Below are 130064 nucleotides of genomic sequence, written 5' to 3'. Positions count from 1 at the left end.
AATTCCTGAGAGTGAGTACCTTCTTAGCTGTGAGGACAGCCTCTGTTCTGTTGACTATGCCAATGGCTGCCAGTTCCTCCTTTTCTTGCCTGTTCAAAAAGTCTATCATTCTATTGGCCTGGTCAGGCCTGTTTCCCAGCGCTGTCTTGGCCCTTTGAATCTCTGTCTGTGCCTGGCCAATTAAATCCATCTGCTCATGTATGGTTTTAATTGACTTCCATTGCTTAGTGATGGATTGGTCAATTTTGGCCCATAGAATCCTTTTTATTTCAGCCATGGTGCTTTCCAGATTCAGCTCTTTCTCCAAGGCCTTTATTCTTTCCTTTAGGGCCTTTATTTCTCTGCCTTGTTCTGCCACAGTTATTTTTGATTTGTCATATTTGGCATCTAATTCTGCCAATTTTTCCTTGGCCTGTTTTATTTCATTTGCCTGGAGCTCCATTTCTTTAACGGCCTTAGTCAATTCTTCCACGCTTGTGCTGGAATCTGGAGCTGTTGTTGTTGCTGCTGCTTCTGTTGTGGGGGCCACTGCTGCCTCTGTAGTTGTTGCAGTGGTTGAAGTAGTTGGAGGAGCTTGGGATGTAGATTCTCCCTGTTTATCTTGTAATGCCCCTTCAAGCTCTTTCTCTAAATCGAGGACCTTCTGGTTTAGCTGCATTATGAGGTCCAGTTGCTCATCAACCTGCTTTTCCTTTTGTAGCTTTGCTGTTTGAGGGTGCTCTGTGGGCAACAGCTTTAACCTCTTCTTTAATGCATTGAGTTCATCCTCCTTTTTCTTCATAAGGGCCCTTACACCCTTAGGATCCTTAGGATCATGTCCTAGGTCGATAATAATGTCCTCAAGTGATTTTATTCTGTTGTCTTTGGCTAGGGAGGACATTCTTTCAAAATCCAACTGAGTCTTGGTATTTTTTAGTGACTCTTTTAGTTCATGGGCCATGGTTGCCCTGTCTACCAAGGTTGCATAGACCATTTCTCCAGTCTGTTTGTGGAGTTCAATTTGGTCCATGGGATGGATGTCTTTGGCTAGGACCTCCACCCTTGTATTCACATAATCTGCCGTTGATTTTGGATGGGGCACTGTAGGTTTGAAATAGCTGAGGATCATTTTCTCCTCTTGAATGTCATATACAGACATTAGCCTTTCTTTCTGGGCTGGTGTTGCATTTAGAAATTGTTTATAGACTTCCACCCTCAGCAAGTCATTCTGTGCCTTAATTTGCTTGAAAGAAGCCTTAGTGATTTTGGGCTTCTTGCTCTGCTGAGAGGAGGAGGACACCTCCAAACCGAGTTGTAATCCTTGCTCCTGCTGAAAGGAGCTTGTACCTGTATGTTGGCTGCCCTCCCTGTCTTTCCTTGAACTGTCAAGGACTTCTTCAGTGATGTCTTCTACCTCTGGGGAGTCAGCCCTTTGCCTTTTGGTCTGGGGTTGATGGGAGGATCCACTGGCAGGAGTGGACTCTTCTCTGTCTCTTTTTGTACCCCTCTCCTCCTGTGCCGGGGTCTGCAAAATTGGAGCTGTTGGTGGCTCAGTTTGTGGAGGGAGAGTCGGCTCTTGTTGCTGCTCTGGTTGCTGCCCTTGTTGCTGCTCTGGTTGCTGCTCACTTGAAGGGGCAGGCTTTTCTTTCACGGTTTCTTCTTCAACACCCATTATTCCTTTCCCTTTGTCTGTACCTGGTGCTGCTGTAGAAGGTGCTTGTGTGGCTGGTGCAGTTCTTGAGGCTGAGGTCCCTTCTCCTGCTGAGTGCGGTCGTTTGAAGGGTACCTGCTGCACAGAATCTAGGTCAAGAGTCTTTTCCAATTCCTTGACATTCTTTTGCATTATCTCTTCTTCAGTTAATTTTTCAATTAAAGTATCCTACTGCCATTCTTGCTGGTTGGCATATTTTTCAATGTGTGGATATTTGCAATGCTTATAAACTAGTAGCCTGTACTTGACTCTTCTAGCAGTAATGAAGCCTTCAGGGTCGTAAGGGACCCACCGGAAACTGTGTGATAGCTTGCATTTGTCTTTGAGGATTAGGTCTGCATCTTCCCATCCCTCTTTTTTATTCATGATGAAGGGGCCCACCTGGTGCTTGAACTTGAGATGGGCTTTCTTTTTGGAGCTGTGAAAGTGAGTGAGGTCGGAGTGAATTAACTGCCTATAATACTCCAAGGCAAATATCCTCATAGGCACATATTTTGGGAGCCTGTATGGACAGAGCTCACAACCATAGACTCTGATGACTGTATGATCTTCATATAGGTACCAATCACCTATTTTGTAATTCTTGGAGAGCTGCAGGACTTTCTGTATTTCAATTGATATTCTGGGAGGAGGGGACCTCATCAATAAGCAAGAGACAGGGTATACAAATTGGTCAATAAATTCACAATAGGAATAGGGTGAATTTTGGACTCCGTGATAGACAGATGTCCAGAAGATAACAGATCTTCTTTCCCCTTTATAATCCAGCTTTTTGATGTAGCATGGAAAAACCTCGGACTGATAGTACATGAAAAGGTGGTAGATATAGGATGAGTACTTGAAGACACCCTGTCTGTCTACTTTGCACAACTGATCATGAATCTTGTTAGCTATGAACTTGGCAAAGTTGTATTTGCGGGCAGGGGGTTGGCCTGGGCTGTAAGCAGCTAGCAATACCAGCATTGTTTCATCCACATGCTCGTTGGTTCTGTATCCCCATACATAAGCAATCATGTCCAGCAATAGTCTGCCTACCTCAGTAAAATAGACATCTAAGTAGGGAGGTGGCCCTGTGGGCTGGCATTCAGGTCTCATAAATGTCCTGGTGATCTTCTGAATATCCTCACTGGTCATCTTGGCACCAGTGTCCAGCAGATAATTCATGGAAAATGGGAACAGCAGCTCAGTTTGATCAAAGTGGAGCATCTTGTTGATGGATTCAGGATTAATGTGGAAGAGGATGCTCCCAAATGGAGACTTGATAGCTCTTTGCTGCACATCATAGTTTTCAGCACATAGGCGAATAATCTCAGGAAAAACATTCACAGAGGGGAGACAGTAGTATGGCAGATTTGACTCCCATATCCCATATGTATCCTGGCCATTCAGGTAGTCATCTCTTAATTTCCTGAAGGTCTGCAAGAAGTCCCTGTTACCCACAAAGTCTTCAATGAGGTAGTCCCTGTCAGCAAGAGGCAAGGACTCCAGGTCTTTATTTGGTGCATTTATAGGAGCAACACTGAGGGCTGAGGGTGCAGGAGCAGCCATTGTGTAGTCTGAATTTGAACCAGGTGAGTGCAATGGTTTGCAAGGTTCCCCAAAGCTTAAGTGACTGGCTGACTGTAAATAATGCTTGAAATTATCTTCAAAGTGGAATAAGCAGGCTTGGCAGACTTGTCTCTGCTGTTTTTTGGTAAATTCACAGGGATTGTGAATTGGTGAGGATGATTGCAGAGGGTGTGCGGGCTTCAATTTGGTGACATGCAGACTTGGGCCTCCACCCGGCAAAAGGGAACAATGCCGGGCAACTCGGGGCTAAATATGTAAATTTCAAGCCGTGAATTATGGTTTGAATGTCAAATTCTTGGAGCTGGGGCAATGCAGGTTGATTTAATTGCAAATTCAGTAGTAGACAGTGTGTAATTTAGGATTTGAGCGATGCTTAGTGGAGAATTCGTATAGAAACGGCATGCATAGGGCCGGAACAAGGAATTTGCGGTGAATACCTGGAAAAATAGCACTGAACGTCCTCGGGCCGTGCAGGGGGAGCTCACTGCAGCTGGATTGACAAGTGATGGCAGTTGCAACTTTGAATTTGATGGCTCGGAGGCAATTTCGCGGTGAACCGGTTAACAGTGGCTACGTCCTTTTCGCTTGAAAATGACAACAAACGGCTAGTTTGGCTGTTTTTAATGACAAATTTGGGCAAAAAGGGTCATTGGCGCTTTTTCCGCCAATGACGTCAGCATGACGTCATGGCGGGCCCGAGGTACGGAGGGTGACGTGGACGTTGAGCTGGAGGCCAGCGTGGACGGACATGGTGGCGGGCGGAGAACAGTGGCAGGGCGACGTGGAGGGCCACGGAGCGCCGGGCGGGCGGAGGAGACACAACGTCATGATGACGTGTGGGTGACGTGGTGTCGCAGGGGTGGTATTAGGGAGGTGGTAAGTGGTCTCCCCGCACCACCTTTGGTGATAGGCGGTATCGGGGAGGGGGGCTCCGAACAACCCCAGCGCATGCCACGCGTCCTGGGTACGGCCCCCATTACCGCCCACTCCCTGGATGTTAAAGGGAGGCAAGTCGGGATCTGATATCGACTGCCCACCGTCAGATCTGGGGCGGCGGAAGATCAACGGTTTGCGGGTATTCTTGATCAAAGGTGCAGTTTCGGGTTGGGTCCCGCCCAATTATTAAAATATTCGATTTAATTTTTGTGGCGCGGGACTATAGGTTTTGGGTTTTTCGTGGGTTTTTTCGGGGTATGGGTTTATATGTGGGGGGAAAAGGGTTATGATTAGGTTTGAGTGAAGGGAAAGGGGCTCTTTGATGGAATTCTTTAGGAAAAGAGGGGAGATGATGGATTAGGGGGAGGTTATTACTCTAACCAGAGGCTGGAGTAATCCCATGACAGGGTTGACCATAGTCCCTGGTGGACTAATGTCTCCCTTAAACAAATTTATTCAGCTATAGTGCTAACAAGGGGGGAATATTATACATGTTTAGGGGTTTATACACCATGGTGTTATAATAGTAGGGGGAAGGGAAACATAAGGGATTTAGTGTAGATAGAGTCAGTAGTTAGTACTGGGGGGAATGAGAATGGGAAATGGTGTTTACTAAGCTTTTTTGGGAATCAGACTTAGTCAGGGAGTAGATCAAAATGAAAAGAATTTTTACACAAGAAATGTGGCTTCTTTTCAAAGCAAAAAGTCATTTATGACATCAAATTTGTATAAATGAAGAGCACAAGGAGGAGTGGTCAGGCAGATCCTGCAGTCCTCATGGGAGGTTAGTAAGAAACTTTGAAGGGAAATGAGGGAAGTTAGTGATGACTTTAGCACTTTGCTACATAGGCCACTGCTCTTGCCCCTTCTGCTGATGGCCACTTTGATTTACTCCAAGTGATGCATTTGGATTTAGCTTTCTGCAACATTCCACTGCCTACCCTGCCTATTTCCTAGCATTTTTTGTTACTTCAAGGAGGGTGCACTTGGACTTGCAAACCCTTAGGTGCCTTTTCTTTTGCTTTGGCTTTTCTTTTGATTTTCTATCTAAGGCTATCCTTATTGCTTCCAAGGCCCCAGATTACACAGTTGGGAACCTTCTTTCTCTACCTAACTACTTTGTCTGCCAAGATTGAACTGTTTGGACAGACTTCTTTCTCTAATCTATAACAAAAAATTGAAACATGGCCTGACCCAGATTAGGCTGTTGGATCATCCATTGGGAGATAGGGCAGCATCAACCAAATGTAAATGTGTGTCTTCCATCAGAATATGAGATCTTTGCATGCCCAAAGTAGATCATATTGGCACTTCCCATGCCAATCATGAAAAATGAAACCTATTGGTATAGGTAGCTAACAGTGGCTCCACTTGGGGATGGTTTTTCTTCTTGAAAGACCAAGAACAGCAGGTCAGAATGCCTTGGCTCTTGATCTGTTCTTACCAAAATTTTGACAATTCTCTCTTTGTACCTCAAAACTGGAGGCTATTACCTCTGTGAATTTTCTGGCATATAAGGCCCCTTTCTGCTTATTTGTAGTAGCTTCTCAAACTGAACTATTTATGTGCTGAAAGAAAATATATACAGCTGATTATGTACAGAAGGGGAAACTCTGTTATTTACATGGAAAGTAGTCGAAATAGTGCTTCAGCATCCTGCCGTTTACAGGACCTTCACCTAAGTCAGTGCCATCCAAATTTTCCAAAAAATAAGTGTTATTTCCCTGTAGTGCTTGTATGACAAAAGGCCCTCTCCAAAGGGAGTCAAATTTGCCATGCTTACCCTTGTCTTCTCTTCTTGAATCCCACTTAAGCACTTTGTCCCCTATGAAGAAATCTTCAGCCTTAGTTCTTCTGTCAAAGGCTTTCTTCAGCTTTTCTTGTAGGATTTCAACTCTGCTATACACTTGATCTCTGGTTTGCTGCAGACATATTATCTGATTTATCCTTCTCTGCATGTCATTTGGCTCGGCTTGACTTTCTTGGAGTAACTTCATGACAGGTGCCCCTAGTGATGAAGGAAATTTGGCTTCTAATCCATAAACTAACTCATATGGGCTGACCCCAATGGACCTCTTGGTTGTTAGTCTATCTGCCCATAAGGCATTCACAAGTTTCTTATGCCAATTCTTCTTATTTTCTTCCAACACCTTCTTTATGATGTTCACAAGGCTTTTATTTGATGATTCAGCTAGGCCATTCCCTTGAGGGTAGTATGCAGTGGAATGGCCCAAGGTAATATGAAACTTGTGGCAGAAGTTTACCATCTTCTTGGATCTAAAAGCAGCAGCATTGTCTATTATTATCTTGTTGGGGCAGCCGAATCTAGACAATATGTTATTCTCTAAAAACTGAATGATTGTTGAATCATTTGCCTATCTACATGGGATGGCCTCAATCCATTTGGTGAAGTAGTCTGTGGCTGTGAGGATCCATCTATGTTGGCCTAAAGATGAGGGATGAATTTCCCCAATGAAATCCAAGCCCCATTGTTGAAAAGGTCTCTCTGTTGCAATAGGCCTTAAAGGAAGTGGTAGTAACTTTCTCTTTCCCTCAAACACTTGGCATTTATGACATGAGGTAGAAAACCTTTTAACATCAGAGAACAAGGTGGGCCAATAGTAACCAGCCCTCAGTATTTTATCCACAGTGGACTTCCAATACAAGTGTCCACCACAATCACCTGCATGAAACTCTTCCATGATTTTGTTAGTCTCACTCTCAATTAAGCAGTTTAACAATATACCCTCATGGTTTTTCCAAAGTAAATTGCCACTCATGACACAAAATTTTGAAGCTTTCATTTTTAGGAACCTACATTTAGTTCTGGACAATCCTGGGGGAGCACACAGGTTTTGTAACACATAACATATATCAGAATACCAAGGGGATTGTTCAAAGGCTACGTTGATCTTTGGAGTCGCCAGCTCCGGTTCACTGTCCAGTTGGTTAATGTCTAAGGCTTGAAAGTTTGCTTCTGTCATTAGTTTGGCCAAACCTTGCCCTTTTATCAGTTTTGTAGGTTTTATTTCAATATCAAATTCCAAGATGTTGGCAATCCATTTTCCTCTTCTGCCCTCTAAGTTCTCTTGAGTAAGTATGTCTTTCACAATGGGACTTGGTACATAAGCTATAACTTGGGAATATAGGATGTAAATCCTAAAGTCTTTGATGGCTTTGACCAAAGCATAAGCTTGTTTCTCCATGATTTGATATTTTAGAGGTGCATCTCTAAGAGCTCTACTAAAGAAAGCAATGGGTTTCTCATTTCCTTGGTCATCTTTCTGTAATAAGACAGCAGCAATGGTATGCTGGGAGGCAAAAGAGAAAATAATGAATTCTCTATCAATTTGAGGGTTTGTTAAAACTGGTGTTTGGGTAAGGGCCAACTTTATGCCTTCAAAAGCTTGATTGGCTTCTACCGTCCATTTCACTTTTGAATCCTTCTTTAGCATGCTATTCAGTAATCTGATCAATTATGCTAAGTTTGGGATAAACCTCCTTAAAAAGTTAATCTTTCCCAAGAAGGCTTGCAATTCTTTGATGTTTCTAGGGTGGGGCATTTGCAAGATAGCCTGTATCCTGTCTGGGTCAATTCTAATGCCATCCTTTGAAATGATGTGACCTAACAGCTTACCTTCTTCTAAACCAAACAGGGATTTCTTGGGATTTAAAGAAATTCCATACTTCCTACAGGTTACGAATATTTGCCTTAGATGTTTCAAATGTTCTTGGTCAGATTTTGAGAAAGGTGTGAGATCATCTAAATAAATGACAAGGAAGTCATGAATCTCTTTAGCAAAAGCAATATCCATTGCTCTTTGAAATGTAGCCCCTGCATTCTTCAATCCAAAAGGCATTTTTACATATTTGAAGGTTCCCCATGGGGTTGTAAATGTTGTTTTGTCCTGATCATCAGGGTGAACTAGGATCTGGTTGAAACCTGAGAATCCATCAAGTAAAGAAATTCTTGAGGCCCCCACTACTCTTTGCAAGATGTGATCCATCTTGGGTAAGGGGTAATTATCTTTCAAGGACACTTGATTCAAGTTCCTTAGATCAACACAAAGCCTTATTTCACCGGTTTTCTTTCTAGTAGGAACCAAGTTTGAAACCCAATCAGAAAATCTGATTGGTGCTATGATGCCAACCTTAAACATTTTCTGTACCTCTTGCTCCATTGCTGGGAGAAGCATAGGATTGATTCTCCTCAATTTTTGCTTAAAGGGTTTTTGATTTGGCTTGAGAGGGATAGTGTGTTGAATAACAGAGGTGTCATAGGATTTTAAATCCTCATAACTCCATGCAAAGACATCTTGGAATTCTTTAAAGAGGTCAATGTATTTAGGCTTCTGATCAGGTGGTAAAGATGCAGACAATTTAATTATCTTGGGTTGTTCTGCAGTTCCAATGTTACACTCTTCTATGGTAGTATTGAGGGGCTGCAATTTTGGCTTCCTGAGAATATCATTTGAGTCGAAAATGTCTTCCAAGGGAGTGAGGCCTGTTGGGAGGAAATTGTCCTTCAGTTGTATAATTTCTGCTTCATTATCAGCTATCTCCTCACAACTGATTTGTTTAAGTTCTTGTAAATTTTCTTTGTTGAAAATGGTTGGATGTAACATTTGGTTTGTTGTTTTGGGCGAAATACTTGTTTGGTGCTGTTCACCTAGTGTTTGTGAATCACTTGCAGCCTCCATATCAATGTTTAGCCCTGAAAATTCTTGCTGCAAAGTCAAAAATTGATTTATATGGGTATCATCCTCAAACACTTGCCAGTCTTTGACATTGTTTGGGACAGAAGGTCTATGTTTTACCTCGGCTATAAAGCAATGCTGGGGTTCAAAAGGAAGTTTACACGTGCTTGCAAATGTAGCCAAGCTATGAGCATGCAGGTTGTGGGTTCTAGGAATTTTGGCAATTTGAAATTCAGTGAAGGACTGTAGTAGTTCAGCAGCAGCAGATCTATAAGATCTTAGTCTTTTGTCATTGGTGACAAAATTACCCTTTACTTGTTGGATAACTAGGTCTGAGTCTCCTAGGATTGAAACTTTTATGGCTTGTAAGGATTTTACTAGCTTGAGGCCTAGCAAGAGAGCTTCATATTCTGCCATATTGTTGGTGCATCTGAAGTTTAACCTATAGGCTCGGCCTTCTACATGACTGTTTTGTTTATTATGTATCGAAACCCCTGCTCCTGCCCCTAATTTGTTGACTGACCCATCAAATTCAAGGAACCATAGGATATCTTGTTTTAGGGAAGAATTGTCAACTGTTATGGGAGTTAGCATCAACAATTTGAAATCTTGGCTTATATTTGGTTTTCCTTCTTGAACTGCTTTGTTAATTGATTTCTCAATCATTATGTCTTGAACAGCAGTTTCTTCATTTATATGCTGATCTTGTTTGAGTGTTTGGTTTTCTTCATCATTTGTGGGACCTGTATTATTATTGAAGAGAATATAGGAGTCTATGTCAGAATGGACAACATATACGGGAAAGTTTTGAGGTTTTTCTTCACTGCTGACCATGTATTTCATAAGTGACTCTCTATATAACCTCTTGGGTTGACCAAAGACTGAGATGGTGGCATATGACATGTCTAATTGTAGGGAACCTTGGAGTTTAGCCCCCCATGATCTTGATAAGAGCATCCCATATTTGGGTGGGATATCAGCAACTACAACATCCATTAGAATTGTTTTATTTGGGTACTGAACAAGGGACACACATAAGTCTTTTATCAAGTCTAAACACTTAACTTGGCTAGAGTCAAATGAGAATAGGTCCTTATATGGTCTTGTAATATCTAGATTCAATCTCTCCATGACTGATTTAGGCATCAGGTTGTGAGAGGCACCTGAGCCGAACATTGCATTGTGTAGTATCTTATCATGAACATGCAGGCTGACATAAAAAGGTAAAATCCCTGTGACTGCTGTCTTTCCATCAACCTCTGGACCGAAAAGCAATTCTGGGGTGTCATCCAACACATTGACATTATCTTTATTACGAGTAAGTTGTAGGGACTTCTTGATTTGTTGTTTGTAAATGTCATTTTTGGCTAATTCTGAGAGAGGAATAGCTACCTTCAATTTGCCAATTTCAGCTTCTAAGTCAAAGGGTCTTCTTGGATCTTGGTGTTGTGGGTGACAGCCTTTTCCTTGTTCACTAGGTTTTCTTCTTGATTCTTATCTTGATCTTGAGGCTTGTCCTTCTTACTCATCTCTTGAGAAGTGTTACTTGGATTGGGCTGCAAGGGTGACGTAGCCATAGGCTGTTGTTTTGAAGGCAATGATTCAGTGACTTCTTGAACGGTTATTTCTTTTGTAACTGAATCAGTTGTGTCATTTGGTTCTGTGACTACGGCTCTTTTGGGCTGCTGGCTATCCTTTGTTTTTTCAGGCTGTGTTATATTTATAGTTCTGCTTCTTAGCTTATATTGCTTATGAACTTCATAAACTGCTGTGTCATAGCCTTGTTTAAAGTCAAATGACTCACTTGACCTGGTTTGGAATTGCTGAATGTCATCATCCTTATGATCCTCTTGACTCAGAAAAACTTGCTGCTCATCATTCAGGCCCATCAGGTTAATGTGGGTGTCATCTGTTTGCTCATTCGAAGTGGATGCCTCAGTATAGTTTTCCTGAAAAGGAGGTCTTATGTCTGGATCAGAACCGGCCTTGCCAACGTTTGGGTTTTGATTTCTCCTAAAATTGGGATTCCTGATAGGGTTATTTTGTGGTGCTTCCCATGATGACTTTCTTTCAACTGATTCTACTCTATCAACCAATCTCTTCATACCAGTGAGTATTGCATCTAGTTTTTGATCAAAGGCTGAGGGTTCTTCTTTGAAAGTGGTTCTCTTTTCCAATCTTGCCCTATTTCTTTTGGCAATCAGGTTAGCCTCTACTGTGACAGCAACCTTTTGGTCATCTTCAAGGGTTTCAGGAGCTCTTTCCTTCAACTGATATGCCATATCAGGGTCAAAACCATCAGGAAATTTGTACAAGGCTAAATCAAGAGGAGGTCTTAAATTCTGTGGTATTGTGTTATATACATTGTTGAATCTTGCACAATACTCCAAAACGGTCTCTTGGGGACCTCGTTTGATTGTGTCATATTCACCAAGTATGTGCAGGGGATCTTTCTTTTTCTCCCACCTGTTAGTAAAGGCTTGATAAAGCTCATCAGGGGTTGTGATGGTATTTACAGTCAGTGATCTAAACCAAGTTCTTACATCCCCTGTGAGGCTCTGAACAAAGATTCTCATTCTCACACTGTCATCATCTATTTCATAGTTCTCAAAATGGTCTTGCATCCTTCTGGCGTGCTGAATTGTTGTGAAAGGGCCAGTGGAGTCAAAATATGAAATCTTGGATTGGTAGTCTTGAGGTAGAGCTGCAGCATTAGCAGGCAACTGCAGGGGTGCATATCTGTTAGCCATGTTTGCAGGATTATAGGATTGACAGGGATGACTGGGATAGCATGAACGACTGGTACAATAGGGGTAGTGGGAACGGTAGAAACTAGAGTGTTGGTCAAGGGAATATGTGCAGTGGATGGAGGTGTGAAAGGAGGGCTTTGAGATGTGGATGGTGAACTGGGGGAATCAAGGGTAGACCGAAATAGAACCTTGATTGGAGTTGGAACAGGGTTTGGATAAGCTGTCTCAGGACTTAAATCAGCAAGAGTTTCCTGTCCTTGCTGCTTCCTAATGATTTTAGGGATTGTATTAGGATTTTCAAAAACAGTTGGTGGATTGGGGTCAGGATTTGACCTTGTATATCGCGGATTCTTCTTGGGAGCCAGCTTCTGAACTTGTTTTTGAGTATGTTTTTTTTTTTTTTTGGAATATTTTTGTGTCTACAAGGGCCAGACAAGATTTTGGAGTGACTGTGTATATCTTAAAGCTAGCATGAAAATTGACTGAAGCAGTTTTAAGAAATATACAGAGATTAGAAAATCCTGAGGAACTCCCCAGCGGAGTCGCCAATTATGTTATCACTCAGGTTGTTCCCTTTGACTCCCAAGGGAATACGGCCGAGGTAACCACTAACCAATCTTTGGGTCACAGGTTCTAGCCTACCTATGACCAAAGAGGGCTCTCTCTTTATGCTTTAGCTTTGTTTGTGTAGAATTTTTAGGCTAGCTATGATGCTCAAGGTTCGTTTTTGGACTTGGTTGGATGATGATTTCAGTCAAGATATATATGTGCTCACTAGAATATTCTAGGCCATTGGGTATGGAGTAAGTGATCCTTTAGTAGTTTGGTGTGCTGTGTTGATACAGTAGTGATGCTGCAGAGCTGGATAAATGTCTGAGAAACAACGCTTTGAAATTGTGATTAAGTGTGATGTATATAGTTTATGAAAGGCAGTTAAGAATCTTCCAATAAACTGATGTGTAAAAGAAATGAGAATATTATTTAGAAGCAGTGAAGAATTTCTAGATAACATTCATATTTATAGAATTAATGAAAAACATGAGCATTTAAGAATTCATGTCCATAGTTAATTCTGAGGAAAACATTTACAGCAATAACAGATTGAGCACAGGGTGTAACCAAACATATCCTGCACTATCCCTTTTCTCTATTGCTAGATTAGTGAAACATGAGCATGATTTAATAACATAAGAAGACAAAACAGAGATTAAGAAAACTTATTATTCCATCAGACAGCACAAGAATTCTGCAACAGCACGCATGTCATCAGCAAGACATCAAATTTTCAGGAAATCACTGAGCTGGTCCAGCCCTTTGTATTAGATAATCTGAAAGTGTACAATACATTTGCCTCAGAGTGAAAATTCCCAACCCCTTATGCGTTGCTAAGGGGGGTATATATACAAAATTTACATAAGAAAAATATCAAAGAAATGAGTTAATGGCTCATTAATATTATGCCAACTCCTGAAGCCTTGTAGCTGAGAAAGTTAATGCTGTAATAACTCTTCAGTGCTTTAGCTGTCCAAAATAGTCAGAAACTGTTGACTTGGTGGCTGTTGGAGTCGGTTGAGGGTACGCTGTCCAAAATTTGCGTATCTTCTTATCCTTTGGGCTAGCTGTCGTTCTCCATGTGCTTAGTCACCTTTCAGCTGCCTTAAATGCTAACTTTATTCTGTTGTTTGTCTTCCAGTGAGTTCGAGCTGGCAAAGACCGAGCAACTGGAGCTATCGTGGAAGAATTTGAAGCATTGCCTGCCACCAATCCTCCTTGGGCAACTGATGTCTCCGAATTTTTACTAAAGTTTCATCGGCCTCTGTATATATGTAAAAATTTGGAGGAATTTCAAAAAGGTGCTTTACCTCATTTTCAATAAAAAACAGGCCTTCAAGTTTATTGTATAAGCTCTGTCCTGTTGGAGGCCCTGTTTCCACAGAAGTACTGCCAGATGCAGTGATTTGATTTTCAATGTAAGTTGCCATCCTGTTGGTGTACTACTCTCTGGAGATCAGTCTTCCTGCACCGCTTAGTAGGCTGGGCAGTCCTTTTGCTTGCAGTGCTGCCATTTTGAGTTGGTACTCATCCACCTCAGCCTGTATTTCATAGCACTTCCTCTCCACAGTTTGTACATAATTCCTGAGAGTGAGTACCTTCTTAGCTGTGAGGACAGCCTCTGTTCTGTTGACTATGCCAATGGCTGCCAGTTCCTCCTTTTCTTGCCTGTTCAAAAAGTCTATCATTCTATTGGCCTGGTCAGGTCTATTTCCCAGCGCTGTCTTGGCCCTTTGAATCTCTGTTTGTGCCTGGCCAATTAAATCCATCTGCTCATGTATGGTTTTAATTGACTTCCATTGCTTAGTGATGGATTGGTCAATTTTGGCCCATAGAATCCTTTTTATTTCAGCCATGGTGCTCTCCAGATTCAGCTCTTTCTCCAAGGCCTTTATTCTTTCCTTTAGGGCCTTTATTTCTTTGCCTTGTTCTGCCACAGTTATTTTTGATTTGTCATATTTGGCATCTAATTCTGCCAATTTTTCCTTGGCCTGTTTTATTTCATTTGCCTGGAGCTCCATTTCTTTAACGGCCTTAGTCAATTCTTCCACGCTTGTGCTGGAATCTGGAGCTGTTGTTGTTGCTGTTGCTTCTGTTGTGGGGGCCACTGCTGCCTCTGTAGTTGTTGCAGTGGTTGAAGTAGTTGGAGGAGCTTGGGATGTAGATTCTCCCTGTTTATCTTGTAATGCCCCTTCAAGCTCTTTCTCCAAATCGAGGACCTTCTGGTTTAGCTGCATTATGAGGTCCAGTTGCTCATCAACCTGCTTTTCCTTTTGTAGCTCTGCTGTTTGAGGGTGCTCTGTGGGCAGCAGCTTTAACCTCTTCTTTAATGCATTGAGGTCATCCTCCTTTTTCTTCATAAGGGCCCTTACACCCTTAGGATCCTTAGGATCATGTCCTAGGTCGATAATAATGTCCTCAAGTGATTTTATTCTGTTGTCTTTGGCTAGGGAGGACATTCTTTCAAAATCCAACTGAGTCTTGGTATTTTTTATTGACTCTTTTAGTTCATGGGCCATGGTTGCCCTGTCTACCAAGGTTGCATAGACCATTTCTCCAGTCTGTTTGTGGAGTTCAATTTGGTCCATGGGATGGATGTCTTTGGCTAGGACCTCCACCCTTGTCTTCACATAATCTGCCGCTGATTTTGGATGGGGCACTGTAGGTTTGAAATAACTGAGGATCATTTTCTCCTCCTGAATGTCATATACAGACATTAGCCTTTCTTTCTGGGCTGGTGTTGCATTTAGAAATTGTTTATAGACTTCCACCCTCAGCAAGTCATTCTGTGCCTTAATTTGCTTGAAAGAAGCCTTAGTGCTTTTGGGCTTCTTGCTCTGCTGAGAGGAGGAGGACACCTCCAAACCGAGTTGTAATCCTTGCTCCTGCTGAAAGGAGCTTGTACCTGTATGCTGGCTGCCCTCCCTGTCTTTCCTTGAACTTTCAAGGACTTCTTCAGTGATGTCTTCTACCTCTGGGGAGTCAGCCCTTTGCCTTTTGGTCTGGGGTTGATGGGAGGATCCACTGGCAGGAGTGGACTCTTCTCTGTCTCTTTTTGTACCCCTCTCCTCCTGTGCTGGGGTCTACAAAATTGGAGCTGTTGGTGGCTCAGTTTGTGGAGGGGGAGTTTGCTCTTGTTGCTGCCCTTGTTGCTGCTCTGGTTGCTGCTCACTTGAAGGGGCAGGTTTTTCTTTCACGGTTTCTTCTTCAGCACCCATTATTCCTTTCCCTTTGTTTGTACCTGGTGCTGCTGTAGAAGGTGCTTGTGTGGCTGGTGCAGTTCTTGAGGCTGAGGTCCCTTCTCCTGCTGAGTGCGGTCGTTTGAAGGGTACCTGCTGCATAGAATCTAGGTCAAGAGTCTTTTCCAATTCCTTGACATTCTTTTGCATTATCTCTTCTTCAGTTAATTTTTCAATTAAAGTATCATGCTGCCATTCTTGCTGGTTGGCATATTTTTCAATGTGTGGATATTTGCAATGCTTATAACCTAGTAGCCTGTACTTGACTCTTCTAGCAGTAATGAAGCCTTCAGGGTCGTAAGGGACCCACCGGAAACTGTGTGATAGCTTGTATTTTTCTTTGAGGATTAGGTCAGCATCTTCCCATCCCTCTTTTTTATTCATGATGAAGGGGCCCACCTGGTGCTTGAACTTGAGATGGGCTTTCTTTTTGGAGCTGTGAAAGTGAGTGAGGTCGGAGTGAATTAACTGCCTATAATACTCCAAGGCAAATATCCTCATAGGCACATATTTTGGGAGCCTGTATGGACAGAGCTCACAGCCATAGACTCTGATGACTGTATGATCTTCATATAGGTACCAATCACCTATTTTGTAATTCTTGGAGAGCTGCAGGACTTTCTGTATTTCAATTGATATTCTGGGAGGAGGGGACCTCATCAATAAGCAAGAGACAGGGTATACAAATTGGTCAATAAATTCACAATAGGAATAGGGTGAATTTTGGACTCCATGATAGACAGATGTCCAGAAGATAACAGATCTTCTTTCCCCTTTATAATCCAGCTTTTTGATGTAGCATGGAAAAACCTCGGACTGATAGTACATGAAAGGTGGTAGATATAGGATGAGTACTTGAAGACACCCTGTCTGGCTACTTTGCACAACTGATCATGAATCTTGTTAGCTATGAACTTGGCAAAGTTGTATTTGCGGGCAGGGGGTTGGCCTGAGCTGTAAGCAGCTAGCAATACCAGCATTGTTTCATCCACATGCTCGCTGGTTCTGTATCCCCATACATAAGCAATCATGTCCAGCAATAGTCTGCCTACCTCAGTAAAATAGACATCTAAGTAGGGAGGTGGCCCTGTGGGCTGGCATTCAGGTCTCATAAATGTCCTGGTGATCTTCTGAATATCCTCACTGGTCATCTTGGCACCAGTGTCCAGCAGATAATTCATGGAAAATGGGAACAACAGCTCAGTTTGATCAAAGTGGAGCATCTTGTTGATGGATTCAGGATTAATGTGAAAGAGGATGCTCCCAGATGGAGACTTGATAGCTCTCTGTTGCACATCATAGTTTTCAGCACATAGGCGAATAATCTCAGGAAAAACATTGACAGAGGGGAGACAGTAGTATAGCAGATTTGACTCCCATATCCCATATGTATCCTGGCCATTCAGGTAGTCATCTCTTAATTTCCTGAAGGTCTGCAAGAAGTCCCTGTTACCCACAAAGTCTTCAATGAGGTAGTCCCTGTCAGCAAGAGGCAAGGACTCCAGGTCTTTATTTGGTGCATTTATAGGAGCAACACTGAGGGCTGAGGGTGCAGGAGCAGCCATTGTGTAGTCTGAATTTGAACCAAGTGAGTGCAATGGTTTGCAAGGTTCCCCAAAGCTTAAGTGACTGGCTGACTGTAAATAATGCTTGAAATTATCTTCAAAGTGGAATAAGCAGGCTTGGCAGACTTGTCTCTGCTGTTTTTTGGTAAATTCACAGGGATTGTGAATTGGTGAGGATGATTGCAGAGGGTGTGCGGGCTTCAATTTGGTGACATGCAGACTTGGGCCTCCACCCGGCAAAAGGGAACAATGCCGGGAAACTCGGGGCTAAATATGTAAATTTCAAGCCGTGAATTATGGTTTGAATGTCAAATTCTTGGAGCTGGGGCAATGCAGGTTGATTTAATTGCAAATTCAGTAGTAGACAGTGTGTAATTTAGGATTTGAGCGATGCTTAGTGGAGAATTCGTATAGAAACGGCATGCATAGGGGCGGAACAAGGAATTTGCGGTGAATACCTGGAAAAATAGCACTGAACGTCCTCGGGCCGAGCAGGGGGAGCTCACTGCAGCTGGATTGACAAGTGATGGCAGCTGCAACTTTGAATTTGATGGCTCGGAGGCAATTTCGCGGTGAACCGGTTAACAGTGGTTGCGTCCTTTTCGCTTGAAAATGACAACAAACGGCTAGTTTGGCTGTTTTTAACGACAAATTTGGGCAAAAAGGGTCATTGGCGCTTTTTCCGCCAATGACGTCAGCATGACGTCATGGCGGGCCCGAGGTACGGAGGGTGACGTGGACGCTGAGCTGGAGGCCAGCGTGGACGGACATGGTGGCGGGCGGAGAACAGTGGCAGGGCGACGTGGAGGGCCACGGAGCGCCGGGCGGGCGGAGGAGACACGACGTCATGATGACGTGTGGGTGATGTGGTGCCGCAGGGGTGGTATTAGGGAGGTGGTAAGCGGTCTCCCCGCACCACCTTTGGTGATAGGCGGTATCGGGGAGGGGGGCTCCGAACAACCCCAGCGCATGCCACGCGTCCTGGGTACGGCCCCCATTACCGCCCACTCCCCGGACGTTAAAGGGAGGCAAGTCGGGATCTGATATCGACCGCCCACCGTCAGATCTGGGGCGGCGGAAGATCAACGGTTGGCGGGTATTCTTGATCAAAGGTGCATTTTCGGGTTGGGTCCCGCCCAATTATTAAAATATTCGATTTAATTTTTGTGGCGCGGGACTATAGGTTTTGGGTTTTTCGTGGGTTTTTTCGGGGTATGGGTTTATCTGTGGGGGGAAAAAGGGTTATGATTAGGTTTGAGTGAAGGGAAAGGGGCTCTTTGATGGAATTCTTTAGGAAAAGAGGGGAGATGATGGATTAGGGGGAGGTTATTACTCTAACCAGAGGCTGGAGTAATCCCATGACAGGGTTGACCATAGTCCCTGGTGGACTAATGTCTCCCTTAAACAAATTTATTCAGCTATAGTGCTAACAAGGGGGGAATATTATACATGTTTAGGGGTTTATACACCATGGTGTTATAATAGTAGGGGGAAGGGAAACATAAGGGATTTAGTGTAGGTAGAGTCTGTAGTTAGTACTGGGGGGAATGAGAATGGGAAATGGTGTTTACTAAGCTTTTTTTTGGGAATCAGACTTAGTCAGGGAGTAGATCAAAATGAAAAGAATTTTTACACAAGAAATGTGGCTTCTTTTCAAAGCAAAAAGTCATTTATGACATCAAATTTGTATAAATGAAGAGCACAAGGAGGAGTGGTCAGGCAGATCCTGCAGTCCTCATGGGAGGTTAGTAAGAAACTTTGAAGGGAAATGAGGGAAGTTAGTGATGACTTTAGCACTTTGCTACTTAGGCCACTGCTCTTGCCCCTTCTGCTGATGGCCACTTTGATTTACTCCAAGTGATGCATTTGGATTTAGCTTTCTGCAACATTCCACTGCCTACCCTGCCTATTTCCTAGCATTTTTTGTTACTTCAAGGAGGGTGCACTTGGACTTGCAAACCCTTAGGTGCCTTTTCTTTTGCTTTGGCTTTTCTTTTGATTTTCTATCTAAGGCTATCCTTATTGCTTCCAAGGCCCCAGATTAAACAGTTGGGAACCTTCTTTCTCTACCTAACTACTTTGTCTGCCAAGATTGAACTGTTTGGACAGACTTCTTTCTCTAATCTATAACAAAAAATTGAAACATGGCCTGACCCAGATTAGGCTGTTGGATCATCCATTGGGAGATAGGGCAGCATCAACCAAATGTAAATGTGTGTCTTCCATCAAAATATGAGATCTTTGCATGCCCAAAGTAGATCATATTGGCACTTCCCATGCCAATCATGAAAAATGAAACCTATTGGTATAGGTAGCTAACACTAACAATATGGCTAAGCTCATGGCGATGGAATCATGCATGGAAATACTGCTCAAGTACAACATTCAAAAGGTCATCATTGAGGCTGATTAAGAACTTGTCATTAACTCAGTAAAAAGGATAAATGTTGGAGCTGCTCCTGAGAAAATCTCAGAACATTGGAGGCTTCTGCAAGTCTACTAAAGAATCCAAGCGCATCTAAGACAGTTGAGAACCCTCAGATTGGTGCATGTTCGTAGGGAAGCCAACAAAGTGGCAGACTGGCTTGCCAATGAGGGGGTACGAAATAAGCATATTGATCTCTGCTGGTGGTGGGAGGAGATAACAGATGACAGGTTGAAGGAGGGATGTTCATCTAGAGCCCTTAGCGACCGACAACAGCATCAGGAAAATCAAGAGACCGTTTTTGCTGACACAGAGCCATAGTAACGGGGTACAGTTTTTCTGGTTTCATCATGAAGTATTTTGACATAAGTGTGATCCCTTTTAGGAGGCAGGTCTATGGCGGCCCCATTAACATGGATAAAGGAAATCCAAACGTCTCAGGGATCTTCATCTCCCTGTGGCCCATGAGCCGGAACCCGGATTTTCTCGGCAACCGCAAAACCCCAACTTTTATTTCGGTGAACAGCTTTATGACCATTGCAGTGGTTTCTGGTATTTCGCAAGCTCAACAAGCAGGAAGCGGTTTTTCTCATTTGGAAGCGATTCGGCTCACCATGCGACACGTGGCTAGGGGTGGGGTGGAATTACCGCCTTCATCGCGCACTAACTATCGGTACTCTTAGCCCATGTGATATGATCTGTAACCGTTGGATCAAGTGCGGATAATCCACAGCCAGGATTTTACGTGCAAGTTGGTGGGTCCACATCAGGGGTTATGTTTCGAGCAGTTCATAAGACCTCTCCGGGATCGCGTGCAGATGGTGGATTTCAGAGGGTTAAAGTGATCGAAGGTTAAGCCAAAAACAGACCCGACAAAATTATAGATTATGGTCTAATGGGTTTATCGGATCTGATTCTTTTGTTAAAAGGTGCACTTGTTGGCCACCCGATATCTTTCTTATCCGATGGATCGTCAGTTCATGATCCAATGGTCAATTTTGGACTGTAGGTTTGTTTTGGTGGGCCCGCATCCTTGATTATGCTTTGTAGTTTTGTGACCTTGTTCTGGGGTTGGCCGGTCGTATTGGCGGGACCCACAACCACGCTCGCCTTTGTACAATATTTCTCTTTTTTAATTGAATAGAAGGATCCACTCTTGCCTTAGCAAAAAATATATATATATTTAGGATATTATGAAAATGATTAGTTAACAATGTTCAAATGCAGATGATGAGTTGATTACCTCGTAGATTGTAGATTTTGCTTAGTTTTGACATTTTTCAGTGTCATGGTTTTAGGAATAATGTGTTCCAAATACGTGTAATGGATATCAAATTAGTTTTTTTCCCGTAGAAAAAGTCGTAATTTCTATTAATCAAAAGAAATTACATTCTGTAGATGCTGAGCATATGCATACTGAGGCTGTTTGCCTCTCAAAAAACTTCTAACAAAGACTGTTCATTGTTCCAGACAACTAAAAACCAGATAAACTAGACAGTAGTCACTCCTCTCACCAAACTGTTTGTCCACGCAGGGAGTTTGGAGAGGTATATATCCAAAAAATAAACCAGCAGAGAAGATTTACATAAGATTTCCATTGTTTCGGTCATCACTGTGCAGCTGTAGCTTGCTGCCCAAAATAAACAAAAAATAGCTGTGTTTTACCACCATAGTCCATACTAGTCTTATAAAACAGAATTATATATAAAAACATGTAAACAAAAAACCAGTAAATTGTGCATGTTGGGACCCCTTTCAGATGTGAGCATCCCTTTGAGCCTGATAGTCATCAAAGGGTCTGTGATAGTGCTGAAAGTAGGTGCCATCCAGATCTTCTTGTATTAACCAGTCCTCTTCTTGCCTCTGCGCTGCTTGCTTGGATAGGTAGTCCGCCCGAGTGTTGCGCTCCCTGTATATATGGCGACAGTCAAATTTTTCAAAAGCATCTGTTAGTCTGAGTGCCTCATCCAGGATGTGTCTCAAAGAGAAAGCAGTGCAAGATGATTTTCTGGTGAGCCAATTGCATACAATCATTGAATCTCCAAACAGTTGTAATTTTGTACAGCCCTTCTCAAGTGCAAAAGATATAAGGTGTTTTGCAGTGGTGAGCTCAGCAAAATTATTAGTGCCTCTTCCCAGGGGAATTTGGAGCGAGAAAGAGTGATTTTCTCGCAGATAAAGGAGGCCTCCCCCCCCACAGCCTTCCTCTTGGGCTGAGCCATCAAAATATGCCCAGGGGAAAGATTTGTCTATGAGTTCTGGGGTAATGGACCGAGGGGGAGCTGATGGAGGATCATCAGGAATGAGAGCAAGGTCTGCAATAATGTGGGCAATGGTGACAGGCCAGTGGGGAATCTTTTGGTCGAAAATTGCTCGGTTCCTTGCAATCCAGATAGACCAACACATGAGGAGAGGAATGTTCTTGTCTTTTCCAGAGTGTTGTTCCAGCCAGTTTTTCCATGCCTCAATGATAGTTTGGCCATGCCATTGGTGGAGGGAAGGGGAACGTGAAGAGAGAAGTGACCATAGGTCTTGTATTGCCGGACAGGTAAGAAAAAGGTGTTCCGTATCTTCCTCATTACTTCTGCAAAGATGGCACCAGAAGGGTCCATGGAAGGATCTTTTTTTCAAATTTGCCCCAGTGGGAATCTTGTTGGAGAGAATAGCCCACATGAGAAGCCGCGTTCTGGGGGCTGCTTTTAGATGCCAAATTGTTTTCCACCACTGCTGAGAGTTGTCTGGCTGGTGATTTTGCATAAGCTGCATGTAACCCTCCTTTGGGGAGTATGTACCAGTTTTAGCTAGGGCCCAGACTATCTCATCTTCTCCCTCCGATATTCTGATGTGAGCTTGTGAGAGAGCCTCAGTGAATGATTCCCATTCTTGTCTCCATTGTTCCGGAATGTGGAGATCTTGTGAAGTCCTCCAGGCCTGATGGAGGAAACTGGAATTTCCTTGGTCTGCAATGTGAGCAATAAGCGTGGCGCCTTGATCCCTTAGGTGTGTTAGGAGCTGCTCTGATAGTCTTTGCATGTTTCCACAACCAATCCAGGGGTCGACGCCGATGCGGACAGAGTTCCCCTGTTTTATTCTCCATGTCAGTCCCTCCCGAATTAGGGGAAGAGAATTTAGGACTGCTTTCCAAATGATGGAGTGACTACCACTTCCCCTATGTTCCCTCCGAATCCAGCTGAAGATGCTTTCCGGAGCAATATATTTTTCCATAACTACTTTCTGCCAGAGACTATTTGATGTGAGGAGTTGCCATCCCAATTTTGCAGCTAGAGCATTTGCAAATAAATCTAATCTCTTAATTCCCCATCCTCCCCATTTTTTTGGTCTAGCTATGGTGTCCCATTTAACCCAGGCAAAGAGATTCCCTTGTTTTGATCCCTTCCATAAGAATCTGCAGCAAATTTTTTGAAGCCTAGATAAGATCCCTCTTGGTATCCACGCCAGGGACATCCAGTACACCGGCGTTGCTTCCAGCACAGCTTTAATTAGAGTGAGTCTGCCTGCCCTTGTGAGGTATCTGTTATACCAGACATTGATCCTTTTCTCCACTTTAGAGATTAACCAAATCCAATCTGCAATTCTGTAACCTCCATGTTTTACCCTGAAACCCAGATACTTCAGCCCTTCCTCCATAGGGTGAATCTGAAAGGGAAAGCGATTTTTTGTGTAGATGACTTCTTGTGGGGAGCAACTAATCGCTGTAAGGGTAGATTTTTGTACATTTATTACCATTCCAGTTGCTTTCTGAAAGAGATCAAAAACCTGATGTAAGGCCGATGAATCAGCCATACTTCCATTTAAGAAGATCAGAACATCATCCACAAACAGTAGATGTGTAAGGAAGCAGTTGTCCGTGATTTTGATTCCTCTTATTCGTCCTCTTCTGTGTTCAGCTGCAATCAATCTACTTAGCCCTTCCATGATGAGTAAAAATAGGAGGGGTGATAGGGGGCAGCCTTGCCGGAGACCTCTTTCGGCAGTGAAGAAAGGGGTGGGGGATCCATTAAGGAGGACACTGAAAGGTACATCAGAGATGCAGCTCATGATTCTTTTGATGAAGAGGAAAGGGAAACCCAGGTGAGTGAGGAGCATTCTGATGTATAGCAGATTTACCCTATCAAATGCTTTTGAGAGGTCCACCTTGAGGATCATTCCTTTCAGATTTTTGCTTTTCATAGAGTGAAGAAGTTCTTGTGCAGTACCAATAGCTTCATGGATCTGGCGCTTATGGAGGAAAGCAAATTGTTCAGAGGATATGTTGGCCGATAGGATGGGCTTGATCCTGTTTGCTAGGATTTTGGCCAAAATCTTATAGAGACAGTTGCAGAGCGAGATGGGCCTGAAATCATTAAAAGATACTGGCTTATCAGATTTGGGGATGAGAGCAATGAAGGTGGCTTTGATGCTAGAGGGGATAGATCCATTTAGGCAGCAGTGGTTAATGGCTTTGAGAATGTCATTTCCTAATAGCTCAAAAAAAGCTGAAAAGAACTCAATGGTCCAGCCATCTGGACCCGGGCTCTTGTCCTTTTGGAAGCATTTGATAGTGGCTTCCAGTTCCTCCAAGGAGATATCTTTGGTTAGCTCCTCCGCCTCATCCTCATCCACAAATCTTGGGAAAAGTTCTGCAACCCTCATTATTTCTAAGAGATTTGCTTGACCTGGAGCTTTGTATATATTCTTGAAGTGCGAAGAGGCAAGATAAGCAAGTTCCCCTGGGCTGCTGACCTGATGTCCTTGTTCATCTTGCAGCTCCCAAATAGTGTTGATCGCCTTTCGCCCATTTGCAAAACGGTGGAAAAATTTAGAGTTCTCATCCCCCTCCTTGAGCCATATGGCTCTGCTTCTTAGTCTCCAGGAGTCCTCCCTGTCTCTGAGAATCTGGGTTCTCCTTTTGATTAGGTCTTCATACAAGGACTTCTGATCAGGGGATATATAAGTTCCATCTGAATTTGCTTCAAGAGCCTCAATTGCTTGTTCCGCCAGAGATATAGTCTGATCATCCTGTTTTCTCTTTGATTTCGCCCATTCTCTTGATTTTCCTTTGATTTCTGAGAGGTTTCTAACCAAACCTTTGGCTGGGTCCATATTCTCTGAGATCGGATGTGTTTTCCAGAAATCCGTTATCAATTTTATGTAAGAAGGATCCCGGAGCCAAGTTGCATTGAATTTGAAAGGGGCATTTTGGGCTCGTTGTCTTGCTTCTAATTCCAGGAAAATGGGCCTATGGTCCGAGATCCCTCCACTTCCCACCCATTGACGAGATCTAGGATATTGGGAACAGAGCCCTTCCTTCATGATGAATCGATCCAGCCTTCTCGCTAGGCTTTGGTCCCCAGTTCTATTGTTCTTCCAAGTGTATTGGAGTTTTGCAGAAGGGAGATCAATCCAATGACGATCTTCAAGCAGTTGCCCAAAGAAATCAGAGAGGGGGTCAATTTGAGCCAGATGTCCCCAAGATTCGGAGAAACCTATTGAGAAATTTAAATCTCCTCCCAAAATAATATTCTCAGCTTGGAGGAGTGGGGAACCTAGGAGCTTTTGCCAGAATAGCTCTCTGTTTAGACAGGGGCCATAAACATTTATAATTTTGAGATTTTCCTCCAAATCTCTCGAGTATATATCTGCCCCCAGAAAACCCCCTCCACCCCAGATGTTTTTTAGCAAAATAGAGTTGTTCTTGAATCCCATAGCAATGCCTCCTGAGCGGCCAGATACATCAATGGCTGTAAAGGTCCACCCAGGCAACCATAAGCCAAGAATGGAGGATGCTGTGTCCGCTTTGCATAAAGTTTCTTGTAAAAAGATAATGTCCACAGGGTTTGAGAGTAAGAGTCGCTTCAGGGCCGCTTTTTTATCCGGGCTGGCCAACCCTCTACAGTTGAAGGACAAAATTATCATGGAGGGGGGTGGGGGAGGGTATCTTGTGCTCTAAGGGCCCTGGGAAGAGTTTGCTGCTTGCCAAGGAGGATGTCTTCCTCCGTTTGTTTTTGAGCTATCGACTTTGAGGAGGGTCGACCACGCCCCTGCTTGGGCGAAAGGAGATGGGATTCCACCGGCATCCCAATGGAGTCCGTGACTTTTAGCTTTGTGGTCGAACGGGTAGGGTATCTCGGGGACGAGTTTACAGAGGGGGACGGCGAGGGAAAAGAGGGGTGGGGGAAAGAGGGGACAGTGGATAATGATGGTGGGCCTGTAGGTCTAGGGATGGGGCAAGATACATATAGCGAGCCGAGAAGGGGGAGGGATGAGCAGGCCACCTTTACCAGGTCCAGGGCAGACGGGGATGAGGGAGGGGGGAGCCTGATAGGGGGGGGGATGCCAGCGGAAGATAAACTCAATGATGCAAAATGTGAAATAGAGGCAGACGAAGAAGTGGACATACCCGAGGAGAAGACCGCTCCCTTTGCAGCTTTTGAGCGCGTCAGAGGAGGAGATGGAGGCCGGGGCGCGTTTGATGCTTGCTTCCTGCGGCGAGGTGCAGAGGGCGCTTCCACCGTGTCCGAGGTGATGATATGATCCGTTCTCGGTGCCATAGCAGCCGGAGGGTCTGGCATCCCCTCAGAGGAGGGTAAGTCCTGGCCTGTAGCTGTCTGCTGAGTCTTCTGGAGGAGGGGGCAGTCCTTATATAGATGTCCCACCTGGTGACATCTTCTGCATCTGTAGGGTATGCCCTCATAATCCAGCTTCTGCTTCCTAGAAGTGGCTTTCCATTGAATAGTGATATGTTCAGGCACTCCCCCTCTGGTATCCATATGTACTAGGATCCTTGCAAAAGCCATAGAGCCCGTCGAGATGTAGGATTTATCTGTTTCCATGAAAGTGCCGAGGGCATTCCCAATTCTTTTGAAAATATCTTCCGACCAGTACTGCAAGGGCAAGCCCGGAAGTCTAACCCAAACTGGTCCAATGCCCAAAAGCTCCGTCTCCGGGTCGAAGAGGGGCGTCCACCGTTTGAGGAGGACCGGGGCTTTCTCAAAATGCCAGAATGAGGAAAGAACCCAGCTCGTGTGGTCCGCCCTTGCAAATCTGAGCGCAAACCATCCTCGCACGAACGTCTGTACCGATGGGATCTCCACAAGGTATTGCCCCCAAATCTCGGTCGCCCATTGCTTGATTTTTGCAGCCGTTGCGTGTCTGCCTCTAATCCGTCCCACAAGGACACAGTCCGCCAGATCCATGGCGTCTCCCCACTGAATATCCTCTTCCAGCCGCAGGAAGACGTCCTCCGCAGTGGATTTGAAACAACGCTGCTTCTTGGCAGGGCGGGAGGACATGCGGCCCGGGTTAACAGTGGCCTGAGAGCCCACAGGGGGGGGAACAGGGGGAGGGGGAAGGGGGTTAGTCCCTAAAGAGGGGATGGCTTCAGGGAGGGGAGGGACCGCGTGGTAACTACCAGAGGGTGCGGAAGGGCCCGAGGGAGGGTTTGATATCGAGATGGGAGGGTTTGCTGCCGAGAGGGATGGGAGCTCCAAAGAGGTTACCGGGGGAAGGGGATGGGAGGGAATAACCGGCGCTTGGGGGGAAGCACCAACCGGGGAGGAGTGTAAACAGTCCGCCAGGAAACCCAGTGAAGCCGGCGAGGGGACCGCGAAGGAGTTCCAGGAGGAGGGCTCGCCAGGGTAAAGAGAGGTGGGGAGCGACGGGTCGATAGTGGGCGACAGATGCTCAAAACTAGCAGATAAATTCCCGCTGTGCAAACCCCCTGATGAAGTAAACGTGGAGCGCCAGATGGAGCTTTCCGCCAGCGGGGACTCCGAATAATCTACTTCCTCTGAGTCCATGTCGACAGCTGCAAGGTGCCCTCCTCGAAATACAGGTAATCGCCCGAGAGAGTATTCCTCGAAACCAGGTAACCGTATAGCGTCGGCACCGACAGCGGGGATAACCGTTTTGGGCTGAGCCTGTAGAAGATCTTGCTGCGGGTCACGTTCTCCTTTGGCAGTGAAAACGACGCCTTCGAGCTGTCGGCCGAGCTGTGGGGGGGCTCCGTTCCGATGCAGGGAGGGCAGTGAAAACTTAGGGGGAGAAAAAACCAAGGTGAAAGTGCGAAAACGCGGGAGGAGCCAGGGTAAAAAGGGGAGGGGGAGTCACGGGACGCGGGGGACCAGAGTACCGGCTCGTGGGCCAATAAAAAAACCGGGAGATGAGTACAGGTGTGGGGGTTTACAGGGCCGTGGGCCGGCCTGCAAACCCCGTCAGAAGGGTTTCATGGCTGTTCATGCAGAGCCACACCAGCCGAGCGCTTCCTCTCGGATATCAAATTAGTTGAAAGGATGTACAAATATTTTAATTTTTTTGAATTTAGACTTCTGTGATCCATAATAATTATAACATCATCTTTCGGTAAAAATCACATAAGATATAATCTCTCGATGCATTTTGAATCAGCCAGTGTGGTTCATTTTCAGGACAAGATGAGGAACTAGATGCAGGCCTTAAGTCAAACTAGTTGTTACTCTCAAACGGCTAGTTAACTGCTCTCTACATCTATTTATTGCATTGCCCGGATCTGGTTCCTCATCTTGTCATGAAGATGAACCACACTAGCTGGTTTGAAACGCGTTGACGAGATTATCTCTTATGTGATTTTTATTGAAAGCTATTGTTAAAAATAAAAAATAAAAAAATAAAAAAAATTTAGATATCATTACTAGATTTATTATTCAAATAGTTCACAATTGGTTGAAAGTGAACTTACAGGGATTAAAGTTATCTTGGTATAAATAAAGAGATCTTGGTGAGAATTCAGTAAATAAAATATGCAGTGAGTAAATAAAGATGTGTGCCCATCCGTAAATAAAATATTTGGTGAAAATAAGTTATAAAGAAATATTTAAACATGTAATTATATGTTTAATAAATTCATATGTAATAGATTATTGGATTTAAATAAATTATAAAAATGGATAGTAGTTAAATTCTTGATATTTAAAAAAAATAACTCTATCTCATCTACTAGTGGTTGAGGATCCTCATCATCTTAACTATATGACTTTCTTTAGTTTCTTTCACATGTCAAAATTTATGTACATAATCAAAACTATTAACTCCCAAAGGCTAAAAAGCTTTATAAAATCTTAAAAGTATGGTTGTATGCTACGGGGAAACACATATGCTAACTTAGGAAGAAACAAGGCACTCTAAGAGGGAGATTAAAGGAAGTGGAGACATGGCTAAATACATATGCTAACTTATGAAGAAACAAGACACTCTCAGAGAGAGATTAAAGGAAGTTGAGTAGTTGAAAGAGAGTTTTTAGATAAGGGGAAGTCAACACTCACAAATTTACTTAGAAGTAAAATGAAAAGCATGAAAAGTGCCAAAATGTCATCAAAATTTCATATGACGGGGAGAGGGAATTTGAAATTCCAGGCCTAACTGCAACTCATGGAAATGGAATCAAGATTTTCACATGTCCACTGTTAAAAGCACACGATTCTCGACAATTTCTCTATGTACACAATTTGGGAATTATTAATAGATTTTACATGTATAACCAACAAGCATTTCAGGTTTGAACAATGGAAGTTGCACCTCCACTTTCTCAGGTATTGGCTTTGATAGCAAAAGCGACATGTTATTGTATTCAATGTCCAATAGATCAACTTTTTCTCCCTGTCCGATAACATGTATATTGTTTTGTTTTGCAGGAGACGAATTGGAGTTTCTATTAATCTATGGATTGGGAAGAGATGACGATTTTTAATGTGCATTGCCTCTTATGCCGTCGATCTTTTATGAAATGCTAATTTGAATTACACTGTTGGAAATATACAAGTTTTATAATGTCACATACCCCGATAACCTCGCAGGCAAAAGTAGGGAGTTAGAATTTTTCGTACAAATTACCACAAGTAATTAACCAATTCACAACTCCTCAATTCATTATTAACCATTAAATATAATATTCATTGGTGCAAGTAAATTGCCATCAAAGACAGTAAGTTTCATAAGCATTGCATAATCTTTAATCATCACTGAAATAACATAAACTGTCTCATGAATCCATGCATCCATTTCTTGATAACCTTAACATATTAGATAATCATACAATCTAATAAAGAACCATCAACATCAAGGATTCAACATCATCCATCTGACACAAAAGGCAATCACATCAATCACACCATTGAACACGGAAATACCCTGGAAACCCCGTAGGGTGAAAACCAGCAAACGTTTAATCTTCTTATTAAACGCTCGTGAGGGTTTTCACCCCTCACTCAATGGCTTATAAGGGATTCCATCCCTTAACCATTGTTATAAAATCATTACAATAAGTTATCATTTGGTTGTCACATAACTAGCTACAAGCTAATACAATTTACATGTAATCTTTTATTTACATACCGCCACATGCAAAGTTCCTTGTGGCATAATTGTTCTAGCAATGGGCAATACTGCAGCTTGACTTCATCTGCATGAACGAATAATCTTTTTCCTGTCATAATGTTAAACATCACCTTCCTTGGCACCATCTGCCATCGTTTCCTGTCAATGCAGTCATCAACAATCTTGGCAACAAGATTAGTCACAATATTATTCAAACAATGATCAACCTCTAAGAGATTCTTTAATATCTTTCACACATGCATGAGCACGCATAATATACTAGTTAACTAGTACATATATTCCAGTAAACTCTTGTTCTACTTTTCACAATACTTATTCATACTAATGCATATTTTTCTCATAACCAAGTATTGTTTTTCAAGAGATATCACTACCCATGAGAATATATCACAAACTACCCTCTTTAATCTATATTCACTTCCAGGAAAGGAAAGAAAAGACTACGAAATACCTTCTTAAGAAAAGAGAATTCATCCTATCTTTTCTTACATAAACACATATGCATGTTATATAAAGACAATAAATGTTCCTTATCTTTTAATGTTGCAAATATATATAATAACCATCTTTTCCTATATATAGGAATAACAACCTTTAACTACATGTAGTAATATATTTTCTCTACCAAGAAAATATATATAAAATCAATATTTATCTACATGCGGTAATATATTTTCTTTACAAGAGGAATATATAACCTTAATCTACATGTAGTAATATATTAGATTATTCATACTAAGGTTATTTAGGTAAAAACCTTCTTTAGGTTATTCAAGTAAAAACCCTATTCTCTTTACCAAGAGGAATATATAATCTTTATTTACATGTCCTAATACATTTTCTTTGCCAAGAAAATATAAAACAACAATCTCCTCAAGAACTTTATATGTCCTATACATCTCTTCTCAAGAGGATATTTTGGGTTCTTAGTAAGAACCTTGTGTAATTTATCCCAAGAAATAATAAAGCTACTTAGCTTTTAACACTCTCAAGAAAATCACAAAACTACTTAGTTTTTACTGTGCATAAACTAAGCAACCAATACTTTCAAGAGGACTTATATCTCTGCAATATTTTAATGCCTAAGAACTTTAAAGTGAGATTCTAATATTATGCCTTCAGGATGCATAAACTTATATGTTCATAGACAACGCAGATTTTTCAAAAAGAAAGGCACCATAGACTTATCATTTGCATCGGCAAATTCTTTGCATAGCAATTTCCATTTCTTGCTCATATCACCGCCTCTTTAAAAAGAGTGTGCATAATTTTGGACTTACCTTGAGTGTGATTTCAAGCATGAAATCCGCAATACCTACCCCTCGTGACTGAAAGAAACAAATTTGTGTCTCTTGGTCTAGCTTCAAACTCTCATAACCGCAACTCTGTCCTCACCCTTGCAGCTTTCACAGTGAACAGATACATTAAATTACAATAGTTGCTTGGGTCGGAGAGCCGCTACCTGAACAAGATCTTCCTACAGCTTAACCTTTTGATGTATTTGAGTGTTTCGAGGTGAGGCCTCAGTTCTTCAATGGCTGCCTCCTCTTAGCATGAAGTTCTGTCCCAGCTCCCTCCAATCGCGCAGATAACACTCGGCTAATTGGATACGAATTTATGCAGCCTTTTTCCTCCGCGGTTCAGCGATGGACACTAATATATAACAGGCATATCACCCAAGGAACCGTTCCTCATCAAGAAAACAGTTCCGGAGTTTGCTCGGGGATTGGGTTTTTGTTCATAATCTCATTAAAGCCCCCTACATGAAGTGATGACTCGCTCGCAGTTAATCTGGCGGTTGTCTTTCTCGAAACCGTCTAGAAAAGCAGGTGGCTTCAGTTCCCATTTTTAAGCCGCCACACGCGCCCCCTGTCTGCCATTCTTAATTGACAGCGCTATGGATACAAGAATTAGTTGTTGAAACTAATTCGTAATTTCTTTAAAAAGAATTACTATTTCATTAATTAATATTTTACGCATAGGGATGTTACATATAACATGTTTATTGTTTTGTTTCACAGGAAACAAATTACAATTTAAATTTATTTAATATTAAAAATAATAATTTATTATTTAATTAAATTAATATATTAAAAATAGATAAAGATTAATATTTAAAAATATATAATATAATTATACATTCTAGAATTTCTCAAAATGAAAAATATAATATTACTGAAAATGTTATTGATTAAATTATAATTTTTAATGATCCAAAATTCCAAATACTAAATATCTAATCTAAAAGTCCAAATACCAATTTATGTCAAATCCAATTATCATTTAGTTTATAAATATTTTATAACCTTTATCCCAACTAATCCCCTAATTCACCTTATTTATGACATATCTAATTCAAGCCAAAAGGTGAAGACTTCAAACATATATACGTCTATATGGAAGGTCCTACTTTTTAAAGGTGAATACTTGGGCCTTGAAAGGAAGGTAGGTCGGTCTTATTTGAGGCCAAGTGGCGAGGGGGAGCACCCATCCTGAACTATTCTTCAATGAAATGTTCGTCACTCTTAACTACACTATACAAGTATTCTATTTTCTATTGAGCCTCAAAGCGTGACGGGTCACCGCTCCACCCGCTCAGGGCCTAGAAAGGGAGAGGAAAGATGTACCTCAAGCAGTCGTCCTCTCTAGCCCTGCAGTCGTCCTAAAAACATTACAACCCTTTCATTACAACTCTTCCTTAGAGCAGACCAAGACTAATGCTTAGGTGAGATAACCCTTCCCACAAGACCAAGACTCGGTACTTAAGTGAGATAACCTTTTCTTCTAAAAATAGTAACTTTAATGGTAGATAATCTTTTCTTCTAAAAATAGTAACTTTGATGGTGTTGGTTGGTAAAAGTTTGAATTCCCTTAAATGAGACTCTTTTTAAAAATAAATTTAATTAACATTAATTTTCATTATATATGTATATATAGATAATTATTTTAAAATTAAAAAAAAAAAAATTTAGAACTTTGTATTCATATATTTTTAAATTAAAATTTTCAAAATTCATGTTATGATAGGTCTAATAAACAATATAACATAATGTTACATGTATCAACACCATTATCAAAATTTTAGATAGATAGATAATTAATTAATTAATTTATTTATTTTAATAAAAATAATATATTATTAAATAAAAATAATAAATTAAAAATAAACATGTATCAACACCATTATAAGAATTATAAGAATTTTAGATAGATAATTTAAAATTTATTTATTTATAATATAATTATATATATATATATATATTATTTAATAAAAGGAATAATTAAAAATAAATAAAAATTATTATATTTATTATAGTAAAATGTTATATTCTAAATAATAAAAAAATCCAAATACTACGTTAATGTAAATGTAATTATTACTCTCATATGAACTGTAAATGTAAATATTATTTTAATGTTAATTTTATTTAGATTTTTGAATTTAAGTTTCTGTAAGTTTATAGTAATATTTTCGGAAAAAATTACATCATAAAATCTTTGTCGAGACACGTTTCGAACCAACTAGTGTGGTTCATCGTTAGGACAAGTTGAAAAATTCAGATCATGGCTTATGTTAAATAGAGACGGCAGATCTTCCAACGGTTAGGTTTGACTGGAAAAACAGCTATATAGGACTCAATTGGACCAAGGTCATAATTCATAAGGAACGGTTAGATTGGTCAAAATGATTAGTTATAATATTATTATCAAAAAACATTAATATTTTATAATGCCATTTAATAATATTTTTCAGTTTAAAAAACTTTTTTGAGTTAAAAGTTATAAATTAAAAGTGTGGATATAATACTATCATTACAATTAATAATACTAAATATTATTAAATTATTATCATTATATAATAGTGGTAATATTTTTATCATTATAAATTTAAATAATAATTTTATAATGGGTAATATTAACCCATTTAGTTAGTTATAACAAAGGCAATTTGAATTATAATAATATTATTACGGTATATCATTAATGTTTTATAGTATTCTTTAATACGAAATAATATTAATATTATAATAATCTTAAATATTATTAAAATATCATGATATTATGGTAGTAATAAACTTACTATTTAAAAAATAATCTTATAATATGTAATATTAATTCATTTTAGTTAGTTAAGCCAATGGTAATCTTAATAGTATTATCAATGTATAATACTAATATATTTATTAATCCAAGTCAATATTAATAGTATTACAATAATATTATTATTAAATCATATACTAAACATTGTTAAATTATTATTATAATATTATAATAGTAATATTTTATCAATAATGGTTTTAGGAAGCATTTTAATGTAACTTATTCAATAAGTTATCTAAAGAGAACCAAAACTTATTATTTAAAAGGGGTTGGGGGAGGGAAAATATTCATCGGTAGAGTTAGTTAAGACAAGGGTAATCTTAAAGAAAAGGAAAGGGGGAAAAAGATTTTAGTTCAAGTCATTAATAGAGGGGGGAGGCATTGAAGAGGGGAGGCGTTGAAGAGGGGAGGGAAGAAAGGGCAGGGATCTAGCAACTACTAATCTTCCACTTGTCATCCCTATTGAGATTACTAGGCCTTTTTTCAATCTCAATAGCTTCCCTAAATTTTCGATGATGAAATTGCGCAACCTTAGCAATCACTCGGGTTTCCTCAATGCAGACATGATGTTTAGTTTTCTCCGCATGTTTTGCCAGTGCAGAGGACTTGGTTCTCCCATGTTTTAGGTCAGTCGTCGTCCCTATTGAGATTACTAGGCCTTTTTTCAATCTCAATAGCTTCCCTAAATTTTCGATGATAAAATTGCTCAACCTTAGCAATCACTCGAGCTTCCTCAATGCAGACATGATGTTTAGTCTTCTTCGCATGTTCCGCCAGTGTAGAGGACTTGGTTCTCCCATGTTTTAGGTCAGCTGCGTGCTCATTAATCCTTTGATTAATAGAGCGTCCAGTCTCACCAATGTAGGGGGTTCCGTAGGAATAAGGAATCATATAGACACCCTTCATGTCCTTTAGATTATAAAGCCTTTATGACCTCTTTCCAATTTTTTTTTTTTTTTTTTTTTTTTTGAAATTGATTCTTATTTATATTTAATATTTTATTTTATTATACATGTAACAGGTATGATATAATACATTTAGTTTTGTTTTTGACAAAAAATTTACGACTAGTTTGTTACTACATTTATCCATAATTTAACATTAGGAATTCAATTTTTATTATTATTAAAATTTATTTATTTGTAAAGTGATTGGTTGAGGTCTTATTATGGGGAGTTTAGTAACTTCCATTTTTATTAGTTACTAATTTTTTGTTTTTATTTAACTTGTTGAGTGTTTTTTTTTTTTTTTTCACAATAATTTTAATTTAACATGACATATTATTATATTAAAAACATATTTTAATAGATTTAACTATAAACAACTATATATATTAATAAAAATAAAACATACACACATATATGTATGTTAATATAAACAATATTAGTTAATCATATTTCTTAATTTTTAGTGATGGCATTTAAGAATACAATATTTTATTAATTGTTTTATTTTTGGGATGAAATCTTTGTCTTTGTTATTTTTTATTTAATTAAGCTATAGTTAAACTAAGCCACATCTACAAGCTATACTATATAACCCTTATTTTAAATATACAATTTTTTCATAAAAAAAATATTCATATTCCTCGAGCTTTTTTTGACGAAGCTGCACAACATGGTTCATGCGCATGTGGAGTATACATCATTCCAGAAGATGGACAAGCCTTTGAAATTCATTGGAATGGCGGACTAGGGTCCAACAACAGAGCTGAGGTGATGACTTTAGCTGGTCTTCTTTCCCTTTGTATCTTTCTTGACTTACTGAATCTTCAAATATTTGGAGACTCGAAAGTCATCACTGATCATGTCTTGTCAAAACATATTATAAAAAACATACATCTCGTTGGATGGCTGAACAGGATAGAAGCTTTATGGAGTAGCAGGAGGGACTACACTATTTCACATATTGACAGGGATAAAAACAAAAAAGCAGATGCTTTATCCAAAATGGGCCTATCTTCTCCCCAAGGTGTTTGGAGGATGCAGATCATGATGGGCAACATCTCCTACCAGATCCAGGACTTTTGCCTTCTGGGTACATAATTTTCTTTCTAATGAAGAATATCTGGTATGTATCCATTTTTCCCCTTTTTGCCTGTTCATTGCGAAGGTTTGCTCACATATTTTTTTGCCATAGGAATCAATTTTCTTAATATCTGTTGCTCATATATATATCTTCCTCCATATGTTCTATATGTAGCTGAACTGGATATCTATCCTATGTTTTTTATCCACATTATGTGGCTTTGTACATCAGATTTGCCTTGCTACCGACTATATTCTCACATACATTCATGAATGTACAATCTTCTTTCATAAATATAATACAAATATATAGCTTTTTTCATGCTGAAATATATGTTAATTGTTACAATACATTATAATAATTTGTATACAAAATTAAAAAAAACAATAATGTAGTAATCTAAATGAAATGACAAGTTTCATGGGTTATCCCAAAATTCATGCCTAACCTCTCATCAACTTTATCACAATTTATACATATTAATACATAATTAAAAAAGCAAAAACCATACGAATGTTTAAAATAGAAAAACCATAAATTCATATTCTTCTAAAATGATGAGTTTCACTGGTTCTACCCTAAATTACATCTAATTAATTATATCACAATTTACAGAAAATACAGAAGAGAAAAACCATAAACCATACGAATGTCCATAATGAAAAAACCTTAGATTCATACTGGTCTGGAAAGAGCTTATGGAAAAGCTTTGGTGCCTTTCTCGAAAGAGCATTTGCTTTAGAGTTTAGTTGTTTGAGTATAGGTTGGAAATATAGCATTTGCTTTAGAGTTTAGCTGTTTGAGTATAGGTTGGAAATATAGCATTTAAAGTTAATTAACATTAACATATTTATTTCATCAAAAAATTTAAGGTAGAGTAAGGATTTTTTTTTTTCTTTCTAAATTTATAAATTAGTTACATTACATTATTTTTATACTTTATTTAATTTTATTAAATTAAATTTATAGTTTTAAAGTTTTAATGTAGTATAAACATTTAATTTTTTTCACTATCTTCAAATTAAAAAAAAAATTAACTAATAAAATATAATTTAAACATTAATATAATACAAATGTTAAATATTTGTATTAAATTAATTATACAAACCAAATATTAAATATCTGCATTAAATTAATTAAATAATTGCATCAAATTAATTTATACTAAAATCCGTTCATCAAATTAATTTAATTTATAAATTAAATTAATTAGTTCATCTCTTAACTTTAAGTGTATAAACTTTGAATCTTTAATGTTAAAAGAAAGATGTAAGTGTGTAAACTTTGAATCTTTAATGTTAAAAGAAAGATGTATTTGGTTATACTTTAAGAATGAATAATTAAATTTAAATATGATTAATCCATAATTTTTATGATATTATATTTTACATTTTAAATATATAAAAAGAGATTTAAATATTATTTTTATAATTTAATAATAATTGAAATATTTATATTATATAAAAATGGTAGTACATTTTATATTTAGACTTTTTTTTTAAATAATTTGTTAGGAATAAATTTATGTTATTTTAAAAATTTAGAATCTAAGTTATTTTATCATATAGATTATTTTATTAGAATTAGAATATTTTACCTAGTAGAAACAATATCATATTATTTTATAATATGTATTATTTTATATTAAGTTATTTTATAATATAGATTCTTTTATTAGAATCTAGAATATTTTATTTAGTAAAAATAATATTAATTAGTGAATTTATGTAATGCTTTCTTAGTTATGTAGAATATATAGTTGGATGGGTAATAATATTAATTAGTGAATTTATGTAATGTTTTTCTTAGTTATATAGAATACATAATTGGATGGATTCTACATGTTCATTTTTTTTTGTTTTGGAGTATCATCTAATTTTTCATGGATTCTCAAAAATTAGAATTAACAAAATGAAGTTTTTTGAATTTCTTTAGTGTTCACTTTTGGTCCAATTAATTATCATATAATAAAGTTTTGTTTTATGTACATTTATTGAGTTGAGTTGGTACTTTTGTTGCATTGATGTGTCCATTAGAATCCAATATTAGTAAATAAGTAATTATATTATTATTCTTATCAATAATATATGTCTATTTTAATTTATAATTTTTTTTTTTTATGAATACAAATATCTTTTTAGAATATTTAATTTTTAAATATTTATAATAAATATAAAATTAATATTTATTTTTAATATATACCTATTTTATATTTATTAATTTTATATAAAAAATTATAATTTTTTTAAAATATTATTATTATTATTTTTTAATTTCAAGTTCACACATAAACCTATATTATTCTCGCATAATAAACAAAATTATATAATATCAATGTGAAAAAAAAACAATAATATTATCACCACATAACTCTTATTTATAATATAAATTATAACCATATCAATATATTCTTAAAAAATAAAAAATAAAATCAATTAATTATTATATTAATAAAAAATATTATCTTCAACATAAAATTATAATAATAATATTAATAAAATTTGTAATAATGTTGACCGATAAATCATAATATGCTAAAACTTACCCTATAATTCCATGATTACAAACTACCAAACTTCATAACCACCTGAAAACGAGATTACAAAACAGCACATTTTACAATGTTTATTATTAAATTCCGTACAAGACTTTTTGCAAAAAGCAAAATACATATTCACTTTGCAAGAATCAAATATCGGATTAATAAAAACAAATTAAAGTAACCGATTGACTCGGCGTCTAATCATTTGGTTGGAAAGTTATTTTTCGCTTGAATTTGAAGTTTTTTTTATAAATCTAATTATTAGAGCGTTTGAAAAGTTTTTTTTGGGTGAAAATAGATTTAGTACAATTTTTTTAAGATTTATTTTATGTTTGAGCGTTTGAAAAGTTTTTTTGGGTGGAAATAGATTTAGTATTTTATGTTTGATTTTTTTGGTAAAATAGATTCATAAAATATTTGAATTGTTTTTAGTGAAATAGATTCATCACGATTTCAAGTGCACACAAAATCACAACAACATAAATTTTTGAAGTTCTTTTTCAGATACACATAAAATCCTGAAATTGAATAACTGTAACTCAAATTTGCTAAATTTTCTACAAAATTTAAGCAAAACTCATACTCAAATCTCCACTAATTTCTACAAAATTTAAGCAAAAAATCATACTCAAAATTTCACTGTTTTCTGGGCACGAATTTGTCGCCTCATTAGACTAGTCTATCTTAAAATGCCTTTTTAGGAAATTCTGTCCAGGAGTGTGAGACGGACGGGACCATGTGACTGACGTTAACCAGATATGGATTTTCCGCTACGCTCTACAATACCAGGGCTCAGCTATAGCTATTGCATTGTTGACATTGTGATCTGGCCGTGGTCATGGCTGCATCGACAACTTCTCTTCCCAATCAACATATTCAGCCACACAACAATGAAGATGAAAAATATCCTGATCATTACAAGGGAGTGAAAGCCCTGGTAGACATTGGCATTCATGCCATTCCTGACATTTACATAAGGCCCGTCGAGCAGCGCCCTGTGTTGTTCGATTCTCATCAACACGAGGACGATCAATTGCCTTTAGTCGATCTCGCTTACCTTCAGGGCGATGGCGAAGGGAGAGGCGCAGTGGTGGAGGCCATCGGGCAAGCATGCCGACAATGGGGATTTTTTCTGGTAATGCCTTTCCAGGTCCTCTACTTCTTTGTTTTTTAACTTGAAGATTGATGAATGTGGGGTTGCAGGTGAAGAATCATGGCGTTCCGGAGTCCGCCATGGCAGAAATGATGAGAGTGGGGCGAGAGTTTTTCCACCTGCCGACGGAGGAGAAGATGCGCTACTTCTCTACGGATCCCAAATGTCTGATGCGCTATGCTACTAGTTTCAATGTTAAAGAAGATAAAATCCTCAACTGGAGAGACTTCATCCGCTACTCCTGCAAACCTCGCGAAGAGATGATGCCGCTTTGGCCTGACAAGCCCACAGATTTCAGGTAACACTTCCTTACCTTCATGCAACCCATTTATTCTTAGTTTGCCTTACCTTCATGCAACCCATTTATTCTTAGTTTGCCAAGTGTACTCATGCAATTTCTTTTCACTAGGCAGGATGTGCTCTTGTATCATTCTACCCTCGATAAAATTGCCACTTCCTGCTCACTATGTAGAACTTCTAGTTGACTGTGCATCAATCACTGAAATCCCTTTATACTCTGCCTCTGAAACCTCTGAAACCCATGTTGCCTCCTCTCTCTTTCCATCTCACTAAATGCTGCTTGTAAGTTTGTCATCGACTACTGATATTCTTTTCATCCACGAGTTCATCATTTTCGTCACGCTCATTTTCGTGAATTTTGATCACTCAAATCAGCTGGGTTGTCCTCGTCTATTCCTGTTTGTTCACCTTCTTGATAGTATATATATCTGCTGCATTGCAGATTGGTGAAATATCCAACCCTTCAGGTAGCTCTACCCCATGTGTATCATCTGAAAACTTTCTTAAAATCACACAGGGACCTATCGTCTGATAATTTGTTTTTTTGTAATTACCGTTGGAAACCTTTCCTTTCTTAAATAAACCAACACCTGATTTCCAACTGTAAAAGACTTTACACCCCTAGACTGATCAGCCTCTTCTTTCTGTTTTTGATTCCTGGGCTGCAATTTTTCCCTTGGCCTATTCATGCATCCTTTGCCTTTTTTCTGTAAAAATTTCCGCATTTACACTTCTCTTTTCAGCCATTGCTTATTTCAACTAATTAGTCACTCCGTTAGGAGCCCTTCCGTAACCAATTTCAGTGGTGTCAACCTTGTAGCTCAGTTCAGTGAGTTATTGTGTGCAGACTTTGCTTGTGCCAATATTGCGTTCCATTGCCCAGGCTTGCTACCAACTAAGCTTCTTAGCAGATTTCCCAAGCTTTAGTTAACTATTTCCGTTTGTCCATCTGTTGAGGGGTGATAGGCAGAACTATATTGAAGCTTTGTCCCCAAATTCTTCCAAAGAACTCTCCAAAAATGACTCAAAAATTGAATGGCTCTATTTGAAGTAATGTTCTTGGGTTGGCCATGGAGCTCACAATTTCTCTGAAGAGTAAGTCTATTATCTTAGTATCATCACTTGTCTTCTTGCATGGGATGAAGTGTGCCATCTTATGTCCACAACCACAAATATAGAATCATTCCTTCACTGTATTTCTGGCAAACCTAGCACAAACTCCATGGATATTTCCTCCCGCAGTCTACTTGGCACAGTTAATGGACTATACAGTCAAGTATTTTGACTTCTCTGTTTTCCCAATTGGCAAACGTTGCATATTTACACATATCTTCTCACATCTCTCGTTATGCGTAGCCAAAAATACTTTTCTTTCAAAATGCATGGGTTTTGTCCCTTCTGAAATGATCATTCAATCCTCCACCATATGATTCCCAAATTCTAGATTAAATTGTCACTGATGGAACCTCTTGGCACACAAAATTGTTTTTTTTGAATAAAAATGCCTCTTGAAAAAATAATCCATGTAGGATGTTTGATCTCCCATCAATGATTCCTTACATGTTCTCTTTTCCTCTGAAAACCGTTATCATGCTCATACAAATTTTTAATAGCTTCAAACCTAACTACCTTTATTGATATAGTTGCCAACAAAGTAATTCGTTTACTCTTTGCATCAGCTATAATCTTTGAGTTGTTTTATTTGTCTTTTCCCCAGAAGAATAAATTTGCAGATATCCAACCCACCTCATATGCCTTTGATTCAATTTGGTTTCGTTCTTTATAAACTTTAGTGGTCAGCGAACAAGACAAATCTCTTTGGAAAATGATATCGCCTCCAATTTTTCAATATTTGCATTGTCCTCAATATTTTTTAATTTTTCAAACTTTTGATTATAGACTGAATATCTTCTCTTTGCCTTCTGAAGCTTCACACTGTTTGCATCACAATCCACCTGAATAATTTTATTAAACTCTAGCGAAGCTAGTATTGGGTTTTCTGTCACTTCTTCATAAGTTCAAAACTCTTTTGAGTTTTTGTTGTCCAGATAAATGTCTCTTTTTAGGGATTTAGTTAGTGGGCCTTTACCTTTTCCGGATTGATTTTTAGCTTATCCCAAATAAACCAGATCTTTTTTGCATAAATGAACAATTCAAATTTATTTGCGATTGTTCAATGCTTCAACTTTTCCATCATCTGTCTTAAATGTAGCATATGCTCCAGCTGTATGTTTCTGAAAATAATTATCTCATGAATGATGAAACTATATAAAAGTGCAGATTTTTCCAAGAATGATATGTGCAGTTGCACTTCATTCATCAGTCATATAAAGGTGCTTGGGGTTTTTGTCACTCCAAATGGCATAACTAGCCTTTCATATAGTCCTTTCTTAGTTTGAAGGATATGATCCATTCATCCCGTTCTTTTATTTGGATTTGATGGTAACCACTTAACAAATCAGTCTTTGAAAAATAACAAGATCCATTTAAACAGTCCATAAGGTCATCTCTGTACCTTTCCCATCTCTTATTTGAATTTGATGGAAATCACTTAGCAAAATAATCTTTGAAAAATAAAGAGCACCACCAACTATATGCATAATGTCATCCATTATAGGTAGCAGAAATTTATACCTGATTCTGATCTTATTGATGGTTATGGAATTGGTATGCATCCCTCCGTACCTTTGGAGTTATCACTGTTGGAACAACACATGAGCTGAAAGTTTCTTTAATCAATCGTCTTTTGGGCAAATCATATACTTTGCTCTTTCCCATGGGCTAACCTATATGAAGCCCGTTTTGGCAAACTTGCTCTTGGAATGAGATCCATGTGATGTGTATCCATTCACAATGGTGGCAACTAGCAGGTAATCCCTTAGAAATTATTTCATTGTATTCTTAAAGCGCTGCCTATATAACTTTCATGTAGGCCATCCAAATATGACTACTCTAGCATGTAACTCTTTCACTATATCCACAACAACTCATGAAATGATCTTGAAATTCATTATTTACTGCAATTCCATCATTTCAGTTGTTAAGATATTAATTTCAATGAAACATAATGCAAGCATGCATTCACATAATGCATTCAAATAAAGTAGTCAAGTCAACATAAAGGTGTGCATAACCACAATTTGCACGCTTTCATAACTTACTCATTGACATCTACTCAATGCATCATTGCATTGATTCAAGAATGCCATATTCTTATGTCAATGTATTTCACCATGATGAGTTGGAAAGTCTGTTGATTTTTGTAGCTCGGGTAGGTACTTTTAGCCTTTTGTCTTGACTAGAAGGACATTGTTTTGCCTCTTTAGGAGTTTGCATGCGACATGCAAGGCATCCATGTGAATTGCATGTGACATGTAGAGTTTGCATGTTGATTGCATGCAACATGCAAGGCATGCATGTGAGTTGCATGCGACATGCGGAGTGTGCAAGTGAGTTGCATGTGACATGCATCTAATGCAAACTAAATTTATTATTGGTACTTGAGTTAAAGAAAGCTAAAGATAAGAAAGTTGACTAATGTTAAGTAACTTATCTTCAGTTAACTTGACGAGCTAATTTTGGCCGTCGATATTAGCTTAGAAAAGTTATAAATTGAGCCTAAGGGTTGAGGCAAAGACACAACAATGACGCTAGCTTCAGGAGGAGGAGGAGTGTGATACTCTAGTGTGTCGGGTCCGAGGAAAGACATGTTACTGCAAAGGATATCTTGATCAACAATATTGAAGGACATATCTAGGGCTTGATCAACTGGATAACTCCAAGTTTTTTATTGTATATGTAATTCCTCAGTTGGGGGCCTGTTGACCAGACTTTGTCAACAATCCGATAAGGCAGTGTACAAGGAAGTGGAGAAATGTTTTCGAAGATAAAAGTCATCTCTCAGCATTGTAAACCCAAATTCTATAAAGTCTATTGTAAATGATGCTAGTACGACCCTTTAATTATGTAACAACACCTCAGTAAGCCTGTGATTTTGGCAAAGGATTTCATCCTAGGAATTTTTTTAACCTCCCCGAATTATGTGTGTTTGTAAACACACATAATCGACAAAGTTTTTCTTCCAGCTTAACCCCAAAGTTAGGGTGGAATTTGCTGACAAGGTCTTAGGTGAGTCCTAGTGTTTATCAAGGCTATTGTAAAAGTGTGTTTATGAATAATTTTAGTGCATGGTCCCTCGTAGACAGGACACAATGGCTAAATTATTTTATTATCGACACACTTGGCTTCATACCAGATTATATTGTGTTGCAAAATTGGGTAAATTATTGAGGGTCTATGTCTAAAGGTGTTTTCCCCTTCCAAGGGTTGATATTGTAATTATTTTGATGTAAAAAATATTTTAGTGCATGGTCCCTCGCAATCAGAAACCATGACTAAAATATTTGAAGGTGGAAAAATTATTAATCTCCTCTGTAGTGAATTAATTAATTTTTCTGACTAAATTAAATAAAAATCCTAATGGAGAGGAATCGGGTCTAAGAGAGGAGGGCCCGGTGTGCGAAACAGATAAACAGTTAGCAGAGGTGGGCTTAGAAAAAGGAGATGACAAAGGAGCTGGAAACAGGGGTATTGTGGAAATTACTGATTCAGAGACCCCCTCAGGAAATCAGCCAGTAGAAAAGAAGGATTTTTCGCAGCAAACAGAAGCGGTAAATGGTGTTGCTGTCGCTCAAGGTAGGGGAGAGATCTCTGGCGATAGGCAGATTGGGGAGAAAAGGAAGAAACAGAAGCTTATCAAGAAAAAGGAGACAGAACCAAATCTAGTGCTGGGGATGGACGTCCAAATAGAGGAAGCTATGGAGGTGGCCGAATGCACTTTGGTAGGACAAGTGAGAGGAAAAAAATATTCAGCCCAATTTATCCAAAATTGGGCAGATCAGCAATGGCAAGCGGCCCCAGATAAATCCTTCAAAGTATCAGTTTTGGCAAAAGGATGGTTCATGATGCAATTCGAAAAGAAGGAAATGGCGGACTGGGTTATGGAAAAAAATTGGGCTTTCGGAAACCATCCCGTTCTCTTCAGGCGATGGACTCCACTGTTTGATGCGCAGCGAGAAAAGGTCGAATCATTCCCGGTATGGGTTCGAGTTCCTGGTCTGCCTCCTTTTCTTTGGGTGGATTCAGTTTTCAGATCCATTGGAAATATGCTTGGCACATATTTGGAAACGGATATGTCCTTCATTGAAACAAGGAATAAAGCCATGGCTCGGATATTGGTCAACCTTAACCCCAGAGCAGGCTTAGCGGAAAATATAAAAATTCAATATAGAGATCTCATCTTCGATCAGCCATTGGATTACAAACACCTGCCATTCAGATGTCACAGATGCCATGTGTATGGACATCTAGCAAGGGACTGTCCGTTGGGTTTTCGTCGCAGAAGGAAACAAAAGAAGGCCGAAGCGGAGGTGGTAACATCAGAAAAGAATATAGACTTCAGGCATGAAGCAGGCCAAGAGGAGGACGCCATGGAGGTGGATAGGAGCGAGAAGGAGAAGTCTCCGATGCAGGCGCAAAAGATCCCGTGCTCGGAAATTGAAGAAGGAACTCCTATCGGATCCGGGAACGCTGCCCTGGAAGTCACAAAAGAAGCAAATGCAGGCCCCCTTGAAGAAACGATGGGTACGCGTCTGGACTCTTGTTTTCCCTCTATGCCTCCTCCTTATGAAGTAAAAGATGCATGCCTAAATTCAAATTCTCATAGTCATTCATCTGTTGAACACTCTCGTGTTGAAAGCATTACTTCATCCATCCCCAAGATTAACCTGAACTGTGAAGAGGCTCCAAATGAAATCTGTGAAGTAAAAATCTCTCCTTCCAAACCGGCATGTCATTATAACCTGCGTTCCCTTGACAAAAGACCGGCTTCTGGAGATCCAATCGGAGGTTTAGGCATGGATATACCCCTGACCTCTATGAAGAAATCTAGGGGCCGGAAGTCTTACCTGTCTAAGGCTCAGGTGAAAGCAAAATTTGACGTGGCGGATGGTAAACAACTGTCGATTCCTGGGGTGCTTAGAGTGGCGAAACCCTGTATGGATGTGTCAAAATGATTTTTCTTTCATGGAACTGCAGGGGTTTAGCCAGTAAACCCAAAAAACTGGCCCTGAAGGAGTTGGTACAACGTTGTAACCCAGACGTACTCATGTTGCAGGAGACTTTAGGCTTGAGTTCAGAAGTTCTGTCATCTCTTTGTTCTACTCTCCCGGGGTGGCAATTTCAAGCTTTGGATTCCATTGGCCACTCGGGAGGCCTGGCTATAGGCTTCAGGGAAGGAAGACTGAAACTATTAAATATGTGGGGGATGGATCATGTGTTGGGAATGGAAGCTATGTCCCCTGATTTTGACTTCCCTCTGATGATCTTAAATATCTACGGGCCATGTCAGGAGAGAGTCTCTTTTTGGAACAATCTCCTGTCTAAATCAGTGATGAGAAGTCAAAATCTGGTGATAGGAGGAGATCTAAATTTCTCTATTGGGAATGCCGAGACTTGGGGTCCTTCTGCCAGAGAAGACCCTCTATCAGATTTCTTCTTGAATGCCCTTGCTACGCATAATCTGATAGATGTAAACCTGCTAAAACTGAAACCTTCATGGAGGAATCGCAGAACAGGTGAAGCTAGAATTGCAAAAAGATTAGACCGTTTTCTTCTATGTGAAGATCTAGCTTCCAGAATTCCGGTTTTCAGACAGTGGGTAGGTGAGGGGGGAAATTCAGACCATTTTCCAGTCCTTCTCGAGTTATCCAAGCCTCCCCTTAAGCTGGCAACACCCTTCAAATTCAATGCATCCTGGATGCAGGAGGAATCATTCAAAAAGCTTTTTAATGAAACTTGGCAACACCCGTGTAGGAATGCCATGGAGGACAAGAGCTTTCTTCTCATGGAAAATTTGAAAAGACTGAAGAAGGCCACTATAGAGTGGGCAAAGAAGAGGAAGCAGAAACAAAATGAAGACTTAATCAATATTAACTTGGAGCTTGGGGAATTGGAAAATCCTGAATCGAATGGCTATGAATCTCAGGAGTCGAAGGATAGGATCTTGTTGTTAGAAAAGCAGAGAAGTCAAATTCTTCTCGACAGAGAAGAGGAATGGAGGTTGAAAAGCAGGGCAATCTGGCTGATGGCTGGAGATGAAAATACAATTTTTTTTCACAATTATGCAAAAGGTAGGAAGATAACGAATACCATCTGGAAGTTGAAGGACGAGGAAGGTAGAGAGGCCAATACCTTTGAATCTCTCTCGTTCATGGGGAGGAACCATTTCCAAAAATTATTCTCTGATCAAGGGGAGCCAACTTTAGCAGAGGTTATCAGAACAGCCCAATGTTTTCCCCGATATGTGGAGGAGGAAGAAGCCGAGGGTTTGCAGGGAGAAGTCACAACAGAAGAAGTGGAGAGTATTATAAAATCTATGGCCAAAGACAAAAGCCCTGGGCCGGATGGGTGGCCTATTGAACTCTTCCAGCATTTCTTTGATCAGATTGGCTCAGAATTAACAGAGGTGGTTGAGGAATCCAGAAGAAAAGGTATGGTCTATGCACCATTCAACTCAACCTTTATAGCCCTTATTCCTAAGAAAGAAGATCCAGTATCGTTTGAAGATTTCAGACCTATATCGCTGTGCAACAACATTTATAAAATTATAGCTAAGGTGATTGCTGTCCGTTTAAAGCCAATTCTGTCTAGATGCATTTCAAACGAACAGTTTGGTTTTCTGGATGGTCGCCAAATACATGAAGCCATTGGGGTGGCTCAAGAGACAATTCATAGTGTTAAACAGATGAAAAGGAAAGGAGCAGTGGTGAAAATTGATTTGTCAAAAGCTTACGACAGAATCAGCTGGACCTACCTCCGGATGCTGTTAACACATCTGGGATTTAAAGTTGACTTTATCAATTGGATTATGGGATGTATCACCAGTGTCAGTTATGCGGTCCTTATTAATGGAGCAGCCTCTCCCTTCTTCAAAGGACAAAGAGGGTTAAGACAAGGATGCCCTTTGTCCCCACTGCTCTTCCTTCTGGTAGCAGAAGGGTTGAGTCAACTAATTCTAAAATCCAAAAGGGAAGGAACTTTAAAAGGGTTGGAGGTTGTAGTCAACTTATTCATTTCGCACCTTCTCTTTGTCGATGATATTTTACTCTTCAGCAATGGGAACCTGTCTGAAATAAAGGAGATTAAGAAGATTCTTGAGCTTTTTATGAAAGCTATCGGGATGCAAGTGAATCATAGGAAATCTCAGCTCATTCTGGAAGGCTTTAACAGACAGGAGACAAGCCAAATTACCTCAGTTCTTCCTTTTGATGTTTATAAGCTCGAAGATCCTTTCAAATATCTGGGGTTTTGGCTGAAACCGGATAATTACAGGAAACAGGACTGGAATTGGTTGGTAGCGAAGATTGAAACCAGAATCTCTCATTGGAGCTTCAGGTGGCTTTCCAGAGCAGGAAGGCTAACTTTAATTAAATCAGTCCTTCTAGCAATTCCAGTTTACTGGGTTGCGCTGACCTGGGTTCCTAAAGGTATTTTGGAAAAGATAAGAAGAATCTGTAGTAGATTTCTATGGGCTGGATCAAAGGAGGATTCAGTGCTTCCTTGGGTTGCCTGGGAGAAAGTGGCAAGATCGAAAGAATGGGGAGGGTGGGGTATAAAAGACCTCACTGCTTTCGGAACCTCCCTGGCGGCAAAATCAGGGTGGAGAATCATCAATATGGAAAATCTTTGGACGAAAGTGGTAAAACGGAAATACATTGACCCCACCCCTCTTGAAGATTGGATAAGGAACCCAGAAAAGAAAGGAGGAAATGTGTCGGTAGTCTGGAGGGCGACTATAGATGCCTTCAAGATTATTGAACAAGGCTTGTCCTGGCAGATTGGAAATGGTGAAAATATTCGAATTGGTAGGGACCCCTGGGTGGGGTGTAACGAAAATTTTGCTCTGCCCCCAGGCCTGATTAGGCATCTAGAGTCAAAAGGATTTCTTTTCCTTAATCAGGTAGAGAAAATTGGTCATTCATCCATATGGGGACAAGCATGGAAATCAGGAGAGGAATTGGACCTTCATCCCCATTGGTGGAACGATTGGAAGGTCTACATTCAAGAACTTTCCAGATCTAATGTAAGGTTAAAAGACAAACCGGATCAGCTGGTGTGGGCTCACGCTGATTCTGGATCCTACTCCCCAAAATTTGGATACAAGTTCCTCATGACTAAGAAAGGTTGGGGAGATCCAGAATGGTGGGCAAAGTCATTATGGAAGCTAAAGTGCCCTGCTAAAGCCAAGCTTTTCTTCTGGTGTATTCTAAAAGGAAAAGTCCCTACATGGGACATTCTCCAATCCAGGTTTAAGTCAGGGCCGGGAAGATGCCCTATGTGCAAAAATGACTCTGAAACTATAGCACACCTTTTTATTGGTTGTCCTGTAGTTAAAAAAGTATGGGTGGAGGTTGAGAAGCTTATTCAATTACCGGCAGCCTGGGAAGGGGGAAATATCCCTGAAGCATGGCATAAATGGTGGCGCTTATATTCAAATGGGAAATTGCGGAATCTGCCTCCTATTATCTCTTGGGGTATCTGGATTGCAAGAAACAGAACCATCTTTCTAGACAAGGAAACCCCTGTTGAATCAATTGCCATTCAATGTACATCTATTTACTCAAACATACCTGATTCAGAGGAAGAAAGGATGCCCAGACAGGTTAGAGAAGAACAAATCAAGGAAGGAGTGCCATGGGCTTATTTTGATGGAGCATCTCAAAATAACAAAGCTGGAGCAGGATTAATCATCCATATAAACGAAAGACAGTCTCTAAAAGCTTCCGTGGGCTTAGGCAGTGGCTCAAATAATTTTGCAGAATTATCTGCTCTAAAGCTGCTCCTATGTTGGCTTATACACAGGAACATCTTCACAGTTCAGATTTTTGGGGATTCATTAAATGTTATCAAATGGGCAAATGATCAAAGCAGATGTCAAAATTATATCTTGTATCCTTTATTAGAAGAAATTCAACATTTAAAATTATCTTTTAATGTTTTCTCTATTCATCACATTAATAGGGAGCACAACGATTCAACAGACAGGCTTTCTAAAGAAGGTCTACAACAAGCTATGGGCAGTTGGAGAATAGTGGAGGAAAACAATGGAGAAATCCATCTCTCGGACCAGCCTCCTTATGTATAGATGCATGCTTCTGAAGACTTAGCAGACTGGTTTATATAGTTTCTTTTTGTATACAGCTGAGAGTTTCTTTTTTGAAAATCTAGACTTGGACATCCTTTCTCAACTTGGGTTGTTTTCCTCGATAGAGGAGACCCGGGGGAAAGATGCTTGCTGCTGTTTTTTATTACCATGGATGCTAAATATATGGAAAATTGTTGATACTTTTTGATGGTGCTGAGGAAGGGAGCTGTTTTCCTCTGTAGAGGAGGCTCTTGTTATGCTCAGTATGCTCCACCTCTCTTTTGCTGAAGGAAGGCAGAATAGTCTTCATACAGATCTTTATGATGATCCATCATACAGTCAAAGGAATGCTTCGGCATATGATATGTAACTTTTTATCATAATTATAAAAAGTTTGTTTTTTTCTTTGGAAAAAAAAATAAAAATCCTAAGCCAAAAAATTAATTAATTTTGAGTCAAAAAATAATTATAGAGAAATTAATTTCTCTCTAAGTGGAAAATAATAAAAAATTCGTGGGTCAAAAATAAGTTAATTTTTGGAGGTCCTCTACCAAGGAAAAAATTGACATTTTAAGAAAATCTGGGCCTTTGGATCTTGGTGGTTAAGTCAAAGTCAAAATTTTGAGGAAATTAATCCAATTTTTTATTTTTATTTCTGGATTAATAAAAAATGGGTTTTAAGAATTTTTCATCAAAAATAAAAATTCGACGGTGGAGATTAATCCAATTTTTTATTTTTATTTCTGGATTAATAAAAAATGGGTTTTAAGAATTTTTCATCAAAAATAAAAATTCGACGGTGGAGATTAAAAGGTGATCAAGTTATTTTCGACGATCGAGATTATTTTGACAAGAATCAAGCCAGCTAGCCGTTATTTCCACTTGGAAGGGTTTTCTCTATATAAGGAAGCCATTTAGCTTCTACTTCCCATCTTTGGATGAGGTGATTTTGTAACGCATGTATTGAGCTTCTACTCTGTTGGAAACATTTTTATCATAATAGAAAGACTTTGGGGTTCAGTTCATGGTGTCCTGCTATTTGCTGATCTATGTAATGTGCTAGTTACGTGTTTATCTTTTATATTGTGTTGCATATTTAACTGTTATTTCGTTTGTCAGTCATAAGAACATTATATTGGTACCAATTATCTTAGGTGATTAGATTCACTATATGATCTAACAGTTTATCTTAATATTTAATAAAAATTTATAGGGACACTAGCCCTTGGTCTCCAAGTTCACAGACTGTGGGGAAGAGTTTGTTGAAAAGTGTAACTAGGTTCGGTCTTCATAATGAGATGTGTAATTGTGATTTTATGTAATTGATGTAAAGAAGAAAATTAAAATTATTTTTGTTGGAATAAGGAATTACTGAGAGAGGGGGTGAATCAGAAATAGTGAGATTCTTAAGGACTTTTTGCTGAATATGATTTTAGTTTTCTTTTCCTATTGTCTGTTACTTATGAGAGCATTCATTCATAAAGAAAGTGAGCAACAAGTTTAAGCATTCATATGTTCATACAATCTATCACATGAGCAGCACACACATATTGACACCGGTGTTTTCACGTGGAAACCCAGAGGGAAAAAACCACCAATTTGTTGTTGTTTATGATGTAAATTAAGCACCTACTTAATTACATCAGTTTGTTTGTGAGCACCCACTCACAAGAGGCACCGACCCCCTTAGGTTAGCAAGCACCTACTTGCCAAGAGGCACCAACCTCTTCTGAATGCAGGCTACAATTATGGAAAAATACCAATCTGGTTGGTTGCAGAAACAACTTCTGCTTTCAGTTGTTCCACAAACTCCCTTGGTCTCATACAACAACACTCTATCCATTGCCATCCTCAGCGCTCTGCTTTCTCTCACACAGGCTCTCCGATACACACCCTTCAGCTCTGCTCTCGCTGTTCATTTCATAGCACACACACTGCTCTCTTTGCTCAACACTTCAACAATACACACTTCCCCACTTTGCTCGATGCCAATCGATGGTTTTGATCCTCTAATGCACATTGCACAATGTTTTCTCTGCTACCTGTTTCCATACTACCCAAGTGTACCTCAGTATGGCTCCTCCTGCTGCTGTTGCGTTTGATGGTTGAATTATATCATGGCATTAAACATAAGAATGGGCTGCCGAGTTCTTCACTGACTCCCTGTGTAATCCTCCATACTGAGAATTTAATCTCAGTCAGCTTGCACACTCTATCGTGACTTCCCATGCTTATTCATTGCTCCACAAAGCTTGAAAGTACTCAGGAATGGCCACTCTGTTCCTTATTTAAATCTACAAGACGTGCACGGGAAGTAGGAGATGGATTTCTTCATTTCATCAGTTCTTCTCTATGGATCGTTGTCCTTGTTTCCTTGTCTTAGCGCTTTCTGTAGATCCCACTGACTCCATAAACCAACTCCACTGATTTGCATTTAATCTCTAGCTGCTGACTCATTCAATCTTTTAATTCTTTGTACTCTTACATCGGAGCCACAACATATCGTAACTCATATAAAAAGAACGTTACGATATCACACAATTTCGATACCTTTAGCCCCTTGGCGCTTATCTCCCTGAGCGTTTTCTTTCTCATAAGACCAGGTCTGTGATTGTCGACTTAGCATACCACTGTAGCGTTATATCAGAGCCCTTGCATATCGTAACTTTTGCAAAGTCTTGCTGCCTCTGCTTTGACCTTAGTTCCTTTGGTCTCCACACGACCATGTGCTAGATAATATCAGAGCCCCTTTTATCGTAACCTTTTCAAATGCCATTTGCATAGGAGTTACAAGGTCCTCAACCTTCGATATGTTGACCTCTAAGATGACGTCATGCTTTCGTCATTTCTCCACATGGTGCCTCCTGAGTGGTGACATGTGTCACCCTGATTTGCCCCATTCGGCCACCGAAAATGCGAAAACAAGTTGCCACCTGTCCACCATACTGCTATGCCATGCTGTCGTCATTTGCCACTTCAACTCTTCAAGACCAATCACCTGTTGCCATGTGTCCTGTCTGAGGAGAGAGAAAGAACCTCCTCGGTCCCTGGTCCTGCAACAAATTCCTTTGCATTTCTTCTCCTTCGCAAACCACGACACTTTCAAAGAGGTGCAATTATAAGAACTTACGAGGTTCTAAGGTTCCGATGACCTCAACCTTTCGATATTCCGATATGCTCTGACCTCCGATGTTCTGATGGCCTCCAGCTTCCGTTATCCCGATATGCCCTGCTCCGATATTAGCCTTCCGATGTTCCTATGGTCCTATGCTCCAGGTTTCAGATATTTCGATCTCTGATATAGTCTGTTCCGAGGTTCTAATATTCTCTGACCTTTGATATAGCTTGCTCCACGGTTCTGATATTTTCCGACCTCCGATATAGCTTGCTCTGATGCCCCGATATTCTCCGACCTCCCATATTGATCCTTCCGCTTTGCTGACCTTCGATATTTCAGCCTGCTTAGGACTTCAAGACTCTGACTTCGGCAGACCATAACTTTTGATCCAGGAGGCCATTTTCAGAGTTCCACACATCGTCGGAAAGCTCTTTCAAAGCACTTTCCAATAGAGAGGGTTCGGTGTAGGCTTTGAGCGCATTTGCTACCTATAAAATGGTTGCAAACTCTCTGCCATTATTTGCTCCTTGACTCTTCTTCTTGTGCCTGGAATCCTAAAGTCCCAACCACCATAGTCATCATTTATGGCTTCTCTAGTAAGCCTGCTACTATGATGTTTCTCTATAGAGCAATGCAATAACCATGGGATTCCTCCTGGACTCCCAATCACCATAATCATCATTTTATGGCTTTTCCAATAAGCCTGCTACTGTGATGATTCTCTACCGGAAGCCTATAGCTACCATAGGATTCTCCTGAGCCTGGACTATCAATCTCTATGCTAATCCGGTTGACATCAATGCCAACACACTCATATCCACTAACCATCTAGACAATGCCAACTGTCCAACAATCTCCCCCTTTGGCATTGATGGCAACACCATAAGCTCTCCCTGAAGCTAGGCATGGTCTTCTCCGATGCCCTAGTAATCTTCTCCCCCTTTGGCATCAATGGCAAAGAATACTTCTTGAATACTCCCCCTAAACCACTGCAGCCTACTCTTCCATTGATCCCACATGCTGAGTAGCTGCCAACACCTACCAAAATGGAGTCATTTAGAAGGAGTCACCACTCCTATCTGCTGCCTGAGATATTCAAGGGGTTCTTTGGCCAATGGCTTAGTAAAGATATATGCAAGTTGGTCTTTAGTGGCCACGTATTCAAGTCTGACAACATTGGCTACAACTTGTTCCCTTAAGAAATGGAACTTGATAGGAATATGCTTAGTCTTTGAATGCATGAATGGATTTTTAGAGATGCTGATGGCACTTGTATTATCACACATAATTGGAATAGGATCAGTCAGCTCTACTTGAATATATTTTAAAGTCTGCTTCATCCATAGAATTTGCATGCAACAGGTAGCAACAACAATATACTTTGCTTCAACAGTCAATAAAGAAATGGAGGCTTGTTTCTTGCTGACCCACGACACTAAGCATTTTCCCAAGAAGAAAGCTGCACTAGAGGTGCTCTTCCTGTCATCAAGACTGCCAGCCCAATCAACATCAGTGTAGGCCTTCAACTTAAATTCTTTGCTCTTAGCATACCACAATCCATATTCTGTTGTTCCTTGAAGATATTTGAAAATCCTTTTGACAACAACAACATGACTTTCATGAGGGAAGGCCTGAAATCTGGCCACAAGACCCACAACTTGCATGATGTCTGGCCTCGAAGTTGTAAGATACAATAAGCTTCCTATCATGGATTTGTATTCAGTCTGATTTACCAGTGGTGTCTCATCTTCTTTGCACAATTTGCAACCTGTAATCATAGGTGTGCTCACTAGCTTGCAATCTTCCATCCCGAACTTCTTCAGAGTTTCTTTGAGATATTTGGATTGGGAGATAAACACTCCTTGTGGAGACTGAGAGATTTGCAATCCCAAGAATAAGGACAGCTCACTGATCATGGACATTTCGAACTATGACTGCATATATTTTGTGAATTGATGCCCCAATTGTTCCATGTCGCTGCCAAAGATTATGTCATCCACATATATTACTACAATTAGTATAAATTGCAGTCAACAACATTACCCACCACTTTGTGGGTGATATCCCCTAGAGAAATTTTTCTCCATGATGAGCCTCAGTCGACAGCCAACAACCCCTTGATGCCTCCTACTAGCTCGTTGTGCCATTTCTCTGCCACCTGAGCCAACCATGTGGTCCCTCACCCACCTGTATTGATCATATGTTTGAAGGTGGGCCTCCCAAATCTAAAGGTATGTCTTGTCATTTGGTAATTGAGTATTGGGTTTACTTATCATGGATACTTCTAGGTATGGATTGATGGGGGGATTTGGCGGAAAGAGTGGGCTTAGTTTGTGCTCCTATCCCCTTGATCTCTTTTGGTTGCTACCCTTGAATCTTAGTCCCGTGGGATCTCCTTTATTGATCATTTGTCCTAGGGTGGTACTATTTGGGAAACCTCGATTTTGGGTGCGTGGTCCTGCTCATTTATCCGCACATATCACTCCCTTTCCACTCACTATACCCCCATTCATCTTTTCTCCCACCTGGGTCCACATTCCCATTCTGGGTCCACATAGGGCTAGCCTCCCTATCCCCTTGCCCCCACCTTGGGTCAGGCCTAGAATGATGCCCCGAAGGTTGAAGCAATTAAAAGAAAAAGTGAAAAGCATAAATGGCCACATTTAACAGGAAATTGTACCACAAAATGCAAAAGATGGTCGGGACAAAAATAATTAGCACGTGGGCAAAAGCCATTACATGAGCTCTACCCCAATCATTGGCCATCACCCTGGTTCCATAGGCCCTAGATGAGCCTCCTCTATCATTCAGGAACCCATGATTGTCCCAACCCCTGGAGGGCAATAAACCGCCCTACCTAAAAGGGGGTAATCACTACTATATCTTGCACATCATGCTCTTGTCCTTTGAGCCCCGAGCAGTTAATTAAAGAAAATTCATAAAAGGCAAAAGGTATATGGAGAAGAGTGGAAAAATCAAGGTCGAGGCAACTCATGTAGGTGTGGCCTTCCCCTTATCTAGCTAACCCAATGCCCCACTATGTGGCCCAGGATTGCCCTTCTCATTCCATATTCCATTCCACTTATTTGTCACTTGCCACCCCCATTAGAGGGATGTACCTTGGACATACTATCCCCTTTGAGGGCTGAAAACACCTAATAAGGTACTTGGCTAACCCCCTTTGAAGCTTGGAGACACTAACACATGCCAAAGCCCACTACGGAAGGGCATGCCATTATGAAGTACCCACATTGTTATCCATGATTTGTAAGCTTTTTACCCGATTATTTTAATGACTGGTTGTACTGGAAGCCTAGGGGTCGCATTGGACCTTATACAGGATTGCAGGTGGTTTCCACTTGGGTTTGGTTTCCCTATATGGGATCTTAACCCCCAGAGGTCTACATTGGAATTGAGCATGTTTTAGCTAATTTAATGTATGGGCCATTGTTATATGAATGAAATGTCTTAGAGATTTATTTATCTTGAGAAGCTTGCATCATTTGCTTTGAAGGTTACTTTTCTTTTCTTTCTCTCAACATTGGACAAAGTTGACTTTCTGGGCCTCCCTGATCAAGAAACCAAGTTCTTACTCATCATTATCCTTGAATCCATATCCCCAATTGAACTAGGCACTGATCCCTCAAAAAGGGTGATCATTTCAACCCTCTTTTAACAATTTTCCCCTTTTTCCCCAAGTTTAGCCCCATTAGGTGACTTAGGGCATCAATTTCCCGGGAATTGACCCAAGGAAAAAATTCGATCTTGTATAGCCTACTGCGCTGGTGGGTCCCCTCCCTCTAATCCAAATTTGAGGCCATTCTAACGGTGGAATCTCCGGGAATCTCAAGCCCTTGCTATAAGATCGAATTGTGCCTAGGCATCCCCAAGGCTAGACCTCAATAGGATCAATTCAACCTTTTGAAGAAAGTATTCTTGTTTGGTCCTTTCCCCTCACCTTGTCCAGGATAGGAACATCATTGGTTGCTACATTCCATCCCCGAACTTGGGCTGGGTCCACTTGGCCCCGTGTGGTCCCACTTCTCAATAAAGACTATTTTTCAAGGACCATTTGGGAATCCAAGTTTCCCAAGGATTATAGGGATTGAGAAACTTGTTCATAAGCCTATCCTTTCTCCCTCAACCCTCCAATCCTCACCCCTTATCCCTGGTGGACCAAGTCCCTTGCTTAAAGAGTAAGGTCCATTCTTCACTCCATCCTTGGGAAAGGGTTTTTGGGGTCACTTCTCACCTATCCATTGACATATACTTTACAAGTGAATCCATACACTATCGGGACTCCTCCCATTGGTGAAAGTCTGTAAAGAGCAGAGAGACTTAGCTGTGGTGACAGTGGGCTAAGCCTTCACAATTGCCCTTAAACTAGAAGTTGCCCTCTTAGGAACCCCTTTAGGTCCCCTGCTGGTTTGAGTGGTAACAAACAATACCTTTTTTAAAGCCTTGTTGCTGAAGGTATCTATCTAGCCTTTCGTACCAAGCTTTGGGGGCCTGTTTGAGTCCATATAGGGCCTTTTTCAGTTTGCATACAAACCCTTCATCTGTGGTGAGCATAAATCCTTTTGGCTGCTCAATGTAAACTTCTTCTTCCAGATCTCCATTGAGAAATGCAAACTTCACATCCATCTGATATACCTTGATGTTTTTATGACTGGCAAGGGCAAGAAAATTTTTGATAGCTTCTAGTCTTGCTACTGGTGCAAAGGTTTCCTCGAAATCTACCCCTTCTATTTGGGCATACCCTTTGCAAACCAATTGAGCCTTGTTTCTAATTACTTGACCCTGCTCATTCAACTTGTTTTTGAAAACCCATTTGGTTCCAATGACATTTTTCTCTTTAGGTCTTGGAACCAGCTCCCAAGTGTCATTCTTTTCAATTTGGTCAAGTTCTTCATTCATAGCTTTCACCCAGAACTTGTCCTCACTTGCTTGGCTGAGATTCTTGGGTTCAATCTATGACAACAGAGCTAGATTTGCACAACTTGAACTGCCAACAAGTTTTCTCTTGGTCTAAACACCATGTCTTTGATCTCCAAGTATTTGACTCTTAGGATGTTCTTTCTGTACATACCTGGAAGGTGTTTTTGGCCTTGGAGTTGTGCTTGTTTCCTCGCCTTCACTATCTGAATTTATTTCTTCTTGATCTGAGGACCTAATATCTGGATTTATTTCACCATCTGAGTTCATGTTTCTTTTAGAGGACTCAGGTTGTGAAGCTATTTCATCTACTATCACATCAATCTTCTTTGTTCGCTTGTTGTAACACTTATATCCTTTACTTTGAGTATAGTACCCGAGTAATATTCCCTCATCAATGCGAGAGTCAAACTTTCTAGGATTCTTATCATTCCTTTTGATAAAGCACTTGCTCCCAAACACCTTGAGGTGTTTAACTGATGTAGGTCTTCCCTTCCACAACTCATAGGGAGTTTTATTACTATTAGGCATGAGTTGAGTGTTTGACAGATACACTGCTGCCTGTGCTGCTTCTCCCCAGAAGATGTGAGACACATCTGCTTCATCCAACATTGCTTTGGCCATTTCTTGGATTGTTCTGTTCTTTCTCTCCACTACTCCATTTTGTTGTGGAGTTCTAGCCATTGAATACTGCCTTCTAATGCCATGTTCTTCACAAAATTCTTCAAACTCTCTTGAAGTGTACTCTCCTCCTCTATCTGATCTTAAGCATTTTCTCCTTGAGTCTTTCTCATTTTCTACATAAGCTTTAAATTTTTTAAAATGCTTAAATGCTTCCGAATTTTCTTTTAAGAGCACAATCCGAGTGGCCCTGGTAAAATCATCAATGAGCAACATGAAATACCTTTTTCCTTCTGGGGTTTTTGCTTCAGTTGGGCCACAAATATCTGTGTTAATGATCTGTAGTGGTCTAGATGAGGAGAACTCTTTTGAGTTGAAATGAATCCTAGTCTGTTTGCCAAATTGGCATGACTTGTAGATTGAGTTATCAGGTCTTGACAGTCTTGGTAATCCTTTCACAGCTCCCAACTTGCTAACTTTTATCAAATTGTCAAAATTCATATGGCCAAGCCTCTTGTGCTATAACCGTGCTTCATTTGTAGCTAAGAACCCTTGACTTATGACCTTATTGAATAAGTAGTAGACAATCTTCTTGATCCATCTTCCTGTAGAAGTGAATCCCGTTCTTTTTTTAAGGGTGGTTCACGGACATTGAGTGACTGCTACATCCATGGGAAAATCCAGGTAGATCAACCCAAAGGGATCTACTCGCCGGCCAAACCAGCAAGGCCTAACCCCAAGGGCGTCGAGGAGATTTGACCCCGTGACCTCACAATAGGCGAGGTACTTAGCAATAGGAACTCGACCAACTTAGCTATCCCGTGGAGCTAAGTGAATCCCATTCTTATCATAGAGGGAGAATTTATTTCCTTTAAACCAACAAGGTGATGTTCAATCTCCTTCGACCTTAGCTTTGATACCATGTTTAGAAATCAATGCTAGTAGGATTAGGGTTAGATTTCTCTTTCTTGATAATTACTTGTGAATTATGTTGGCTTCTTTTAGTTATCTATTATGTTATCTTTCAACAAGCACTTACCAAATTATGTGTGCATGCAGATCATAAAAAACACAAGACACAAGATGTAGGCACTCTGCCAGGGAAAAACCCCTTATCTAGGGGAAAACCCAGTCAAAATCTCTTTCTTCAATAGTTTTCCTTGAGGCTCTTCTACCTAGACAAAGACCTCCTCCATGCCAAGCCAACCTCTCCTTCTTCGATCCAACCTTCAACCTAGCAGCAACAACACTTCGATCCTAGCAATTTCGACTTGGCAGCTTTTGGCATCAGCAACAACTTCGACCTAGATTAGGAGACTTCGATCTCCTAAACCAGCCCACACGAGAGAGAGAGAGAGGCACCAAAATTTTGATTCTCTTTTTCTCTTCACACTTCTTCCGAGCTTCTAGCTTCCAAAGATCAAACTATGCTTGAGAGAGTGAGATGCTCAAATGAAGTCGAATTGCCTTGTATATATATCCTTCCAATGAGCTTGAATTTCCTTCCTTGAGGCCGACTTGGTGTGGAGGTTACATAATTTATTTTTGACTCAAAAATAATTCTTTTTACATTGTTCGAAAGCCAAGAAGGGTCTCATAAGATATACAATGCCTCTATTGACTCTTTATTAATCCTATGAGTCCTCAGTGGGGGCTTTGGCTAATAAAATGATGACCCAAGCATGAAACCCATGCTTTAATATGTCATTGTAACAATAATAAAATTTCTTTTGACAAATGCATTTTATGAAGACTGAACCTAGTTACATTATTCAACACCATGTTCTGCAGCCCCTCAACAAACCCTTCCCCTCTAAAGGTGCTCTTAGTGTTGGAAAGAAGCTTACAATCTAGGACACCAATACAAGTAGGGAGACCATTTCATACTTTTGTAATGCTATATCCTTTCTGTATCCAATGACATTATGGCCTCACACATGGCTAGCTCTCCTAGAATTCACTTCTCTAATAGGATTATAACTCTTGACCTACCTTAGTTATAATTCATAACCAACACAACATGACATGTTGTTTCTTTCATATGAATGCATTCAAAGATTAAATAACCTTTTATATGTCTAAGGTCTCTTGCCCATACCACACCAAGTGAGATATCATTCACATAAATCCATTCAAACTACATATTCCTATCAAGCTAGATATAAAATCCTTTGAGGTAATTCTTACCTAAATTCCCTTGAACATCTTTACAACATTATCACACTAGATCCATACCCACATGGTTCACATGATTTATTTGATGCTACCCGATCAATTGGTGTATTGTTGAAGCTCACATTCTCTTTTCACCAACCTTTTAATCAACATTTTATTTTTTTCCCCTTTTTTTCATAAGGTTAACTATCATATTTAAGAACATCATCAACATCTTTAGCCATGTTATCACCTTTTTTTGGTTACGTAATCCATTAGCCACATTTAATCATCACAACATCTTTATTGCTTATATATATATATATATATATATATATATATATATAGTGTTCCAAGGGGATGTGTCCCCTCGGGTGGGGTGCATGCACCCCATGTTTCCCATACACTCAAGATGGGGGGGTTCCTAAGGAAACATTCCTACATCCCCCTTTTGGGGCAACTTGGGGAGACACAGGGGGAAATGTTGCCCCCAATGTGGGGACGCGTTTCCCCAAAACCCCAAAAAAAGGGTTGGGAAACCCCCTTGAATTTTGCTTGAAAACAATAATTTATAAGTGGGGAAGCCTAATATTCAACCCTAGGGTCCTACTAATACTATGTAATTAATGGTAAATGTAAATTCTTAAAGTCAAAGTGACATTCTCTTTTATCTTTCACTTTCATCCTTTTATTTAAATTTTTAACATTACCAATAATTGACTCATGATGTTTGAGAGTGGTTCTAACCTCATTGGACTTCATATGGAGAAAGTAGAATTTTAGATCCCACTCAAAATCCAACAAAGTTAACAATTTTCAGGATTTCAGGATTTGGGGGATTGCAACGTTTCAATTGGATTCTATCATGTATGAGGGTATGGAACTAGCATTTAATCAAGAGCACCAAGCCCTCTATGTACCTCGATGTTGGTGGCATTGATTATTGAACTCCTCTGTCATGACCCTAGTAAAATTGTACCTATCACTCAAACAAAATCTCAACTTGACATGTTAAGCTTTTTCTATCTTATTTTAATGCTTAGAAGATGATATTGATGATGAAGATCCCAATATATGCAATGATTTTGATGATATCTAAGTATTTGTTGTAGCATGAATTTTTTTGGACTATAGAGGCTATCTAGAACCTCTTTGTTGATGTATTTTTGGTTCAAATTTGGATTGCACTCTGTGCTATTTATGTTATATGCAATTTTGCTATATATATGAGAAGCTTTGCATATTTGTGTATAATAGTTTGAATTCATATGGATGCACATGAATATTTACGTTTTTTTTTTTGAAAATTTGAAAATTTATGTATTTTTCTGATAGTTTGTAGTTTTGGGGTCAACCAGTTCAATCACTAGTTCGGTTCTGATGACATTGGTTCACTGTCATTGTTCATTTTTAGTTTTAACTTTTGAGTCTTGACTCTAGACACTGATGACCTTAGATCAAGTCTTTGACTCTTGTCACTTTTTACTATTTTTGAGTTTGAGTAATTTCACTTTACTATTCCAATATTTAGAATTTAATACCTACTATTTTGCTTAGTACTATCACATTCTAGAATAATGAACGATGAATTTAAATCATTGTATTTCATTATTGAATTTGAATATCTCTCTCTCTCTCTCTCTCTCTCTCTATATATATATATATATATATATATAGACGCACCTCGACGTCCCTCTGCCCCCCTGAATTTTCGCAAAATTTGGGGGTGCTCCCACATGTTCCCCTCGTGTGTCTCCCCATTCCCACATCCTCCATCCCAGAAACTTGGTGAAACATTGTATATATATATCCAAGCATTTCCATATGCACTAAAAGCGTTTGTATATGTACCAAGTATTTATTCTTAGCATGCTTACTAGTGGAATTCTAGCTATCTAATCTGTCCCGTTTCCAACATGCATGTGCTTTAAAAGTATTAGCATATAACAACTCTCTCAACACGAAGAATATATTAATGTAGAAAGAGAAGCGTTAAAGAATTCACCCTCATTATCATGGTTGCCACACTGGTTGTGCTCATCAGTTGCTGGTACAACAATTTCATCAACATTCTGTAGCTTCATGTAGCATTTTTCAACTTCCTCTCCTATCTTTCGCTGTCCTAAAATCCCATTGGATTCTTGCAACATTTCTATGCTCTCATTCTGTTCATCTATACATTGCTGCTCCCTCTTTTGAGCTCCTTTTAGCCAAGTCAAATTTGACCATTCTACATTTCGAGCCCATATATCGTATTGGTATTGCATATTCATTTTGTGCTTCATTTTCTAGGTCAATCTTGCCCAACTTTACCTTGCTTGAACTTTCTAGCACTTGTGGTGTTGTAATTTATATTACTCTAGCTCAATATTGATATTATAGTCTTATTAACTATTCTCTGCTTCTTTGACCATTCTAGCCTCAGCCTTGACTTCATCGATCAACATTGCAGCACACTGTAATGTTGCATTTATGTCTCTTTAGTTTCATATAGACTCCTTTAGGGTCCACTTTGTGTTGTATCTACTATCAAGCTTCTATATACTTTCCTTTTCATATGCCTTCTTAACATTTTCATTTCAGAATTCACTACAATTCTCATGTTCTTCTGTGGTTTATTATCTATTTACGCACTTGGAATGCACTCAACATTCTCTACATGCATCAACAATCTCATTTGTTGTTGTGATCATTCCCTTAGTGAGCATTCATATTATGGTATCTTCTATCCATATCTCCAACGATCCATGGACTTATTCAATTTGGAATTATCTTCACTTCCTTGGATATTTGTTATGAAACCAGCTCAAGAAAAGATAGAAAAGATAGATCAACGTCTTAGAATTCAGCTTCTTCGAGGGGGCAACCTCCTTTACATTACATAAATGAACAATTCTTCGATGATTCAAATGACAAAACCTCCTTTCTATATATAGGAGTCTAAGGAGTCACAATATAATCCAGCCGACCTAACAATAATAATATAAAGCCACAAAAATAACAATAGAGGGATTCTATGGGGCACAGTTATAACAATATGGGGGCAATAGGGGCACAACAATATTAACAAGGGGTATAACTACAATAGTAATGGGGTAATCACTAGTATTATAGGGACCCAACATGTCCCTCGCCTTCAAAAAAGTGTTGTCTTCAACGCTTGAGTAGTTCTGGATACTTCTGCATAAAATTCTCATCCTCCCATGTGGAATCTTCAGCGGATAAGTTCTTCCACTTGATAAGATACTCTGAAATTGATCGATTTCGTAGCTGTCGAGTTCTTGTTTCTATGACTGCTTCCGGTTCCAATATAATTTTTCCTTCCTCGTCAAGTTCTGGCAATATTGTTTGAACTGGGAGCTTGTCGCCTATAACCTTCTTTAAACATGAAACATGGAAAACTGGGTGCAATTGATAAGCTGCAGGAAGCTCCAATTTGTATGCCATAGTACCAATCTTTTGCAACACCTTGTACGGACCATAATACTTTGGTGATAATTTATTATCCTTCTTAGCTTGCTTGAGGGACATTTGCTTATATGGTTGTAGCCGTAGGAATACCCAATCACCTACATCAAAACTTCTTTCATTGTGATGTTGATCTGCCTGTTGTTTCATTCTATTCTGTGCCAACACGAGGTTATCCTTTAAGAGTTGTAGGACTTGTCGTTGATGTTTGATGTGATGTTCCACTGCCTACACCGGTCTTCACAAAAACCTTTATTGTGGAATGTGATGCTTCAGGAAATGGAATTGGTGCTGTTCTAATGCAAGATGAAAGACCCATTGCTTTCGAAAGTCGTCCAATCAAGGGAAAGTTTTTAAGCAAAGCTATTTATGAGAAGGAAATGTTGGCAATACTCCATGCACTTAAGAAATGGCGACCCTACCTAATGGGAAGACACTTCAAGGTAAAAACGGATCATGATAGCCTTAAATATTTTTTAGAACAAAGATTATCCTCTGAAGAGCAACAAAAGTGGGTCACAAAGATGTTGGGTTATGACTTTGAAATCATCTACAAAAAAGGGAAGCAAAATGTGGTGGCATGAGGATGAGGATGTGGAAGCATTGTTGTGCGCCATTTCTATTATCCAACCAGATTGGATAAACGAAGCAAGGGAGGAATGGAAGAATGACGAAGAAGTGTGGGCACTTATTCGAAAGCTACAACAAGATTCCAGTACGTCTGATACATTTAGCTGGCAAAATGATTCGTTATGGTACAAAGATCGCTTATACCTCTGATACCAAATGTTATGAAACCAGCTCAAGAAAAGATAGAAAAGATAGATCAACGTCTTAGAATTCAGCCTCTTCGAGGGGGCAACCTCCTTTACATTACATAAATGAACAATTCTTCGATGATTCAAATGACAAAACCTCCTTTCTATATATAGGAGTCTAAGGAGTCACAATATAATCCAGCCAACCTAACAATAATAATATAAAGCCACAAAAATAACAATAGAGGGATTCTATGGGTCACAGTAATAACAATATGGGGGCAATAGGGGTACAACAATATTAATAAGGGGTATAACTACAATAGTAATGGGGTAATCACTAGTATTATAGGGACCCAACAATATTTCTCAATTAAGTCTGCTTTTATCCTCCAAGATAAATCTACACACGACGAAGTGCTTTATTCCTCCATTGGCACCTTTAAAGTGAATGGACCTGCAATTTATCTTTCACTGAATTCCTTACACATAAGTTGCTGGTTCATAGGTTGCAACTCTTTCAAGCATTCATACACTAGCCCACAGAGATGCTCACCCATTCCATGAGCCACTCATCATTTCATGAGGTCCCTGTTCTCTTTTTCCTTGGCAGATTTTTTCTACCATACCAACCTCCACTTTTTTCTTTGAAAACATGCATTGTAGCCATTATTGCTTAGTTTCCTTTCTCTATATTAAGGGGTTAAGAAACTTATCTTAGCTCCCTATGCATACTGATGTCATTCTCTATTTGTTGGCTTGTTCTATGCTTCTTATTCCTATCATTGTTACTTTGCTATACATAATAACCAAATGCAATGGTCATGACTCTCACAGCTCTTCTCTACATACTGGTATCATTCATACCCTTGCTCAATGGCATAGAATATTCAAATCCACTAACCAGGAGCTCATATGGTTTTTTATTCATGTCATCATTTCTTTACTTCATATAGTGTGCAGCTACAATGGTCAAGTCCTTCCCTAGCTCTTTTTTTGTAATGTTGATTGCACTTACCATTTAAAATAAATATTCTTTATGCATTCTTATTCAAGACACCCACTTCTTAGTTCTCTATTCTTCATGATTGAACTTGGGATCCAATCTACAATGGATCTTAACAATCTTCTTTCAGGGCGTTTGACCATCTTGGTAACACAGCTTACCATAACACTTCTGCCTCGACTATTCTTGCTGATCAATAGCAGTACCTTGTTGAACTCAACCCTTTTTTTCCACATTGCTGCACAAGCACCATCATGAACTGTTTGTAGCCTTTACTGCTAGTATCCATATCTGGTATGCACCTCTATCATCCTTAACTCTTTCTAAAAGTAAAACTGTTTTTGAAGTCTTCCACATTTGACAGTTGCATTGCTCCTTCAAGCTCATGGATCATGTTCCTGGGACTTTCAAAAACAACTAGAAGCTTCCCTTTAAGACTTAAACCTTCTACCATGTTTTCCTATGAATTGCCTTTCCAAGGGGTATAACCATGCTCAATTCTGAGCTCTGAGCTGAAAGTTATGACTCTCTGAATTTTCGATTTTTGCTCATTTTCTACACTTTTTTTATTGTTACAATCAAGGTTGGAGATCAACTGCTGCCATTTGTAGAAGAAAATATATTAAGAACCATGAAAACTTTTGTATTGGGCGTAAATAATAAATATTATTGTGAGTACACAACAACTTTCAGATTGGCAATCTGATGATCTAGTCATTTTGTGCATTAGTTTGGAATTGTCAACTTTGTTGTTTTTACTTATTTTCCAAACTTCGAATTTTTGTCCAAAATTGCTATTTTTATAACAAGAAAAAAAATGGAAAAACCTCGATAAGACAAAGTTGCTTGGATTGTTGAGGACATCAAATTTCGACTAGGGATTCTTTTTAGATTTGTGATCTTGGTTCCATTTTCCTCCCTTGAATATTTCAAAAATTACCAAAAATCTCCTGGAATTGTAGATTTTGGCCAAATTCTCCACTAGGTTTCTTCATGCCTTCTCCTATGTCTTATTATTCAAATTTCACCATCAATAGGACTGTTGGCATCGAGTAATATTACTGATTGGTTTGGTGGCCCCAACAAGGTCCTATGTGGTGCTAAGGTGGTATTGCACAAGACAAGTGTCCATTATCATCTCGGCACAACTCCCCACTCTTTAAGCTCAATTCCTATTAAAAGGTTATGGGAGACTTCCCTGATACACACAAGTGGCTTCATCCAAATTTTTATAGACCAATGCTTAACCTTAACTTTTAAAGTGAAGATATGAGTTAATTATTTAATTATTTGCTAATCTGGAAATGAAATTTACTGTAGAAGTAATGCAGATCAGCAAAAAAAATCACTCAAAACTTTAATTATTTACCTTTCAAATCAACAAAAGGATTGAGTGATAAATATCCTTACCAAGTATGAAATGTTTTCTTTGTTTTACCCTTGGATAAATGGCTACAAGTAGACAAATTATTTGATGTTCTATACTTTCAAAACTGTAAAACTGTTAAAAAATGCATAAAACCAGCAAACTAATATGCCTTATGAGGCCACCCACAAGTGTAAAATCACACAAAATCAGTATATCTATGGGTGAGAAGCTTGGACAACAAGTAAATAACAATAAAGATGGCCGAATACATAAGATCTGTAAGTAAAATTCGAGTTTTCAGCAATTTGGAAACCACTTACAGAAAACAGGGGTCAAATCCCCTACTATCAAGACCCAGAAAAATTTTCGGCAAGCAAATTAACCTCATAACAACTGGAATTTGTATATTTCAGCTTTACAAAAATGTATGATATGTTATAAATTAATTTTGTAATAAAACAAAGAGTTATTCGGTAGATACTCACTAGGTCAAGCCTGTTTGTATAAGGATTTTGTCAGACATGTTGTTGTAGATTTTCAATGTAATAAAGTGCAGATCTGCAAAATGCTTTACAATACCCTCATGAAATATAAAATATAAGTATAGAAATGCAGGGAAAAATAGATCTAGTGCTAAAACTCCAAAGATCTACTAGTTAGTAAGGTAAAATTTCAAGCATAAGCTAGGAAAAAGGAAAGGAAATATTTTAATTTTTCGTATTTTTTTTTATAATTTTTATAAAAAACAGAAAATAAAAATTAATTTAAAGTTTTTAAAGAATGGTTTCTATATTGAGGATTACCTTGGCCTTGCTTACCTTCCAAAATGTCAAATTGCGATCACGACTCTCTCTAAGTCAGTTATGCACCTTGGACTAGAGAATGGATTGGAGTCTAGTGACTATCAACCCCAATATAGCTTAGAATAGTTATTCAAGCCTTTTGGATCCTACTGAGAACATCTCCCTTGTGGGGAAGTCTCCAACCCTTGGCTCAACTATGGCACCAAATAGAATTTTATTTCACTGAAGGAACCCCCATATAATGGTTTGTTTAACACTTGGGTTTAATTAGTACCTAATGCCAACAAGGGTGAGATGAGGTCTAGTGTCTTGAACTCTCCCTCCACGTGGTCATTGTCCCTCGGTGGATCAACCCACCTGCCTTGTAATAATCTAGAAGTACTTGCATCTATTCTATGAAGAACAACTACAATATAAAGCTAAGAAGAAAGAGAATCGAAAAATCAATCTATACAAAGGTTTGCATTTGGAATTTATTTTTATTAATATGGTATGAATGATCTCACAATTCAACAACAACCTCTAATGGTAGGAAGATCTAGCTTTATATAATTTTTCTTGTAATGGCTAGATAACAACTAGTTTGACTCTCTCCCAAAATAATATTATTTGACATGTCATCCACCTGTTGGAGAGTAAGTCATTTCATAAAAATAATTATTTGCATTAAAAAGAACTAATTAACCCACAAGAGGCTTGACTGGGCTTTGAGAGGCAATGTTGGGGCCTTGGATTCTCACATGTGAGCTTGATTTGACCTTGACCAAGCTAAATGAGGGGTCTAGTAGCTCACCGACTAGCTTAGGTGGCTCCAACAACTAGTTTGACACTTCTTTGATTTTGATGTGTGATTTGTCATGCAGATTAACCAGTCCCACAAACTGGCTTGTGGAGCAAATTCCCTACAAGATATGCTTAGCATTTCCAATGACCTATCACATGTACAATTTGGAGCTAGGGTGTTAGTTGTAGGGGACCTTGAATGACTTGCATATTTGAGTTAGAAACTACTGTTCTTTTTGCTTGCATGGCATTATAATTTCAATGTTTTGCTGTTGTTGGGCTCTAGAAGGTTGGCACATGTGATAGGAGTCTCTATGAATGAGATGCAATGTAAAATATTTTGCATGCAATGTAAGTGTACTTTGCGACTTTTTGCTCATGCATTACTATGCCCATGTCCTCCTTGGCTTGTTGAATTTTAGTTGAAAAAATATTCTTTTGCCAAAATTTTATTGTGGCATGTCAAGTATGTATCATGCTAAACAAAATGAGCCCTTGTTGAATTTTGGAATTTAAAGACCAGTGCATTGTGATTCGTGCAGTGCCCCATAAAACATGCAATGCTATACCCGTGAGACTGCCATGTGGAAAAAATGAATTACAATGTACCATGGCCATATGGATGCATACAAACTCTATGACACGTGACCATGTGGAAAAGACATAGGTGCACTCTTGAGATGGGCTAGATAAGACCTACATAGTCCGACCATCCTTACAAATCCAATGGCTCCCTAAACCATGTGTCCCAATAGTTCCACCTTAAGTCCTCCAATTCTATCTAGGATGAAAGGAATTGAGAATAGAGTCTAAAGGGATTGTGCATGGCCAACCATCATAAGCCTAGGATAGCATATACATAATCATCACATGGCCTACAAGGTCTTAGACTTGCATCCCTTTACCTGCCAAATTTGATGCCACTGCACCAATTAAACCTCTAGATTTCATCCAAAATTGGGGTTTTTCTCTAAATTTTGAGTTTTTTCCCAAAATTTTACTTAGGTCGAACTATATGGCATGTGCTTAAAACTTCATCCAAAAAGCTTATATGACCATCCGAATATGTTTGATTACTCTAGCTAATTAGGTAATTAGAACTCTCAATTTAACAATTGCAAGCTTTATATACTTATTCTCCAATGACATTTTGCCAAATATATGGCTTGCAAACTATATTGCTCCCAATTTCCATAAAGAGATTTTTTCATATATAGGTTGATTTTTTTTTTCCCATGTAGCCCCAATGATGTAACCAATAGGTTTGATACTTGTTGACCATTGAAGTACACTTGAAGACTCCATGCCGAAGGATATGTCAGAGGATTCTTGCACTTACAGAGCTCAGATATCATTAGGGTTTCTAAACCCCTTCTTCTCTCTCTTATTCTTCATTGTACTCAGATTCCACAAGCCCTATGGGGATATTGTAAAGTGATGCTAGCATGATGAAATAGAGTCATGTAACAGGCCTAGGTAGCTTAGGACTTTGTTATCAAGTGAGTTCATTCTAGGGAGTTTTTTTTACTTGGTTAAAAATTTGTGCTTTTTAGCACTTAATAATTAACTGAGTTTTTTCTCCTAGTTATAACCCCAAAGCTAGAGTGCGGCTTGATAGCGAGGCCTTAAGTGAGTTGTAGTGTCTAGGGTCAATGTATATTACCATGTTAGATCACTCGTAAAATTTCGCTGAATTTGACTAGGTTTAAGTAGGATTTTCTAATAATTAAATTTTTTCTGTAAAACAAGATTTTTTAATTATTTTCTATGTAATGATGTAAATAAGTGGTCCTAGGAAATGTCCGGGGCGTGTGACTACTTGAAATTCTTTCTCAAATGCTCAACATTAGCATAAGACCCACTTTGAGGGTCAAAAAATGACTTATAGTTCCTTGAAAGTCCATTTTTCTAATATTATTGGCAAAAATGAGGAAAAAAGCCAAAAAATTAATAATTGGAAAAAATAATTGGAGGTCAAAGGTGATGTGTCAAGCCATGTGGGGCCCAATGGACAAGGCACAACAAGTCAAAGTCAAAATGCCAAATAAGCAAGTCAAAGTTCCAAGTGGCAAGTCAAATGGTCCAACGATGAAGTTCATGAGGCACAACGAAACGTTTGAGGTTCCAAAGTTGATTTAATTTAAACACGGAACAAAGTAAAGTGACTTGGCATATAAGACAAAAGAAATCAATAAAAAAAAGATTTGTGTGGGGGACAAGCTGAGTGACATGGCAGCCACCTGGACAAGTCAAAGTTGCACAGAGTCAAAGGGAGTCGAGTTGCCTGTCGTATCTTTTCTTCTCCACAGATTTGGTAATTAGATTTAAGTGGGGGAAATGACTGCCACATAGCACAGATCTTGTCCCCCCACTTAAAACATATGTTGATAAATAGTCTACGTAGCCAGTTAAGGAAGGACTACGCTAGCAGATTTTAACCAATACGCAGGCCTGTGTACAGCAGTTTGATGGCAGCAGTTGGCACTTGTAATAGGTGTCATCTTTTTGGTTTGGTTGGTTGAGAAATGAGTGGGATCTTGCTGCCTCTTTCACCCACTTGTACCACACTTGGCAGTCATGAAGAAGCAACACAGAGCATGAGGGAATACGCTGCCCACCTACAGCAGCTCAAATTGCATTTTGGCTGCCACCTACAACAGTTTGAGGGCCACTTGGAGGAGCTTGACCAGCTTTGGGATTATCATTATTTGCCACTTGTTGATGCATTTTTCATTGGGATTTCCTCCCAGATTTGTATAAAGAGACCCATTGGGCTCTCATTGATTCTTGATACGTGCTCTCGTGCTTGCGGAAGCTCTGCTCTTCTATATTCCTAATACAATAAAGACTTTGGGGTTTCACTTATGATTATTTGATCAATGCTCTTATTTCTTTCTACTTGTGCTATTATGTTATTTGCTTCCATATGCTTTTATAGATATGTCGATGTAGAGCTATCTTGCATTGATGTATGATTTATGAATTTTCTCTAGATATAGAATGTTTTAGCTGATTTAAAATAAATCTCTAGAACTCCTTTATCATTGTTTATTTTGAAGTCTATATGGAGCTAATCTTTGTTGGAGTATTGTAGAAGGAATACCTTTATTGGATCAATTTTCAAGTGCGAGGGGAAATTTTAGGAGGAACCATCCCACTCTTGAGTGTGCTTTTGGAGGAACTCTTATTTGTTTCGGCTCATAGTCTCATCATTTAGATTTTCTTGAAGGGACCCTAGCCTTGGCTTGTAGACAAGTTTAATCTACTCAAACTAACTTCAAATATCTTGTGCTTTCATTGGTTGAAATTTGCTATCAAGATCTTGATGATGGCTAAGCAAAGAGAAGAGTCTTACTCGTACTCTTTAGCCTAGTCCCTTGTATATTAGTTGTACATATTTCCTTCATTTCCTTGCTTGTTTTCCACTAACATTTGACTTGTTTTGCAGCCTTTGTTAACACATTCTTGTGGCAGGTTTGAGGGAAGAAGCGCTTGAAAACTACTAACACATTTCCTTGTAGGACCTTAGCAAAAGATTGAGGCCAAGTTGTCAAGGCTGTGAGCATCTAAGGGGCTGGTTTTGCAGCAAGGCTGAGAGCATCTGGGGATATTCTCTTGCTGGGCCGGGAGCATACTTGGGGGCAGCATTATACTTTGTCAAAGCCGTGGGCCAATAGAGGCGTGGCCTCTCTTCCTTTGCGCTGTTTGTAACTTTCTTGGAGGCTGATTGGTTGGTGCAAAACAGTCCCTAACATTTCAGATTTGGTGGAACCTCTCTTGTAATTTTAATTTGCTAAGTTTTGCCTTTCTCAGGGAGGAAATCTAGTGCTCATTAGCACCAGTTTTGTAAAGACTCCCTTTAGTTTTAGTTGAGGTCATTGGTAAGGCTATTTTCATTGTAACATTTTCTTGAGGGAGCTTGGGAAGTTTTTCCATGGTATCCCACCTCCTCATTTAGAAGGACTCTTTCTTAGGTGGATTGATTTTCATAGTTTAGATTCTAACTCTCATATTTAGTTCATTTGCATGCACTCTACTTTGCTAATCTAATTTGTTCCATGCATGGTTAATCTCTAGACTTAACACAACACTCACATTTCTTTTCATTTGCAAAGTTGAATTTGTCAAGTTTGCCATTTTCATTTCCCAAGTTCTTGTATTGTGCAATTTATTGTTGCTTAAACTACGACACTTGCAACATATTTTTGAGCAACTTATTTAATGTGCTTTTAAGTTACAACATACAAGCAAGTACTTTACATTTTCATTGGCAAGCCTTGATTTGTTCACTAATCCAGGCTACTTTACTTGACAAATTGTTTCATAAGCTATTTGGGTACATGCTTCATCATTTCATGTCAAGTGCCATCTTGATTACATTCTTCATTTGACATATTTGTTGGAGCATTGTATTGTCATCATTTACTTAAAGCAATTTGCTTTAGCATCTTATTTGTCTAATTTCACTTGCTCATTTGGTTTGCAAGCAACTTGTGGAGTTTATGATCTCATGCAAATTCTCATTTCTAAGCTTAGGAGGTGATTTCTATTCATTGTTTCCATTGGGATTGTTGGTACATATCTCTTTTGAGCACTATTTCAATATTTGGAAGTATTGTTATCAACACTATCTTGGAAGAATCTCATTAGCATTCAATCTTTTCACTTAGGCATTCTAGCATAAGTTTTGCATCCCTAAAATTTACTTTCAAGCATAAGCTTGGTTGTATAGACATCATAGGACAAAAAAATTTCTTGAATTTTCTTCCATTTGGTATGGAGTAAGGTTCCTACCACGTGACCCTGTAGTTACGAAGGTGGCTTTGTCCCCTTGTAGGAATGAAGGCACGTGAGATTTGTAAGGATTAGGGGAAGAGTATTGTTAATGACAGACTTAGTGCCTCCTCAGACCCTCTTGTTGGGCGCGAGATCCCCCAAGGGAAGTTTTGGGGCTTAGAGCCCAGATTTTGGTCAATTTTGTAATTCCAATGTAAAGACTCCGCATTTTGTGGGCGCGGAGTGTGTAGTTTGTTAAAGAGTCAGGGTTGTCCACCCTTAATTTTGATAATGTAATGTTGGCTGTAGAGATGTACCCACGGTTCGCGGACCATCGGATTGTATAAATAGAGCGAAGCTCTAAGTAGTTAAGACATCACGATATGGAAAAAGATATGATGTATGTGAGATAGATTTGAAGTGAAAAGTCTAGTTTGGGTCGTAGCGTAGGAAGAGGCTCTGCAGCTAAGTGCGCAGAGGCTTAGTAGTCCGCAGCTGAGTGCGCGGACCCTTGTAGCTGAGTGTCCAGGGCGAGTCGAAGTCTGTAATCATTTGGAAGCAATAATAAAGAGAAGTTTATATCATTTGCGCGAAGGCAGGCATAGTTGGACTAAATTGACATCACAGACATCTCAAGGGTGCGGAAACTTGGTTCTAGCACCCCCCCCCCAATACTGCCTCAGGTGAGACTTCAGTCCGTGCTCCACGGGCTGATGCCGAAAGGGCCAGTAGTGTAGGGATTTGTTTGGCTAAATAACTCTGAACCTGGGTCAAGCCTCCATAAGCCAACAAATGGTTCCGTTGCCGGGACCGGAATCTGCATAAGAGATGTCTGATATTGTATCACTAGAATCCAACTAAGAAAGAAATCGAAGGTTGGTTGGATAGAAGAATTCACGAGTTCGCGACGCAGGAGAACAAAAACCCGCAACTGTCAAAAGAAGAGTGGCTAGATAGCTACCCGTATACGGAGATTTACGAAATCTTTTTCGCATCCTTCCCTACTGAGCTATACGAGTGGATCGCGAAGCTAGTAGATAGCCAAGGAAGGTGGAAGCTTGACGGTCCTATTGTGTGGACCCCAGAGCTAGTGCGAAGGTTGGAAGCATTGGAGGATAAGATCGCGCGCGCCGTTGATCATTGGCTCGATCGTATTATAGGAGGATTCGTTACTGAGTTTGCGGTTGACACCTCAGTCAGCTACAACGAGGTAGAGCGATGCTTTCTCAAAGGATCGTGAGGTAAGTATGTAAAGTCTTTGAATACTTGGATTAAAATGCTGTTGTGTGAAAAACAGGTTATGCAGTTACCTTGATGTTCGGGGCTACGTGAAGTGGAAAGGTTTACAGGAACGAAGGAAATAAGGGTCCAGAAAATAGCCCCTTGATTTCACCTCCACGAGGGGACGAGGAAGAGCTCGCGAAGGTCTCTCTGCGAAGTGCTATTCAGCTGATAAGACAAAGAATTCCGTGAATACCACCTCCACCCACACCACCACTGGCTTCACCGCCATCACCTCCATCTTCACCCGTACCAACTCCACCACCACCGCGATTCAATATGGCAAGCACAGTGAAGTTGCCTGTGTTCAAAGGTTTGGGAAATGAGGATCCGGACCAATTCTGGTTCGTTGTAAGGGCTGTATGGGAAGCACAAGGTGTTACAGATGACCATATAAAGAAGGCGACACTGGTTAGTGCCCTGCAGGATCATGCGCTGACCTGGTATATTAAGTACTCCAACGATAATCCAAATGCAAGAGTCGCGGATATCTAAACCGCGCTAAATAAAGAATTTAGCAGGCCTAATTCTGAAGCGCAATCGATCATTGGATTCAAAGAGATCACGGTGCTACTAGGCAAGACTCCTTGGGAGCTGGATCAGACGCTGAAATGTACGATTCGCGAAGCTAATATGAATCTGATAGATGGACAACATCGCGAATGGTTTGTAGCTTCGCTACTACCACATTTAAGGAGTGCGCTATCGCAGCAAAAGATAACAACTCAGGCAGAGGCCTTAGAGATTGCTATGAGGCTACACGAGACCCCGATGTAGGATCCTAACCTAGGAGTTCAGCAGATCCACGCACAGCTGAAGAATCTGTGCCTTGAGATGCAGAGTCTGAAACAGGATAAGACGGTTCGACTAGAAGTGCGCAAAGAAGTATGATGTGTGAAATGCAAGAGTCAGGGTCATGACAAAGACCATTACCCGGTTTTTACGAATTACCTCGCAAGAGGAGGACTGATGCCTTTAAGGCCAGAAGCGCAAGCAGGACCTAGTGTAGCCCCTGCTTTGTGGTGTGCGATCTGTCAAATAGTAGGAAAACATGCCACGAACAATTGCCACTTGTTATAGAAGTATAAGAAAAATTCGCAACAGTTGTTTTGCAATTTTTGCAGGTCGGTGGGACATGATGAGCGTACATGCATAAGTTATGAGTTGATGATGGATTGAACTCCCACCTACAGAGTTCAGGCTAAAACGCGACCCCTTGACCAGAATGTAGGAATGTCGTGAACATGATTTCAGGGGCGTGGACGAGGCTGAGGCGGAGGAGGACCTGGAAGAGGTCGCGGATAGTTGATTTGCTACAATTGCAGAGGGCTAGGACACTATGCCCGCGATTGCACGAATCCAACGCAACCGTCGTGCAAATACTACACGTTGTTTCATCATGAGACAGAAGATTGTCCTACACTGATAGCTAGGATATGCGACAAAGGAGCGCTATTGCCTTCCCTGACTCAGAACTTGCAGATGATGAGGTCTGAGCCGCGCGAGGAAGATCCGAATGTAAACATTGTGCTCCGAAGTGGAATCGTGACGGGAGATGACAAAGGCAAACAACCAGAAGATAGTACTTGGGTTCGCAAAGCTCCGGCGAAAGAAGCTGAGTTTGATTTGGAGCGTGCTCGGGAACCCTTCATGGACGCTAGGAAGAGCTTCGCTGATGCCTCTAGTTCATGAAGCAAAAATAAACTGGAGTCGGAAATGGACCCATCTATGCTCACAACGTTCTTGGAAACCTGTATGAAGTTATTGCGCGACAGTAACGCTGTGAAAGGGTTACACGAACTCATCAACAGATGCGCTAGGACCGCGACAGGAGAACTGCGCATAGTCCGGAAGATTGGAAAGCATAAGACAAGGATAGGACGAGAAGTGAGACTAACCGCGTAGATCGGAGAATATGAGATGGATCAAGTCATCCTGGATTTGGGATCGGATGCGAATGTTCTGCCAAAACAGACATGGGAGCGAATGGGAAGACCTACGCTGCAATGGTCTCCAATTCAGCTAAGGATGGCGAACCAGCAGAAAATAATATCCATGGGGCAATTGCAGGGAATCATTGTGGATATTGAGGGAGTGAGCGCGTTGGCAGATTTCGAAGTGATAGAGATTGTTGATGACAACAATCCCTACCCCGTGCTCTTGGGAATTGATTGGGCTACTGACATGAACGGGGTAATTAATCTGAAGAAGCACAAAATGATCTTTGAGAAGAAGTCACTGCGTGTAATTGTACCCCTGGACCCTGCTGAAGGATCGCGCTATACGGAACTGGTTCGCGACTATGAAAGTGATGATGATTTAGACTGCATCTATAAGATAACAACGCGAGACCAAGACTGGGTGAATCCCACCGCAGATGGGCAGATTACATGGGAGCGCGAGAGCTCCTGTACTTCGGATTCTGATGAAGAAATAGAGCGATGGCAGAATCGGTTACACGAAGTAACTACACTGAATTGCAATATGATGACCAGATCGCTACGCTGCGTGTCGACAGAAGTAAGAGATATGCCTACTTATGATGGTTTAAGTGAGGTAGATACCTTCTTGTATAAATTTGAAAGAGAGGTGCTGGAAAAGCAACGCTTCCAGGTCTTGGACTGGGTACTGCCCGCGAGATGGTTGGGTACGCACAAAGGAAGCTTTGACGATTGGTGCGAATGTAGGAAAATGATGAGAGTACGATTTGGGAAGCCTAAGGTACGACTAACAAACAAGTATGATGGGTAGGATGATCTGCACGCTCATCTGGCCAAGTGGATGCAGGCCTATGGAAAAGAGCACCAACCTGCGCGGATGCACATGTACTCCGCGCTGAAAGACCTGATCAATAGGCATGTGTTGGGGGGGCGAACTTGCAAATGGCTCTTAATGTTGAGAAAACATTATGCAAGAAGAGCAATCGCGTAGAAGATTCTCTGCGCAAAAGCGTTCAACAAGGTATGCAATGCGCTGACCAAGGTATGCAACGCGTAGCCAAGTGATTGGGACCTGCGCATACCAGCAATGTTATGGGCTTATCGGATGACATGCAAGAAACTGACGGGACAAACACCTTTTAGGCTGGTCTATGGAGTGGAAGCTGTAATGCCTATGGAGTACATTGTGCCTAGTCTGCGCATAGCAGTGCTCACAGGTATGACGGATTGCGGAGCCCTGGAGGAGAGGCTCGCGTAGTTGGAGGAGCTCAAAGAAGAACGATTTTTGGCTGGATTTCACCAGCAGGTCCAAAAGCAACGCGAAAAGGCTTGGCACGATCGACATATTAAGCTACGCACCTTCAAGGTGAATGATTTGGTGTTGTTATATGATAGTAAGTTTGATAAATTTCCAGGGAAGCTCAAAATGCATTGGCTGGGACCGTATGTTATTAATGAGATTACCGACGAAGGCGCGTTACAGTTGGTAAAGTTAAATGGAGAACCCTTCTCAGGAAAAGTGAATGGTAGTGGTTTGAAGCCATACACAGGAGGCCCGACCACTTGACTAGCTGACGGAAGCACAGTCTTAGCGCTCCAGGCAGCGGAAAGGAGGCGCAGGACTATAAACTACTATGCTCGGGAGCTGCGCGATGTCAGGACTGCGCGCAGTAGCGAAGTGTCACAGGGTTCGCGATAGCGCGAGGATAGCTGCGCTGGCGCACAGGTCTGTCGGAAAGTGATCGTTAAAGTCACTATTCACGATGTGATGCTTGGTTTGAGACCAAATGGAGCGGGCGACAGGCATTTAAGGCGAACTTTATGGGCTAGATTCTTGAGAATATGCCGCCACTTGAGCATTAATGGACTGAATGTGGGGGAAACGGTCGAATTCAAATTCAAAAGGAGCTATAAATTACAATTGATTGTCCAGCAAACAACACTTGGAAGAGTGAGAACTGAATTATTGCACGCTCAGATATTCAAGAACCAAGACTTGTTCGATATTCTGAAAGCGAATTCGTTGCTTGAGCAGTTACCAGAGACATTGAGAGAACTGTGGAATCGCATTATGCAGCACCCAAAGAAGTCATGGATACCGAAGCAATGACAGTCGGGGAAGCCGCGCACGCAATTACAAAAGTAGAAGCCCCAGAGAGCGCCGGGATAGTCGCTGAGATCCCTAAATCACCGCGCACATCGAGACCCATGAAAGACAAGCAGGCCATGGTATCGGTGCGCGTATCGCCTAGAAATCAGTTGAGGACCAAGTTCACAATGGAGGAAAAGGGGAAGGCCATCAATTTGGAGGCCGATGAGGAGGAAGAGTTTGAAGAAATTCTGGTGGAAGAGGAGGATGTAGAGATGGAAGTTGAAACCTAGGGTGCAGACCCTCTCACCAGGCTGCCTGCATATGTTCCTCCGTGGAAGGGTAAAGCAAAGGTGCCCAAAGATATAGATGAGAGCAAGAGTTCTCTACAAACTCCGCTGCTCCCAGATGATATTGTGTTTGAAGGAGCGCACTTGGGACCGGTGCTCGTGCTGAAATTTGAAGATTAGGACCTCGCGGACCACGAGAAGTTCCCACATCTCGCGACTGCGCAGCTAATGTGCCAGAAGAAAGACACGCCCTCTGGAATAATAGAGTTGGAGCCGTGCAAATGGTTGAGAGGTGTAGAGAAGGCAGGATTGCTAAACCTGCTCTGGGTGCTGCATTACCATCGTGCCCCAGTGACCATTTTTGTCGTTAGGCAGCTGCTTTGTTTGGTGCATGATGGGTGCTTATGGCTGGAGGAGCCCATCCCCATCACATACCATCTGATTCTTAGGATTACACGACTCCCTTGTGCAGGGGAGGACCCAGTGAACATTTCAGAAGGAAAAAGTGATGACTTGTCACTTGGCCATCGCGGAGGCCATGAAAAAGGAATTTAGACTGGAGAAGAAGAAGCGAGGGTACGCCATTTCCAGCATCAACAACCCTGCAGTCAATGTCGCGACGCAGATATTGGCAGGAAAGGTGATGCGGAAGTGTCATGCAGATGAGGTGCCTGCGCCACTGGTTGCACTAGCAGCGCAATGCGCAGAAGGGGTCTAGTTCAACTGGGCAAACTATATATGCAGAGAGTTCCTTGAGAACTGCCACGAGGCGCAGGAATAGGGAAAAACATTTCATTATGCATGGCTTTTGTTGTCAATCGTACTGGTGGCATGGGAATTGCCCGAAGATAGCCAGTTCTCGACGATTGCGCAGGACCTTCCAGAGGCAGTGAAGTACGCTTCGCTGTGGGCAACCAAGGATGCACAAAGGATAAGGGAGAGCAAGATCTTTTGGGTGCTCATGGAGATGAACATCAGAATGGGGATTAATCGCAAGCCATGGTTATCGCGCACAGTCTACAATAGTTTGCAGAGCTTCGCGGAGTTCAAAGCAAACTTCCACCATGTCTTCATCAGGGTGCGGAAGGACCCCACGAAGACGTGGCATGACTTACCCTACTTGGCGACTGAAGATGTCATCTTCGCTGTCCTCGAGTCTTGGCCATTGGAGTGGCGTGCTCTAGCTGGCTCCGCGGTGGAAGCAGAGAAGTCCACTGCGCAACGGAAGAAGGAATAGACGAAACTGCGGATGGCGCAGCTGGCTGAAAAGCGCAGGAAGGAAGAAGCAACGACTAAGGCCCAGGCGGCGCACGACGCTGTGAAGTTGGCCAAGGAGCAGCAGAAGAAGAGCGCGAAGGACAGAAGTCACCTTCGCCTGAGCCAGAAACAGACACAGAACAAGGTGGCGTGGACTTGCAGACAACGTCCACCCAGCTAAAACGTCCGCGCCCAAGAGAGCAGGTAGGGTCGCGAAAGAAGATGAAGGCCTCAAAGACTTCGTTTGACCCTATCACCCTTACTGAAGGGGATCTACATGATATTGGCGAGACGGTAAGGGATGTCATCGTAGAGGCCCTCCATTAGTTTGAGGAGCAACACCAGATGGTATTGGGGGCTCTCCAGACATAGATACAAGAGTTGCAGGTGCGCACTCCACAGGCTGGCACAGTGTCAACCAGCCTTGTAGTCGGCACTTCAGTGGCCAAGGAAATGTTGCACGCTAAGATGATCAACACAATAGTGCTACCAGATGGTGCACTCATTACAAAGAATGAGGCCGACAGGCCTATGGTCAGTAGGTTGAAAGGGATGGGGTTAAACATCGCTGCGCTCCCTCGAGAGACGCTCTATATTTTGCAGGATGGAGTCACTGCAGAATGACGAGCCAGGGAGAGCCACACGCTACAGGTAATGAGCGAGCAACGCATCAACATTGAGCAGTTGAGCTTGCAGTGCAACGAGGCCGTGGAGTAGAACAGACAAATAGTGCAGGTGGTGGAGGAAGCTTGCCAAATGGTCCCAGAGTTGGCCATCCAAGTAGAGGAATTGGTGGAGGCGCGCGTATACAAGTTAGCAGCAGGGGTGCGCGACGGAAGAGCGGAAATGGCCAGGGTTTAGCTGGAGCTGAACCTACAGATAGTAGAACTGCCAGAGGTTAAGGAACAACGCACCACCGCGATCACAACAACAATGGCGGCGGTTAACAGTGCAGTGACAGATTGCACGAAGCTGTTCGAGTAGTCGTTCGAGGTCCTCACCACCCTGCAGGAGGACCCGAACATAGAGTGCCTGGAGACAGAGGCATGCGAGCTGCAACAGAGATATGACGAGTAAAAGGGACCGCGCAGACGGTTGCCCTTACACAGAGGCTCGCCAGGATGCAGCAGGCAAAGGCGCTCAAGGAGCAGGTGGATGCTGCTTGGCATAAAGAAGCAGTTTTGAAAGCGCGCCTATAGTCGTGGATCAATGAGGCTTATACCATTACAACCTCCATTGAAGCAAAGCTCGCGTAACTGCAAGCAACACAGGAGAGGATTCAGGGCAGCAGTTCAGCCACAATGGTCACTGAACAATGCGTAGAGGAAGTACAACAGGCAGCTGCTCAGTGCGTTGCCGAACTTGCAATGATCCAATCAGAGTTGGGAGGTCTTCGCGCAAAGATCTCCGCACTGACAGAGTGACTCGAGGGCGAGTCACGATGTTTGTGTTGGGGGCCTGTTGGGCGCGGGATCCCCCAGGGGAAGTTTTGGGGCTTAGAGCCCAAATTTTGGTCATTTTTGTAATTCCAATGTAAAGACTCCGCATTTTGTGGGCGTGGAGCGCATAGTTTGTTAAAGAGTCATAGGGTTGTCTGCCCTTAATTTTGATAATGTAATGTCGGCTGTAGACCCATGGTTCGTGGACCATGGGATTGTATAAATAGAGCGAAGCTCTAAGTAGTTAAGATATCATGATATGGAAAAAGATATGATGTATGCGAGATAGATTTGAAGTGAAAAGTCTAGTTTTGGGTCATAGCGTAGGAAGAGGCTCTGCAGCTGAGTGCATGGAGGCCTAGTAGTCCTCAGCTGAGTGTGCAGACCCCTGCAGTTGAGTGCGTAGGGCGAATTGAAGTCTGTAATCATTTGGAAGCAATAATAAAGAGAAGTTTCTATCATTTCTGTGTATTTATTTCCTGTTTTATGCATCAAATATATTGGGTATGAATTGCACTTCTATTGTTTATATGATGCGTGAATATATATAACTGTTATTGTTAAGTGAATGCAAGTGAGAATATCTGTTTACGCGAAGATAATCAAGACCTGTTAATAAGATAAGTAAGATACTTGGCGTAGTTTGGGAAATAGAGCAGTTCGCTACCATAGCAGCGCGAAAGCATCCCAATCCCTGGTTAGGGCTGCGTGAAAGATGATTGTGACACTTCGCGAGGGTACTGAAGGCTGGAACAGTGCGCGAAGCGACCTTCACGAAGGCAAGCATAGTTGGACTAAATCGACATCACAGACATCTCAAGGGTGCGGAAACTTGGTTCCAGCATCCCCCATACTGCTTCGGGTGAGACTTCAATCTGTGCTCCACGGGTGATGCCAAAAGGGCCAATAGTGTAAGGATTTGTTTGGCTAAATAACTCTGAACCTAAGTCAAGCCCCAATAAGCCAACACCTCTTCCTTGCAAGTCACCCCAATATTTACCCTTTGGTAAGAATTTGAAAGGGGAATTTCTCACCTTAGTCTAGGCAGCTCACCAAGATAATTGCATTTCACATAGTTTAGTTTTGATATCATCCTATCAAGTTGTTTTATGAGCATTTTCATGTCACTTGCGATATTGTTACCTAACTCTTGCACTTAGAGATTTATTTTGCTCATGATTATTTGTTGTCATTGTTCATTTCTATTTGAGCATATCTTTTACAAGTGTAAGCTTTATTTACTTTTGCAAGTCATATTTCTTGTTGCTCATAGTTCATATCTTGATGTAACATTGGTTTTTCAAGATTACTTGTCATCGTAACTTGAATTTCCATTTCCATTGTGCAAGTACTTGTTATTTACATTTGAGCAATTATTTACAAGGCACTGGTTTACACTTTTTATTCTTGAATGTAATATGGATCATCATTGAATATATCTTTCATATTGCTCATACATTTTTGTACTTGCTTATATCTTGAACCAAGTTACCTTTGAGAAATAGTTCCATTAACTTTAGTCCCCTAGAGCTCATTGTTCCAACAGGTTTCACTTTACTAACCATTCTTAGGGACCACCCCCCTTGGCTTAACTAGGAGAGAGCTTTACGGAGAGAGTTGGGATTAGGAGACAATTGTTGAGAAATCTAGGGTATTAGAATCAGTTGATTTCTCTTCTTTGGTGATTGCTTGTGAATGCTTTTTACTTGATTAGATTAGGATCTTCTTTACGTTAGATTCTTAGTGTTCTTCTTCATCAAACAATAACCAATGCAAGAACATAAATAGACAAGAGACACATCATGTAGGCTATGAGCCAGGGCCAAAACTTCTCACTCTTTGAGAGGAAAACCCGCACAAATTCTTCTTATAGAGATTCCAATTGACGAATACCAAGACCAAGACCCTTGACCTATTAGCCACTCCCTGATCAAGACACAAGTCCTCCTCCTCCTTCTTGATTGCTTTTTTTGGGTTCCTTAAACTTTAGACATTGAACCATATTCGTTGCCTTCTAATATACCAACGAACCCTCCCTTCTTTGTAAGAACAATGGGATCTATTGTGACCTTTATTCTGTGAGAGATCGAATTCTTCCAGCAGTGATAGTATTGAATCACTGTAGCATAACATGAAACTATGACTACTTCAAGAGCTTTGGACCGTGGTCTATTCAAAGACCAATATACTTCTTCGTTGCCACTGTGATCTACTTTAGAGATGGATCTGAATTCACTTCCATAGAATTGTAGTCTTGTCCTTCACCGAGAATATAGATGATCTGAATCCTTGTTGTCTCTATTCACCGAAATTTCAGAGATATATATCAGAACTTGCCTCTACTGCTACCTATCCAAAAACCATAGAGATCTATGAGGTTTTGTCCCTAGATATCCTCGTTGTCCTTACCTTATCTGAGTTTTGCACTGTGATTAGACATCCGAAAATACTTCATTGTAACTGCCCTTTGAAAACTACAGAAGGATCCGAACTGTTAATTGTGTTTTATGTGAAGTTTTTCCACTCTATTTATAATGATTGGTCCATATATATTAAGCCGACATGAGCACCGAATGGATGTCTTCTTGAGTGAGCCAACATGAGCCATTATATCATCTTGTAGGTTGACATAGGAAGAGGAGGATTGTGCTTATCTTTTGGAGGGCTTTCTAGACACTTGATTGACTCATATACATTTCACATGTGCTCAAGAAGATCTCTTCATACATGACATTAATTCTTTGACCTTAATTACAAATCCTAAGGCTCTCAATGGGAGCCACCTAAAATAAAATCACTTGCTCATGAAACCCATGAAGCAAGACCTACAAAAATAATTTTATTTCCTTTATTACATCAATTACAAAAGTCACAATTACATGTCATTATGAAGACCGAACCTAGTTACACTTTTCAACACTCCCTCTTAACTAGGGAGGTATTCATAATGGTACTTGGTCATTCTCAATATGAAGAATTTCTCATAAGAAGAATTCGGATTTGTAACTCATTTGTATAGCATCATATCAACCAACATTGTTATATAGCAAGGCCTTGACTAACAACTCTATCTCTCCACAAGATCAGAGCACAATGCTGGCGAGACCAATGATTTATAGACATACTCATCATTGTCTCTCTAGGAACATACCCTACTTGGGTTCACTCAGGATATGCTCCATAAGGACTATTCTTTTCTTGGACTCCCCAGTCCTACAAAGAATATCGGTCCTCCATGACTACTCTTACTGTTGGATGCCCTATCTCATCGTCAAAGAACATCGGATGCCAAATGATTACACAATCATCCATTCTGTCTTCCCCGATGAAGAATAGAATTACATGTCTTTCTCTCGTTTTCGAACTAGGAGGACATATTCCATTAAAGGAATGTACTCATTCCTATCACAAAGGAATGTACCTAAGCTCCCTGCTTAGGAATTTTCCAAGTTTCTTCCAAGTAAGAAACTTCTTTTCAGGCTCCCTCTTAACCAAGGACATATCACAACTCCCCATGTGGAGATCCCGAAACAACCAGCTGCTTGAAGAGCTCCTTCCTTCGATGTCATGAATTTCTTCTTCGTCAAGGAGTCTTGATTTTTGGGAACTTTTACATAGGGCAGAGATCATCCAACGCTTTTATCCATGAGTTAGTCCTATTCTCAACTCATCAGAAAGTGATCTATCAGATTTTCCATCTGGCTTTGCTTCATATCATTCTGTGTTCATGCCATATTTTTCGGAAGGACATTACATCTTTCTATATGGTCTGCTTAGAAGTCATTCACAGATATTCCCTTTGACAGTCCTACATAAGCCCAACCAAATGTTACTTCAAAAATAATCAATGAACACTTCAAATCAAAATTACCTTTGTGATGATCTTTCACCATGACATCTTCCTGTAAGTATCAGCATCCTGCATGCAAATTGACACATCTCCCACAAATATTCAGTGTCAAGGGTCTCTTATCTTTTTCCGTCTTCCATTAGAGTCTTCACATCTTTCCGGGAGATATTCTAGTCACATCTTCTTGGACTTCGGATGTTGAATGCCTTCTACCATCGTTGCATATTATCACGATCTCTTCCTATCTCTTCACACACTTCATTCTCAGGAGCTTCCAATCAGAGTTCCTCAATTGTAGTCAACCACCTCATACTTCATATGAGGACATATTATGTTGATTTCATCTAGTGTGACTCATGCCTTTTGACATTCTTTCATAGGAGGAGATTCCTTTCCTTTGATCATGCTTCAAAATAGAAGTAGTGATCCTTGTTACCTGCAACCATACGACATGACTTTATAATATTAAATACAAGCATACATACCTTATTTACCTTTAGGTCATCTAGGTTTCTTTCAGCAACTTCCTTGATTGAAAAGATCTTCAACCCCTTGATCTGCTTCATCTCTCATGTCATCATACCATCATCCCATGAACTCAAATTGGAGTTTGACGCAACCATATGGCTGCCACACCCTAAACACCTTATCGGGACTATTTCACCCATATAAACCTTTAAAGCTCCATGCCCACACATACATGTCGAAAGCGTAGTGTGGTGCTTTTTCTTTAGAATCGGGACCACTTATACTTATCGGAACCCATTACATTATCAGAAGTGTTTTATTCCACTTTAGCCTTAAAACCCCGATCAACACTTTTTATCCCAATACATAGAAACGCGGGAAATACACGGGAAACCCTGCTCCACACATATATCCGGATCTCAAATATTTTACATCCGCGTTCATATATATCGGCAAGTCCGCTCTCGGTCCATCGCCTTCCTATTGCGCGCTTCGATCACTGATCCCTGATCGGCTGATCTCCATCGTTCATTCCCTTTTCCAATCCAACGGTTCACAACTGTTTCGGGAGATAATTAACACGGGGATTAACCGCCCGATAAAGCAGTTTCCCTATTCACCCTCGCTGCTACGTGTCGAAGGGTGAATGGGATCGGGTGATCACCATTCAATACCGCTTACAGTTCTTCAGCCACCCGAAATACCATGCACTATAGCAAACTACTTTCGCGATCCAATGGTCACGGTTGATCGCGATCTAACGGCTACGATTTAATCGCATATCGCATAGTCGCAATCCTCCAAGCCAGGCTCTGTCTGCTCTAAAGCGCCGATCCGATATTCTTATGGACCCGATATGGATATAAGCCACCCTTTATAAGATTTCAAATCTAGATTTCGGATCCGGTTCTGTGTTATGCGACGATTCTTAGTGTAAATGGGATTTTCGCTCGCGGAACTAAAACTATGTAATAAACTTCGCTGACCCGGCATCAAACAAGGATATTTCAAATAAAGCCCCCGACTTCTATCAATCATACGATTTAGGCATTAAACATAACAAAACAAAGGGATAATCACCCGACCCGAATACAAAGAATCTGAAAGCATACAAGGGTTTCCGCAGGCTCGATAATCAATCATAAACACAACATCATTCATTCACAATAAAATAATTACAGAGTCTCGCCTTGGCCCGATTACACAAATGAAAGATCTCTGTTTTCAAAATACAATCCACACACTATTCTTGCTCTCGCTCTACTCAATCCTCTCCTGAATCTTTCCTCTCTGGCCTAATTCTTCAAATTAGTGGCCTCTGTTCCTAATCTGCCCGTAGGCTTACAATTCCATCGTGAATCCTATCTCTCTGTTCTTCTGTTTCAGAAAAGACAGGGAAATACATATATGTCCTATCTAACAATCTCCTTCCACATATGAAGGAATTCACTATATACTTAGAAATCATATCCTACCCTAACTAATCAATATAACTAATTGTCTTGATCTCCACGTTGGGAGGATCTATTGCCACTTATTCCCAATTCCGTTCAGAATTAGGCAACAATTAACTACTTACATACTTTGCAATTAATAAAATTAAACAACCAATTCTTCCTCCAAACTTTCATTAGCCAGAACATGTGACCACACCATCACATTGCTGGCTAGGCCTAGATGCTCCTGCATCAGAGTTTCAGATGAAACACTTGCTTTCTCTCAGATCGGTGAATCCTCAATGAGGATTCCATCTTGCATATCCTTATTCAACAGATGTTTCCCTTTTAAACAGATGTATGATGAGACTTGTCCTAGATGACTTCTTCCTTTGATCTTTCAATGAGGTCACTAAGAGCTATATCCTTCAAAGTTGACTATCAGACATCCTTCATGTTTCCTATGGTGATGTCACGAGCTCTTGTTTCTAATGCTTCCATGATGCCACGATGCATCTTATTATTTATTATAGCCATATCCTATAAGGTTTAGGAGCTATGACAAGAACTTTTGTGAGGGAGACTATCTCAATTGAGATCTCTTACTTCCTCTTTTCTTGGACTTCCTTTCTTCAACTTCCTCCACTTCTTTGGTGATATGGGTTTTTTTTTTGATATTGTCACTTTAGGACAATCTTTCCTGTAAAGTCCATAGTCTTTACTTCCATAGCATTGAATCTCAGCTATGCTCTTCTTTCTTTTCTGAGGACCAAAATTTTCCAAACTTCCTTTCCTTCCAGCAAATGTTTGAGTCCTTTAACCTTCAACACTTTTTGCCCTCAACTTGTCTTCTTCTATCTTGCATAGAAACCACAAGTTGTCGAATGAGGTAACTTTCTTATCCCCATGGATATCTGTTACCTTGATCATCAGTTAGTGCATTTTAGATCAATGGTGATTATCTTCTTATCATCTCTCCCAGATCTCATAGATGAGATCTTATGAAGATATCCCTTCATCCTTTGATACCTTTAATTTTTGTGTAGATCAGATCTAAGTCATGTGACCTTCTTTACCACATCTTCAGAGAATATTCTTATGAGTTTATCATATACATCTCTTTGATGTCTTCAATATTGCTATATGAGGGGACCTTTCATAAGAATCCCTTTCCATGAATTCAAAGGAGACCTTTTCATTGATATGTTCAATGACTTCACTTTCTTCGAGGACTATATCTATCCTCCTTTTCTATGCAAGGAATTTCGATGACCCATCCAACTTATAGATCTCCTTGCAAACATGAAGTCATTTTACCAAATTGATTAAAGAATGAAAGATACTTACTTGACAAGTGAAGATGAAATCTTCTTACTTGATCACTTTGATGATGGTTGAAGAAGATGTATTTGTTGCTTCCTTGGATGATTTTCTTCAAGGGCAAGGAGAGGAACCTTGCTTGAATGAGAGGGAACTTGCCTCATAGCTTTGAAGATGATGATAATGCCTTCTTGCTTTCAAGATACTTCAAGATCAGAATTGCTACTAGGGTTTCGACTTTCTCCAAGATGATGTGATCGTCAAATTTAAAGTACTTCGAGCTACCTTGCTTTGTAGATAACTTGATGAGGGTCTTTGTGGTCTTTTGATGATGACTATAGAAACAAAAGCTCTTGCTGTTGTAGACTGCTTCTTTGATCTAAGGTTTGATTCTTCAATGTAGATCTTGATCTTTTGCTTTGATAACCTTCAACTTGCTTTGATGCCTTTCTTGAAACTCGATCCTTGAATGTCTCTTTGATTAGATGCCCTTCCTTTGACTTCAACACCTTAGCTCTGATACCATGTTGAGAAATCTAGGGCAATAGAATTAGTTGATTTCTCTTCTTTGGTGACTGCTTGTGAATGCTTTTTACTTGATTAGATTAGGATCTCCTTTACATTAGATTCTTAGTGTTATTCTTCATCAAACAATAACCAATGCAAGAACATAAATAGACAAGAAACACATCATGTAGGCTATGAGCCAGGGCCAAAACCTCTCACTCTTTGAGAGGAAAATCCGCACAAATTATTCTTATAGAGATTCCAATTGACGAATACCAAGACCAAGACCCTTGACCTATTAGCCACTCCTTGATCAAGACACAAGTCCTCCTCCTTGATTGCTTTTTTTGGGTTCCTCAAACTTCAGACGTTGAACCATATTCGCTGCCTTCTAATATACCAATGAAACCTTCCTTCTTTGTAACAATAATGAGATCTATTATGACCTTTCTTCTTTGAGAGATCAAATTCTTCCAGCAGTGATAGTACTGAATCACTCTAGCATAACACAAAACTGTGACTACTTCAAGAGCTTTGGACTGTGGTCTATACATAGACCAATATACTTCTTCACTGCCACTATGATCTACTTTAGAGATGGATCTGAATTCCCTTCCATAGAACTGTAGTCTTGTCCTTCACTGAGAATATAGATGATTCGAATCCTTGCTGTCTTTATTCACTGAAATTTCAGAGATATATATCAAAACTTGCCTCTGCTGCTACCCATTCGAAAACCATAGAGATCTATGAGGTTTTGTCCCTAGATCTCCTCGCTGTCCTTACCTTATCAGAGTTTTGCACTGTGATTAGACATCCGAAAATACTTCACTGTAACTGCCCTCCGAAAACTATAGAAGGATCCGAATTGTTAATTGTGTTTTATGCGAAGTTTTTCCACCCTATTTATAGTGATTGGTCCATATATATTAAGCTGACATGAGCACCGAATGGATGTGTCTTCTTGAGTGAGCCGACATGAGCCATTATATCATCTTGTAGGCTGACATAGGAAGAGGAGGACTGTGCTTATCTTTTGGAGGGCTTTCTAGACACTTGATTGACTCATATACATTTTACATATGCTCAAGAAGAGCTTTTCATACATGACATTAATTCTTTAACCTTACTAACAAATCCTAAGGCTCTCAATGGGAGCCACCTAAAATAAAATCACTTGCTCATGAAACCCATGAAGCAAGGATTACAAAAATAATTTTATTTCCTTTATTACATCAATTACAAAAGTCACAATTACATGTCATTTTGAAGACCGAACCTAGTTACACTTTTCAACAACCCCTTCTCTAAGCTTTTGCCACCAAGGCCACACCTTGTGGGGTTGAGGATTTTTCCCACATTAACCTAGGTGTGTAAGCGAGGCAGAAACAATACCATTTTGAAATACACCTAGTGCCTTGTCTAACTCTTGAGGCTACAAGATACCTCTTGAAATCACAAATTTTCAACCATCTTTGATACCTTTTTTCATTATCTTGCTATTGATCACTTGTATGTAGGCATAACAATGTAGGCTTATGCAACATAATGAACTTCTTCATAGTTATAGATGGAGGCTTAGCATACAACAAAATTGAATTCATTAGACCCAAGGGATAACTCTGTTGGTCGAGTTCCTGTTGCTAGGTACTTTGCTTATCGGGAGGTCACGGGGTCAAATCTCCTTGACGCCCTTGGGGTTAGGCTTTGGTAGTTTGGTCGACGGGTAGATCCCTTCGGGATGTATCGGTCACTCAGTGTTTGTGAACCACCCTTAAAAAAAACAAAATTGAATTAATTGTTGGTGTACATACACATTACCTAATCTTAGTTTATTAGCTTTTGCTATTTTTAGCAGTTACAATTTGTAGTATGTCTATTTTTAGGAGGAGTTGCCACGTAGGATGGTATGTGGCAGTGACTGGGCATATACTAGATAGTGACATGGATGTTTCTTATTGCACAATTCTTTATTACTAGCCACCTTATCCACGAGTGTACATTGCCTTCCTATTTTTGGAGATAAATCTTATCCAAAACCTTATCCTCTTATCCCTTTATCTTAGGAAACCTTATCCTTTAAGTCCTATTATTGAAGTTTTTTCTTATATCTAGAGTTACGAGTAGAGTGTGTGAGTTCTTTCTTCAGTTCTCACTTATTTATGGCTCATCCTATCCTTAATTAACTCTATTATTGATTTTCACTTTTTTTAAGACCCTAAAACTCCATTTTTTTGTCTAATTAATTAGAACTAAGGAACCACACTTAGTTGAATTAATTGTCTAATTGTGTGAGTTTTGCATGCACAAGGAACCACACTTAGTGCTCATTGATCCTATATATGAGTATTATTTAATTCAAATCAACTCAAGCAATGTAATATAAGTGAATTCAAATTGGTCTTTCAATTAATTAGTCCATTTGAGTGTTATTTCATTCTCTTTTCTCTCTTTTGTCTTGCATTTGCTATTGTAATTTTTTGTGACAACTAGATCTTGTTCTTGTGCTTAAAATAGGACATGGCATCATAGCATTTAGCGAGTTTGCAAGAAATATAGTCATATTATTGCAGATCAACAAGGATTAAACAACAAAAAGAGGATGGATTAGCACGCTATTAGTGTGATTCTTACTCCATTCAACTACTTTAAGTGCAAGCCAAAGATCTTATATCTATTGGGCATTAAGGGACTTTATAGATTCACTATGGGGATTGAAGTAGAGTCCAATTCAGTTGTAGAGAAGGAAAAGTACTTTAATAGAATGGACGAGGCCTATGGGATCCTATGCTTGTCCATTTCCTCAAACATACTCTTTCATCTCAATGCTTGTCCATTTCGTCGAACATACTCTTTCATCTTGATGCTTGTATAACAACTAATGAAGTATGGACTAAGTTGAAGGGTTTATTTGGCATGTTGGATGAGTTAAGGGGACATGAGATGGAGAATGAGGTCATAGCTTTGAGCTTGTTGTCGCGCGGATTGACACGACAATGCTCAGACCGGGGGCTGTCACCCTGATCCCCGATCTCTCCGTTTAAGCCTGTCTCCCGCGGCTAAGGGGGGTAGACCCTATGATATGACGAAGACCAACTGTCGACCAGTTGGTTGGGAGACACGATATGATAAGCACTAAAAAGGATTTAGAAGTTAGAAGACCAGTGCCTTATGGAGTAAATTTTTGATCGTTTAATTATTAGATGCTGCAACAATATAAACCATGCAGAGCAAGCACCTATCATGAAAGCTAGAACAACGAAAGATATTGATTGAAACAACAACGATTACCAAAACGAGAGAAGATGCTTAAACGATGATCCAATGATTAAAGCTTCAAAAGATAAGATTTGATTTTAAACGCTAACCAGATATCACATTTATGCAGCTAAATTTTTTTAAAGATGATCATTCATGTACAGATAAACATTCATTCCGCATAGATAAATTTGAATTCTCAGCATGATAATTTCCTGAAAATAGCTGGATCTGGCAAAAGAAAATTTCAATTTTTTTTTTAAAATAAAAATAAAACTTTAAAACTAAAAATATCTATACTAAAACAAAATTCAAAATCTAAATCTAAAGCTAAGACTCTAAAAACCCTTTTTTTATGAATTTTTTAATTTTTCATATATTTTTTATGATTCTAAAAAATAAAACCTAAACTAAAATATAAAATTTAAATCCAAAATTTATGATTTATATTTTTTATTTATATTTTTCATATTATAAAAATCTAAAAGAGAAACGATTTATTATGAAATTTAAGATCTAAAATTTAAATAATTAAAATCTAACAAAACCTAAATCTATAGTCTAATTAAAATCTATTTTAAATCAAAGTCCCAAACGAAATACAATTTAAAATCTTAAAAGAAATAACATCGAAATTATAATGAAACTCTAATCAAACGTAACCAAATAAAAGGCTGTAAAACGATCCACTGTGCATAATGTGATACACTTACGGCGAAGGCAAAATCGTAACCCTGAATGACTGAAATGCGTGATGCGATAGAATAAGACGGCGACAGGGAAAAATAAAATCGATTTAAGCTTACCGATAATACGCAAACATACGTGAAGACAGCGGTTGGATTTGAGAACTTGAATTGTTTTTTGACGCTTACCTGAGCCGTTGATACACAGATTACCTCGCTTACAGTGTGTTTTGCTTCGCTTGTACGCAGGTCAACCGGAGAGCAGCGTGGATACAGGTGCTGACAAATTCGATTTATACCTTTTGATGGAGGAAAATGTTCATGGCACATCCATAAATCTGAGCGCTTGGAACGATCAGATCTGTTACCTCACCACTCATGAATTGGTTGACCCGTCCGCGTGTTTTACCCACGCTATCTCCTTCTTTCTTTTTCTTTTTATGCAATATACTATCGTATCTGAAATTATGCCGACATATTCAACACAAGATCACTGAGACTGCGTGCAGGATCATGCATGAGACCCCAGAAATGAGACTGCGCTTCAGTTCACATGATTTCAAAACGTCAAAGGATTCGGTCAGTATAAATCGATGCCCTCACGCATTTAGCAGTTTCGTTTGATGGCAGATGGGAATGATTCCTCGTGCATGCGCAGAGAGAACCTTCCTCTGTTGACAGGAATTGCTCAACCAATACACCGATATATGAATGGATCGCCCCAAAATTTTCGCCCAGGATTAATGTATACTTTGCAGCCTCTGCAAAACCCTTGCTACCGAAAAGCTAATCCTGTACCTGCAAAAAGAGAAGAAAGCCTAAAATAATATATGCCAGAAACTAACCTAAAAAACCCTAAACCCTAATGAAGACTGTATAAAGCAAAAATTTGAAACCCTAGAACAGCCTGACTAATTTACAGATTTTGGGCCCTTAACAGCCAGATTCAGCAATAAGAACAGAAGTATTTTAAAGAACAAAAATTTCAGATTTTCACTATGAAGAACTTCAGAAAATCTCTCATGCAAATTAGGAAAAAATAAACTGAATGATAGACCCAGGATCAAATCCAACTGGGCTTAGCAAAAAATGCTTGTAGGAGTTGGCTGGTTCAGCCGAGAACTTCCCCAAACACCCACTAATCTTCTTCAGTAAGAGTTTTCCTGCACAGCTCACTTCAACCATCAGTAAAGAGGGCAAAAATGCTGCTAGATCTCAAAAAGTAATGGAGATACCTGCCATTACTTCAGAAACCCTAACACCACTCAAACCCTAGCAAGTGAACAAGATACCTGTGCTCACACTACTCTACAATAAGCTATTATTAATGGCTGAAACATAAAATATGCAGAAACTAAATTAGCTCACAGCACTTCCAGAGAGTAACACCAGCAAGATTTGGACCCCAAAGTCTTCTTTTATTAACCAGAAAACAGATTACAAGAGAGCTTCTTCAGTACAAGACTCACAGATCCAATTATCTGAAATGACCCCCTAAGACCCTATTTAAAGGAAATGATCCCAACGGCTAGTTCGAGTGATCCATGTCGAAATGATCTCGACCGTCGATGAGGATCAAGACATCTCTTAATCTCATCCGTCGAAATTGTTAACTTATTATTAAAAATGCATTCCACTCAAAATATTATTATTTTATTATTTAGGGTTTTTGCTTTATTTTATAATTTTTTATTTATTTCATTTTTTAATTTTTATTTATTTTATTATTTTATTTATTTTCTTAAATGGATCATCGAACTAAGCCTTTGGAAACATCACCTAGGACCTAGGACTTAGGACTCATGAGGGGATTTAAAACATTTTCCAACCCTCAAGACACATTACATCATGACTTTTACAATTTACATCTTAAGGGGGAAAACCCCTTTATCATAGACCCTCATAAATCACCCAGTTTCTGCGACACAACTATAATCTAGCAGATTAACACACTAGGATTCTCCTAAAGTTCTAATAACAAAATGCATCCCGGCTTTGGGGTCAGGCTGAAGGAAAACTCTGCCGATCGTAGATCGGTGAGACGAAAAACCTTCCAGGACGTAGATTATCATTAGAAAGTTAGGTCCACCTAGGCAATTTACATACATGACTAAGATCTGCTAAGATTATTTACAATTCATACATGCAGACTGGGTTTTCAATTAAAAAGATCAAGCTGATGATGACTGCAGGATGGCACGGACACGTCGATCAGGTGCTACCCCTTTTTGCAAAGAAAAAAGGGGGGGACTGCATGGGTAGTTGACCGGTAGTGGTCAACATCTGGCTCTACTTGGGGACACGTTGCTGCACTGTAGGAATGTGAGAATCCAGAATCTGCATCTGTGCAACACAACAAAACATAAGTAGCGTCCATCCAAAAAATCATCATATAACATTAAGCACATGAAAGATATAAGCTCTTTATTTATTAACTATCTAATCCTAAAACAGAAATGGAAATGCTGAAAAAACAAGGAGTAGGGTTAGAAATACAATACAAAAGATGCCCCATGGCATCAGAGGTGTTCAATATAGTGTATACTGAGCATTTGCCTGCTTTCAGGCAAATCTGTCGGCTGCTTGTCGGATGTGCCATGTCCAATTCTGCATATGGTAGGACTTTTTCCTATCCGAAAATCAAGCTGCTCACGGCCGCCTGATGCATCAAATCTTCTTCTCATTTTCTTTCTCTTGCGCTTTTTCTTTGTGGCAGGTTGTGTTACTGATGACATGGAACTTTCTGCTTCAAAGCTATCAGATGAAGTATGTAAGATATGCGTGATATGTCTTTCTTTATCCTGCATCTGATCTTTATCATTTTTAAGACTATCTGGATCACCTTCAATTAACCATATTTCAATCGAACCAATGACCTCCTCATAATAAGATGGAACTTGTTGCGACAAATGAGAAGGCTCCTGATCTGTTGATGTCCCCTGGTTTCTCTTATCCTCTGACCATTGCTGAAACTTTTGAACCTGTATTTTAATGGCATCCATCTGACTAGAGTGTTCAACTTTTATATCACTGATTTGCCTGGCATGATGTTCTTCCATATCTTTTATTACTTTATCGTTCTTTTCCTTTATGTTCATCAAGCAATGCTGCATGGAGTTTATTTCTTCTTTATGATTTGCTTGCATGGTGGCCAACTGATTATTATGATCAAACGTCATGATAGTCATTTCTTCATCCATAATTAATAACTTGTTTTGCATAGAATTAATTTCCCTATCATGATCCTCTTTCATGGTCGCCATATTTTCCTCTAAGCCTGACATCTTGCTTTGCATGAATCTAATTTCTGTTTCATGATTAGTCTTCATGGACTCAATTTCTTTAGCATGCTGCTTTTGTGTGATCTCCATCTCCCTATTACGTTTTTCCAGGTGGGTGCACAAAGTTCTCACATCATTGACATAATTAGTTTGATTAGCCTCCATATTTTTTACCAGCATCATTAGTTCTTGTATAATTTGCTTTTGCTCTTCCTTTTCATTGTCATTTGTCCCTGATTTTCCACTATCATGGACTTGATCTGCATTAGTACTGGTGGATGACACATTCTGATCTTGAAATCTTTCTTCAACATCTGGACCTTTAATAGGATTACTTTCTTTCTTTTGCACAATTTTAGAAGCAGAAGGCAAGCTGTTTGGATAACCATATCTATCTTTGAAAGCATTGACAATGTCTTGTAAAGAAGTGAAAGAATCCTTAGGAAAATTGTTAAACCAATTCAAAGCATCACCCTCTAAAGAAAAGACAAAAAGACGCATCTTGATATCTTCATGATTAAACTGAGGGGGTCTACAATATATGATCATTATGCGAGTAAACAAGCCTAGATGCCTTCTAACAGCGATTGAATCACCACCCGAGAAAATAGGTAATTTAGAAATGGCCTCCTCCGGAAAATCATGGCGACGGTCAGTAAAACGACATGGTTTAAATGAATAATCCATGATGAATAATAAGGGATTAAATGGATGATAGAACGAGACCTCTGCTCAAGAAAATCAAGAGATGAAAGCAGTGGAGTCGCCACTTGAACAATGAATCTGATTCTAGGATCCAAAAAGTAACCACAAGCAGATATGAGGAAAGCTTCTTGTCTGGGAAAAATGAGAAAGTGGAGTCGCCACCCAAACAAGAAACAAACCGAAGAGATGCTACTGATATGGCGAAAAATAAGGCAATAAAAGATCCAAATGATAACCCAAAAGGTTGAATCTGCCAGCTCAAATGAGAGATGAGAAAGATGAGAAGGTGAATGTCGATGAAACTTCCAGGAACAGAAAAACTCTGTCCCCGGCAACGGCGCCAAAAAATGTTGGCGTTGCCGGGCCAGATGAAAAGATAAAAAATGAGAAGGATGATTGTCGTTGAAATGCCGAGAAAACAATGTCCCCGGCAACGGCGCCAAAAAATGTTGGCGTTGCCGGCTCAAACGAATGATAGAAAGATGCACGATGAATGATAAAAAAGTCGTTGAAACACTGAGAATAAAGCATCCCCGGCAACGGCGCCAAAAAATGTTGTCGCGCGGATTGACACGACAACGCTCAGACCGGGGGTTGTTACCCTGATCCCCGATCTCTCCGTTTAAGCCTGTCTCCCGCGGCTAAGGGGGGTAGACCCTATGATATGACGAAGACCAACTGTCGACCAGTTGGTTGGGAGACACGATATGATACGCACTAAAAAGGATTTAGAAGTTAGAAGACCAGTGTCTTATGGAGTAAATTTTTGATCGTTTAATTATCAGATGCTGCAACAATATAAACCATGCAGAGCAAGCACCTATCATGAAAGCTAGAACGATGAAAGATATTGATTGAAACAACAACGATTACCAAAACGAGAGAAGATGCTTAAACGATGATCCAGCGATTAAAGCTTCAAAAGATAAGATTCGATTTTAAACGCTAACCAGATATCACATTTATGCAGCTAATTTTTTTTAAAGATGATCATTCATGTACAGATAAACATTCATTCCGCATGGATAAATTTGAATTCTCAGCATGATAATTTCCTGAAAACAGTTGGATCTGGCAAAAGAAAATTTCAATTTTTTTTTTTTTTTTTTTTTAAATAAAAATAAAACTTTAAAACTAAAAATATCTATACTAAAACAAAATTCAAAATCTAAATCTAAAGCTAAGACTCTAAAAACCCTTTTTTTATGAATTTTTTAATTTTTCATATATTTTTTATGATTCTAAAAAATAAAACCTAAACTAAAATATAAAATTTAAATCCAAAATTTATGATTTTTATTTTTTATTTATATTTTTCATATTATAAAAATCTAAAAGAGAAACGATTTATTATGAAATTTAAGATTTAAAATTTAAATAATTAAAATCTAACAAAACCTAAATCTATAGTCTAATTAAAATCTATTTTAAATCAAAGTCCCAAACGAAATACAATTTAAAATCTTAAAAGAAATAACATCGAAATTATAATGAAACTCTAATCAAACGTAACCAAATAAAAGGCTGTAAAACGATCCACTGTGCATAATGTGATACACTTATGGCGAAGGCAGAATCGTAACCCTGAATGACTGAAATGCGTGATGCGATAGAATAAGACGGCGACAGGGAAAAATAAAATCGATTTAAGCTTACCAATAATACGCAAACATACGTGAAGACAGCGGTTGGATTTGAGAACTTGAATTGCTTTTTGACGCTTACCTAAGCCGTTGATACACAGATTACCTGGCTTATAGTGTGTTTTGCTTCGCTTGTACGCAGGTCAACCGGAGAGCAGCGTGGATACAGGCGCTGACAAATTCGATTTATACCTTTTGATGGAGGAAAATGTTCATGGCACATCCAGAAATCTGAGCGCTTGGAACGATTAGATCTGTTACCTCACCACTCATGAATTGGTTGATCCGTCCGCGTGTTTTACCCACGCTATCTCCTTCTTTCTTTTTCTTTTTATGCAATATACTATCGTATCTGAAATTATGCCGACACATTCAACACAGGATCACTGAGACTGCGTGCAGGATCATGCATGAGACCCCAGAAATGAGACTGCGCTTCAGTTCACATGATTTCAAAACGTCAAAGGATTCGGTCAGTATAAATCGATGCCCTCACGCATTTAGCAGTTTCGTTTGATGGCAGATGGGAATGATTCCTCGTGCATGCGCAGAGAGAACCTTCCTCTGTTGACAGGAATTGCTCAACCAATACACCGATATATGAATGGATCGCCCCAAAATTTTCGCCCAGGATTAATGTATACTTTGCAGCCTCTGCAAAACCCTTGCTACCGAAAAGCTAATCCTGTACCTGCAAAAAGAGAAGAAAGCCTAAAATAATATATGCCAGAAACTAACCTAAAAAACCCTAAACCCTAATGAAGACTGTATAAAGCAAAAATTTGAAACTCTAGAACAGCCTGACTAATTTACAGATTTTGGGCCCTTAACAGCCAGATTCAGCAATAAGAACAGAAGTATTTTAAAGAACAAAAATTTCAGATTTTCACTATGAAGAACTTCAGAAAATCTTTCATGCAAATTAGGAAAAAATAAACTGAATGATAGACCCAGGATCAAATCCAACTGGGCTCAGCAAAAAATGCTTGCGGGAGTTGGCTGGTTCAGCCGAGAACTTCCCCAAACACCCACTAATCTTCTTCAGTATGAGTTTTCCTGCACAGCTCACTTCAACCATCAGTAAAGAGGGCAAAAACGCTGCTAGATCTCAAAAAGTAATGGAGATACCTGCCATTACTTCAGAAACCCTAACACCACTCAAACCCTAGCAAGTGAACAAGATACCTGTGCTCACAATACTCTACAATAAGCTATTATTAATGGCTGAAACATAAAATATGCAGAAACTAAATTAGCTCACAGCACTTCCAAAGAGTAACACCAGCAAGATTTGGACCCCAAAGTCTTCTTTTATTAACCAGAAAACAGATTACAAGAGAGCTTCTTCAGTATAAGACTCACAGATCCAATTATCTGAAATGACCCCACAAGACCCTATTTAAAGGAAATGATCCCAATGGCTAGTTCGAGTGATCCATGTCGAAATGATCTCGACCGTCGATGAGGATCAAGACATCTCTTAATCTCATCCGTCGAAATTGTTAAATTATTTTAAAAAATGCATTCCACTCAAAATATTATTATTTTATTATTTAGGGTTTTGCTTTATTTTATAATTTTTTATTTATTTCATTTTTTAATTTTTATTTATTTTATTATTTTATTTATTTTCTTAAATGGATCATCGAACTAAGCCTTTGGAAACATCACCTAGGACCTAGGACTTAGGACTCATGAGGGGATTTAAAACATTTTCCAACCCTCAAGACACATTACATCATGACTTTTACAATTTACATCTTAAGGGGGAAAACCCCTTTATCATAGACCCTCATAAATCACCCAGTTTCTGCGACACAACTATAATCTAGCAGATTAACACTAGGATTCTCCTAAAGTTCTAATAACAAAATGCATCCCGGCTTTGGGGTCAGGCTGAAGGAAAACTCTGTCGATCATTGATCGGTGAGACGAAAAAACTTTCCGGGACGTAGATTATCATTAGAAAGTTAGGTCCACCTAGGCAATTTACATACATGACTAAGATCTGCTAAGATTATTTACAATTCATACATGCAGACTGGGTTTTCAATTAAAAAGATCAAGCTGCTGATGACTGCAGGATGGCACGGACACGTCGATTAGGTGCTACCCCTTTTTGCAAAGAAAAGGGGGGGGACTGCATGGGTAGTTGACCGGTAGTGGTCAACAGAGCTCAAGCAACTTCGAGACCCTATAGGACTTCTTCTCCAGGTTCAAGAGTTTGCTTCAATAAGTAAAAGCTTTTGGCTTTGATAGAAAGGCAGAACAACTGATCTTCCCAGTTCTTTCAAAGCTAGGACCTGAGTATTTAGTGTTTGATTCTTCTTTCCACACTACTAAACTTTCTATGGGTAAATATTGGAAGATGCTTTCTTTGAATAGTTTCATAGAATCACTGATTCATGAGCAAAACAAGCTTATTCAGATGGAGCTTGTTGCCTCAAAATCCAGCGAACCTGGTTTACAAGGCAAGAGCCAGACCAAGATGCAACAATGAGGTGGATTGCCACTGTCACCTCAACAATCCTCCTCTTTCTCTTTAGTGAAATTTCACCACACAAGAGGCTTCCCATTTATCACCTAAAAGATATTCTAAGTCAATTGGCTTAAGGTGATATATGTGAAAGGCTAAGAAATGTACTTAAACGGACCAAGGCACAATTCTCTATATAAAAGGACAACATACTACAATAAAGCCTCAAAAGATGCTTGATAACCTAAGGTTTCAAGGTGAAGTTCAATAGGAATATCTATGCATGCAAGCATGAAGACAGGTTTGCTTAATGATAAATTCAACAAAAGGAGATGGAAAACCTTCAAGATAAGCCCTAAGTTGAAACCTTGTTTAGGATTAGGGTTTTGTTAGGGCACAAATTGGTTAGGGTTGATGATGTCAACCCTATTAGGGAAAATTTCACCATGAAAAGAGCTAGATTTTGAGTTTATAAGATCAATCAAGGTGAGATCAAGCCAAGATAGCCTCAACGTCTTCCTTCTAAAAAGCCCTAATTGAATTTCACCTCGCCCTATCCCTAGTAGCCTGCCTTAAAGCGCCTAGGAAAATAGAAAAAGAAGAAAATATAATAAGTTTGATGAATTTTTACCACCACAAGGATCCCTAGTGCCTTTCCCTATTTGGGTGATGGAGTCTTTAGGGCTAAATTTAAGAGAGATCAAATATATGCATGGACTAAGGGGGAAAACCCTAACTATCTTTTTATAAGGGGAGAAATTAACTAGAAGGCGGTTCTCTAGGGGGTCTTCTAGGGCATTCAAGGAAAATAGATTTAACATGCAATAATTAACCAATATTTTCCGATAACAATATGCATTTAGACAAGGTACAAACGAAAAAATATAACAAACATTTAGCACATGTAAAACCATTAAAAATATGCAAATATGCTCACAAGTTTTCCAAGAAATTGCCTTCTTTTACTCCCAAACAGACATCTTTAATACATAGCAATAGTTCCAAAAAGATCACATCTCCACAAACAAGAAGTAGCAAAAACGGTTAAGTCAAGCTCTCTAAAGGAGGTTGAATTCCACAAGTGACGATGAAAAGAAAGAATGGAGTGATCCTCTTGTTATAGGAAGTCTACCACATCCATTAATCCAATTAAAAGCCCTATTGTTAAAATTTGACAACTCAGGGATGAATTTTTCCTAGAAGAAATCATATCTTTCAGTTTCGTTTGAACCACCTATAACAAAATTTCATTTCTAACAATTCTAATATGACTTTCCAAAAATAGTAAGTCACATCTCAATTTGGAAGTGACTTTCCAAAAATAGAAATTCATGTTTAAATGATCAAGGATGATCTTGACTTATGGAATCCACTTTAAAATCAAATCAATCATGATTATACAAGTCAAGAATTAATATTTTTAACCTTACTATTATTATTATTATTATGATACTATTATTTATAAAATATTCTAAAGTCATTCACCTTTAATGGATTAATAAACACGAATTCTCTCATGAAATAAGTAAATTAAATTGAGAATCTCTTACTTGGAAATATGAACCTCTCTCTTGGAATAAAATAGTAATTCCACTTAAGAGAATGTAACTCTCCCTTACTAATTCAATGTATGACAAAATTGTAACTCCTCATTAAATGCACTTGTAAGTCCCTCATTCAATTCAATTTGCAACTCTCACCAAATACTTTCTCTCTCCCTAATTCGAATTGTAACTTTTCAAGACAAGTGTACCTCTCTCTTTATTCTTGGGATGAGTTACACTTCTCCTCAAGTAACTCTTCTCTCATGGAATTCAATTATCATATTATTGGTTCAAGGAATGAATTCATTTTGCAACTCTCCTTTCTCATCTATTTAAGCAAAAGCAAGTGAGAGTTGAGAGTAACATGTTCATTGTGAAGAAGGAGAACTAGAGTTGAGTGTGTGCAAGAGAAGTGTGAAAGCAAGTGAAGAGTAAGATCAAGAGAAGAGCTGGAGCAAGTGTGTAGGAAAAGATCTAATTAAGAGAAATAAGAGATTTTCCAGCAAAGAGTAAGAGCACTTCAGCTACGATTTGATCAAACATTGGTGAATTTATTCATTCTCATTCTCTCTCTCTCTGTACTCTGTTGAACAATTGAAGAAATCTAATAGAAGAAAAATCATTTGGGTTTTCCCCTTGTGGGTTTTGCCCTGGTCATTGGACCTAACTCTTAGTGTCTCATATTTGTGTTTGACTGTCTTCATATGATCTTTAATTTTATGTTCTATCTACAATTGTTGTTCTGAAAAGTTGTGAAGAAGAAATTTGCATCCTAAGTAATTGTAACAACATAGTACATTCAGTTTTCTACAAAGTACATTGAATTTCTGCAAAGTATATTCAATTTTCTGCAAAGTACATTCAGTTCCATTTAGTTTTATGCAAAGTACATTCAATTTTCTGCAGGTACATTCAATTTTCTGCATAGAACTTTCAAGTTTCTGCAACGAATTTTTAAATTTCTGCATAGAACTTTCAGATTTTAACATGGTATCAGAGTCTTGGTGAAGTCAAGTCCAAGGAGATTATAGATCACCTGAGGAGACTCCACTTGCTGCCAAATTTTTCTGATTGAGATGTCTTCGTCCTACTTCAAGATAGAGGAGAAGTTGAATGATGCTTCAAATTTTGGTTCATGGAAAACAAGGGTAGATATCACTCTTGAAGAACATGAAGTTCTGGAGTATGTTGAAGACACAATAGCTAATCCACCAAAGAATGCAAGTGATGGTGTCAAATCCGAATATAAAAATGGTGAAATGAACGCTAGAAAAATTATCCTTGATTCTCTTAGTGATCATCTCATAACTTATGTCTCTAGTTTGAAGAAAGATAAAGAAATGTATGACAAATTAATTGACATGTTTGCAATTAGTAACTTGAACCAGATTATTGCTTTGAAGAATTAGTTGCAGGACATCAAAATGAAAAGAGGAGAGACGATTCAGGCATACTTCTTGAGAATGACTAAAATTATGAATCAATTGTCAACAGTTGGTGAAGTTGTACCCGACAAAAAAATGGTGTTGATTGCGCTTGGAGGTCTTTCCTTTGTTTGAGAGACTTTTATTACCACCATCAACAACATCAACACTATTCCCACATTTGATGAGCTCTTGGGAAAGTGTATCCAAAAGGAGGCCAAAATGATCTCCAGAGGGGGAATTTCACATCATGAAGAAGGAGAACCTACTACATTTTCACCTTATGACAAGAGAACGAAAGGTAATAAAAAGAAATTTTCTTTCAAATCAAGTAAAGGGAATCTAGACATGTCAAAAGTTAGATGCTTTAACTGTAAAAAACATGGTCATTTTGCTCGTGACTGTAAAGAAAGAAAAAGAGCTCCTAGATTCAAAGAAAACCTGATTACAGAAAATACTCTTCTGAAAATCAAAGAAAAGGGCATCCTAAGAAAACAAGAAATCCAAGATATAGAAATAATGCAACAGAAACTGAATCATAATATTTTATTGTTTCTGCTCTTTCCAATTCTTCTTTTGCAGATTCATTTGATAGTTGGTTAGTTGATAGTGGTGCTTCCAAACATTTAACTGGTTACAAAGAGGCACTCTATAATCTAGTTGAGATGGAGACTAATTTAAATGTTATCCTTGGAGATAATTCTACTCACCAAGTTAAAGTTAAAGTTTATGGTTCAGTTTCATTTCAATTAGATGATGGCAAATCTAATTTTCTACAAGAAGTTTTGTTTGTACCTGGTTTGAAAAAGAATCTTGTATCCATATCTGCTCTAGAAGATAAAGGAATAACGCTGCTTTTATTAATGGAAAAGTTCTAACTTGGCCTTTGAACTCAAGTATGAGAGAAGCCTTCACTCTTGGATCAAGATGTGAAGGGCTTTACAAAGTCAATGGTAAACCCATTCATGCATTGGTCCATGATATCGATCTTCAGTGTGAACTATGGCACAGAAGGTTTGCTCACCTTTGCTACAAAGCCTTACCTCATGTAAAGAAGATGGTTTCTGGAATACTTGAGATTAGAATGGATCATGAAAGAGTTTGCTCATGATTTGCAAGTTGAAAGCATATAAAAGGACCATTCCCTTCAAGCAAAACAAAAACTAGTCATGTACTTCAGCGCATAGATTCTGATTTATGTGGCTCTATGCCTGTTACTTCTCTTGGTGGCTATTTGTATTTCATGATTTTTGTTGATTTTTCTCGCAAGACATGGATATTTTTTTTGAAAAAGAAAGGGGAAGCATTTGACATGTTCAGAGATTTCAAGGAGTTGATTGAAAATCAAACGGGAAAGCTGATCAAAGCTTTTCAATCTGATAATGGGGGAGAGTTCACCTCCAATGAGTTTAATGATCTTTGCAGAGACACTGGAATAAAGAAAGAAACCACTGTGCCATATAATCCACAACAAAATGGTGTGGCTGAGAGGAAAAATAGAACCATTATGGAAGCAGTTAGAGCCATGTTGCATGATCAAAAGCTACCAAAGTTTCTGTGGGGAGAAGCTGCAAATACTGCTGTTTATGTGCAAAACAGAACTCCTCATCAGGCCTTAGACAATAAGACTCCTGAAGAAGTCTTCACTGGTAAAATGCTTGAGGTGAGTCACTTGAGAATCTTTGGTTGTCCTGTGTATTTCCATGTGCCGAAAGAGAAAATGAGCAAACTAGAAGATTCAAGTAAGAAAGGTGCGTTTTTGGGTTAGTGTGATAATTCAAAAGCTTATAGAATCTATGTACTTGGTCAAAGAACTATTGAGTTTAGCAAAGACGTAACATTTGATGAAGATGCAGCTCTTAGAAAAGCAAGACACTCTCTTTCTCATGTCGTTGCTGAAAGATAAACTGTTAATGAAAAAGAGCTCGCATCTGACTATGAACTGGAATCTGAGATTGAACTTGTTGATAATCTAATGGATTCCATGGATCATATAGATCCTCCACCACATGATCCTCCTACCAGAAAGAGACCACTATGGCTGCAAGATACTTTGCAAGATGCTGAACAACATGTTGTCCTAAGAGGAACATTTAGAGAAAGTAAAAAGCCAAGTTGGTTTCAAGGGTACGTTGTTGCCATGAGCAACATCATTCAGGCAAAACCATGAACCTTTGAAAAAGGTGCAAAAGAACAAGTCTGGAAAGATGCCATCACTGAAGAATACGAGTCCATCATCCAAAATGATGTCTGGGAAGTGATTCCCAGACCTCATGGTAAATCTATTGTCACTTCCAAATGGTTGTTTAAGATTAAACATGGTGCAGATGGTAGTATTGAAAAATATAAGGCTAGATTTGTAGCTAGAGGATTCTTTCAGAAAGAGGGAATAGATTATGATGAGATTTTTTGCCCCTGTAGCTTGATATTCTACTATTCGATCTGTTGTTGCCTTAGCAGCAAGCCAGGGATGGACTTGATCCGGATTTAAACAGGAACGCAACAAATTACAGAAATAACCATAAATATAGAGATGCAACGGAAATAATGTTTCATTTCATTAATGTAAAATACTAAAATATGTTTACAAACAGAAATGGAAATAAACCAGCTATGGCGATGGTAGCTTATCTCTGAGAAGAGATGTGGCGGCTACATGCCTTTGAACTGTGTTACAATGAGGCTCGAAGGCTTATTTATTGTTGAGAAACAATGGAAAACCCTAAACATCCAAAAACCTAACCCTAGGAGATGAAACGCCAAACTATGGGCCTCGTTTCAGAGAAATTGGTACATCAACTTCCCGGGGTCGTAACTTTGGCATACGATCTTCGTTTGACGCACACAATAGCTCGTTAGAAAGATCTATCCGAGGACTGCAACTTTGGGAAGAGCAACACCAGTCCATGGACCCATGTTGCTCCCAGATTTCTCAAAAAACGTCGTTTAGGACTTCAAAACGGCTCCCGAAGTTCACGACCTGAAAAACTGCTAAAAATAGTAAATTGTGCTACAATTAAGGAAACTGAAAAACTGAAAGAGATAGTTGTGGGGGTCCATGTGGGATAGGTGGGTGGCCATCAATATCCACCTGGATCAGGACTCTTCACCAAATGGACGTGAAAACTTCTTTCTTGCATGGCTTCCTCAAGGAAGAGGTATTTGTGGAACAACCACAAGGCTTTGAAGAACATGACAGAGAAACTCATATATACAGATTGAAGAAAGCCTTATATGGGTTGAAGCGAGCTCCAAGAGCTTGGTATGCTCGCATTGATAGCTACCTGAGAAAGCTTGGTTTCATAAGAAGCAGTGTAGACCCAAACCTCTACTTCAAGATAGTCCAAGGTATACCTTTGATTTTAGTATCGTATGTTGATGATTTATTCTTGATAGGAGGAGAACTTATTATCCTTCATTGTAAGAGGGAGTTAGCTTCCAAATTTGAAATGAAAGACCTTGGTTTGATGCATTACTTTCTGGGACTAGAGGTGTGGCAAAGACTTGGTGAAATTTATCTTTCTCAAGGAAAATATGTTGTTAAACTTCTTGAAAGATTTGCTATGGTAGAATGTAAATCCATGCATACTCCTATGGAAATGAACTTTAAGAAATTATGTGGCAAAACTGCAGGACCTCGTCTAGCAAATCCTACGGAGTATAGACAGCTCATTGGTGCTTTGATATTTTTGGTAAACACTAGGCTTGATATATGCTTTGCTGTAAACAATTTAAGTCAGCATATGATTGATCCCTTTCATGCCCATTGGATTGCTGCAAAACATGTACTCAAATACTTGCATGGAACTATAAATCTAGGATTGAAATACACTGCTAAAAATGTAAGACTTCATGGATATATTGATGCTGATTGGGCAGGTAACTCTGCTGATAGAAAGAGCACTTCTGGGTGCTGCTTTAGCTTGGGATCTGCCATGATCTCTTGGATGAGTAGAAAGCAGAAGTCTGTTGCACTAAGTACAATTGAAGCTGAGTACATTGCTGCTAGCATGGCTAGCTGTGAGGCAGTTTGGCTGAGAAAGCTTTTTGGGGAACTATTTGAGCAAGTTCCAGACACAACAGTTATATATTGTGACAATAAGAGCGAGATTCGTCTTGCAAAAAATCTTGTGTTTCATGACAAGTCCAAGCATATTGAGATCAAGTATCACTATATTCGGGATATGGTGCAGAGAGAAGTAGTGAGGCTCTATCACATCGCCACTGATGATCAGATAGCTGGCATTCTTACCAAGCCTTTACTGAAAGGGAAGTTCTTGGTTTTTAGAGAACAACTTGGACTTATGGATGTGACCCTTCTGGGAGGTGGTCACAACTGATCGAGAACACTGAGCTGCCTTTCTCCCTTGTCAGAGCTCACAGGATTAGGGAATGATGCCGGAAAGCTCTTGAGGATGAGGGACCTCTTGTGTAGTGTGTGCCACAAGAGTAGGCCTCAGTATGCATCCGACCCATAGTCTGGGACGTGGGAAGAGCCACCTATCTGGCCAATAGGTGTAGTGAGACTTGTCTAGGATGCAGGTGTTCCACCACTTGACACTTGGTTGTGTTTGGTTCTTGTTTGTGTGACTTGTTTGAGTCTTGTTTATGTGATGTCTGTGTTTTATCACCTTTTTTTTGAGATGAAAATTGGTTGAGTATAGTCCTTGTTTATATGACGTGATAGTTCTTTCCTTTACAAATTTGTGTCAAGTGGATGATTCTTTTTTAAATTGCGACTTCATTGTTATAGATATTACCGAGCATTGTTGAACTGAGATGAATGAAAGAGATCAAAGGAAGCAAAGATCTTTGATTCCGAAAGAAATTCCTCCCCAGCTGAGAGGGAGTATTAAAATTTGACAGCTCAAGGATGAATTTCTCCTAGAAGAAATCATATCTTTCAGTTTCGTTTGAACCACCTATAATAAAATTTCATTTCTAACAATTATAATATGACTTTCCAAAAATAGTAAGTCACATCTCAATTTGGAAGTAACTTTCCAAAAATATAAATTCATGTCTAAATGATCAAGGATGATCTCGACATATGGAATCCACTTTCAAATATCAATCATGATTATACAAGTCAAAGATTAATATTTTTATCCTTATTAGTGTTATTATGATACTATTATTTATAAAATAGTCTAAATTCATTCACCTTTAATGGATTAATAAAAACGAATTCTCTCATGAAATAAGTAAATTAAATTGAGAATCTCTTACTTGGAAAATTGAACCTCTCTTGGAATAAAATAGTAACTCCACTTAAGAGAATGTAACTCTCCCTCACTAATTCAATGTATGACAAAAATGTAACTTCTCATTAAATGCACTTGTAACTCCTTCATTCAATTCAATTTGTAACTCTCACCAAATACTTTCTCTCTCCCTAATTCGAATTGTAACTCCTCAAGACAAGTGTACCTCTCTCTCTATTCTTGGGATGAGTTACATTCCTCCTCAACTAACTCCTCCCTCATGGAATTCAATTCTCCTATTATTGGTTCAAGGAATGAATTCATTTTGTAATTCTCATTTCTCATCTATTTAAACAAGAGCAAGTGAGAGTTGAGAGTAACATGTTCATTGTGAAGAAGGAGAGCTAGAGTTGAGTGCGTGCAAGAGAAGTGTGAGAGCAAGTGAAAAGTAAGAACAAGGGAAGAGCTGGAGCAAGTGTGTACGACAATATCTAATCAAGAGAAAAAGGAGATTTTCCAGCAAAGAGCAAGATCACTTCAGCTGCAAGTTGATCAAACATTGATGACTTTATTCATTCTCATTCTCTCTCTCTCTCTGTGCTTTGTTGAACAATTGAAAAAATTTAATAGAAGAAGAATCATTTGGGTTTTTCCCTTGTGGGTTTTGCTCGGGTCATTGGACCTAACTCTCAGTGTCTCATATTTGTGTTTGACTGTCTTCATACGATCCTTAAGTTTATGTTCTATCTACAATTGCTGTTGTGAAAAGTTGTGAAGAAGAAATCTGCATTCTAATTAATTGTAACAACATAGTACCTTCAGTTTTCTGCAAAGTACATTCAATTTTCTGCAAAGTACATTCAACTTTATGCAAAATACATTCGGTTTTCTACAAAGAACATTCAATTTTCCGCAAAGTACATTAAGTTCCATTCTATTTTTTGCAAGTACATTCAATTTTCTGCATAGAACTTTTAAGTTTCTGCAAATAATTTAAATTTATGCATAGAACTTTCAAATTTTAACACCTATAACAAGTTTGTTTTTTAGTAGAAATAAAGAAATGGGTTACAAGCCAACCCAATAGCTCAACAAAATAAAATATGCCACTATTTGCCCACACATGAGCCATAATGCCTCTCTAAGCATGGTGTCACGCCCTTTTAGGAATAACGAGGCTCCAGAAGTGCATACAAGGGCTAGGTCTATCTCCAACTATCGTGATCAACCACAATTTGAGGAAGGGTCCTCAAATCAAAGCCTCGAAACATCTCCTTGTGTCCAAAAGGCAGCTCTGGGTGCCTTGTGTCATCTCCATTGGTGAAGTTTTCTATCCCCAGTTAAGGATGTGGATGTATGAGTGTCAAATCCCAATGAACCAATGTCAATTAACTCGAAGGATGGATGCGGTATCAAGGGAAGGGCGAAAAGTGGTAAGTGTGGAATGGTTATGGACACACTACTTCAATCAAAGTTTCCCAAGTAGTGCTCCTCCATAACCTTAAGGCCTTAGAGGGGGTCCCACTGGACTAGGGCTAAAGACTAACCTACTTGGTAAGGTGAGAGAACAAGCTTATAGTCAAGATTGGTCAATTATCTAGATCACCCCTTTATCCATGTTAAAATGCTCAAAATATTAAGTAAAAGCACTTGATTGCAAATGGTTAAAGTACTTGCCAAGTGGTAGCCCACCTTTATTCAAGGGGAATGCTAGATGGTGAGAGGTGTATGACCTGTGCAAATGGCAGAGGAATGTGGTAATATCATCATCACTAATCAATATGTAATGCTGTTGGCTAGCTGGTTGTCCAAGACATAAGAAATTTTTTCTCCTATAGGGTTACCCACTTTTGTTGGGTAACATTTGGCTCCAACTTACGAACATTTGCTCACCACAGAGCACATGATCCATATGATCAAATGGGGAATTCATGAGAACCCTAGAAATCCTTGGGTTTGCAGGCCTGTTACCTGCACACTCAAATCAACTTGTTTGCTAGCATGTGTACGTGGCGTTGATTGTCGCCCCTGCATTTATATGATATAGTAAATCCATGCTGAAAAGAAAAAGGTCAGCTAAATGCAATCTAATCTAGAATGCAAAGCAACAACATGAATAATGTGTAAGTAGGATGCACACACAATAATGCAATGTAACTACCTACCCTAACCTATGTTGGCATACAATACATCACCTAAGTATAGTCATATGGCCAATGTAGCCAACATATCATTAGATCAATATCATACCTCTTACCCCTATGACTAATCATTAGATAAAACAAGGAAGCATCATGGTCATCTTTATCATAATACACATGCTAGATCATAAGCATGGCAGGTGGGAAAATAAATGAACCATGGATTGGTTTTGCTACCATGAGAAGGGACAGAGGATGAAAAGGGAGAATCCAAATTTTGCCTACATGCTAATTTTTTCTTGTAACTTGAATATGGAGTAATTAATGATCAAATTTAGGAACTCTTGCCTATTAGCTATTTGAGGCATACATCATTCATTGTTGTCGCTAGGGACATGCTTCGAGTGGCATGAGGAGAAAGGTGGTTGGAGGACAAGATCTCGACAACCTGGTTGCTTGTCATAGCAGTCGAAGTCAAAAGGGTCAATCAAAATTAGACACCGCGTTCAAAATTTATGCGACTTGAATATGACTGAGGGATGACAATAACAAAATCTAAAGATGGCTCAAACATATCAACAATCGTATCTTCCTGATCACTATGTGGGGTGTAAGGCAGGATTAAATCTTCATATTTTGGTTCCCCCACTTGAAGGCGAAGGACTGTGGTTCTCCAATATCCAAAGGGAAAGATGCTTCAGTAGAAACCCCAAATCCCCCCTCAAATGCATTGGTTGCAGATACCATTAGCCCCAAGTTTGCAACATGCTACATGGGTTTGAAAGAAACCCCATTCTCTTCAACCTTCATGTTGTTGCCCTTAGCTTAATCAGTGTTTCACATCCTCCAACCCCAATGGCCTCAATGTTGAAAGGCATATATCTCCTGACAAGTGCGTCATAGAGGTGTCCTCCTTGGGTTGTCTGGCCTTATTCCCAACTTCCGAAGACAATTTGTTCTTCTTCCTCCTGGACCCTGGCTGAAGATTTCCTAGGGAAATATTGAAATAGATCCCTACGGGTGAGGCTGAATCAACAATGAAAGGGTAAGTTTTCATAGTCAATCCTTTGACACCAGGATTGTTCATCCCATTCACCACCTAAATTCTCTAAGTACCCACCCTGTCACAAGTTTCTTGGGCCAAACCCTAGATGGAGCCAATCTTATCTCCACACTACTGAAATTCTTTTGGCCTTAGAGATGAAGGGGCAAACAAGGGAGGCGCACCCACAAGGCTGAATTTTTCCTTCAAAACTGTCTCGAATCAAAGGATTGGGACCAAGGCTTAGAGCAAACGGGAAGAACGATAGTTTCAGGGACACCTTGAAAAGACTGCTTTCTCGTCCACCAGACTATGGAACAGAAAAGAATTGAATCATCTTTGTAAAGCAGATAAGTGAACCTTACCTCTAGTAACAACAGCCCAGGGAAATCCAATCCAGTTAACAAGCATATAATTATGTGGTTTTGGACCACAAAAGTATTCTATCAAGGTCCTGGTCTCCAGGTCCTTGTCACCTTCCACAATCCATTCACCCAGCAATGGAACCCTCACCAAATCAAACATAGGAATATATTGTTTCCCCTGTGGAAATCCTGACACCATTTCACCCGCCTCTTCTGTCCTCAACTCATACTTCCATTGCCAGGCATTTTGTAACATTATCATATTAATACTCTTCTTTTTTTCCTATTCTAGAGTCTCTCTCTCTAATTCTGACTTTAGTAAACCATCCCCTGGGAAGCCAGTTTGGGGATTCAACAAACATAACAAGCCTTTGTGGTTTATTTGAAGCAAGTGTATTGGGTTCACTATTTTCTACTTGGCCTTTAATGACCTGAGATTCAAACTTTGAGATCTATCCATCAGGATGAATTGTAGGAGCTTCACTCTTAACTTCATGTGTGGCTTCCTCATAAGAAGGCGACTTGTCATCCAATTGCCTTCCGACTGAATTATAGAAGGCTTTTCAAATAACATGTGTTTGGTCTGCTCTGAGCAGAGAACTTCCATGTGGGTGTCAAATGCATATATATTTAAAATTTTTTAAACAATGCTCATATCTCATAAATATGAGCTCTGTGAGAATGATGTAGGGACCATGTAGCATATCTGGATTGACAAGATTAGGATGGATGAAAAATATAAAATCAATGGTTACAGTGGTTCTCAATGGGTGATAATAGAAATTAATTATAGACGTCCTGTGTGTATGTTTTCAATTCATTAAGAATGTTTTTAATTGATCCAGATTGGATCATTATATTATTTGATCCATCTCGATGCATTTAAAGTGGAAAAAGTGGAGGAATCAACTCATAGGACCACTTTTATCGGCGAGAACTAGTTTGGCGAAATGGGGTTTGAAACCTTCCGACAGTGTTTTGAGACATCAAATGACGTTTTTTTGGGGGGTAAAACTTTGACGCTTTAGCGCGACACCTTTCATGTTGTTTTACGTACAAAGTCTTTCCAACGGCGCAAGAAGCGCGTTAATCGGAGTTTGTATACAAAGGTTATGCCACTCAGAAGTTGACCTTCCTATTTTCACACCTATAATTTGGGAGGATGTTGCATTAGGGGAATTTTGAGGTCTAAAATGGGTCTCCTAAGGAAATTATAAAATATTAGTGGAAATAATAAAATAAGATTAGATTACATAATTAAATTTTAGAGGGAAAAAAGAAAAACTATTTTTTCAACTCGTATTTTCAAATTTCGAGCAGAAACATTCGTTTGATGCAAAATCTAATTCCTCATCCAAGAAGTACACATGTTGCATACTTTCGATGGACCTTGATACATGAAAAATGAGAAATACATGAAAAAACGTGCTGGCAATCACGTTTTTTCATGTATTTCTCATTTAATCACGTTTTTTCATGTCGCACGGTCCATCCAAAATATGCAACATTGGTACTCCGTGGATGAGGAATTAAATTTTGCATTCAACGAGTACTTTGCTTGAAATTTGAGTAAAACCTTAGGGAGATAAGTTGAAAATACGAGTTGAAAAAGTAGTTTTATTATTTTTTAATCTTTTTACTTTTTTACTTCAAAAATGATGAATCATCCCCCATGGTTGACATCATCATCTTGAATCCTATTGGTTCTTATAAAGTTTATTTTGGTTGTACATTTTTTTTAGGAGGCCCATTTTAGATCTCAAAAATTCGCCTAATGGTCAGCCCCTATTATTCATGGAAAAATGGTTAGCCACGTGATTATGATGTAAAAGACTCTAAAAGAGTCTATATTGTAACTCTAGTTGAGAGTTGATGTAGTCAAACTTAACCACTAGTAGGCTATTGGGCTTTGTTATAACCGAGTCACTAGGAGGAAAAAACATTACATTCTTTTGATAGCGTTTTGTTCCATAGTTGAGCAAAGATAGCCAGGAGAGTTATGAGGTAGAGCAAGAGAGATATGAGGTAGAGCACACAGAGAACATCTATGCACTGTAGCAGCTCACGAGCCACAGAGATTACTTCTTTGTGCCTATAGCCTTATTTTCCAGATAGAAAGAAAACGAAGCGACCTCACCTTCCAGTTGAGTTTTCTCTCGAAAGGGTTTCCTAGAACATATCTTGTGTTTTATATGTGTGAGCTTATTTTGTCGTTCTCTACTTTTCTGCATAATATCCTTTTGCATGCATGCACTAATCACATTGAAATTTATAGATTTAGAAGTTTAATAAAAATGTAAAAGTGTAAAAATTCAGAATTTTAATCTATTACTATCAGATCTGTTGTGACGAACTGTCTAGTGGAATATCCACGGCAGTTTATGGATCATTAATGGAAAAACTTTTCAATCTGGTATTGTTGGTTAAATAATTTTTCCTTTAAGCATGTTTTAGAAGATGTAAGTTTGTCAAAATACTTGGCACTGGAAAGAATGGAAAAACTTTTCAGTCTGGTATTGTTGGTTAAATAATTTTTCCTTTAAGCATGTTTTAGAAGATGTAAGTTTGTCAAAATACTTGGCACTCATCCAGGGAAAGAATTTCAGTTCATCCTGGTTCATACGAGAGCTCATCCCACTGATTGAATCACAAATTGCTCTAGTAAGTTTGTTACCAGCAATGACCAATTCTGAATACATTTCAATTGAAAAATAGTAGTCTTCATCCCATATTTAAGTAGCATGTCTGTTGCCCACAAAATAGTAGATAGCACCATTGTGCCATGTGCAGTAAGATGGGATGACTAACTATGATAATGTTATTTGTTGGTCAACAGAAAAGCTTTTGATTTGTTTTTGCACGTTTGGCCTGTGTGAGGAAACTTGAACCTGTTTAAGTTCTGCTTGTACTTTTGTTGCCAAATGTAACTGTCATCGCTCTAGCAGCTACTATGTAAGCTTTGAAAAATATTTTCTTCTATGACTAGAAAGTGTTTTCATAAGACTATCCTCAGTTTCAAGAAATATTGGAGCTTCACCAAATATGAAACTGGCCTCTGGATACGATTTATCTACAACAAAAGGAAAGAAATGATAGAGAATCCCATTACACTCTTTGCTAGTTTAATGTTCCTATTTTGAGTTTGAAATTTTTTGGGACCAGATGAAACAAATTTCCCATGCTAGTTTCAGAGGACAAGTTATCTGCTGCCAGAAATTCTTTGTAAAATGGATCTCCAATTTTGTTGCATAAAAAATTAACACCTCTTGCAATTTTTTGGGATGTGTCTACCAACGAAGGCATAGCCTTTATGAAAATTTGAGCACACATTTTAACGATACAATTTTAGCCATCGTCATATCCTGAACTTCATCAACACAACTAACCTAAATATGCATTAGAACTCAGCTGACCATGAAGTTCACCATATCTGCAAATGTTAATCCTGAACTTCATCAACACAACTAACCTAAATATGCATTATAACTCGGCTGACCATGAAGTTCACCATATCTGCAAATGTTAAAGTCAATATTCCTTGGCTTTTGCCTCTCATAGTGCAAGAAAACGATTATAGTATCTTCTTTTTGATTGGCATTTAAGATAGAAACCCAACAGTCTGCCATCATCAGTAGTTTTCTTGACTTTATCATGAAGTTTGAAGAATTAATTTATTTTGAACTTCCTTTAAGTTTATCGTAATTTCAGTTAATGCTACAGAGGACTTGAGTCCTCTTATCCAATCTGCACTGAAATGTGGCAAGCACATCGAGTTTTAAGTGTTCATAGTAGAATTTAGGAGCTAGTTTTGCATCAGGAAATCCATATAATGAATAAGCATCCACTACATATGCAGCATCCGGATCAATGAGGTGGTATGGAAATACCTGAATCTGGTGTTCCGTGGTCTTTTGGATGGATCTCTCTATCTCATCATAGACCAGGAGGATCCAAGCAGACACACCCTTCTCAGGCAGCAACACCCTCACTGGAAAAGGGGAATTATTAAGCTTCTTAGAGATGAAGCATACAAATTTCTTGTTCTCCTCTCCTATATTTTACATAGCAGTTTGTCATGGTGCACATGAAACTTCCAGCAATTGAAATGAGATGGATTTTTATCTTTAGGTCCAAACTTCAGCATATCCAAGGGCCTTACACTCAGAACTAATGGAATCTTTTGCTTTAAAACAAAATCAAATCACTGTTCATTACATACCATGCCACTTCCTACCATATAATCAACAGCTTCTGTGTTTGTAATGTCTAGATTTTCCATTGCTTTACCTCCAACCCCAGTGGCAAGATATACTAACGTCCTCGTAGCCTTTTGCATTTCACTTCTCTCACAACGTTCACACAGGGTGTGCTCACTCCGAACATGGTCATACCTATACTCTTAATACCCTTTCCCATTCCTTGGATCTCCCTCAAATCTCTTCCCGGCAAATTTTTTCTATGCTCCAATCTAAAATCAGTTCATTCTTTTTATATACCAACTTTCTCTTCAGTGGCAGTCATTGTTAGTTTGTTATAACCAACAAGCAATGTTTAGTTTCTCTTCCAAAGGTTGATTGCCTGTTTCAGCTAACACATTGTATTCTTTTGCAATGCGTGATTTTTCAGGAAAGCTAACTTAGAATACTCTACTGAAATCGGAAAACTTGCGAAAACACTGTTGGGAGTAATATCAGAGAGCTTGGGACTGAGCACTGAATACATAAATGATGTATTTGGGGATTATTCTCAGCTCATGTCATGCAATTTATACCCAGCCTGCCCCAATCCGGAACTGGCCCTTGGTTTAGTAGGTCACTCGGACCCCGGGGGCATCACCCTTCTAATGCAGGATGATGTGGGCGGTCTGCAAGTCTTGCACCAGGATCGGTGGGTTCCTGTCACGCCTATATCCAATTCGCTGGTTGTCAATCTTGGGGACATGACACAGGTTTTGGACATTTGTACCTTTCTCTCAAATTTTCTATAGACAGACCTGTACCTGTAATGTGTTTAGATGTTTGCATCTGCTAATAATAATAATTTTGCAAGTTTGAGCAGATATTAAGCAATGGCAAGTACAAGAGCCCAGTGCATCGAGTTGTGACAAACAACAAGAGAGAACGCGTAACGGTGGGGACAGCGTATGGTCCGTCTATGAACACATTTATTGCGCCTATTCCACAGCTCGTCGATTCGTCTTGTCCACCCATTTACAAGGGGTGTTCGTACGGGGAGTTCATGGATATGTTGCAGATGAACGGTCTGAATAAGAAGTCTGTTCTTGATTCTCTCACTATCACAAATCTGTAACTCTCTAGAACCTATTATGGATTCGTGGATTCATTCACTCTCACAAATCCATAACATTCCAATAATTACTGTTCTCACACATCCATAATATTCTAATAATTACCATGCATTACTGTACCCCATAAGGATATGTTATCTCCTGAAAAATCAATCAATCAATCAAACATTTAAACTGAATGTATGTAATTTCGTATGAAACATTATCATTATTTTTACATCAGATTTCACTTTGGAATAACTTAAATATTGTAAGTTTCATGGTATAATAAGACCATTTTTTTTCCAAGTGGGTATAGATTTAAATGACATTGCTGCAATGCTGGGAACACACAATTTGATAAGGTCGATAAAATTGAAGATGTTTTTATATAATAATAATAAAAGTGATTATATATATCGAAATTTTAGTTAGTTATTAAGATACTATATTTTATATGTTATTATTTATAGTATATCGATTTTATTGATCACAAATCTTTGAAAATAGTATGATGGTGTAGTACATAATAATTTATTTATAATAAATATAAATTTAAATATATAGGTTAGATTGATTAGATTATCATAAAATTATTTTAACTTTGGATTTATTAAATTTTCAATGAGATTAAATCTTTTCAAATGTAAATCTCTTATTTAATGTAAAATTTGAAGAAAAGTTTACATTTACATATATATATATATATACTTGGAATGAAAGCACAGGAATCTCTAGAGTATTTCCTCATATTTTCTGGATGTTTACGAATCTCTAGAGTATTTCCTCATATTTTCTGGATGTTTACGTGTATATATATATATATATACTTGGAATGAAAGCACAGGAATCTCTAGAGTATTTCTTCGTATTTTCTGGATGGTAATTTGCAAAGAGATTATATCTTTTAAAATGTAAATTTCTTATTCAATGTAAAATTTGAAGAAAGGTTTACATATATATACTTGGAATGAAAGCACATGAAACTCTAGAGTACTTCCCCACATTTTGTGGATGGTAAATAGGATTAACTGTTGGCCTTGATTACAGGACCTCACCTTAATGAGAATCAAAGAGGGTCAAACTCATGATCAACTACAACTAGCAGCAATATTAAAAAGCTTGAGCTAACCATTGGGGCTTCTCTATATGTATAATTTATTAAAATCTTTTCACATGTTTTATAATTTTTAATGTGATATTCATGATATGAGTGTGGAAGAAGAAAAAAAAAACTTATTGAAAGTAAAGTTTTTAAATATTTTTTTAACAGAATGGGTAATTTCTATTATATACACTGCATTACATTTTTTTAACAAAATAAGTACTTTCTATTATATATCCTAAATTACATAACCAAAACCATTTACATCATGTTGGACAAAACTTGCTTTAGTGAACTCTGCTGCTTCTAGATTCTAATATATCCACAGCAAAATTTTCTTTACCCTACTGGCCTTATGGCTATAATTCCTTTGATATTTCCCATAAAACCTACAAAATTGCCCAAGCAACAAAATGTATATGCAATACATAGAAAAACGTGATTAAACGTTGTTACAAGGACCAATTTCCTCGCTGGAGACTCATTTCCCCTTGGTTGCCATTGCATCTTCTATTAATCCACAAGAGGCCTCATATTGGTCCTTGAGAGCAGAGCTTGGCATCCCAGCCAGAAAGTTCGTTGGCCTCAACAAACAGTCTGCCACATACAAATTTTGAACCGGTGGACATCAAGTCAAATTCCATCTTGATACATTTTCTGTCCACCCATGCCTCCGGACTTTTAAGCCGAGCCTTTGTCAGGGATGCACTAGATATTTATATTGCCCTCCAGTAGCTCAACTCGGTGCGTTAGCAAGTCTACCCTGCCCATGAGCAATTTAAATAGGAATTCCACCGCCTTCTTCCAATGCTCCTCGTCAGGTTCCGGAGGCTGATCATGTAGAGATGCCATCTCCAAACACTTTAATAATGAAAAAGTGCGAGAACTACGCCCAGAGAAAAGAAAAACCGATGCCCAATGGCTCAACAAAGATTGCTTAAATAGATTTTCTCCTCTTAGGCTTCCCCAATTGCTTCACTCTGCCTCCATTAATTCCTTATCCTCGCTGATCTTTATATGGATCATATTCTCGTCCTTCCAACTACCTGTCACCTTGTTTTCGGCGCGCATGGACGATGAAACTGATCTCCACTTATTGCCACGAGCCAAATTAAAACCACCAACTAGCCTCTTGCTATGGCAACCAATATTTCCAACTCCATAGACCCATTAATACACCCTCTAAGGACCTCGCGACATGGCGACATGGGTACTCTGCCATTTATTTACCGGTCAATCCGTATACGTAATTTTCAGGCAAACTCTTTCTGGTTAATAGTTATGGAGATGTGCATGATATCATCATCCATCTTGTTGTTTGTATTGATGGCCATTGAAACACGGCGGAATGTGTAACATATGCCTATCCATTTCTCACACCATTTGATATTGATTGCCATGGAATGTGCTCATACGAAATAAAAGACATGAGCTCGATTGTTGATAAATACTGTATACGAAATGATGTATCGGGTGGAATCAATACTGTATGCATTAATGTCATGTTATTTAAATTTGAAAACCCGCTTAATATTCAAATTCGAAGTTTGAACTTGTAAACCTAACCCGCCCAAATCTGAAGTTTGAATTTGTAAACCCGCCTAACTATAAACCCGCCCCGCCAATGTTTCAGGGGAAGTAGAAGCCTAAAACTAAGCCAGCGCGAGAAAAATAGGAGTCCACCAGTAGATTGGTGGGATTTTCCTACGAGCAGCCAAAAGATTGTGTGGATTCTTTTTATTTTGAATTGAAAATGAATGGAATCAACAATGTATTATTTATTCTTTTGGTGTCAGTAGTTGCATTAGCAGAAAATACCGATATTAGCAACGCTCACGGAAGTATTTTTGCAGTAGAGTTTTTACGTGCCCATAACCAGGAGAGAGCTTTGGTGGGATTTCCTCCTCTGTGTTGGGACGCCAAAGTTGCTTCTTTCGCCTGCAATTATGGTAGGGTTCAGAGGTAGCAACACCACTGTGAAATGGTGCATTTGAAGGCCAAAGAGTATGGAGCGAATATGTTCTGGGGTAGTCGGGTAGCATAAGCCTGGCCCAAGTTGTTCAGGCTTGGATTGCCCAGAAGAAGTTCTACAATTACGATAAGAATTCCTGTGATTCTGAAGAGCCATGTGGAGTTTCCACGCAGGTGGTGTGGAAAACGAATACTAAGCTTGGGTATGCCGAGGTGACCTGTGATAAGGGTAATATTTCTCTGGTTGTCTTCAAGTATTTCCCCAGGGTGAATATCATTGGAGAGAGACCTTTCTGATTGATGAACGTTATGATTCAATTAATGTTGTTAAATGCAGTGAATAGGAACATATAGATAGATAGCCATAAATATATAGAGAGCATTTAAATACAGTATTGAAATAAAAAAATTGAGGGGAAATAGTAGCACTAATTTCTTGTAGCCTATTTGAAGAATGAATGTTTGAATAATACTATTGTTGTATAATCTGGTGATAGCCGCTCGTCCCTAGAGTTGCCATATAGTCAACTTTCAATCTAATGCTAATATGTGGAAGATAAATAGAGGTTATTTTTGGTGACTGGTTGGAATAGGTGTAATTTTGTATTCAAATTGAATCTCATAAATTAAATACATTTAATTAAATAGTATTATTTTGATTTTTCTTACTTAAATCTAATCTTTTAAATTGATATATTTAAGTGGATGGCATGGTTGTCATTTTTTTCACTCAAGTCAAATATTTTAAGTTTTTATATTTAATTGACTGTAAATCAAATTTCCAATCTCATATGTTGATATATTAAATGAGATGGCATGATTCTGATCTTTTTAACTCCCATAAAATTTAGTAAATTAATATATTTAAATTTGAAATAGAGTAATTATATTATAATATTATAAATGATTTAAATGTAATTTTTTTAATTAATAATTTATGTTTAGGATTCCTAAAAAAAATAAACAACATATATATATAAATTTAATGAGACCATCATTAAATTAATCCTTCTACAAAATATATTTAATAATTTTTTGATTTAAATTATCTCATTAAAATATTTTAATGATATCTTTTTTGATAATGATGATGATGGTGGTTAATGTCCACTGAGACCAAACTTTGGTCTATCAGACTTAGAGAAATAAATTATTTAGTTTGATTTAAGATTTTATTCCTATGCTCAAAAAGCTTGGAGAGAAGCCTCCGGAGCTCACTGTAATTGTGACAACCTAAAAGGTTAGGAAGGTCAGTGTTGCAACAAAGATTTTGAAATTGAGATTTAATGTGGTTGTACGTGGGGCACTTTAAGAGAAAGTTATTTTCATCCTCGATGTTCGTATTCTCACAAAGATGATAGAACTTTTCCATCCATGGTGTTTTAAGAACTACCGAACGATCTGTTTCACTATGGAGCTCATGAGAGTTCATTCTAATCTTGGCTATATTAATTTTTTCTTTGAGCTAGTTAAAACAATTAGATACTTTTGATCTTCTAGAGTGGGGTTGATGACCTCTTTATAATATCTTAATTTTCTTTTCGCTGCTAAACCTTTTTCAAACCACATTTTTTCTTTGAACTTAGAAGTAACAATATTTTTAATGTTATTAATGTTTTGCAATGCAACATTCTCGTCGGTCTCCCATTGGTTTAACCAGGCCCTGATGTCTTTATACCAACTTCGTTTGAGCTTTAGGTGGCTTTGGCTGGAATTTAAAGCTAGCTTAGGAAGTTTATGGTCTCCTATGTTATTGAGTTTGTGCTTGTACAACAGAAGTTTAGTCATAGCTAGGCTCTCGATAGGGGAAAGACCCACTTCTATAAGGAGAATAGGATAGGGTGTGTTGCTTTTAATTTTGAGGTTATACGTTATAAAACGCTTATGGATTTGCTCAATCTTTTTCCAGAATTCTCTAGAGATGCTACAACCCCAAACCTCACATCCATATAAAATAACTGGAGTGACTAAAGTTTCAAAGAAGAACTTTTTATCCCATATTACGAGGTTTGCCGTTTTACAATTATTTTCAAGACCAAAATAAACTTTCCATCCCCCATTAATTCTTTTCTTAATGCTATAGTTCCAGTTGAGCTTGTGATGAATATCAAGTCCTAGGTATTTGTAGGAAGACACTTCCTCCAAGTTACTATTGTCATACATAAAATTAGCGTAAGTGTCATTCTTGGATTTGATAATCATAACTTTTGTTTTGTCAGTGTTAACAATCATACCCATGGTAGAACAGAAATCCTTAAGAAGTATAAGTTGCTTATCAAGATCAGATGGGCACTTTGCGAGAAGAACAATATCGTCAGCGTAGAGAAGAAGGATGATGACTATCCCAGCGAAGATCATGCCAACACATCCTGTTTCCTTTAAACAACCTTCTAGCTTGTCAATGTAAATGCCAAATAGGGTAGGGGAGAGGGGAAACCTTGTTTAACTCTGATATTACAATTAATATCTTTCGACCACCCTTCATTGCTCTTAACTTGGCAATTACATTCTCGTATAACCTTATAGCGACATCTCTCAACTCAAAAGGAACCTTTAGCTCTTCTAATCTGTTCCAAAGGTTGTTTCTAGGAACCGTATCGAAAGCCTTTCTAAAGTCCACAAAGCAACAAAATAGATTGGATTTATCATTGCGGCATTCCTCCACAATGATCCTAAGCATAACAAGGTGGTCTGTTGTTGAGTGCTACTTTCTAAAACCCGCTTGGCCTTACTTTCACTTTCAAGCCATATGCTCAACTTCCTTTCCAAAATAATACCATATAACTTGGCTAGGAGAGGGTTGATCATAATTGTCCAATAATTAGAGGGGTTATTTGTATCCCCACTTTTAAAAATAGGGATAATGAGGCTTTGAGTCCATGGTTTAGGGAACCCTTTCTTGACCGCTTGATTGAAAAGCTTGTGAATGTGGGGGATGAGGATTGGACCTCCAATTTTTAAGATTTCCACCTGGTAACTTTCAATGTCCTTATCTTTCCCATTAGCCAAGCGATTAACCCCCAAAATCAATGTCTTCTAATGAGAAAACTTTTTTTGTTGTGAGCAAGGTTGCAAAGTTATCCATGACATTTGGAGATTCATAAAGCTTTTTAAGATGGGAATTCCAGTCGTGTAAAACAATTTTATTATTATCTTTAATTTTCTTTGTTAGAATCTGCCTCTAGAATTTCTTAGGAGCTACCTTAGAGAGGTGTAAGAGATTCTCATTTTTTACGAATATACTGCCTTTTTTTCCTTTTAGTTAGGGCTTTGTATGTTTTTATCTTGCCAATTTTAAGAGATCCATCAACAACTTCCTTAATTGCTCTCCTCGCACTTTTACAATCTTTGTCATACCATGGGTTGGTTTTGCTATTTCTTTCATTACTTGAAACTTCAATTGAGAACTTGTTAATAGAATATGAGAGGGTTGTAGTAAAATTATGATAGAGATCTTCTATGTTGTCTATACTAGATAAAGGAAGCAAATTAGTTTTTAATTCATTTAGAAAGAGATCTTTTTTATTTCTATCAAAGATTACCTTCTTTTGGCTATAAGGATTATCTTCTATGGGAACTCTATGCATGACAAAATTGAGAGTTATAAGTAAAGGCCTATGATCAGAGTTAGGCTCATGGTTGTTTAAGATGTCAAAATTTGTTATTTCGTTGTATAGAGGGAGATCGGAGATAACATAGTCTACCACGCTGCTACCAAGCCCATGGACGCAAGTCATCTGGTTAGAATTAGGCCACTTCTTTAGACCGTTGAAAAATTATGAGATCTTGAGCACTACAGAGCTTGACTAACTCCGACCCAAATTCCCCGAGGTCTTCAGAGCTCCTTTTGTACCGGCTAGCCAGAGGAAGGTCTTCATCTAACCAAAGAGGATTAAGGTTGGAATGATTGCTTAGAAGAATAGCTTGGTTGCTTGAAGTTCAAGCATTAAAGTCACTCATTGAAAGGATATTGCCTTCATTCCTTAGGCTAGAAATATTATTCTCTAAACCATTGTAAGGACTATTTTTATCTAGATTCTTTTTCTTATAGAAGTTAGAATTGATGGGAGGGGGAAATAACAGATTGCTATGTAGGTCTTTTTATCATAAATGTCAGTGATTTCTATCCAACTATATTGGTTGTAAGGGTTGTTTTGATGAACCCTAGCATGGGGAGAGATGTTCTTTTTAATGTAACAAGCTATACACCTAATGCCTCTACGGAAGTATCACTTATTCCAGGTAGACCATAATGTAAAGCCATCTATGTTAGGGACCTTAGATTCTTCGTGCTCCCAAGTTTCAATAAGCAAAATAATATCAACATCATTCGAGATCCAACTTAGCTTGGGGCCTTTATTCCATGGAAAGCCCCGATAGTTCCAAGAAAGAATCCAGAGCATGTTGAATTGCTATTTATTATTATATTTTTGGTTTCTATCTCGAATAATGGCTTTTTTATTTTTGATTATTGCCCATTTTCCTTCCTTCCTAGCTTCCTTTACCTTTTGAACCTCCTTTCTCAATTCTGCTTGATCTTTTGGAATGAGATCTTCATTTATAAATATTCTCGTTCCTTTTAGACTTGAGGTTTTACTAAGTATGTCATACTTATGGTCAGTAGAGCTCACTTTTATTCAGATCAACCTTCCTTTATTCTCATTTAGTTTTCCCAACCTTGTTGCTTCTGTGAGACACGTTGTTTCAATTTGTAATATATTATGTAATTCTGTCTGGGCTATGGCTAAGTATCCTTGTCTACCTCCTCTTTCAAATCAAAGATTATAAGGTTCAAGGCCCTTTTGTTACGCTCATGGTCTAATTCTATCAATTTTTTCATTTCATATTTAATTGGTTTGATATCTAATTTACCTGCCACACTATTTAGGGTGAGGCGGCTATTAACTTTTTCTTCTAGCTCTTTAATCATGTCCTTCATTTTAAGACTTTCAAAAGTATCAACATCTATCTGCTGCGATATTTGATTCATATCTTGGTTTTGTTTTTCTATAACCTGCAACCTATTCTCCATTGCCTCCATCTTATTCTCCAATAGTTCTATTCTATTTTCTATTTGTTTTTGGCTCTTGTCTTCAAGAGATGTGAATTTATTTTCCAGCATGGCTACTAACTCTGTTTGTAGTTTAACTTCTCTTTGTTCTCTACTTTCTTTAAAGACTCTATATACTCATAGAAGCTCTGTAGAGTAACTGTGCTAGGTATACCTTTGGTAATATTTGGTAATTGTGGTGAATTATTCATATTTGAAAATATATGAGCAGATATGTATTAGAAAAATATAAGGAATGTGTGCACTTGATATCAACAAACCGGACCATAGACGCACGTGCCTCAAATTGTTTTTCTATTACCGCAGAGAGATCATGAATTATTACCACAGAGAGATCGTAAATACATCACCCTAAATTATTACCACAGAGAGATAGTAAATACATCACCCTAAATTATTAACACACATCATGTTTCTTTATTCCAACTAAATTAAAACAATTTACTTTCTTTTCACTGATTAATACCCAGAATGTTCACGTTGGGCTTAATCGTTCATTCGAGTAGGCACTCATTCATTACATTGGATGTAAATACGAGGACAAACATAATCTCAAGGATTGAGCACCAAGGTGGAAAAACTTCTAATAAATGGATGGATCAATAATGGTGGCTTATAAATGACAAATAGCCTTGAACAATGGAAACTTTCATCAAACTCACGTCAACTTATATTAGAAACGACCACCATCGACATGTTAGATAGCATGAAGCACAACAAATTATTCACGAGTTGTTTATGAGATATATAGAAATGCTATAGTTTAATTGTGTTGTAGTTTATTTGTTTTGTATTTTTTATATTTTTAAAAAGTTATTCTTTTGACTAAAATTTGTTAGAATGTGTTGAAATTACAAGTTTTTATTGTGAACTTTACATAAGTAGTACAATCATATTATTAAATCTAATTGAAATAAGTTCGAGACATTATTTTTCATCATTTATATACTAATCAATTTTTATAAATAAAAATAATAAACCTAATTTAATACTATTTATATTAAAAACATTAATGTTATTAATAATATTAATATTAAACATTCATATTAATACTAATATTATATTTAAACATTATTAATATTAAACCTAATTTAATATTATTTATATTAAAAACATTAATGTTATTAATAATATTAATATTAAACATTCATATTAATACTAATATTATATTTAAACATGATTAATATTAATAGTAATATTAAAATTATTGAACTTTAACATTATTATTTAAACATTCATATTAATACTAATATTATATTTAAACATTATTAATATTAATAGTAATATTAAAATTATTGAACTTTAACATTATTATTCAATTTAATATTAAATTTAATAAAATTAATAAGCGAACCATTAAAATATTGGTTTGATTGAGGTAAAAGAAACTTACTGTTAAAATTAATAAATTTATTATTAAAACCTACCACTGAAATTTACTTTGGCACCTAGTCGATTCAAAACTCCTTAGGCACATATTAAATCTCGTTTTGTGTCAATCATGCTAAATATCCATATGAAAACAATCATGATGGCTTTGTTATTTTGTAGAATTTCGTTGTGGATCTAAATGCCATAGATTGTGGAATTCTATATTATATTTTTAGATCTTGGAACAATAGATTTAAGTTAGATTTTTAAAGTGGTAGACTTTAGCTCATTTTGGCGTTTCACATTTGGCAATGGAGTGAAAATGTTTAAATATTTATCTGTTAGAAGTTCTTGAGATAGAGGAACATGATTAGTATGATATTTGAGATAGAGGAACATGATTAGTATGATATTAATGGGTTAGCTCAAGTTCATTGCTTGTAAGGATTTGCAAAGTTATGTCAATATTATATTTTTTCGGCAAGTAGTGGGCTAAAAGATAGAGTAGATTATCTTTTAACAACTTTTATTGAAAATAAATTTGTGTTATGAATTGAAGTCTAATTTTGAATATGATATCCATGGAATGAAATACCTCGCGGGAGCTTTTGAACGCGAAACAAGTTAGGATAGTGTTGTAAAAAGATTAGTCACTCGATGATAAAGATTAGCCACGTCTCATTAATTATTTTTTAATAAATTAAACATAAGAGCAACCATTCATATATCTTCTATACTATTAATTAGATCATGTATTAGACGAAGAATATTCCCAAATTATCAAATCTTGACGATTCAGAATTTAAAAATTTGAAATTCCTCAAGCCCTATTCAATTATAGATCACAACTCTAAACTAATTAAGTGTCTTAATTTTCAAAAGTACTAAATTTCAACCTTTTAAATAATAAAAAATCAAAATCGCTAACGCCATAATCGTCGTGACTCCTCTACTATTTTCTTCTCCTTTGTGGCTTCATCATTACAAAGAACAAATTTGGCTAAAATGGATTTGGTTTCACTACATTTACCTCATCTAAGTTTCACTATGAGGTTGCCTGCAATGAGTTTGGCAATCCCAACGCTCAATTCTTATCACATGCATCATCACTTTGGTTTTGCCAAATCTTCTCAACAACAAATCATGCGTTATTAATTTTTTCATCGTCCACTGCACTCTGTTTGAATTCGAATATTCCACAATGCACTCGATTCAAGCTCGAAGAATCCACCTTCCATCGATTGTCATGGGCAAGAGATGTGGATCTTTAGTATATTTGTAGATGTTAATCTTGTAACTTTAGTTTTTTCGTAGATTCTCACGTGGAGACTATCCTTTGCACCACATATTTTGGATTATTTTAAAATTAGACTTTGATTTTGTTCGTTTTCATCACATTTAAAAAATATTCATGAACTGCAATTGACTTAACCACAAATTACTATGCTTATTGTTTACACTAACATATCACTCTTTTATCATGTTTGATACTTATATTGCTTAAACTTATCATTATTATCATACAAAGAATAAAAGAAATACTAATTTTTAATTGATTATATTATTTATTTTATTTCTAAACTTTAAATTCACACATAAAAAAGATATTAAATTTCTAAAAAATAAATGGAATTGTTTTAGGAGTTTTTTCGAGTGCAATTTTTTGGACTTTCCTGTACTGAATCTGGCAAAAAAATTTG

General features: G+C 38.8%; 2 protein-coding genes across 2 annotated transcripts; one reads left to right on the top strand and one right to left on the bottom strand.

Moving 5' to 3' along the window:
• Positions 1-21178: 21178 nt before the first annotated feature.
• On the bottom strand, positions 21179-27222 carry LOC149207246 (uncharacterized). Its single transcript, XM_089397977.1, has 3 exons — positions 25824-27222; positions 23798-25164; positions 21179-23182 (listed from the first exon to the last, which is right to left on the bottom strand). The coding sequence occupies exons 1-3, from the start codon at positions 27220-27222 to the stop codon at positions 21179-21181; spliced, it is 4770 nt and encodes a 1589-aa protein (XP_089254103.1).
• An 11944-nt stretch (positions 27223-39166) lies between these two features.
• On the top strand, positions 39167-119084 carry LOC149207245 (protein DMR6-LIKE OXYGENASE 1-like). The gene is made up of 4 exons (XM_089395672.1): positions 39167-39600; positions 39669-39916; positions 118186-118507; positions 118618-119084. The coding sequence occupies exons 1-4, from the start codon at positions 39304-39306 to the stop codon at positions 118867-118869; spliced, it is 1119 nt and encodes a 372-aa protein (XP_089251798.1). The 5' UTR covers positions 39167-39303; the 3' UTR covers positions 118870-119084.
• Positions 119085-130064: the final 10980 nt, after the last annotated feature.

This window comes from Pinus tabuliformis, chromosome 1_2 (genome assembly GCF_031772625.1).
Source record: "Pinus tabuliformis cultivar Carrire ecotype Pingquan chromosome 1_2, CPIR1, whole genome shotgun sequence".
Taxonomy (NCBI): Eukaryota; Viridiplantae; Streptophyta; class Pinopsida; order Pinales; family Pinaceae; genus Pinus; species Pinus tabuliformis.
The sequence above is the reverse complement of the archived record's forward strand: the minus strand, read 5'-3'. Positions and strand labels throughout refer to the sequence as shown.

Excerpts from the sequence above, each read along its gene's own strand:
- LOC149207246 (XM_089397977.1), bottom strand. The coding sequence starts at position 27,222 with ATGGACTCAGAGGAAGTAGATTATTCGGAGTCCCCGCTGGCGGAAAGC. Across the intron at positions 25,165-25,823 it reads GGGAGCGGTCTTCTCCTCGG|CCATTGATGTATCTGGCCGC; the intron begins GTATGTCCACTT and ends GGACCTTTACAG. Across the intron at positions 23,183-23,797 it reads TCCCCAAATCTGATAAGCCA|AAAGCAACTGGAATGGTAAT; the intron begins GTATCTTTTAAT and ends GATCTCTTTCAG.
- LOC149207245 (XM_089395672.1), top strand. The coding sequence starts at position 39,304 with ATGGCTGCATCGACAACTTCTCTTCCCAATCAACATATTCAGCCACAC. Across the intron at positions 39,917-118,185 it reads GACAAGCCCACAGATTTCAG|GAAAGCTAACTTAGAATACT; the intron begins GTAACACTTCCT and ends GTGATTTTTCAG. Across the intron at positions 118,508-118,617 it reads ATCTTGGGGACATGACACAG|ATATTAAGCAATGGCAAGTA; the intron begins GTTTTGGACATT and ends AAGTTTGAGCAG.